The following is a 144,179-nucleotide window of genomic DNA, read 5'->3' as shown; positions in this document are numbered from 1 at the left end:
GATAAAGTTGTAAAAGTAGTCTTTTGGATTATTTTGAATGTATGAAGCTTGCTCTTGCCTTATCTTATTCTTTAGTCTATCTGTGAGCATGAGAGAGAGAGAGAGAGGGCATAGGCGATTGAGCAATGGGAGTACGGCGGTAGCGAGGAGGGCGGTCAGCAACGCGGAGGCTTCTTCCTCTTAGTGCGTGCAAGAAGCGGTAGCAGTGCATGAGATGACTGACACACCATCTATGGTTGTAGAGCTTGTCTGTGTGTATAGGTTGCTTTTAGCCCATGTGGCTCGGACACAACGTTGGGCAAACTCCCTGCAGTTGACATTTTTGGCGTCGTTGCTGAGGACCCACTCTGCATCAAGCTCGAAGTGCAGCATGCATGCTGTGTTGATGTCATTTTTTTACATGTTAGAAAGGTTGGGAAGTGGGCGTGTGTTGTCTATGTGTGAAAATCATCGATATGGTGATATTAAACAATCTGCTACTTTTGGTCAATTATTGCTCTGCTTCATTGCTGTTCACTGTTTTGTTGCGTTTCTGTCATTGTTTATTTGTATTTCAACTATCGGCTATTTTCTGTTTTTTGCAAAACTGTGTTAAGGCATGGTAATTTCAATTAGTTTTTTCAAATGTATTTCAGTTTTTCTATAAATATAGGTTCTTGTTGATGTCAACTTTAAAAAAAGAAACAGAAGCGCCTTGTAATTGGCTAGGATTTTTGAATTGAAGAAAACAAAAACGACTCCAACTAGTTCCTAGGCGAGAAAAAGAAAAAGCCACATTGGCCACAGCCTCCGTCTTGATCTCAGTCTTGATTTATATATATAGGAAGTAGGGTCCTCCATAGTTTTCTTTGAAGTGAAGGAATAGTGTGTCTCATGTTATATATATGCCCCACTTCTCGAGGGAAAAAGGAAGCATGTGGGATCTAGGCTTCATATTTTCCCTTCACTAGCTTCCTTAGACTTTCCCTCTTGTGCCTACATGCCTAAGTCAAAATTAACTATTTGGGAGTTACTAGAGTTTTCGATATCCGAATCGTGTGTTGTAAAGCATGCCACATGTATCCGATCAATATACTCGTTTCAAGCTATCACATGACCCATACCACATCACACACATAAAAAAAAAGCTTTTAAAATATTAAAAAATCAAGTAAAAACGATCGAAATAGCTAGTGGTGAGGCCTCTTAGGGTACTTGTCAACACTTTTAGGATATGCACATCACATGTATTTACGCTTTGGACGAGTGCTAGAGTTTGAGCAATTAGAGAGTGCCTCAAATTGCACATGAACCCATTATCCACCCACATTGGGTTCCGAGCCTTTGGCTAGAACCCAATGTAGTGCAATCCAAGACCCACACATCGTGGTGGCTAGTGACTCTTCCTGTGGTTCTGAAACAATGGAGAGACACCCTACCCCATGTTAAGTATGGAGCCTGATTTACCCTTGTAATTTTCTGTGGTAAAAACGCACATTTGTAAGGCCCCCATTATGAGGAGAAGCCATCGTGCGTGAAGGAAAATCACTCACCGTAAACCAAAATTTTCATGGATAAGAATCAGGGGCAACTTTAAAGGCCTCGGGGGCGGAGGCCCCCGAGACCTTTTTTTTCGCCGGAATATTCTTTTTCGCCGGAATATTACGGCCGGACGGCGGCCGGAAAGTTGTCGGAAAACAACCGGTCGGTTGGCCGGTGGCCGGTGGTCGGAAGTCAATGGCCGGTGGCCGGTGGCCGAATTCAATGGCCGGTGGCCGAATTCAAAAGCGGACTTGTCTTCTCAAGGGCGGCCACACATGGGCGGATTGGAGGGTCCGATTTGGACTTATTCGCACAAGGGCGGCTACACATGGCTGTCTCTCATAAGAGAGGGCAGCCCTTTTGGCCTATAAAAGGAGGCCATTTCTACACACATTTTATAGTGTGAAGTTGATGCAACAAGGTGAGTGTGAGGTGGTGAGAGTGAAGCAAGGAGGGAGCTCCATTAAGGGTATAATCCCTTTGTAAATTACTTCTTGTTTTGAAGTACTAAAGCCATTGAGTGGTTGCTTTCCCGTGGACGTAGCCCACATTGGGTGAACCACGTATATCGTGTGTACTCTCTCTCTCTCTCTCTCTACTCTATAATCTCGTGTATGTAAATCTGTCTCTCTCCATTAATTAATCTACTCAATTATCTATTTAGATACGCCTTATTTCCTAACAACTGGTATCAGAGCAAGGTTTGCTCGTAGCTAAATTATCTCAAGGAAAGGATTCCTTGAAGTGAGTGGGAGTTATGGCGGAGGAAGGGAAGCTCAAGATTGAGAAGTTCAACGGCAAAAACTACCAACATTGGAAGATGCAGATTGAAGACTATCTCTACCAGAAGGACCTCTATTTGCCACTAGGCGGTCTTGCGAAGAAGCCCGCAACAATGGCAGATGAAGCATGGATTGTCCTTGATCGAAAGGCACTGGGAACAATCCGGTTAAGCTTGGCGTCAACGGTGGCCTTCAATGTTTCGGAGATGAAGACCACGGAGGACTTGATGAAGTCACTTGACGACTTCTACGAGAAACCATCGGCATCCAATAAGGTATTTCTTATGAAGCGCTTGTTCAATCTAAAGATGGCAGAGAATGGTTCAGTTGCAGAACACCTAAATGACTTTAACACAAACATAAGTCAACTTCGATCAGTGAAAATCAATTTCGATGACGAAGTGCGAGCTCTCCTTATACTATCATCTCTACCGGATAGTTGGGACAGCCTTGTGATGGCTGTAAGTAATTCTATCTCTGGAACAAATACTCTTAAGTTTGATGATGTTGTGGGTGTTCTCCTAAGCGAGGAAATGCGAAGGAGAAGCACAGGAGAATCATCAAGTGCTGCACTATCAGTGGAAACAAGAGGAAGGCCTAAGGAGAGGTTCAAAAACCAAAAGGGTCGTGATCGCTCAAGGCGGAGCAAGTCACGCACAAAGTCAGTTCTTGAATGTTGGAACTGCGGCAAGAAGGGCCACGTCAAGAAGGATTGTTGGTCCAAGAAGAAGAAGGAGACAGAGTCTCAAGACAACAAGCCAACATCGGAGGCCAATGTGGCAGGTAAAGTAGAGCAAGATGCTCTAATTCTCTCATTAGACAATGTGTCTAATTCCTGGATAGTAGATTCTGGGGCTTCATTCCATGCGACACCACACAAACAACATTTCCAAGACTACACCAAAGGTAATTTTGGGTATGTATACTTGGGAGATGATGAAGCTTGTGAGATTGTTGGCAAAGGTACAGTTTCTATCAAAACTGCTAACGGAAATGAATGGAAGCTTAAAGATGTTAGGCATGTTCCTTCTCTTCGCAAAAATTTGATCTCTACAGGACAATTGGACGATGAAGGTCACAACATTGCATTCGGAAACAAACAGTGGAAGATCTCAAAGGGATCTTTGGTGGTTGCCAAGGGTGAAAAAGTCGGTACACTTTACTTGTGTGCTGTTAGCACGCAACCTTCAGCTTGTGCAGCAACTACAGAAGTTGACAGTGCGGTGTGGCACTACCGACTTGGGCATATGAGTGCCAAAGGAATGCAAATCCTTCAAACAAAGAAGCTTCTACCAGGTTTGAAAGAAGTGGACTTAGAGTTCTGTGAAGATTGTGTTTATGGTAAACAAAAGAGGGTAAAATTTCAAAAATTAGGAAATGAAAGAAAAAATAAAAAACTTGAGTTGGTTCATTCTGATGTTTGGGGTCCTGCAAGTACACCATCACTTGGTGGCTCATTGTACTATGTAACATTCATAGACGATGCGACTAGAAAAACATGGGTTTATGTCATGAAGAATAAATCCGATGTATTTTCCATATTTCAAAGGTGGAAAGCCTTTGTGGAGAATGAAACAGGTACCAAGGTTAAATGCCTTAGATCCGACAATGGAGGCGAATATTGCAGCCAAGCTTTTGAAAGCTTTTGTGCTAGCAATGGCATTCGGAGGCAAAGGACAACCCCAAGGACACCTCAACAAAATGGGATTTCGGAAAGGATGAACAGGACAATCATGGAACGAGCACGAAGCATGCGGCTACATGCAGGCCTACCGCTTGAGCTTTGGGCGGAAGCTGTAAGTACGTCTGTGTACTTAATCAATCGGTCACCCTCAACGGCATTGGATGGGGGAGTTCCAGAAGAGGCATGGACAGGTAAACCGGTGAATTATGCATTTTTCAAAGTGTTTGGGTGTGAGGCTTTCATGCACATAGATAGAAGCCTAAGATCAAAGTTAGATGCAAAGTCCAAAAACTGTTTCTTCATTGGCTATGGAGAAGGAGACTTTGGGTATCGCCTATGGAATCCTGAAGATGGTAAAATCTTAAGGAGTAGGGATGTAATTTTTAACGAACAAAATATGTACAAAGATTACTTGGAAAGAAAACAAACAAAAGAAACAAGTGATGAGTACATGGAGCTTGAGGACGGTGAAGACTCAAGGACTGCAAACGGTGACAATGTGCAACAACGTCAACCAAATGACGAGCCTCAACCTATTCCCCGAAGATCTACAAGAGCAAGTAGACCTCCAGAAAGGTTTGTTCCTTCCTTCAACCATCTCTTGATCTCAGATTCTGGAGAGCCGGAATCATATGAAGAAGCTATGCAACATGAATCCAAAGAAGAATGGACGAAGAGCATGCAAGTGGAGATGGACTCACTACATCGCAACCAAACATGGGAGTTGGTTGAGTTGCCTAAAGGTAAGCGGGCACTTCAAAACAAATGGGTGTACAAGCTAAAGGAAGAAGAAGGTGGGAAGAAAAGGTACAAGTCTAGGCTTGTGGTAAAAGGTTTTTCTCAAAAGAAAGGTATTGACTTCAATGAAATATTTTCTCCTGTTGTAAAAATGAACTCAATTAGGCTTGTCTTAAGCCTTGTGGCTGCTCATGATCTAAATCTCGAGCAAATGGATGTAAATACGGCATTCCCTCATGGTGACTTAGAGGAGGAAATCTACATGCTTCAACCAAAGGGGTATGAAGTAAAAGGTAAGGAGAAAATGGTTTGCAGATTAAAGAAGAGCTTGTATGGTTTAAAGCAAGCATCAAGACAATGGTACTTGAAGTTTGATCGATGGATGTTGGATCATGGATTCACAAGATGCAACTCGGATCACTGCGTCTACACGAAGAATTTGGGAGATGATAAATTCATCATCCTAATGTTGTATGTTGATGACATGTTGATTGCAAGTGCTAACATGCAGGACATCAAAGACCTAAAAGAGGAGTTGTCTAAATCTTTTTCAATGAAAGATTTAGGTGCTGCAAAGAGGATACTTGGTATGAAAATATCAAGGGACAGGACGAAGAAGACAATAAAGCTATCTCAAGAAGATTACATCAAGAAGGTACTAGAAAGGTTTGCAATGCAAAATGCAAAACCAGTTTCTACACCTTTGGCTGGTCATTTTAAACTAACGAAGGATATGTGTCCAAAGACACAAGAGGAGATAGCCTATATGTCTAAAGTTCCATATGCTGCAGCGGTAGGTTCTCTAATGTATGCTATGGTCTGGACAAGGCCAGACATTGCACATGCAGTGGGAGTTGTGAGTAGGTTCATGGACAACCCAGGTAAAGAGCATTGGCAAGCTGTGAAGTGGATACTTAGGTATCTAAAAGGGACAACAACAAATGCTTTGTATTTTGGAGGAACTGATATTTTTCTAGAAGGGTATGCTGATGCAGATATGGCAGGTGACAAAGATACTCGAAGAAGCACTACTGGCTATGTGTTCACGGTTGGAGGCACAGCAGTAAGCTGGGCTTCAAAGCTGCAGAAAGTGGTTTCACTTTCTACCACGGAAGCAGAGTATGTAGCAATGACGGAGGCAAGCAAAGAAATTCTGTGGCTTCACAGATTCTTAGAAGAGCTTGGATTCAAACAAGACAATTGTGTCTTGTACAGTGATAGCCAAAGCGCTATCCATCTTGCGAAGAACTCAGCCTTTCATTCAAGGACAAAGCACATTGAGGTGAGATATCACTTCATACGCACTCTTTTGGAAGAGGGACAACTAAAGCTAGGAAAGGTGCATACAAGTGAAAATCTTGCAGACATGTTTACAAAGGTGGTCAACAAGGAGAAGTTGAGCTTTTGCTCATCTTCAATCGGCATTCAAGGATAAGAAACCAGAATGGAAAGCAGTCAGAGGTTTGGTTTGGAGATCAGTCTCCAAGTGGGAGATTGTTAAGTATGGAGCCTGATTTACCCTTGTAATTTTCTGTGGTAAAAACGCACATTTGTAAGGCCCCCATTATGAGGAGAAGCCATCGTGCGTGAAGGAAAATCACTCACCGTAAACCAAAATTTTCATGGATAAGAATCAGGGGCAACTTTAAAGGCCTCGGGGGCGGAGGCCCCCGAGACCTTTTTTTTCGCCGGAATATTCTTTTTCGCCGGAATATTACGGCCGGACGGCGGCCGGAAAGTTGTCGGAAAACAACCGGTCGGTTGGCCGGTGGCCGGTGGTCGGAAGTCAATGGCCGGTGGCCGGTGGCCGAATTCAATGGCCGGTGGCCGAATTCAAAAGCGGACTTGTCTTCTCAAGGGCGGCCACACATGGGCGGATTGGAGGGTCCGATTTGGACTTATTCGCACAAGGGCGGCTACACATGGCTGTCTCTCATAAGAGAGGGCAGCCCTTTTGGCCTATAAAAGGAGGCCATTTCTACACACATTTTATAGTGTGAAGTTGATGCAACAAGGTGAGTGTGAGGTGGTGAGAGTGAAGCAAGGAGGGAGCTCCATTAAGGGTATAATCCCTTTGTAAATTACTTCTTGTTTTGAAGTACTAAAGCCATTGAGTGGTTGCTTTCCCGTGGACGTAGCCCACATTGGGTGAACCACGTATATCGTGTGTACTCTCTCTCTCTCTCTCTCTACTCTATAATCTCGTGTATGTAAATCTGTCTCTCTCCATTAATTAATCTACTCAATTATCTATTTAGCTACGCCTTATTTCCTAACACCCCATACCCGGAAAAAATTCAAACCAAAATATATATGTCTCGGCCCCACAACCAAGTGGCAGTGTGTTTAGTCGCCTAATGAAAACCATTAGTTGAGCCATCCATTCGAAGCCTACAACTAGTGAAGTAAACGAAGGTGATGGGGAGGTAGATTTCCTTTTCACTTCTCATGTAGACTCTATACTCCCCAAGAGTTTTCGTGTCAATATCCTACCCCCTACATTCACTAAAGCATGCCACATGTATCCGATCAATATACTCGTTTCAAGCTATCACATGACCCATACCACATCACACACATAAAAAAAAAGCTTTTAAAATATTAAAAAATCAAGTAAAAACGATCGAAATAGCTAGTGGTGAGGCCTCTTAGGGTACTTGTCAACACTTTTAGGATATGCACATCACATGTATTTACGCTTTGGACGAGTGCTAGAGTTTGAGCAATTAGAGAGTGCCTCAAATTGCACATGAACCCATTATCCACCCACATTGGGTTCCGAGCCTTTGGCTAGAACCCAATGTAGTGCAATCCAAGACCCACACATCGTGGTGGCTAGTGACTCTTCCTCTGGTTCTGAAACAATGGAGAGACACCCTACCCCATACCCGGAAAAAATTCAAACCAAAATATATATGTCTCGGCCCCACAACCAAGTGGCAGTGTGTTTAGTCGCCTAATGAAAACCATTAGTTGAGCCATTCATTCGAAGCCTACAACTAGTGAAGTAAACGAAGGTGATGGGGAGGTAGATTTCCTTTTCACTTCTCATGTAGACTCTATACTCCCCAAGAGTTTTCGTGTCAATATCCTACCCCCTACATTCACTAAAGACGCTACCAAGCCATCACCCTTTGAAGTTCTCCTACCCGATGGTAGGAGTCTTGTCGAAATACAAGAGGTCAAACAATATATGCAAGCAGCTAGGGAAAGGGAAATTGAGAGCCTACCTATTATGAAGCAATGCCGAGCCATGAAAGCAAAGACCCCTATGACAACAATCATACCAGACGAGCAACCAAGTACTCCCGAATTAGCAATCACTAAGACCATAGGGAGCCATAATGCCTCCACTTCAAGGGGAACCTCCAACATTCCAAGCTTAGAGGGGTATTTCTCATTGAGAATTGGGAGTATGACCTGCAAACCGAGACTTTGACCGACATGTACATGGGCTACACATACCATGTGGGTTCGTTAGAGGCTGTACAATCTAGGTCTAGTACCACAAGTCTAGAGGAGCGTCAATGGATGGTCTGTGATGTCATCCATGGGGTTGTCCAATTTGAGAGGCAAAACAAGGGAGTTAACCTTCCTTCAATGGGTCCTAGATTCTTGGATACGAGAAAGGTAAAACAACCGACCCTATCACAACTGGATACTCCCTCAGTAAGTCCCATGTATCCTTCATGTGTTATTTCACCTAGAGTCTCGATAGATTCTGAGCCCACAAGCAATAGTTTTACCTTTCCAAATTTAGCTCATCTTTCTCTCGAAGACACTACGGCTACTAAGCCTATCCCAATAATGTGCATGGCAAAAAGTACACCATGGACCTGATTCATTAGTAAAGCACCGCTACCTAGTAGCACAGTGCCTACAGCAATACCTATAGGTGTATATCAATCATATATACATGTTGGCCCATGTAGCTCCTACACCCCCAATTGTTTCGACAGTTTACACTTCACGACCACCCTATCCAAGCCCCTATTCTACAGGAGCCATATCAACTAGCATTAACATGTCACATCTTGCGTCTGCTATGCCTAGGGCCACACATATGAACTTTGAGCCACCACATGGCGCAAAGTCATACCAAGCTTGGAACCCAAGGATTGCCCATATGCCAAACCCAATGCGAACCCCATTCCATATGCAGTCCCGAGAGTGCCTCTACCCAATGATACCTGCTCACCTGGGTGACCTGGCAACATTTTCTCAAGTTATCGCTCGATCTATTGCTGAAAATATGTGTAGCATGCCTGACAGAGAGCCTAGAACTAAGGAAGTACAAGTGGAGAAGCTCACACAAAAAATCAATGGAGTTAGACATTATATAGAGGTATTTGAACACGTATGTGTTTCCCTGGAAGAGCACAATGAACTACATAAGTGCAAGGCTTTCAGCTTGACTCTAAGTGGGAAGGCGGGGGATTGGTATAGAACCCTAAGGAATGAAGAGTGCACGCACTGTCCTACTCTTAGGAGATTGTTCTTGAAAGAGTACATACGAGAGGGAGTGCTTTGGGGTGTAGCATGTCAGCTCCAGAAAGACCAACGGGAGGAAGGTGATGTTACCATATACATGTGGTAGTGATGTGTGTGAACACACTAGGACCTCCGGGGCATTTTTTCCCTCTTTAGGAGGTTTTTTCCCCCGTGCATTGTATATACGCCCATCACTCTAGGGCTATCTATCTTTCCATTGCACACTAAGTAACACACTCTCTATTGTGTGCCTTGAGCTTCCTTCGTCTTCTCCAAGCTGTGTGCGTTTCTCTGCAACCCTAATTCCAACAATTGGTATCAAAGCAGGTCACGTCCTCCCGGGCTTAGTCGCTAGCTGCTCCAGCACACACCTGCTCACTTTCTCTGATTTCAGTGAGCTTTGGCGAGCGTTCACACGTTGACAAAAATTTTGATTTGGGCTCATTTCGGCCTCCGTTTCCACTACAGGCAGTACTGCACATGCTATTTCGTCATTTTGTGCAGAATTTATGTCAGTGCCGTTTTCTGCATAACAGGTGCCTTATAGTCTTCTACGGTTTGTGCTATATAGCACAGGTTGTTCCCACTCCGTTTCTCCTATTTTCGGGCAGTTTTCACATCAGGTGTAGCATTTACCATGGCTGACAACAACAACACAGATGTGTTCAAGATGTTTGCTGTTGAGGACGGGTTGGATGGGGACAACTACCCTATGTGGGCTTATATGATGCAACATGCTCTTGTGTCAAAGGGTGTCTGGAACATTGTGCAGGGCATTGATGTACATCCTGGTTCTGAGGATGTAGGCGATGTTGAGGATGTTGCAGGTCTTGCTGCAAGGATAGCAGCTGTTAGAGTTGTTTTGCCTACGACAGAACAAGCTCGTTGGGATGTTAAGGATGCGCAGGCTCATGCATTGATTGCGTTGTCTGTGAAGCGCACCATTGTTCCTCACATCCGTTCAGCAAGATCTGAAAAACAGGTTTGGGATATTTTAGCAGGTCTTTATGCAAGCCGCAATGAGGCTAAAATTGTTTTGCTGCGTAAAGAGCTGGAGTCGAAGAGTATGCATGAGGAAGATGATATGTACACTTTCCTTGCTAGTGTCAAGGATATCAATGAGCAGCTTATTTCTGCAAGTGAAGTCATTTCAGATAGTTCCCTTGTGCAGACTGTTCTTGATGCCTTACCAGATTCCTACCAGACTTTTGCTAGTACTTGGAGACTTATGACCCAAGGAAATTCTGAAGTTGTCAAGTTTGATGCATTATGCACATTACTGTTGCAAGAGTCACTTTCTAGAAAAAACAGGACTAGGCAGCGTCGTGCAGTTGAACAGGCTTTTATTGCTTCTCAAAGAAAGGGTGTTAACAGTAATGCAGCCACTTCTTATGGTTCTGCTGCGAGTGGCAAAAATTCTGTTCATAATGCTTCTGCTGGCAGCACTTCGTCTGGCAATTCTGGTGATAAGGGCAAAAAGAAGATGCGTTGCCATTATTGTAAAGCCAATGATCACTTGATCAAGTCGTGTCCTAAGTTGAAGGCCAAAGAGGCTAAGAAGAAACAGGGTGGTTCCACTACAAATGTTGGTTCCACTACAAATGCAGCCATTGTTGAGTCTTCTGTGAAAGGAGACTGTGTTGCTAATGTTGATGCAGAATGGGCTTTTAGCGCAGAGTGCACTTACAATCCTGATGTCCATGATGCATGCTTGTCAGTTGCTGCAGATTCACATGTGTGGTATTTCGACAGTGGTGCTACAAAGCACATTACCTCACATCGTGAATTGTTTACCTCTCTCGAGTCTGTCCCTCATGGGAATTCAGTCACTTGTGCCAACAATGCCTCTTATCAAGTTCAGGGAGTTGGAAAGATTGTGCTTAGTGCTGCTAATGGCAGTTCCTTCACACTTGTTGATGCACTTTATGTACCTGGGATCAAGAAGAATCTCTTGTCTGTATCCGCACTTGCTAGACTTGGACTTGTAGTCAAATTTGTGGATGACAGATGTACAGTTCATGATCTCAGTTTTGGTGATGAAATTGTTGCATATGGCCTTTTGTGCCGTGGGCTGTATAAGCTCACTTTGTATGACAAGTGTGGACAAAATTTTGCAAATGCTGTTGCAGATTCAAGGGCTATTTCAGATGCAAAACTTTGGCATGCACGTTTTGGTCATCTGAATTTTGTTAGTTTGCTGCGTTTGCAGAAATCTGATATGGTTGCTTCTTTGCCGCCTCTTGAAGCACCTGTCAAACATGTTTGTGAAGACTGTATTTTGGGTAAGATGTAGCGTTCTAAGTTTCCAAAGGATGGTTCAGTTCGGGCCACATGCAGGTTGCAGCTTGTGCATAGTGATGTTTGTGGGCCCATGCAAACTCCGTCCTTGGGCAATTACCTGTACTTCGTGACTTTCATAGATGATTACTCCAGGCATGCATGGGTATTTCCGCTTAAAGCGAAGTCCGAAGTTTTGATGTGCTTCAAACAATTTCTGGCTATGGCTGAAAATGTCTCGAAATGTACTATGGGCACCCTCCGTTCCGATCGAGGGGGAAAGTATATGTCTCATGAATTTAATGCATTTCTAGCTAGATGTAGATGTACATGATGCACTTGATGAGGAAAGGGCTGAAAATGAGCAGGCTAGAGGTATGCCAAAATGGTTGGTGCACACCTTGCGTGACAGTAAATTGGATGCACCTTTGTCTAGCCGTACTCGTTCAGGCTCTCGCCATGCATCTTATGCATCAGATTGTTATGCTTTGGCTGTGTCTAGCTTACATGATGTTGAGGAGCCTCTGACTTTTGATGAAGCACAAAATTAAGAAAATTGAATCGCTGCCATGCAATCAGAATATGATGCACTTATAGAAAATGGCACATGGACTTTATGTGATTTGCCTCCTGGCAAAAAGGCCATTTGTACGAAGTGGGTTTACAAGTTGAAACGCAAGCCGAATGGTGAGATCGATCGCCATAAGGCTCGACTTGTTGCAAAAGGTTATGCACAACAAAAAGGCATAGACTATGAAGAGACTTTTGCTCCCACTTGTCGTATGACTACTGTACGTTTTCTATGTGCATTGGCAGCTCATTTTGGTTGGGATGTACATCAATCAGACATTGTTACTGCTTTCTTGAATGGTGACATATTTGAGGAAGTTTATGTAACGCAGCCTCACGGTTTTGTCATAAAAGGACAAGAGGACAAAGTGTGCAAATGTAACAAGGCTTTGTATGGGTTGAAGCAATCTCCTCGTGCTTGGTATGAGAAAGCTGACACTCATTTGGTCAAACAAGGCTTTCGTAACAGTCCAACAGAAAGCACATTGTATGTAAAGCGTGAGGGTGATGTACTTCTCATTGTGGTTCTTTATGTTGATGATTTGTTGATCACTGGACCAAATGAGAGACATATTGCTGAATTTAAGGCTGATTTGAATGCTACTTTCAAGATGAAAGATTTGGGGCTTTTGCATCATTATTTGGGTATACAGTTTAAGCAGTGTGATGGTGGTATTGCCTTGTGTCAAAAAAGTTACATAGAGACATTGCTATGTAAGTTTGGACTTGAGGATTGCAAACCTATTGGCACTCCCATGGAAACAGGTTTGAAGTTGACTCTACATGATGCTGGTGATCCTGCTGATGTCACTCTTTACCAAACTGCTATTGGCTGCCTCATTTATGTATGCAACACGAGGCCGTATATTCAGTTTGCAGTCTCACAGGTCAGCAAATTTATGCATAGCCCAGGGTCTAAGCATTGGCAGGCTGTCAAGAGGATTTTCCGCTACCTTAGTGGCACTTTACATCTTGGCTTGTTTTATCCCAAGGGGGGATCATTGCCGCCAGACTTACATGCTTTTTCGGACTCAGATTGGGCTGGTTGTTTTGACACGTGAGTGTCCACAATTCTTGAAGAGGCAGATGCCAATGCACTTTACCTCTTCCTCTTAATTTTTTGATAAGAAAGTTTTTCTAGTATTTCTAGGTCTATCTATAAAAAAAGCTTTTGATTCATTTACATTTATAGAATCAATTATTTGAAAGTATGTTTTTTTTAACATTCATTTAATTTTCTCCATTCAATTACTTTTTCTTATTCGTCGCCTCTATTAAATCTCTTTTTTTCAAGTAATGACTCAAACATTGTTGATTTTCTAGTAGCATACATTCCTACTTGAAACAAAAATTAATACTTAAATCAACTCCCTTATTTGTATCTTGTATGCATATAACTATTTTTTGCTTTGTATATGTAAGTGATTCATTTTGTTTTGTGTGCATATAATGTACGTTTGGTGTTTGATTAACTTTTGTACTATACATTATTGTGATTAAAATACTTCCTATTTATAAGATCCTTGAAATAAGTAGAATTATTCAATAAATACACTCACTTCCACCCTGGATATCATGTATCAAATTGCTTCCAAGTTAATAGCCATAGCTTTGCCTTGAAATTTCTTCAAAGTTGAAGTGCAAGAAATGAACTCATAGAGGATTTTCTTTTATTTTGTTATTCACATGTTATTGTGTTTTGCATCTTTAAGAAGGTTATTAGCAAGTAAGAATCCACACTAAGAACAAAACAATACACAACCTCTAATATTATAAAAATAGATGACTCACAAATAATAGATAAAGAAAAGAGAGAGAGAGAGAGAGAGAGAGAGAGAGAGAGAGAGAGAGAGAGAGAGAGAGAGAAGTCCACTATCTAAGCATCTATTATTAGTGAGAGATAATTTCTTCTAAGAATCCTCTTATTCTTAATCTTTCCTCCATTTTTTATTCACATTATAGCTTACTCTATGGATCTTCAAACTTGAACCATTAGAATAATTTACTATTAATGAGCCTTAGAGAAAGTGGTAAGCGCTATATTTTACTGCAACACTAAGACGTGCTTGTGCAATATATGAACTATGTTTGGAGTATTACACATGTTGTTTTAGAATGCGCAAGTACCACATGGTATGGTTTTTGCATTTGTTCCTTAGCAAGTAGCAAGTAGCAAGTAGTAGGCAGCCATTGCAAAAGGCCTCTATAAGCTTATAGTAAGTGCAATATTTGTCCCTATTAAAGTAAAGCTTGGGCATCCCCTCTTTTTGGTGAGAAAACAGAGGGCTGCTTTCATCTGATGCTTTGGGGAGTATTAGTCGACCTGTCTACCTAATCCAATGTAAAGCACAAAGATGTTTTGATGATCTTCCCATCTAAGATGTGGTTTCTCTTGGAATGCATTGATTGCAAAATCTCGAGGGAGTTTTCATCAGAAGCAAAGTGAAATAGGGTCTCTTAGAATGCATTGATTGTAGATTATCTCTAGCATGGAGAGTGATGAATCTCTGGGCTTATATTTCTATCCCTTGGGTACATTGGCCGTACAATATGCCCATTATGAGAAGATGTGGAAGAAAGTGTTATTTTTATTAGATGTAAAGGTTAAGCTACTTAGATGCAATCTCTGACTAGATATTTGAGGTTAGGGATGCACCAAATTTCTCTTGATTCAATCACTTATACGCATTCCTTTGAAATGCAAATTTCTCCAATAGGGTGGTAACAATTAGTGACCTTTAAACAAAGGAAGTCCTCTATGTGAAATGTCTTTGCCTAGACACCTCAAAAAGAGCTATTTACATTCTCCAAGTGACATGCCTTTCCTACACACCTCAAGGAGCTATACAACGAGAATGTTGCTACTTAAGACATCCAATTGAGTTGCTAGAAGTTATGACACAAAAAGATACCGTAGTGCTCTCTTTATGAAGCCTTGGCATTATCAATGACACAGTGCCATCAACAAAGGCAAGCATTCTACTCAAATGTAAGGCAAAGGCACAATATTATTCTCCTTGATATTGCAAAACCCACCATACGAGAGAGAATGCAAAAATGTACGACATTATTTATATGCTTTGAAAACCAAAAAAAATCTACCTTCCACATAACCTATGATGGTCAAACTTAAACTTTGATCATGATTTTATAACCATCGGTAAATAAAAAACATTGAGAAAAAAAAAATACGAAGAACTTTAGATGATTCAACATAGGTCAACCTTTTAAGTTGAAAATTGCACACACCAAAAATTGCCTGCATCAATGATCTAAAATTAACTTTGATTGTCGGTGCTATACTTAAGCTAAAACTACTATGGTCCAACCTCTTGAGTGTAGCCTTCAAAGATGAGAGGCCTTCTCTATTGATTCCAAATATGCTAGGTGTAGAATCTTGAATGGGGAAATTTTATGTTCACATGTTAGTTTATAATTGGTCTTGTATTGCTATTCAAGTCTAGATAAGTAGTTCCCTACATCGGTTGGTATTAAACTCGTATTAAAGAGCCTTTATTTTGTATATGTTGTTTCCTATTATTACCTAATGGTGTTAAATAGACCCTTACTTTTGGGATGATGGAGCGTTAACTTTATGCATTGAGTAGTCTACTCTCTATTTAATTTGTGAGAAAGGTTTTTATAAGGGCTTGTCAAGTTTTGGCTCCTTTTCATTTTCGTGTGCGGTGCCATGTCGTGTGCGATCCTTTGGGTAGGTGGAGATGAATTACATCCAGGTGCTCTCGTACTTGAAGTTGTGGATATCTAAGGTTTTGTTTACCAGATGGTTGGTTGTGTAGCACTGTGTGTTCATATCGGTTCTTCTTTTGTGCTATCGATGATTGGATTTCACCCCTTTCATACTACTAACACTTGCATCTTGACCCTTTCTTGATCAGGTAGACAAATGTTGCCTTAGGACTGGTTTTGGTTGGGTTTTTAAGTAAGTTTTTTTTGTTGCTTGGATGACTTTCTTGCTCTACCTCTCTGTTGGAAATAGGGTTGTAGGACAACACACACAACTTCGAGTGATGCAGTGAACGAGAGCTGGCACCTAGTGTAAAGGGAAGTGTCATGCCCTAAAGAGATGATCAAACCAAAAAGGGGAGTAAGCCCAAGGCTTTGTGAAAAGCTTTGAACTTCTCACGAGGCAATGCCTTTGTGAAGAGATCTACAAGGTTGTCCTGTGTCGGCACATAAGTCAAGTTGATCTCTCCTGCTGAGAGTCTCTCTTTGACATAGTGATAATGCACCTCAATGTGCTTTGTGTGAGCATGAAAAACTAGGTTCTTTGCAACTGCCAATGCGCTCTGACTGTAAGTTTAGACGATATAATACCCAAATCACCCATAAAGCATCAAACCATACACGCTCAATTGTAGTTGTGAAGACTACTTTGTACTTAGCCTCACAACTGGAAGTGGCCACAGTAGGTTGCTTCTTGCTCAACCATGATATGCATGAACTATCGAGCATGAAACAAAAATCACTTGTGGACACTCACATGTCATAACAACCAACCCAATCTGAGTCCAAAAAAGCATGTAAATTTGGCGGTAATGATCACTCCTTGGGATAAAACAAGCCAAGATGTAAAGTGACACTCAAGTAGAAAAAAATCATCTTGACGGTCTGCCATTACTTAGATCTTGGACTATGCATAATAATGCTATTCTATGAGACTGCAAACCAAATATTTGGCCTCGTATTGCATACATAAATAAGGCAGCCAACATCAGTTGATAAAGAGTGCCATCAGGAAGATCACAAGCATCTTGAAGACTGAATTTTAAACATGTTTCCATGGGAATAGCAATAGGTTTGCAATCCCCAAATACAAACTTACATAGCAATGTCTCTATGTAGCTTGTTTAATACCACCATCACATTGCTTAAACTGTATGCCCAAGTAATGATGCAATAGTCCCAAATCTTTCATCTTGAAAGTAGCATTCAGATCAGCCTTCAATTCAACAATATATGTCTCATTCGATCTAGTGATCAGCAAATCATCAACATAAAGAACGACAATGAGAAGTACATCATCCTCACGCTATGCGAAGTGATTTTTGTAGGACTATTACGAAAGCCTCGTTTAACCAAATGAGTGTCAGCTTTCTCATACCAAGCACAAGGAGATTGCTTCAATCCATAAAAAGATTTCTTACATTTTCACACTTTATCTTCTTGTCCTTTTTTGACAAAACCGCAAGGTTGTGTTACATAAACTTCCTCAAATATATCACCATTCAAGAAAGCAGTAACAAGGTCTGATTGATGTACATCCGATCCAAAATAAGATGCCAATGCACACAGAAAATGAATAGTAGTCATACGATAAGTAGAAGAAAAAGTCTCTTCATAATTTATTCCCTTTTGCTCTGCATAGCCTATTGCAACAAGTCGAGCCTTATACCGATCAATTTCACCATCCAGCTTACGTTTCAACCTGTAAACCCGCTTCGTACCAATGATCTTTTTGCCAGGAGGCAAATCATATAAAGTCCATGTGTCATTCTTTATAGGTGCATCATATTCTAATTGCATGGCAGTCATCCAATTTTATGAATTTTGGTGCTTCATGAAAAGACATAGATTCCTCCACATCACATAAACTAGAAACAATAAAGTGTAACATTATGATGCATAAGATGCATGGCGAGAACCTGAACGAGTACAACTAGACAAAGGTGCATCCAATTTACTGTCACGTAAAGTAATAACCAACCATTTTGGCATACCTTTAGTTTGCTCATTCTTAGCCCTTTCCTCATCAAGTACATCATGTACATCTGCATCAGTAATAGACTGATCCATAGCATCTTCAAAAAGCCCCATAGGCTATACATTTGTCTCATTGGAATTTATATATAAGTTTCCACCAGTAAAAAGAGGCAACAAATTGTCATAAATATCCTATGAGCTTACATCATTGTCTCTAGTACATGACAATAAAAGCTGAACAGAATCTTCCACAAACACAACATCTCATGAAACCAAGATACGCTTTGTTTGCAGATAGTATAACCTCTAACCTTTGCTTTCAATATTGTAGCAACCTTATCATCCAGTTTTCTACGTTGTGTTTATGGAACCAAATCATAAGCTAAACCACCAAAAATGCCCATATGATTAATAGATGGCTTCCTATCATGCCATAAGGAGTCATAGACTGCAAAGCTTTTCTACGACAGCTTTTAAGTACATAAGTAGCACACATGATGCCCTCAATCCAAAAGTAATGTGACAAAACTTAAACTCTTGATTAGAAATTGTGTCATCTCTGTAAGCGACCTGTTTTTTCTTTCAACAACACCATTTTGATGAGGTGTATATGGCACTGTACATTGGTGATTTATCCCACGACTAACTAGAAATACATTAAACTCATGAAACATATACTCCCCCCCTTGATCTAAACGGAGGATGTCCATTAGTATATTTAGAGATATTTTCAACCATAACCAAAAATTTCTTGAAACACAAACACTTCGGACTTAACTTTAAGCGGATACACCCATGCATACCTGGAGTAGTTACCAAATGAAAGTCATCAAGTATAGATAGTTGCCTAAAGACAAAGTTTGCACAAACACACAAACATCACTTTGCACAACTTGCAATCTATATGTAGCCCTAGCTGAATAATCCTTTGGAAACTTCGAGCGCTGCATCTTACCCAAAATACATCCTTCACAAAAATGCTTCACATGTGCATCAAGAGGTGGTAAAGAAGCAACCAAATCAGACAAACACAACAAACTGGTAAAATTCAGATACCCAAAACGTGCATGTCAAAGTTTTGCATCTGAAACTGCCTTTGAATCCACAACTGTATTTGTAAAATTTTGTCCACACTTGTCATACAAAGTGAGCTTATACAGCCCACGGTACAAAATACCAGATGCAACAATTTCATCACCAAAACTAAAATCATTAATTGTACATCTGTCATTCATAAATTTCAGAAGAAGTCCAGTCTAGCAAGTGCAGATACATACAAAAGGTTCTTTTTTATCCCATATACATAAAGTGCATCAGCAAGTATAAAAGAAGTGTCATTCGCAACGATCGGTGCAATCTTTTCGACTTCCTAGACCGGATAAGAGGCATTGTTGGCACAAGTGACTGTATGCCCATGAGGGACAAACTTGAGAGAGGTAAACAAGTCACGATGTGAGGTAATGCGCTTTGTAGCACCATTACGCTTGTGAGTCTGCAACAACTGACATACATGCATTATGAACAGAAGGATTATAAGTACATTGCACTAAATGCTCGCTATGGATCTACATTAGCATTACAATCTCCTTTCACAAAAGATTCTACAATAGCTGGACTTGTAGTGGAACCAGTCTCTTTCTTCTTGGCCTCTTTTGCCTTCAATTTACATTACTTCTTGATCAAGTGATCATTACTTTTGCAATAATGGCAACGCATCTTCTTTTTTATTTTTTCACCAGAATCCCCAGACGAGGTGCTGCCAACAACAGCATTAGGAACAGGTGATTTGCCACTCGCTGAAGAACCATGAGAAGTGGCTACATTGATGTTACCACCTTTTCTTTGAGCAACAATAAAAGTATGTTCAACTGCACATTGTTTAGATATGTTCTTACTTAAAAGTAACTCATACAACAACAATGTGCATAATGCATCAAACTTAATAACATCATGATTCCCTTGAGTCATAAGTCTGCAAGTACTAGCAAAAGTTTGGTAAAAATCTGACAAAGCATCAAGAACAATCTGGACAAGAGAACTGTCGGAAATGACTTTGTCTGCAAAAATGAGTTGCTCATTATATCCTTGATATCAACAAGGAAAGTGTCCATGTCAGCTTCCTCAGGTATAATCTTCGACTCCAATTTTTTATGCAACAATGCAATTTTAGCTTCGTTGCGACTTGCATAAAGACTAGCCAGAATATCCCAAGCCTATTTAGCTAATTTAGCTGAGCGAATGTGAGGAGTCCTAGTGAGATTCACAGATAATGTAATCAATGCATGAGCCTTCACATCTCTAACATCCCAATGAGCCTTCTCAGGCATAGGTAAAACAAATCTAACAACAACAATCCTACCACCAAAACCTACGATATCCTCAAGCAACGCTTGTATCCACAGAATCCAGACGTACATCAATGCCTTGCACAACATTCCAAATGCCCTTTGACGCAAGAACATGTTGCATCATATAAGCACACATTGAGCAATTGTCCCCATCCAATTTATCCTCTTGAACACATCTGTGTTGTTGTTAGCCATGACTAGTGACTGCACCTGATATGAAAACTATTCGAAAAGAGGTAAAACGAAGTAGCACCAACACGTACAATATTGCACAACCCAAAGAAGACTGTAAAGAACCTGTTTTGCAAAAACTTACACATAAAAATTCTGCAGAAAAGTATGAAGTTGTGTACGCAATACTGCTTGTAGTGGAAACAGAGGTCGAAATGAGTTTGAAGGGAAATTCTGAGTTGTTGACGCTCACCAAAGCTCAACCCAAATCTAATAAAAAAAGCAGGCGGATGTTGGCAACGCCCGGGAGGACGCAACCTGATCTGATATCAATTGTTGGCAATAGAGTTGCAAGGAAACACACACAGCTTGGAGAAGATGAAGAAGTTCAAAGCACACAACAAAAAGTGTACTGCTTAGTACACAAATGAAAGATAAGATAGCCCTAGAATGATGAGTGTATATACAATGCAAACCTCCTAGTGAGGGAAATAATGCCCCAACAATCCCAAGTGTGTTCACACACATCACTACCACATATGTATGATAACACAAATGATGAGTACCAAAGGTAAATTTGTTGGCGAAGGAATTCATGAGAAGTGAGACAATGGAGTACCTTAGTGAAAATCCAGTAGCAAATTACGATCAAAATTCATATCTTTATATCACAAAATATCTAAATAGCTTGAACCTTGGAGGAGGATATTGACCACCTAAGCTGCTACTCGAGAGAAGAGATACACATGTTATGTTGCCCGGAACATACCTCCAAAAAGATTATGCAATGGAGCAAGAATGATTTACAAAAAAAGTTATACAGAAGTTATGAAGGTTGAAATCATAAAATGAACAAATACTGAAGACACTTTTTCTACCTTGGATCACTTTCATTTTTAATTCAATGACTCTTTCAATTGACATGAGAAGGCACCAATTTGAATAAATCACAAGGAAAAAGCATTTCAACATTGGGAAAACATCAATTTTCAATCATATGTAGCCTTATCCAAAGCAAAATCATCCAAATCTATAAAAATGTCGTGGAAGGGATAAAGAAACAAATGATCAACAGCAAGGGTACACAAATAACATTGTACTTGAAGAGAATCTAGACCTCAACCCAGTAAAGGCTTCTTTCAAAACGGTAAAAATATCACTTACTCTACTTACATTCATATACTCCATGTTTGTGCAAATAATCTAACAAATATTACGATCATTGACTTTGAACATTGGTCGTTACCTCAAAGAACAATGTTGTGTGTGTGTGTGTGTGTGTGTGTGTGTGTGTGTGTGTGTGAGAGAGAGAGAGAGAGAGAGAGAGAGAGAGAGAGAGAGAAATGAAATGTTATATTAACGTCTTCAAAAGGCCAAAGTGACCAGAAAGTTCCAATGTGGTGGATCTGATACAAAGTCAGAGTAACAAGATGACAAAAATGAAATGATAGAATGACAAAATAAAATACTATGGAATCCTAAACTGCTAGGTGTGAACTAAGCAGCTAGCTAGGATAGCTAGATCACAAGAGATCTAGCATCGGTCGCTCGCGAATCTCATCAATCTCCTCCATGGTCAGTAGTTTGACCGGGCGTCGTGCATGTCTCGCCAAAGTGATCCGAATCCCTAATGCAGCCTCCGTTGATGATGTGTAGTCCTCCGCAGTCGTGGGCGTCTGGATCGCCCGAGCTCAATTGCTCGGTCGATCAGTGTGCCTCTGGTGTGAGACGACGAGCTCTGCTGTGGTAGTAACTCCTCCGGGTGTCCAGTGGCAGCTCTAAAGAAATCTGTGATCTGTCTCTGAGATTGGCTAGCCTCTCCTCTCATCACGCTCTCTCTGTGTCTGCGTAGCTCAAGCAAAAACAAACCCAAGCATCTCTGATCCCCGTACCGCATGACTCTGGAGAATGGTCCAAAGCCCTCTCTGAACAAGCAATGAAAGCGGCCTCGTATCTCGTAGTAGCAAGGCAGTGGCATGTGTAGTGCAACTCTGTCTCAGGCTCGATGTCACACAGGGGGCATGTCCTGGCCTCTGCTGGTACTCCGCTATATCTCCCAGTCTCGATCCGCAGCTGGTGTGAAGATGTGCATATCTTGCCAATAGCACATCGTATCCCATGAGACAAGTGGGTGTGTCCATGTATCTGGGCCTAGTCACAAAACCATCCACCGTAAGCTAGAGGAGATGCTCTCTGTAGAAAGCCATCTTCGTGCCCAGCTCCTGTGCTAGCTGTATCCATGTCCTCCTGGTGTCTAGCTGAGTCAAGTCCTGGCGGATGAGCCTAGTGATCTCGGACTGTGTAAGAGTCAGAGAGGGTGCATCCAGTGAGTACTGGAAGGGAGGCAATCTGTCTATGTTGAACCCATGCGCGTGAAACCATGATGTCATCTCCCCATACCAGCATGATGTATCTCCTTGCATGGCTAATTGTCGAGAGGACTCAAGTGCAAGGCGGGCATATCTGTCTCTGGGAAGTTCCCACATGCTGTGTATGAAGGAGACGGATCTGGTGAGTGCCTCAACCACTAGTGGGGGGGCAGCTAGCTCTGCTCGGACAATAGCACGTGGTACTGAAGCCTTGGCTCTAATGAGCCACGAGATCATAGAGGCAAGAGGCTTCTCCATGTCCCCCCATCCATCACTGCGGCCTGTCCTCCCGTGATGATCCAATGAAGGTCCCCAAATCTCAGCTCCATAAAGCAATGCAGAAGCCACCAGAGTGTCAAAGAGCGAGAGCTTCGTCCAAGGCTCCTGAAACTGAACCTGTGAACACATCCTTTCCAATCTACCCAATGCTGCATGGGCTTTGGTCAATCTAGTCTCTGCTGCCCTCCTCAATGAAAATGCTGGCCCACTTAAAACCATTCAGAGGTAAGTATAAGCATCTGTATACTCCACTGTCTCCTGGCCGTATGTGAATGCTGGCGCTGACCTCTTGATCCACTGTGGAGTGGTATTAAAAACCATGACCTTGGTTTTACTAAGGTTGACGGACAAACCACTTTCCTAAGCAAACCTATGCAAAGCATCCAAGTGACGTTGCATCCTCTCCAGAGAGTTGGAGATCAACACAATATCATCAGCATATAACAATAGTGGAATCCATGTCCCTGCCAGCTATGCACCTCTATCACCATCTCTCTCAATGTAGTCAGAAACCTCATCCACATACATACCAAATAGAGTAGGAGAGAGCGGGCAGCCCTGCTTGACCCCAATAGTTGAGTGAATCGGTGTGGATAGACCCTCTGAGGTGCATACATGCCCCACTACTCACCTGTATAATGCCATGACCCCCTAAATGAGCTCTGTGGGTACTCCCATCTACTGTAATCTGCGCATCAATCTAGCTCTGGGCACTGTGTCAAATGTTTTGCGGAAATCCACAAAGCTACAATAGATCCGTGTCCCACGCGATCTGCCCTCCTCAATGATGGCTCTGAGTGTCAAGATATGGTCGAAAGTAGAAAAACCCCTCCTAAACCCTGCCTGCCCGACTGCGCGTATCCCCTTTCCCTCATCCCATCTACCCTGCTGCTCAAGAATAGATGCGCACAACCGTGCCAATGTGTGTCCAATCATGATAGTGCGATAATTCCCAGGCTCCATAGGGTCTCTCGACTTGAAGATAGGTACAATAGTAGATAGGCTCCAAGTATCAGGCAAGCCCTCACACATGGCAGGGTTAAACATAACTGCTAGAAGCTCTCCTAGTAGATCTCTGGCATGCTTGAAATGCTCAATCACTAAGCCATCATGATCGTATGCTCTCCCAGTCCTCATCCTGTCAATGGCCTTCCTCACCATCTCCGCGGTGAAAAAAGCACGTGTGTGGGCATGGATCATGGGGGTCGGGAAGGGGGGCGCGGGGGGGGAAGGTATGCTCGTGAAAGAGCCACCATGCCTCACGTGAGTCCTGACTCAAGGATAGCTTGTATAGATCCTGCTCTAGGCGAGCCAAAAATGCACTCTTCTTCCGCCGCACTAGGTGTCGGAAGTCGATCTATGATTGTCTGTGAGTGATGTCCCCCAAAAGCACCTCCCTCTGAAGTCTAGCTGTAGTGTCCCGGCATTTCTCATCATACCAACTGTTCTGGGGCATGCTTCCTCGAGCGACGTCTGTGCTCAGGCTGGGTATGTGGGTATGCCTCTGCTGCTGCATCATGTAGTGTCTGTGTCAATATAGTAGTTAGCTCCTCCAGAGGTCGCCCTGGCTCCTCTGTGCATAGGCGTCTATAGATCACATCTATGTATACAGAGTCCGTCTCCCGTGTGAAGGTGTAGCGAGTAGGGACTGTTGTCCGTAGCCTGTGTGCTACACTAAACTAAAACGAGATGGTCAACAACACAAGAGCATGATCCACTGCCACACCAACAGGTCTGGGTCCAACCGTGAGATCCTGGATACTAGAGATGAGGCTCGGCCGTGCCATGACATAATCCATTGTGCTAGCTCCATGTCTCTGTGGAAAGCATGTAAAACTCCCCGAAGCGGGAAATCTCTGTAGGCCATTCAAGATGGCCAATCCATGTGCAGTCCCCATGTCTATCAAGCGTCGTCCATACTCAGTATGCTCCCCATCTTGTGATAGTCTGGATAGGCCCGTCTCTACAACATCCAGCTCTCTCAACATCTCCTTGAAGTATCATAAAATACTGTCTGATGATGGACAATCCTAGCATTGAAATCCTCTAGAATGATGATGTCACCATCCCTAGAGAACTCCCATATGTCATCATCCAAAATAGAAAAGGGACACTCCTCTGGGTGGAGGATACAGTGACGTGCTCGGGAGGAAAGTAGCAAATAGCAATGTAAAGATATATGTCTGTCTCTGCTCTCAATCTCACCCACATGTACCTAGCTTGCTCATCCCTGCGGACTATATGTATCAATGGCTGCAACTCCTCCCTGAATAACACTACCACTCCTCCTGATCCGCGCCCTCTGTGCTCTGATCGTGTCTCCTGTCTACAGGCTGTCTCCCATCTATTCCACTAATGTGAGGCATAGACTGCCCAGGGGCCTGATGTGTCTCATAGTAGAAGACGAAAGCTCTTCCCATAAAACTATCCTCAAAGGCGCCCACATCAAGTCGCATAGATCCATTACAATTCCAAGTGGCAACTTTGAGTGTGGTCCCATGGGTCTCGCACTGTCATGTGGAGCGCCGCTCTACAATCACCACCTGGCCATCTCTATAGAAGACCGTCTTTCCCTTCTCCCTTGCTGCTTGAATCTCTGGCATTACCTCTCTCATATGTGCAAGCTGTGTGAAAGTGAGGTCATCTCCAAGAAATATGCCCGTTTTCTTTAGTGTAGGAGAGAGAGAGAGAGAGAGAGAGAGAGAGAGAGCTTATGTCGCTGGAGACACCACTCTTGATACCTACAGGATTTACTTTGACTGTTTCTAGCCTTCGGAGCCTCATAGTGCTCCGCTTTTTGTATCCCTTTCCTTGCTTTGAGGTTTCCCACTTGTAAATTAATCAAAGCAGATTTAAACCCACCAAAAAAAAAAAAAAAAAAAGTGAGTGTGTGTGTGTGTGTGTGTGTGTGTGTGTGTGTGTGTGTGTGAGAGAGAGAGAGAGAGAGAGAGAGAGAGACACACACACACACACACACACACACACACACACAGACTAATTTGCTTGTACATGTATTCATATACACTGATAGCTTAAGAAGAGAAATAAAGGATTACTCTGCAGGAAAGATTTCTGCAAGGTCTCCACCAGTGAAAGCAAAACTTATCGGAACTCCTTGCACAACTTCATTTCACCCTAAGAGGGGAGCAGGAGGCTCCTGATAATGAAGTGATACCTGAAGGGGACACATGATGAGGATACAATAGTCATGATCAGAAGGTCCCCCACGATATCTGGTGAAGACAAAATGATACACTACGACACACAAGAGAAACCACCATAATGTCTGCATCTAAAAACAGGCTTGAAATTTCCTCATTGAGCAGTGGGATCACTTCCATGCATGAGTTCATGCAGCTACCTCTTACCAGCTGCTCTCATCACCTTCTTCTGGCCAGTCCTTTGGCTACCCTTTTGAGCCCCTGGCTTTGTACGAACTCCACCTTTAGAAACTCGTACTACGGGTGTCTTCTTTGTCTTAGAAAACACTACAGTGGTCCCTCTGGAGGATGGCTTGCTGCTTTGAGAAGCTGAAGGCTTCTTCATAGGTGACTTCTTCACAGGTTTGAACCGCTGAGACATTGCCGGTCTACCCACTTTTCCTTTTTCTCCGACTTTCGCTTTGGCAGGCTGCTTTCTCGCCTCTGGAGCAGCTTGTCTCACCGGCGAAACACACTCCAAGGTCTCCCCTTTGTGGATGGCTTCCTCAATAAGCTCCGCAAGAGCTAAACTTCGCTTGCTTACCAGACTGGTAACTTTACCTGCAAGGCTAGAAGTCGTGAGTCCTAGTGACGATTGCATCAGATAGAGATCATGCACAAAAAGAACACTCGCCTTTGGCACCCATTCTTGCTGTTCGACCTGTTCGATGGAGATAGTCAATCTGCATAGAAAACATGACAGGTACATCTAAACATCAAATATATTCTTTTTCATGACAGGTGATTACAAGAACTTAACATCAGACTTTTCTGTTCAAACACACCCGCACATGCACAATATGGATAAGCTGGCCAATCACATAATGGTCATGTCTGCCTTGACAATTTTAAACGGCTCAGGTCAACCCAAATTGTTAGCATATGAAATTTGGCTGGTAGGGTCAAGAATCCATGTCACATTCATGACATAATAGGTTTTTTTTACACCATCAGTACGGGGAAGGTAGTGGGGAGAATTTTATTCATATCTGTGTATTTACAATTAGACTTGCTATACACGTCACATCCACAAGGGGTTATACCGTGGGAACAACTCCCCCAATGGAGAAGTTAGTCGCACCATGAGCTCGAACCCTCGCCCGTGGGGTCACATCACAAAGGGCTCAGCCAACTGAGCAACACTCTTTGGGTTTTAGTATTATTCTTACAAAGTATTTATTGCAATTAATGAATACAAGCCAAGGAACGAATCCTCTCAACTGGATGTGACTGTTCATCAAAAGATACAGTCCTCAACGGCTTTACACTGAATCATTGCAGTAGGACGTGACTGGGCCCTGAGGAAATGCGTCTTTGTACCAACAGAGGTGTCACATAAGTCATCAATTGTAGCCATTCATATATTATCTAAAGGAGGAATTGTATTATAGTCTTTACTAACTAAAATTCAATCAGTCTTCTCTCTTGTAGGTTTAATTTGTGATGAATTCAACTTACTCCTTTTTTTGACTTCATCGACAAGGACATCAGTAGTGGGAAACATGTGTCCACACCAAAGGACAAAGACTCAACCAAGGGACACTGCTTCCCTTTTTTTTTTGGGGGGGGGGGAGGGGGGGGGGGGGGGGGGTGTTACTACTGCAACCATGGCCAGGGTAATCCTTCGCTTATAAGAGGAGACCCTAAACCTCAGTTGGAAAGACAACCATCCCTTGTGCAAAGTGCCAGCGGAGAGTCCTAGAGGCTAGGACAAATAGTCTAATTGATGTTAGCCTACCAGTGGGCTAGGGGATGGAGTAGAATGGTTAGTGCCACTTGTCCTAGGCGGTCCATGTGGCCAAGAGATCCCTCCTCATTTTAGCCTCCCAGTAAGTTGAAGCTTGGTATGTCAATAGAGACAATTGCCTTCTCAAGGTGGAACTCTAGCTCTCGCTGATCTTTGTTCATTTTACAAGCTAAATTCATAAGTATCAATGCTAGCTCTTGAATGTGAATGTTTTTAGCATGTAAATGCTTTTCTAGCCAGTGTTCAATGCCATTAGCGCACACGCACACGAGTATGAATATGTGTGCACTTGTGTTTGTCAGAAAGGTATTTAGGGAATACAAACAGTGGCAGCCAATTACATAACATGTACAAATGTGCATGAGCCACTCACGTAGAAAGCATAGATACTTACAGAATTTAAAGGGAAGTCAAACATAATCACGTGATCCACAATGAGATCTAAACCACGAGCAGCTAAGTCTGTGCAAACCAAAGCTGGGCACTTCTGATCTGCATTTCTGAACTTGTCTAAGACTTCTACCCTGCAAAAGCAAAACCAAAATCAATGCCATTCAATGGGACATACAAAAACTTACATACCTTTTAATCACCCATCACTATACCTTAGCATAGGTAGATCTAACCTGGGGGCAAGGGTCATAACCTTCCCCGTCGATCCACAGAAACAGATGGTGTTCTAACCACTCAACTAAACTGTCTTCTAAAACCAACGAGTTGCCTGAGCATTCCCAATCGTGTGAAATTGCGATACTCGATAAAGGATGGCTACATTATAATGCAAAGTTTCCAAACATTTTGTACGAAGCAAGTTTCAAAGGTTTTGAAACGGTTTCAGCCTGGGTGGGAAACGTGAGTCGAAGGTTTAGCAACAATGGGTAAATATATGTAAACACAAACCACATACACACACAATGATATTGTGCATGACCCAACAAACAGAAAATACATAAAAAGGCATCCTCTATTACACACAGCACTACAAGAAAATACTTTACAACCTACATGAAATGTACAGGTATGCTCAAGCTAAGTTAAAGGCGAACAATCATCATATGGACATTTGGCCAACATTCTTGCGCTGTCCGAAAAAAAAAAACTCTGATTTTTTGAAAAACCAGATAAACTCTGATTTTTTAATTTGACCAACATTCTTGCTCTGTTAGGATAAAAAAAAACTTCAACTTTTATGAAAAACCAAATAAACTCTAATTTTAAAAATAACCAGTGGTCTTTTACACGTACACTGAAAGAATGGCATTAGACTTGAGGAGTAAAGGAAAAACCTTTCTTCAGCTGGGACTGCCCCATGATAATTGACAGTTGAGATACCATTCTCGTTTAAAAAGTGGTCAACTGCACGGCACGAGTTTAAGGTATTACAAAATACCATCACCCGTTCTTTTTTGGAGAGGCTGGGCTCTAAAACCTGCACCCCAAAAAATTTATATCAAGCATATGCATATGAAAATAAAACATCTGTACCAGAATGTCTTAACTATGCATACACGTGCACATGCATATTCATCAAATGTATTCTTAACATATGATAAAACCAATGGTCCAGATTCAGGTGCTTTGAATTTTGGACGCAACAAATAATTGTGAAACAATGTTCACCCAAGGTGCATAAGGTCTAGATGTGGTTGAGTTTTACAAGCACAATACTTTTGTTCTCACACCAATGAGCAAAACAGTAGAAAACTTATGCTGACCTGAAGAAGGGACTCCAACTTATTTTCTGTTGCAGCAAGTTTGATAAATGCATGCCGAGCAGTAGAAATTTTCTTGTGCAATGTGGAAGTCCGAACATGCTTAATACCTGGAAACTCATCATTTAGCAGTTTTTGCACCGCCTGCACGTGTGGGAAAGCCAGGCGAAGCCTCATCAGTGTGAATAAAAAGTGACATAATTCAAGTGTGTTGCAAAAACACTTGCACATCAAAATAATGTGAAAAGTGAAATGAAACACGTGGACATTGAACTGTGCACTTCAACTGAGGGTTTGAAGAAAAAATTACACCTTTCTGGCAAAGGCATTTACAGCCTCTACTTTGCAGCAAGCAAAACATATTATTTATTATTTACCCATGCTATGGCTTCAAAGTGCTGTGTCCTGCTGCTGCAATTATGAATGAGATCCCTCTACCTACTATGATGCCTCAAAAGTGCACTAGCATAAAGGCAACCCAACTTAAAGTATGGCCTGCACCCTGTTCCCTCCCAATGACCCTAAATAGCACTCTCCTACAGTTGAGGGAAATTGAGGTGCAGAATTCTCTGAACGCTCTTACTAAAGGAACTAAAGTAAGCTCATAGAGATGTGCATTATGAAAGACTATGACGAATGGGGGTTGAGTTAAAAGTTGCACACCTTAATAACAATTCACTAAGTAGAACACTAAGCATGAATATTATTCTTTACAATCAATGGGTGTGCTTTAAAAAAAGACACAGGTGCACAAACATCCTATCTGCAAGCCGTACAGCAATTTCAGGACACAGGAATAAGACCTTTACAAATTGCGTACAAGTTCAACTCGACAAACTTCAAGTGATAACAAAACCATCTTCAGAGAGGAAGTTCATAAAAAACCAAAAACCAACACTGAGAACCAATAGCTGTGAGTTCAAATTATCCATACACAATCAAAACAGATAGGAAGGTAAGTATGAAAGTAAAGCAAGATGTCGACAACTGCAAAGATGGGCAAGAGAATAGCAAGTGTCAAAATGTGGTGTTTGATCTACCATTATACCCTTCCCTGAAGGTACACAACGCCTTTGAACTTTAAAGTTACACCACCTAAAAAAGTCTCGACCAGTTACCTCGGTTATTGTCGCAGTCACAAGAACTGTTTGAAATCCTGCCTTTTCCGATTTCTTAGATCGGTTCCGTAACGGACCTAGGAACTTCTTTACATCTGGGCCAAAGCCACGATCAAACATTGTATCTGCCTCATCAAGAACCTGCTTCAAACAACACAACAAAATGGACACCAATTATGCGGATCATACACAACAAGCTGTGTCAGAACAAATGACTGTATACAACGCTAACCTTAAAATACTGAAGTTAAAAAAGACACACTTCAATGAGCCGCTCTAAAACAAACCCAAGGGAGTCTCTCCCGACTACCTGGACCACCTATGGATTATGGAACACGCGTATCAACCACCGGGCCATAGCCACCATCAAGGTTGCATTCCAACTCCTATTTATCATTCTTCCCATTCTGTACGAGAAGTACGTGTACTGGTATTAGTACTTAACGTACTCTTAACGTACTAATTGGTTCTTATACGCACTCACCAATACACATACATGCGTGTATGCATCCATGTATATTAGGTTGTAGACATACGTATGTATATATGCATACGTGTGCATGTATGTTGGTGTGTATGCATGCATATGTACATGTATGCAACCATGCATACAAAGACATGTACGTCTATTTGTAATCACTACTTGACGTGTTTTTTGTACTGGTAATGATTACCCAAACTGTACGTCGTTTTTTATCTTTTTTTTCGTACCATATTTATGGTACATATCCACCTTGGCCACCATCCGACAACATTCCCTAGTTGGGGCCAACGTCTAAGAATGTAGACGTGCACCTGTAAGACGAGGCACCCCATACCACCCAGAGTGTTGCCAGGTCCATATGAAACTTGCGTACGAAATGAGGTTTCATAGAAATGAAACCGGTTTGAAATATCTTTTGAAACGTAAGAAACGCCATGTATAAAAACTCAAAAATATAACCACATTTAATTAATCCAATGAAATTTCCTATAAACATGGTTCAAAACATTCAAAAGTTCTATGGTTCAAGCAAAAACATGTTCACAGCTAGAGCAGGCCACACACTACAATCTCCACCATTTTGAAATAATAGTATGATGTAACATAGAAAAAAAGATATATAAGCTATCAGCCAATGAGCATTCAAATGCTCAAAATGGGAACAATGTGACTCTCCAAAACGATTAGGCACAGATTTCCACAATAGAAACCCCTTTCAAGTAAAGCAGGGTTAAGGTATGATTTATTTAAACGTTTCGTAAGTTTCCTATGGGTATCAAACGCTTTTCTATGCCTCACCTTCTCAAGGTGACCTTGTGCACACCTAGCCTCGCGGGCTAACCACCAACACTCTGCTAGTGGAGATCGATGTCTACAAATGAGGCCTTGGCCTTCTTTTATAAGTGACCAGCCACACTAGCTAGGTTCATATTGTCTGGCCCAAACACTGGCACCCATTCTGACTGTGTCATAGAATAGGTCCCCTCTCTTGTCTTGGGGACATAACAACTTCCTCTTAAGAAGCATTGATGTCCTCATCAATGAAGAGGGGATATTGAGCTTTCAAAGCTCTGACTCATTCCCAAGTAGAAGCCTTTCAGGCCAATCCTTCCATTTAATTAAATACTCATCATGAGCACATCGACGCAGATGACAGGTACGGTGATGGAAAACGACCTCTCGTTCTCAAGGAATATACTCACTGCTCAATTTAAATATATTCCCAAACATTTTCCTCGATGGGCACAACAATGTCAGCTTCACCTAGTTTGTTTTACAATGAGGTCCTGAACTCTTTTGGTTGTCACAACCTGCTGATGTGCCAAGCCACTTAAGACCCGGCGGGTTAAGGCTCCCCGAGCCTAACCCTAGCCGACCTGTAGATTTCGCGGAGAGACCTAAACCCTAAAGAGAAGCACATAGGAGAAGCAGAACACCTAAACCCTAAAGCCTGATGGTCTGATACCACTCTCACAAGACGGACACCACGTGCCAATAGAAATGAACAGACTAAACAAACTTTTAGCACTTCAATAACAGTTGAACTGAAAGAGAGAGACGACACGCGACACGAAGTGGTGAAATTCCACCCCAGAGAGTATTGGCCCCAAACCTTGGCACCCCTTCGTGTATTTCTTTATATTGCATCATCAAAGTACAAGCCGGTACTCCATCCTCTACACCTTTGTCCAGAAGCATGCCTGAGAATGAGCCCATGGCCTCATATTTAAAGGCCCTAGGCCCAAAAGCAGTTTACATGAAAAGCCTTCAAACTCAAAAGCATCTTGGTCCAAAAGCAATGCCCAAAAGCTGCCAGCATAAATCACGGAAATCCGTACAACTACCACGTTAGCAGTGCAAATCGCGGAAATCCGTACAAGCTGCCACGTCAACATGTCAGCGCAAAATCAGGGTTTTTTGTACAACTACCACGTCATCAGCTGATGTGCAAGCCTTTGTGTGTGTGTGTGTGTGTGTGTGTGTGTGTGTGTGTGTGTGTGTGTGTGTGTGTGTGTGAAGGTAGTACCGTACGTACGTACGTACGGATAACATCCGTACGGTACGTCCGTACAGTACAAATCCGTACCGTACGGATTGCATCCGTACGGTGCAGTTTTTTTTAAAAAAAAATTTGGCCAGCACGTGTGGCGTCCGTTGCAGCGATAGGGTAGCCTTTTATTTTTTCAGTAAAGCTCTTTACAGAGAGTGTGCGCTTCTGTAAAAGGTGCAGAGCAAGTGCAGAGCAGGTCTGTGAGCGCCTTTCTTGCAAAGAAAACACCATGCCTCGCGAAGCCAACCCCCTCTGGAACATTCACACTAATGTCATTGAGATTGTGAAGACTCCAGGGCAATCCGGATCAGGTACACGACGTTGGCAATGCAAGTATTGTGGGATGCAGAAGACCAGTACGGTCACTCGTGTCGTCAGACACTTGACGGCAATAGGATGTACAGCCAATTGTGGAGCATGCAAGAAGGTGCCGCCTGCTATAAAAGATCAACTGATTGCAGAAAAATTTCCAGCAATGGCAAGAGTAAACAAAGGTAGGGGAAAACAATCTACACAAGATGCTCTTCATGATGCCCTTCTCGGAGACCTTGGGGAGACGGACACTCAAGATCAAACGGTGGGAAGTAGTGAACCTAGTGCACAGGCTCAGTCTAACACGAAGAGGGCTCGTGTCATGCAAGATGTTGAGGATGTGTTTTCTGAGGATGTTAATGATACGGAGGATGTCACAGGGCCTAGGCAGACCACCTTGCCCTCGCGTGTGCATACTCAATCTTGGATCAAGGAGCGACAAAAGGTGGCGGAGATGGAGATTGCTCGCACTCTTATTGAGTGCAACATCTCCTTCAATGTATTGAGGACTGACCAATGGAAAAGGATGGTGAAGGCTATTGCTCAGGTTGGTCCCACAGATACATGGACTGGCTTAGAGTACAAGAAAATGCGCACGACAATGCTTGATGAGCAAAAGGCTTTGATTGACAGGGCTTTGGTTCCAGTGAAGGCAGGATGGAAACAATTTGGGTGCACAATCATTTCAGATGGTTGGAGTGACATACGTCGACGACACATCATCAACATTCTTGTGTCATCTTGCCTTGGCACATATTTTTTGCGAGCCGTGGATGCAGGGAAGGCAGGGGAACATATCATAGGTCAGTTCATTTACACGCACATTCGGCAGGCCATTAGAGACGTTGGCGCAGAGAATGTGGTACAGGTTGTCACTGATAATGCATCAAATTGCAAAGCAATGGGTGACTTGATTTCAGCAGAGTTTCCATCCATAGTTTGGACCCCCTGTGCTGCACATTGCCTTGATTTACTCATGGAGGGGATAGGGAAACTCCCTTGGGTGCTGCCTATTGTGTCTGATGCAACAAAGATCACGACTTTCTTCCGCAAGAAGCACCAAGCACTTGCCATCTTTAGGAGCCACAGCCAGTTGGATATGGTACGGCCTTCAAAAACCAGGTTTTCCTATATGTATTTGGTGCTCCATAGGCTCTTCAAGCTAAGGGATTCCCTGATGCAAACAGTGGTGGATCCCAAATGGAGAGACATGCACAATTCCCAGCAGGAGAACACTAAGTACATCCAGAGGCGTGTTCTTGATGAGAGCTTTTGAACAGAGGTGCAGTCTCTCACAGTGGCTTTGCAGCCTGTTCACGTGTTGCTGCGTGTCACGGATATGGAGGGGTCCACACTAGGGCTGGTTTACCATCTATTCTTGCAGATGAAGAGCCACATTAGAGAGTGTCCTTCTTTGTCTCAGCAGCGGTATGTTTCCTTGATTGCATCATTGACAATTGTTGGCAATTGTTTTTTTTTAGATAGCTCGGACCTGCTACACTGAGATGCTTCTTTTTTGATGGATGTGTGCAGACGAGATGACATACTGGCTATTGTGGAGAGTCGGTGGACGTTCATGAGCCGTCCTATACATGGAATGGTTGCATGTCTCCATCCTCTCTACAAAAAGCCAGAACTATTCCATGATAGAGATTTGCTTGCACTACGCGATTCATACATCTCGTTGAGGTATGACGAGGACACACAACTGGAGATTGATGCTGAGATGACGAGCTTCATCAACAGCTTAGGTCCTTCCTTAGTGCGGCCTGTGGCACTGAGACAGGAGGCCACCAAGTTTCCTTTGACTTGGTGGCAGAGCTATGGGAGACAGGGTCTTCCCAAGCTTACGGATCTTGCATTACACCTACTTTCGCAGGTAAATACGAAACCTAAACCATTGCCACTTTTGCAGGTAAATACTAAACCCTAAATCATTGTAATTTCCCAATTGAAGGATTGCTCTGCGGGTGCTTGTGAGCACAACTGGAGTGCCTACTCATTGATCCACACCAAAATACGCAATAGGCTAAGCACTGCGCAACTAGAGAGGTTGGTTTACTGTAGAGCCAACATGAAGCTTGTGCGAGCCTACCATGCTTTGGGGACACCAAAGCAGGTAATATTAAATATGTGGTTTTGTTAACTCGTCGATTTTACTTATGATGATATGATCGAACTCTTTGTAACGTACGTTCAGTTTTTTCTATGAGCAGGTAGATCCCACGCAGGTTAAGATGGTGCCTGATTCCACTATAGAGAACATTGAGCAGCAGACGAGAGATGAGCAGGAGGAGATTCTTCGACTACTTCATAGAGAGTTGGAGAGTGTGGATCGACGAGTGACCAGATCGCGAGCACGGGCATACAACATTCCACTCCAAGAGCGAGCTCCAGATCCAGATATTGCACGATGTGAGAGCATTCGCAAAGGAAAGCTTCCTGTCCGCAAAGCACAAGTACGTGCAAATGAGGCGGTTCGTCTCATTCACGCCACAGAGGAGGAGGATCTTGAGGATGTTGCAGAGCAACCACAGGTGTCTATGGTTGTGGAGCCAGAGTACGACGACGAGGGCAATGTCTTGTCACATGGAGACATTCTCTCCTCTGCAGAGAGCTCATCTTCATCCGATGATGAGTTCTAAGCTAGTTGTCTTGGGAGAGAGAGACTTGAGTCTCTTGACTGAGGACTCCATTGGGTTTTTTCTAGTATTATTCATGCTATGTATTAGTTTTAACTTTTGGCATTTGCACCTTGCTAGTTTATGAGCTTTTGTAGTTGGCATCAGACATTGGTCATGATTGCTATGTCATTCTCATTGGTCATGATTGATATGCCATTTTCATGCCAGGATGATTGTAGTGTTGAGTTTTGTATTTGCAGTATTTTAATCATCATTAGTCAATCTTTGGATCTTCACCCTTGTATGATCATTGATGTACATTGTCTCTTACCTTACAATGCTATGTTGCTTTTGAGATTATGGTATCGAGTCTGTCATACTATTACTGAAATCGGGTATTGTGTCCCATGTTCGTATATGGACCATGGTAGGTCACTTGATTGATGTTTAATGCAGGTAGGCCTTTTCATTTAGCCATATAGATTGATAGTTTATATATTTGTGGGCTTCTTTTGTGAAATTTCAAATGTTTTTCCTAATTTTTAAGGGTTTTTTACCAATAGTGCGTATTTTTACGTACCTTAAACCTCAATCCATACAAGACTGCGTACCTTACATACCGAATACGTACAGTATTTTACGTTTGGTTCCACCTTGGTGTGTGTGTGTGTGTGGGTGGGTGGGTGGGTCCTGCTTTATATTTTAATTCCTTTATGTCTCTTGGGCCCCATCGAACGGGGTCCCATAAGTTGGTAGGACTTCTTCTTCTGCTGTTGCTTGTTCTTCTTAGGGTTTAGGCCCCTCAGCCGTGATTTGCAAGTTGGCTCCATTCTTCAGGGCTTGACATGTCAACAGTTTGTGACATCCCCCCTTCTTGAAAGAAAGTAATCGTCCGCAATTACAGCATATATACAAAACAATTCAAGTTAGCTCAAAATTTCCGAGGGTCATTCAAAGGGACAATCAATTTTCTCTTTTTCTTGTTAAGGAGTTGGCTTCTCCTTTCGGCTCTTTTGATCAAGGAGTTGGCTTTTCCTCTTGTCCAGATCGAAACTCTTGACATTCCGGTGTAGTAAAATTAGCCATCACACCCAGGCCGCATTGATCTTCCACGGGTGTCTTGATGCACTGCTTTACAGCCATTGGCTAGAGAGGTTGCCCCCTCTTGCTATCGGACCATGTCATCATTTCATCCATCCTAGTAGCCAAGGGATCTTTCCATGTGGTGCCACAAGTGTCAGCTTACCCTAACAATTGCCCCCTTAAGCCAAGCTTGGGGCAAAACACAAATGTTTGTTTTGATCATGAGCTAGTCCTACGTGTATAGGATACAGCTACCCTAATTCAACATGCCAGTTCTCACTGGATTTAACACTCACAGTTCTCAATTGGATACATCGTGACGATTCTCACTTGATTTAATGACCATGGTTCAATGCCTCATGATTCATCATAGCGGTTCTCTACCGGATTTATCGCTATGGTTCACAAGTGAGACTTAGTAGGTTCACTAGTAGTCCTAGGTAGTGTCATTCATTCATTTTTACGTGAGGAGGTCGTCATGTGGTTCCTCTTCGAAATTGTCTTTACTTTGATGTCATTGTCATTTGTTGTCGTTTCGTTTTCTTCACTTGATTTTCATTGGTGCCATTAGTCCTTTTTGTAGAGGATGTGTCCTTCTTGGCTGATAGTGCAAAGTACACATACATTTCAATGTTTATGTTGCTTGTGTGTGCGCTAATCATGTGTGTGTTCATGTTGATGATGGGCGGTCTTACCATACACTCAGTGTGTTGGCAGTGTCTAAACTCGTGTGTGCCTTCGTGCACAAATATTGCATACATCTTTGTCATGACATAAGTGTTGACATACATCTCAAAAAAAATGCGCCTTTTGCAAAGGGAAATTTTGTGAAGTCACTCTTCACCTTTTGTGAAGCACCTCTTCACAAAAAAATTCAAGCTTGCTTGCCGCAAGGACTTACACTTGATGTCCTGCAGATAGTGGGAGCAACCGGTAACAAGGGGCTATGGATTTTTGGGCTCAATATAATTTGTGGCCTCAATAATCTTAGGTTTAAAAGAAGCGGTAGAGAAAGTGGTTATGGGAGCCTTTTCTTAAAATGAATTGCAATTAAAGATAAGGTCCACTATATTTTGCTTCAGAAATCGAGCCAAAAAGGACAACTAGTAGACAACGATGTTGGTAGAAATTGGTCGCGAGGTAATGCAGGCCAGTTAATGCAGTTGGTGGCGAGCGCTAAGGCTCATCAATCTACGGCAGTAATTAATGCAGCATGAGCTGATGGTGATGAGTAATTACCGGCCCGAGGGTGAAAACGATACGGTGGGCTGAAGACAAGGCTAGGAGCTTCAATGAATGCCGCAGGTGGCGGGCTGTAGGCTGCAGCTGTGGTGATGAGGCACGAGCCAAGATCAGGCTTCAGTAGGTTCTGCAAATTGAGGAGCCGAGGGCATGAGGGCTCGGCACATCAATGATGTGGCCAGCTCAGAACTGTGAACAAGAGGTGAAATTGTTGTTGCAGACAAGCATGAAACCGGTGTCGTGTAGCAGCATGAGAGTAGTGGCAATTCGGGGTAGGAGACACAGAGAGCTATCAACAAGGCACCCTAGGTGTGATGGCCAGTATGTTTATGCAAGCCGAGAATGAAAACAACGCTTGAGGCTTAGATAGAGATCGACCGAGGGCCCGAGAGTTGAAGATGAGACCTGCAAATGGATCTATTGGCATGCACTGCAGATGTTAAAAAAAGTGCCTTTGCACGAGCACGACTGCAGAGTCCAAGGCACCAGTTCGACATGTGTGTGGCAATAGCGCGTTGGGTTTGACGACCAATGGGCACTCTTTAGTGTGTGTGGGTGCCCTCCAAGATTAGGGTCTTATCCCACGTGCTCAGCTAAAAAGACAAAATGACTTTTCGTTTGCTTCACCAAAAGGTGCCTTGAGCATTGAATGCTCTGAAACACACACACACACACACACACACACACACACACACACTTTTTGTGTATGCTGCAAGTCTTCAAAAATTTCCAGAAGCTGAAATACACTAATCGCACGAGATTAATAGGCCAATTAATTGAGCATATGTGGCCTGATCAAAGCAAGTAGATACTTGATGGATTGCTCTCGACAATGCCTTTGCATACACATAAATTACACAAGGGATTGATGCCTACAATGAGTAATAGTGTGGTAAAGCAAGCTGAAAAATGAACACAAGAAGCGTAATAATTGAAATTGCATGCATACACTGCGATAATGTTAATCTAAAAGGTAACGCAAGATTACTAGGATGCTCAATTGTTTAGGAAATAATGCAAAATGTGAGTTCCTCCTCAGCTAATCCTTTGGTAGTGGAGCATGCTCGTGCCCAAGTGGTGATTAGAGAGTGGAATTATTGAGGACACCAATGCAAAAGAGGTTAGTAGAGTGATAGGCTTAGGTACGAAACCGTCGGCTCTGATATCATTTGATGGGATTAGTAGTAGCGGAAGCGTGTTCCCAATCACCAATGCTATAGCATCACACTATGGTGGATGTAGCCTTAGCTTAGCCATGGTGTTAGGGTTAGGGTTAGGGTTAGGGTGATTAGGATTAGGGTTAGGCTATGCCAAGAGCAAGAGCATTAGGGTAGAGCAAGAACAATGAAGTAAACTCAAAGTGCGATAATTCGAAGTAAACTCAAATAGCCTCTAATATAGGCTTAGTGCTTTACAACCATTGGCTAGTGAGGTTGCACCCTCTTGCTATTGAACCATGTCATCATTTCATCCATCCTAGTAGACAAGGGATCACGTGTGGTACCACAAGTGTGGGCTTTACCCTAACAATTCACTCCCACGTGAAGTAGTGAGAAATGTTGTTTTGATATTGTCTGAACCTCAGAACAATGCAAACGGGATGTTTGGGGAGCGTTTTGTTGTATGCTTGAAAAGCTCAGAACGACACCAACGGGTTGTCCAGGGAGCGTTTCATTGTATGCTTGAAAACCTAGAAACGACGGAGAAGGGATGTCTAGGAAGCGTCTTGTTGTACGCTAGAAAACCTCTAAACAACACAGACAGGGTGTCTGAGGAGTGTTTCATTGTATGCTTGTAACCTCCAAGCGACGTAGCCTACGATCTGAGGAGCGTTTGGTTGTATCAGCCCTCTGAGCTCATGGCCCATACCATTTTAGGTTATTTGCGAGGGGAATGACGAGGTAGTCGTTGAGTAGCTTCATACCGTAGACCGTCGTCTCGGGGGAGAGCTTAGCGGCGGCGTTTGTTGTGTCTTGTAACATGCATAAGTGAGCATTTGTGTTGCATTGTGATGTGCCAACCACTTCCTAATTGGGTGAGATTGTTTGAGTATCTAATTTTAGTGCATCGAGACACCCATTCAAGATCAACGCGGTCTGGGTGTGAAGGCTAATTTTGCTACGTGGGAATATCAAGAGCCCCAATCTGGAATGAGAATATACTCCTTATTGGATGAGATTTTTTTGGGTAGCCAATGACCTTGGATATCAAGAGCTTCGATTTGGAATGAGAAAATTGATTGTCCCTCGGAATGACCCTCGGAGATTTTTGAGCTAGCTTGAATTGTTTTTGGGTAGCCAACGACCTTGGATATCAAGAGCTTCGATTTGGAATGAGAAAATTGATTGTCCCTCGGAATGACCCTCGGAGATTTTTGAGCTAGCGGACGATTAAACTTCTTTCAAGAGGGAGGGATGTCACAACCTGCTGACGTGTCAAGCCACTGAAGACCCGGCAAGTTAGGGCTCCTCGAGCCCAACCTGTAGATTCTAACCAAGAGGCCTAACCCCTACAAAGAAGCACACACAAGAAGCAGAAGATCTAAACCCTAAAGAGAAGCACATAGGACAAGTAGAAGACCTAAACCTTATAGAGAAGCAGAAGAAGAAGAACATTCCCAACATGTGGCCACCGCCAGAACATCAAGCGGAGACACACACAAAGACTTGCAAATAAACTAATGACGTGGCAGAATTGTACGGCTGGCCCGGAAATTCCGCATGGCAGGACTCTACGGACAGTTCCACGTTTTACACGCTGATGTGGAATTAGTGTACGGATTTCCCTATTTTTGCATTGAGCCAACTTTTGGACATCATATCCTTTTAGAGGTCAAGGGTCTTTAAATATGACCCACGGCCTCTCACTCTGGTAGTCTACCCCCTGGCGATACAGAGCATAGCCACCGAAAGGGGCGCCACGGTTTAGGGCAAGTGCTCTCTTGGGGTAGAACACCACCACTGCGCACCACGTGTGTCGTGCATCTCTATCACTTCAGTGTTATTTGAAGTGTTTAGAGTTGTTCAATCCGTTCTTTTCCGTTGGCACGATGGAGCCCGTCCCATTACATTGGTCCTTTCATTTTACGTAGAAATCAGCTCATGTCGTAGACTTTTTCATTATCTCACGCCACCAAGTAAGCACCTTGCTACGCAGATATAGAGGAATTATCAAAATCCTTTGATCATCTGGCTCATCATGCAAACCAAAATACATTGTCCACTGATGGAGCCAATTATTAACTGTGAACTCTGTACACTCTCTTCACCATACAAAAGAGTCGTCTTCTAGGGAATAGTTGTTTTAAGTCCACTCTCGGTACGCACAGATGCCGCAACCTGCGTCTACAGTTGCTCAAATTGTCTCCCAACCTCTGAAAAGCTCTTAGTCGTCAACTAAATGACATTTATGAGAGTAACACCACAAGAATTTATGTTCTAGATACTCCACTGAAGAGACGAGACGAATGTTTGTCTAAACATCCTTATTCTCAAGAGCAGTTAAACGCCGATGCAAATTTTGCAACATTGTCGAGATTCATTGATAAGTGTTTTGAGTAAACAGAATCTCTGTTTACCTAGAGTACCAAAAGATAGGTCCATACGTACGATATCATGAGGTAAGATATGTTGTATAAACGCTCTCTGAGAAGAGTACATAAATTACAAAGAAATCTTTCTGAATTAAGTAACATTGATAATATAGACCTGAAAACTCTCTGAGAGTTGTTAGCTCTCTGAGAGCTTCACATGTTTCACATATTAGTGGCTTCATTTTTATAGAGGTTGAGCAGCAAATTTTTTTTAAACTGAACTCTTGAACTTAGCTTATAACTGAACTCTTAAACTTAGCTTATAAGTTATAAAAACGTGAGCCCTTTACGTGACTTGAGATATCGAGAGGGGCTAGCACCCACATGGGTATACACTTACACATGGTGATCGATTGCATCTCCCTCTCTCTCCAAAAACAAATCAATGACACTCTCTCTCTATACTCCACTCTGGAGTTTCTCTCTTCTCCACACTGGGATTCTCCCTCTCTCTACACGCTGGAGTGATGGTCACTCTCTCCTCTCTATAGAATAATAGAGAAAATCTCTCTCCTCTCACCAAAGAAATCAAAGAAGAGTATTTTTGTACAAATACAGACTTAGTGTACTAAATCCTTTCTGAAATTCCATTGAATTTACTGTTTTTTAATGTAAAAATAGGCAAATTAGATGTAATTGACTGTGGCTTTGATAGAAATTCAGTAAAATTCAACCCAAATTCATTGAAATTAGGTTAAAATTGGCTGTTTTCAGCCAATTTTCAGCAGACACACTAATAGAAAAATCAGCAAGCGCACATGCTGATTTGCTGATTTTCAAACGCAAAGTTAATTCTCTGTTTTTTTATCATGCTCCGGTTTGCAGAGGGCAAGGAAGCAAGTTGTGCTCTAATACCGTTGTCAGGGGATATGGGGTTCGAAATATGAGCCAGGAAGGCGCGGGGCCTCTTGCTTTGAGAGATTTGAGAGAGAGAAGATGCACGACATCGCACAATTGATCGACAACCACTTTGTTAATGCTAACGAAGCTTAAAGACATGAATTTGACAGCTTAGACGAGATTCCGACGCTTGATTACCCCAAGACGATCGTTAACGACCGCGTTACTTGAATGGAAGAGTTAATTGGGGAGTTTAAGCTCCTTACAACAGGTTAACCTGATTTAACACTGCAGTTAACAAGAAAAAATGCTTCATGAACCCACGTAGAAGAAGGTAGAGAGCGTTTGATGATCTTGATGATGATGATGTTGACGATGATGGAGTTGATGATGATGAAGCTCTCCTTTGCGGCTTTCTTCTCCTCCTTCCCAATTGCTAACTTCAACTCTCTAACAAAAACTTCTCTCCCCATGATTATCCACGAAAAAAAAAAGACTCTTGAACACCCTCTTCTTTCCAAAGAAAATCGCCCCCCTTTATGGCGTGTGAGCTCTTGCTATTTTGGGTCCAACCCCGTCTCTATTGTTGGCTCTTTTTGCATGAACCATTGCTATCTTCAGGTGGCCTTCAGCCCCAAGCAACAAGTGTGCATCCTCTCCCTCTTGTTGCTAATGGGAGAATCCCCACATTATATATAGAGTATAAACTTGCTGCTTCATGCACCCCATGTGGGTTAAATCGCGGCGCCACGTCGCGGGCTCTCATGCATTTGACCTCCAAAGGCACCCAAAAACCTCAATTAAAAAAATTTGTTTTTTCCCCAACTTCAATCACCTGCAGTTTGATGCCCGAGGACCCGGTGACTGAGCCGTTAAGTCCCGACCAAACTTTACCTCCCCGACTTCAAGCCGCTTGGCCTTTGCCTCTTTCCAACCTTCCCGGACCCGCCAAGCAAAGCGACCAAAACCGAGCAAATTCATCTAGCACCTCACCGCCAGTAATTGACGCCAATTTCAACTCACAATATCTTGCCGATCCGAACTCCAATTGTTGTGCCGTCAAATCAGAACTAAAAGGAACCTTGAGCAATAAAGATCACTAATCTTGAGAAAATACAACATTCATTTCGATGCACCTAACACAAGTGTACTGTCGAGCCGTGGAAAGAGCAGGCATCAGCCGAAGAACATGAAGCCACACCTGCTGTGCCAAAGGACAGTCCCAAAGACAGTGACGCTGACTCTCCACAAGATGGTCACAAGCTGCACATGCGGCCGAGAGACCACTATGCACTAGCTAACTCCCAATTGCTGTAGCTCTGTGTGCGATGAGCCACTGAAACAAGGTGACTCGCCTCGGCTGTCTGGAGTCCCACAACCTCTCCCAAAAGGCTGCCAAGAACTCAATTGTGAGACCCTCCTCCTGCCAATGAGGTGTTGCAGCGGGGAGAGCCTCTCTCTGTGCTACCAATATGTGACGTCCCAGTCGAACAGTGTACTGAAAGAAAGGGACACTTGGGTGGTCTGCAAAAGAGAAAGGGTCCCTCCAACGCCACTCTCCAGGATCCCGTTGTACTCGTGCCAGTGGACAGCACTCCCAAGCCCACAATCTCCAAAGTCCAGTCTCAAGAGCTGTTGGGTCAGGATCAATGACACAAGTCCTCCCACGATGCCCACCACTCGGATCCTTTGAAAACAGCACTCTGCCACCTGCGGGGCCTCTACTGCAACTCGCTGTAAGCGTCCCTAACCCTGTAACTCGAAAAAAAGGGAGGGAACAGTCTCTGAGCAGGCTCGAACTGAGATGAGAACCTCCAGTCGTGTGAAGGCTTCCATCCACCTGGGTGCTACTGGCTCGAGAGGTGTGAGCCACTCAGCTGGAACTGCCTCTGAGATGTCCTGGCACATGCTCTGCACCCCTCATGACCTGGAAACCCTGCAACTCCTCTGACAAGCCTGAAAACTCTAACCAGTCACCTAAAGAGCGTGCTGGACCCGTTGCCATGGGACCCCAGGAAACATGAGGCCCACTACCAACCAAGTGGCCTCGCTGAGTGCTAACCATGGGGTTCCAAACAAGGGGTTGTCGTCGGCGCTCCTCCGTGCAAGTAGGCTGTCGTTACTCCAGGCCTCACCGCAAATGCTCCCAAGATCGAAGCACACTCACAGCGAAGCGGTCCTCCAGTCTCCTGCTCAAACCAACTCTGCGCATCTCTGTGAAGATCCATCTGGTCGAAGGTCGCCAGGGGCCTCCCGCCTGAGGCACCCTAGCACGAAGCCGCTGTAGCAAGAACTCCTTCCAAGGCTCCTCACCTGGAAGAAGTCCTCCAAGCCCTCCTTGTGAACAAGGAAGAGTGATGACCTGCCAAGCCACTTTGGCCCGGGCTATCTGAGTGTCACGTCCTGACCAAAGGAAGTTCCTGATCAGCCTCTCTACCTGGCTGATACAAGAATTCGAGAAGATCCAGCAAGAAGTGATGTACCACATAGTCGCCAACAACACCTGGTTGGCCACTACTACTCTGCCAGCCAAAGAAAGTCATGTTGAGCTCCAGTGTAACACCTTCCTCCTGATAGACAGAAGGAGGGGAGCAATCTGCTTCTCGGAAGACAAGTCCAGACCAACCTGACAGCCCTAGTACCGAACTGCAGTCCCTGGAGGAATCCACCTGAAACCCTCACCTGGCATCCAATCGGGCACAGGAGCACTACCAACCAAGAAAGCCACTGTCTTTCTCCAGTTGATCAGTGCGCCAAATGCACAACAGAAGGTCTCAAGAGCCTGCTCACACCTGTGAAGATTGGCCTCCTGGCCATCCAAGTACAAGGCTGAGTCGTCAGTAAACTCAGCGTCCAGTAGCTCATTTCCCCGAATAGGAAGTGCTGAGCCTGAACGTGTGAGCATGAAACGATCGCCTCTACCTCCTGACAAAAGTACCTGACTGTGTGCTCGTATGTACAAAGCTGACACCCCTCTGATCCAAGCATCTGAAAAGCACATCCTACGTAGTGTGCCCTCCAAAAAGTCCCAGTCAACTATGTCGTAGGCCTTCTCAAAATCGAGAAGAAGAATCACCAGATCCTCACCACGGAGCCTCGCTAGGGCAAAAGCCTCCCAAAAAGTAAAGATGTTGTCAAGGATACTATGCTCCTTGACAAAACCAGTCTGAGTCCCATGTATAAGGCTCTCTAGAAGTAGCTAGATCCTCAAACTCAGAGCCTTGGCAAGAATTTTGTAGGCTGCGTTGAGGATGGTGATGGGGCACCACTGTCTAATCTCATCCAAGGAGCCACCCTCCTTGGGAATGAGGTAGATCAGACCCTCACTCATGTTGTCATGCATCTCTCTTGTTTGCAAGATGTACTAGAAAGCACTACAAAGATCTGGGCCAAGCAAGTCCAAGTACTCCAAGAAAAAACTAGGAGTCAAGCCATCCTCACCTGGACAGCTACTACGGGGGAGTGCACTACGAGCCGTGTGCAACTCCTCAAGCTGAAGTGGCAGCTCAAGTCTCTGACTCATCTCCTCAGTCACAAGGCAAGGCATCTGTGCCCACACCTGCTCCCTGCATGCATCCTGACGCTCTGACTGAGGCTCTGTAGATAGTAACTCACGGTAAAAGTCAGTAGCAACTGCACGCATGTCCTCTGGCTCAGCAACTGACCCGTCGGGCCTCCTCAACTGACTGACCTTGGCATGCGTATGCCGAGGTCCCACTGCCTCGAAGAAAGCACCAGTCACTCTGTCACCCACCTACGTTCACTGAGATGCCTGTCGATGGAAAGCAAACTCATGGCGCCGCTCCTCCATGCTAACAAGCTCCTGGCGAGCCTGCTGTAACTGCTCCTCCAACCAAGGACTGTCTGAATGCTGCTCCTGCATCCTCTGCAAGGAAGCAACGCCCCGTCTGAGACGCTGCTCCTCCTCTCTCGCTGCAGTCAAGCGAGCCAAGGACTCTTGGAGAAAGAAACGACTTAGCTGAGCTAGTCCTGAGGCCACTCTGTCAACAGGAGAATCTTGCATGTCCAAGCTCTCTGTCCAAAGAGCCTCCATTCTCTCTCTCAGTGCAGAGTCCAGCAAGACCCTCTCAGGGATGCGTAGCATCATGCTCCCCCGCCTCTACCTATCTGTCACTGTGACGATCGCTAGTGCATGGTCCGAGAAGGAAGTCCCTGCCAAAATGCCAACTGTCCCACCCAAGTCACAGAGAAAGTCATTAGTGTATAAGCGATCTATCCACAATAGATTCACTCCTCCCACTCTGCGGTCCAAACGAGAGAAGGCCAGCCTGTCTAGGGGCCTCACAAAGCTAGAGTGCTGCCACACATCCAAAACCCTCTGTCATACAAAACCTCTCTCAAGTTGCCAGCTCAACTCCCTGCATAGTAGCGTTGCTACCACCAATCTTGTCAGAAGGTTCCTCCAACATGTTGAAATCACCCCCAATGCACCACTGCTCTGCTTGGGCAGAGACTCAACAATCCGTGACCAAAACTCTGCTCGTGCACTCGCCACATTGGACGCATATATGTTCAGGAAGCCCACAAGGCAACCCTGAACCTGCATAGTGATCCATTCAGCCCTGCCTGGCACAATAATCCCTCTGCCCACAATGGCTTGCTGTAGAGACTCCGCAATAGTCATACATACCCCACCCTGGATGCCTCCAGGTCCAAAAGCAGCTGATCAAAAAGTATCATATCGTCCACGCAAGAGCTCACCACATCGTCTAATGCGGCTCTCACATAGATGATGCTCCTGTAGCATAAGGAGATCGGTCTCTCCTCCCACAAGGCAACGCTAAAGCTCCTGACGCAATCGACCCCTCTGACGCTGAAACTGGGGCCCACCTAATCCCTGCACGTTCCATGAGACAATCCTCATGGGGAGCGAGAGAGAACAGATGCAGCCGCAGCAGCTAGACGCGCTATCTTCGAGGCTGGCTTGGACGGGGAGTAATCCGCATCCGAGCGTCCTCTAGATAAGCGTGACTGCAAAGAGTGTCGAGCCCAAGCCCAGGTAGACCGAGCCATGCGTAAAGCAACCTCCTCTCTCCAGGAGTCCTCATGGATGTGTACATAGCATGGCAGGCACAGCATATCAGCAAAGAAGTGAACCACAATGTGTCTACATCCTGCTGCATCTGGAATGGTCACATTAAACTTGGCCAACGGCCACAGAGTCTGAAGCATGTCTATAACTCCTAGGTCCCCCATGTGGTGAGAGAACTCTAGGGCCAGTGTCTATAGCCACTCCAACACTGATCGAGTGTCCACTCAGTCTGGTCCCTACCGCAGAGGGGAAAAGAGAAGCCAACCGCCGAGTCCAAGGCCTCTATCCCCCTAGCTGCAAGGAACAGAACATGAACCCTGAAGTAGATTGCCTCATGGTCTGCAGAGGAATCGCCGAGAAAGCGTGTAAAGTCGTAGTCAAAGAAGTCCCATCGACGCCGAATGTCGAAGCTCGTCAGACCTCCAAGGACTGCTGCAAATGGAGACGTCTGTACCTGTAGAGGGGGTCGCAAGAAAGGTTGTCCCTCTCTCACCAAGCGACTCATGGCAAAGGCGCTGCCGAGAGATCTCCTAGCAGCCAAGGATGGCCCTGCCCCCTGGGTCGACTGAGGAACTGTAGCGGAAGGGGGGGTGTGCGAGCAAGGGGTGGGGGGGGAAGGGGGGAGTGGGGGAGAAGAGGGGCGAGAGGGATCGGCAGAGGTAGAGGGGCGAGGAGGAGAGGCAGCGGGAGCAGAAGCCGGGGGGGGGGGGGGGGGGGGATGAGGAGGGGGGGAACTCGGGGGGAGGGGGGCTGTCGAGGGTGAAGCTGAGGTGGGGGTTGGAGCAAGGACCTCGTCCTGCTCAAGAGGACCGAATCGGTTCCCTGTGGGAACCCACTGCTGTTGGACAGGCGCCGCTGGACCACCCTGAGTGCCAAGTTGTCGCTGTGGCCTCTGCCGTCATCGACCGCGGACATGCTGCCATCCCTCCTCCGCTGGAGCCCCAGGCTCGGAGGGTGGCTCTGTCTGTGTCCTTTGTGTCTCTGCCTGTGGCTACTAACCAGCCCTTGTAGGCTAGGGTTGGGTCTGTGGTGTAGGTCAGGGCCTCGTTCGTGGACAGGCCTTCGCGAGATGGCCCATCTGTCGACAAATGAAGCACTGATTCGGGAGGCCCGAATACTCCACGCTCTGTCTAAACAAACCCCCACTCACACGAGGAAGAAGGATGACCTTCGGGAGAGTGTGAGTATCCCTAACCAAAACTCGAACTCAAGGAATGTCGGCCGCCTTGGCAGCTACTGAGGCTGCCGTTCGAGGTGTCTCCAAGACAGTCCCAATCACTCAGTCTATCCTGGATAAACGTGGTAGGTACTCCCGTCGCAAACCAGGAAAGCAGGCGGAGATGGGAATGTCTGCCTCCTCTACCAAAACATCTGAAGCAGGGTCAAAACCATGTCTCCACTGTCGAAAGTGGGCTCGAACTGCTCGGATGGTCAAAGGGCTCATGGCGATGACCTTGGACACCATCTCGAAGGTCTCAAACTCGATCTGGTAGTAGCCTCGTCCGAGGATCTGAACGTCCAAGATCTTGCCCACCTCCGCGAGAAGGCGGCCTGGAGAAGATCACGCAGCTCTCCTCTGCTAGGTTTGGTGCCAAGAATCTTGCAGATGACAGAAGTCCCCTGCAAGCGCTCTATCTCTGCGGCTAGGCTCGCTTGCTCTGTCGATGAAAGAGCAAGTCGAATGGTGGGCTCAGTGGGGTCAGACTAGGGGACTTCATTGGAGTTCCTCTATGGCAGAGCATGAGCCTCCATCTGTGTCTGCTACTCTGAAGAGAAGGCGGAGAAACGTCGATGAAAAGGTCAACTCCTGCGGGACCGAGCACGTCAAGGATAATGGCGAGGCTCGACAAGCAGGAGAGGTCGAAAAGAAATAAAATACAATGAAGCGGGGGGGGGGGGGGCAGCGGGACGAGCAGGAGGCGGCGGAGCTGGCGACGGGCAGCGAGAAAGGGGTGGGCAGCTGATGTGGCTGGCGAGGGCAGCGGGGGGAGTGGCAGTGGGCTGAGAAAACGCGCAGGGGACGGTGAAACCGGCCCAAGGGGGGGTAGGCTTTGGCTTTCACCCGAAATTCTTTACTTTACTTTAGACACACACAGAGAGAACGTGCAAAGGAAACCTACGACGGGAATTAACACTTAAGCGCACACACGGCTCGGAAGCTAGAATGCCCCGAGCAGAGGCCGACAACCTGTAGGCCCCAAAATTGGCGCCCCTTTCGGTATTTCTTTATACTTTGAGAGGGTAATTTACAAAGTAGAGTCATGGGAATCCTTTGTCTATATCCAACTAGATACCACTTGATTTGACCAAATTTCGGCAACATAACAACCCCAAAACTTGCGCGAAACCAATTCCCCTGTTAGAACTCTGTTATGTCCCGCTCACAGGAGAGGGGATCTAGCCCAGATGCCGTCGGGATGAGCGTCCAGTGTCCGGGCGGACGTAGTGTGAACCCAGCCAGTGTGGCCGGCCATTATTATAAAAGGGAGGCCAAGGCCTCATTTACAGTGATCGACCCCCACTGGCAGAGGGCGAGTGGTTAGCACGTGAGGCTAGGAGTGCGCGAGGTCACCTCGAGGAGGTGAGGCCGGGTGGTATGTGACGCTCGGTCTTACAGGTGCACGCCTACATCCTCGGACGTTGGCCCTAGCACGGGGGAGCTGCCGGATGGTGGCTATGGTCGGGTGGTTCGTCCGACGCGCATCTGTAGGCGGTCTGTGTAGCCGGGAGATCCATTCTCCTCGTTCGTTTCATGGTATCAGAGCCGGCTTGGCTGCACGAGGGACTGTGTGCACACCTACGGATAGGTTCGAGTCGGATAGTCTTTGTTTCATGCAATTTTTGATGAAATAGTTATTTGATTATCATTTTTCTTCTCTTGAGCATGTTTGCAGGTGAAATTTAATAGACTGCTCGCTGATTTTTGATAAAATTCAGCGATTTAAAAGGGGGAAGTGCTAAAAATCAAAGGATTTTTTATTGAATTTACTGGTTTTCCACGAAAATCAGTGTATTTACCCTTAATTTGCTGGTTTTGTATTAAAATTCAGCATATTGTAACTCTTTCAATCTCTCTGTGCGAAGCATAGAGAGAGAGAGAGAGAGAGAGAGAGAGAGAGAGAGAGAGAGAGAGAGAGAGATTTACCTCTCTCTTTGCTTGCGCAGTATAAGCTTGCAGGGGAGCTTGCGCAGTATAAACTTGCAGGGGAGCGTATCCTCCACGCTGGCTGCCCCTCCATATTGGCTCCAAGTTGGCGCCCCTTGTGTGTGCTGGCCACGGGCAACCACACGCTCGCGCGTGTGTGTGGCACGGGTGTGCGCACCCCAGGAACGCACGTGCGACGCTCTCTTTTAGCCCACACGGCATCTGCAGAAGGCCAGCATTCCACTTTTTTTTACGATGCCTTGTCTATTTTGCTGGCCTTTTATTCAAATGGCCAAGGTCACTTGAGTCATTTAAAAAAAGGGAGGGGGGGGGGGGGGGGCTGGACACTTTGACTTTTTTGAAAAGTATTGGTCTGAAACCTGCAATTTATTAAAAACTCACTTACACAAACCTGCAGAGCTTATAGAAAACTCCAATTTGGTTCTCCTGCTCCTCTCGAAAGTCTGCTCGCACTCCCGCGCTCCCGCCATCACCTGCTTGCGTTCAGACACTCACGCCGACGCGTGGAGCTCCTCGAACTTCACTTTTTCGTGATCGAAAAGTGCAAAAAAGGCCCAGTTTCGCGTGAAAATTCCAGTTTTTCACGTACTTCGCCATGGATTCTTCCAGCTCAGATGTGTAGCTTGACGACACGCCAGGTAACATCCAAATTCCATTCACGCATGCTCTCTACACATGGATTACAAGCACTTTCCAGAGTTTCGACCAGCGTGTTACCGCTCTGGAAAACGCGAATGTTCAAACGAACCTTCGCTTGGCCTCTCTCGAAGGGGTCGTACAGGGGCTCAGTTCCCAACTTTCTACTCTCGAAAATATGGCTCAGTCGACGACTGCGCGTATTTCCGAGGGGGAAACCCATCTCCAACAATTGCGGATGCAGATTGCTGCTTTTGGGCGTTCACAGGGTGGTCTGACTGCCACAATTCCGTACAAAACTACAAATTTCTCAGGCGAAGAGGAGTGTACGGAATTGGCCGTAAATAACTGGCTGCACCAATGGACCACATACTTTGATCTCCATGGGGAGCATGATGAACGGAGGATTCAGACGATTCCTCTCTATCTGCGCAATAAGGCGCTTACCTGGTGGCGTGACATGACAGAGAAGCCTACGACGTGGGCTGATTTTTGTGTGAAATTCAAGAGGGATTTCGCCAAAATGGACCCTTTGAAAGCTTACGCCAAATTGCAGAGTCTTTCGATGAAAACTCTGTCTTTTGATAAATATACAACAGCTTTCAAAGAGGCGCTCACCTTCTGCAAGGTGGATTCTACGCATGCGGTGCACATGTATCTGTTGGGGTTGCATGAGGACTACCGTTGGGCCTTAATTAAGGATAAAGCCCCGACCGATGTTGAGGATGCAGTGGCAAAGGCCAGAACGTTCCATTTGATAAATGGAGCGAATTATGAGAAGAAAAGAACTGTAGACCATCAATCCGGTGAGGGTGCTTCGAGGAAGCGACCCCCATTCCAGCATAAGTCCAAATCAAGGTTGTTTCCGTACGTACATACGGTATGGTTCCGTACCGTACGGTACGTCCGTACGGTATCCGTACGCACCGTACGATTCCGTACGTACCAAAAAAAAAAAAAAAACCTTTTGAAAAAATAAACCTCTGGAAAAAAAAAATCGCCAACAGTGCCTATTCCCCGTGGTCAGATTAGGTGGGCGAGGCCTTTAATAAGTCCACCTATCCTATACTGGTTATTATCACAACAGAGAATCAGAGAGTAGAACAGAGTCTCTGCACAGAGACCAAGGAAGGATTAGCCGCCACCGATAAGGTTCTTTCTCCCTCCCTCCCTCCCTCCCTCTCTTTGTGTTTGGAGTCTGCAAGGAGGCACTCTAGAGTCCTGACCTCGCGAAAGATTGTAAGTTTTGTATTCAACTTGGAAGTGTGCGTTAATTGTGTTGCAGAGTTATCTAGCGGTTACTTAACTTGTGGGGTGATTTTAAGCGTTTTTTGAAAGTTGTGGCTATGGTTAAGTATTGTGCAGTGTTTTTAAACTAGATAGGTTGTATATAAATTTGAAATTCTTTGTATTTTTAGCTTTTAAAAAATATACTACGAATTTTACGTACCTTATGGCCCAATCCATACGGTACGACGTACAGTACGTACCGAACACGTATCGAATACTACGTACCTTACAACCTTGGTCCAAATCACCGCCGAGGTCTTCTCAAGAGAAGAAGAAAGCCAGAAATGCTTCAGTAATGCTTCAGTTGCTGATGCAGTGAAGAAAGGGGCTTGCTTCGGAAGTGGCCAGACGGGTCACCAAATTAAGGATTGCCCCAAGTAGAAGAAGACGCAAAAACGGCAAGGCTGTCCTTCAGTTCAAATCCACGAGATCTCAAGTAACTTTGATGTTGTTCAAGTTGAAATCCATCATTTAGCGCACAGTCCATGCACTAATTGTACTTTTAGCACCAAAGTGTTTGATAAGCACAATCTTCTCCGTTTCCTCGGGAAGATCAATGGTCACGACTTGACCGTACTCCTTGATAATGGAAGCTCACACAATTTTGTGGATGCAAAATTGGTGCAGAAACTGAGCCTGCGGACGCGGGACAGTGACCATGAGTATAGCGTGAAGATGGCTCATGGCGTGGATACGGATGTATGGAATCGGATGGTTCCAGATTTGTCGCTCGAGCTAGCTGATTACAAAGAGAACCTGGATTTCCATATCATGCGCCTGGACAGAGCACATGTTATTTTAGGAATTCCATGGTTTTATGATAAACAAAACTCATTGTATATAGACTATGTACATTACTCTCTTGTTTTTGTTAAGCAAAACATGCCTCATGTATCTGTGTCGCTTTGTAATCAGAAGTCTGTAAATAATGGTTTTGCAATACCATTTGTTACTGCTTTGGAAATGTATAAAGAAATAAAGTCTTCTGATGTTTACTTTTATCAATGTGTACCATCTACTTGGTTTGATTCATTAGTGCTTGGTACTTCTGTCACTGAATTTCGTAAAAATGTTTCATGTTCTTCAGTTGAACTTGGGGATTCCGACGAATCCAACCTTATCCGAGAAATCATTGCTGATTTCAAGGATGTTTTTCTTGATGATCTACCTCCTGGCTTGCCGTCTTCGAGAGGAGTAGGTCATGGCATTGACTTGGTGGCTGGTAGTCAGCCCTTCTCAAAGCAACCCTATCGGTTTAGTAAAACCGAGGAGGACGAGATTCAGCGACAACTGAAAGATTATCTCGACAGGGGTTTTGTTCAGCCTAGCAAATCCCCGTGGGGAGCGCCAGTGCTACTTTCTCGAAAGAAGGATAACACTATGCGCTTCTGCGTGGATTATAAGGGGTTGAATAAGCTCACTGTCAAGAACAACTATCTGCTCCCGCATATGGACGATCTGATAGATCGGCTCCATGGACAGCGTTGTATTTTACGAAGATAGAACTGCGATCAGGCTATCATCAAATACGAATCAAACTGGAAGAGATTCCTAAGACAGGCTTCCATACACGTTATGGTCACTTCGAGTTTTTGGTCTTGCCTTTTGGTTTGACCAACGCTCCAGCTACGTTTCAGTAGATGATGAATGATCTGTTGAGACCATTTTTAGGCAACTTCGTTGTTGTATTTCTCAATGATATCTTGATCTACAGCCGAAGTTTGTCTGAGCACCTAGTGCATATACGCACTGTTCTCGAAGTACTAAGAACTGAGAAGCTTTACGCTAAGGCTTCTAAGTGTGAATTCTTTAAGAAAGAGCTTCTGTACTTGAGTCACATCATTATTCGCGATGGAATTCGCGTCGACCCTGAAAAGTTAGATAAAGTGCGAAAGTGGCCCATTCTGAAGAATGTACGCCAAGTGAAGTCTTTTTTAGGCTTTACTGGATTCTTTCGCAAGTTTATCAAGGATTACTCTAAAGTTGCTGCTCCGCTTACGCAAATTTTAAAAGGAGGGGTGAAAGGGCCGAAGACTTCCGGTCCTCATCGTAAAGGTAATCCCCCTCTTGTCTGGAATGTGTGTCTCGACGAGAGCTTTCAGACACTAAAGCACTTGGTGATTACTGCGCCAATATTACACATTGTGGATCCTAGCAAACCGTTTGTGGTTGAAACAGATGCTAGTGATTATGCTATTGGTGCGGCATTATACCAGGATGGACGTCCTCTTGTGTTTGAAAGTAAGAAACTTTCTAACGCTGAGATGCGTTATCCAACGTATGAGAAGGAGCTTTACGCCGTAGTCGACGCCCTAAGGAGATGGCGGCACTACTTGTATGGCTCTACATTTGTTGCATGGACAGATCATCATTCCTTGCGCTATGTCTGTGATCAAGGTGATCTCAGAGGCCGGAAGGCTAGATGGGTTGAGCTTATGCAAGAGTTTTGACTTTGAGATCCGTTATAGAAAAGAATCCAGCAATCGAGTTGCCGATGCGCTCAGCAGGATTCCTAAGGTTAATGCCTTGTCTATGGCTGAAATCTCAACGGATTTCTATCTCTCTCTCCGAGGGCTATGTCGTTCCGATGGCCATTTTGGCAAGATATGGAATGAGGTCGAAGCGGCGCATGACTCATATACAGGCTTGGGTGGTCTGGAGACCCAAGTGAGTGTGTTGGAGAGACGAGACAGCGACAATATTCCATTAGAGGTGGACTATTGTTCAGAAATGGTAAAGTCTGCATGCCGGAAATCGATGAGATTCGACAAAGGATTTTGTGTGAATGCCACGATGTTCCTAACGCTGGGCACCCAGGCATCCAAAGAACTTTTGCTTTGGTCAAACGATATTTCTATTGGCCAAGAATGCGCTCTTACATAGAGAGCTATGTGAAGAGATGCGCTCAGTGTCAGGTCAATAAGGCAGAGCGCCTTAAGAAAGTTGGCCTGCTACATCCATTGGAGATCCCCAATGCCAAGTGGCAGAGTATTTCCATGTACTTCATCGTTGGTTTGCCAAATACTAGTCGGGGCAATGACGCTATTTGGGTTGTGGTCGATAGACTCACAAAAATGGCGAAGTTTATACCAACGAAGTCAACGAGTTAAAGCCATGAATTGGCAGTTTTATTTGTCGATCAGCTTTATAAGCTGTATGGTTTGCCAGAGGATATCGTCAGTGATCGAGATACTAAGTTCACTGGCCGATTTTGGCGAGATGTGTTTGCTCATCTTCAAACGAAGCTGAGTATGTCGTCTTCTGACCATCCTAAGTCCGACGGACAAACTGAGAGGATGAATCAGACGTTAGAGGACATGTTGAGAGCCTATGTCTCTCATAGGCAATCTAATTGGGAAAGGTATCTTCCACAGTTAGAGTTTGCCTACAATAGTAGCAAGCATTCTGCTACTGGATTTAGCCCATTCATGTTGATGTTTGGATTCGAGCCTAAATCCCCAATTGCTATTGGCTTAGAGAAAGTCAAGAAACGCCAAGCTCTTGATTTCCTGTATGACATGCAAGAAATGCTCGAATTGGCTAAGGATAGCATAAGAACGACTCGTGATCGAGTCACTACTTATGCTAATCAAAAGAGGTCTCCAAGGATTCTTGATGTGGGACAATGGGTCTATCTGAAGATACCCAAGGATTCCAAGACTATGCAAACGGGAAAGCATTATAAGCTTTCAGCTAGATATTGTGGTCCGTTCTTGATCACAAAGAAAATTGGCCAAGTTGCCTACAAACTGGCTCTTCCTTCGGATGTTAGTGTACATCCAGTGTTTCATGTCAGCCGCCTTAAGGTGAAATTGGGCGAAGCCGACGTTGTTGTGCCTATCGAGGAAAATGTATGGATGCAAACTGAGTATATTCCTCGAGAACCAGAAGCAGTTTTAGATCATCGTACGGAGGTGAGGCCGGGTGGTATGGGACACTCGGTCTTACAGGTGCACGCCTACGTCCTCGGACGCTGGCCCCAACACGGGGGAGCTGCCGAATGGTGGCTATGGTCGGGTGGTTCGTCCGACGTGCATCTGTAGGTGGTCTGTGTAGCCGGGAGATCCATTCTCCTCGTTCGTTTCAAACTCACTTCCACTGGCACATACCCTTTGATTCCTGCCCAAAAACAAAAATTCAGCTCGCTGTATTTAGTGGTTTTTGCCTTGTTTTCAGCCCCAAACAATCCCCTACCTGTCCTCTGCCAATGGGGACTATTCCCAATGGTTCTAGCGTCCGTATGGCTGAAAAACAATCAATTTACAGTGCATACACAGCGCTGAAAACGCACCTACACGGTGAGGTTATGACCCTCAACAATGCCTAGCAGTTAGCTACCCTTGTTCCTGCTCAAGGAGGCTCTTGCCTCAGCACAAAAGCATGAAACCACACAGCTGTACATCAGTCAAATGAAGAGCCCTCTTGTGGGGCATCACATAACTGCACGTAAGAGGGGAGAGAGAGAGCAGTGTGTAGTGTGCAGGGCATCACTCCTAGCACCACGCTGTACATGAGAGGGAAAGAAAGCACTCCATAGCTCTTAACCTGTGACAGGTTCTCAATGAAGCATCCTCCCAGCATAAATCGAGCGTCCCCTCTTTTGCCCTTGACCTGTAATGCATCTGTGAACAAATAGATGCAAAAGGGGAAGATTTCGATGGCTACCAAAACCTACATATCGCTGAAAACGCAACAAAACAGCCCTGTAAACACGCATTTGATGCCTTCGAATGCTGAAAATGAGCTCCTTGGTCCTTGATAAAGTCATGGGAAGCTCAAGAATGGAGAGAAATGGCTAAAAATCACAGTTATCAACCTCCAAAACTGCTCCAAAAAGTCAGTTACTAGTTCTTTTCTCCTAGACTTGGTAAATTGACCAAAAAGTGCCACTTGGCACTCATGCATGCAATTTCCCCGCATTGGGCTTCCCGCTTAAAAATCTCTCAATTGGTGCATCAGTTGACTTTGCAGCAGAGTAATAAAATGTTCCCCTTGTCAATCTGAAGCTAATGACGCGAGCAGATTTCATGGCCCAAAATAGCAATTTCCTAAAATTTAGAAGATGCTTCCATTGGGCTGCCACTGGTCTTCTGACCATCTATCCCCAGTGGGACCGCATCCAAAAGTGCAATGTGGCCCAACTGTCGGGTATTTTCCTTTGGTGATCCCACCTTGGCTTTATGCCTTTATTGAGTTCACTTCTTAGTATCCACCAACTTGCTAAGTGCGACGAGGAGACATACATGATCTTGTATTGAGCCTAGACATCCTCTTACTATACGAACTCCAGTGCTAACCCACTTCTCGTGTGCGGGTGAAACTACCGTTTACATTGGCCATACAATGTCTGACCATTTGCAACTTCAAAAAGAGGGTCTCAAAAATTAAACAAAAGTCATTGGAAAGAAACCAACAACTAAGGTTAGCAGTTGCCACGTCCTCGTGACATACCCCCCTCTTGAAATCGCAAACGTCCTCGATTGCATACCATAAATACATGCCACTGATGATCTTGTGTTGTTAGCACTCTTTTATCATCACATGTATCCGCAAGAAAGGTGGTAACACATAGATACACATGAGACCTTCATACTTTTGTCATTTCCATCCATTACACTAAATTCATATGTACATTTGATGTGCTAGCTCTATCATTATCCCTCCTTTGCACACGTTAGGTTGGGGCATAAGTAGGTTGTAACCCAAAGGCCTCAAGGTAAAGCTGCAATACATTTGGTGACTGACAGTTCATGCTCTTCCATCCACTTTGCATCCATACGTGGATAGTTCTTAAATTTCACCATATAGCATTTTGCAACCTGTTCCTTAACTTTTTACATCAAACGAGCATAATTCCACAACACTGTAGCGTACTACCCACGACCAAGTAAGCTCAAATTTCAAGATGATGCATCAAAGAATCCAAGCAATCGCCTCAGAGAATCGGCAAGCAGCGTGTCACCTGGCAAACCCACATCACTCTCGCAAGAGATCTAGTGGCCAATCTACCACCATGAGACCTCTCCCTATCTCATCTTGGTTCATACTTGCAAACCCTAAAAACGAAACAGAAAATCAGCCCTAATTTGACCACTTTTTCGCAGGGCGAACATGCAGAATTCCTTGTCTGTCTTGTGAAGAGGAACCCTCTTCCATAATGCCTTTCCCTTTGTCGGCCATAGTGTAATCCCGCGTTCCTGTACTCTGTGTCTTTACCCAAAACAACCGAGGCTCACTTCTTGAGGAAAAAGTGATTCTATCCTGGCAATGGAACCTTGAAACCAGCCCGCGGGGCAGTAGGTGTTGGCTTTCACCCAAAATTCTTTACTTTAGACACACACACACAGAGCAAGTTGCAAAGGAAACCTGCGACGGGGATTAACACTTTAAGTGTACACACGGCTCGGAAGCTAGAATGCTCCGAACAGACGCCGACGACCTGTAGGCCCCAAAATTGGCACCCCTTTCGGTATTTCTTTATACTTTGAGAGGGTAAATTACAAAGTAGAGTCCTGGGAATTCTTCACCTGTATCTAGCTAGCTGCTAGATACCGACTGTTTTGGCCAAATTTCGGCAACATTACAGCCCCAAAACTTGCGCGAAACCAATTCCCCTGCTGGAACTCACTTCTACTGGCATAAACCCTCTGATTCCTGCCCAAAAACAGTAAATTCAGCTCGCTGTATTTACCATAGTTACATGGGACGTCGGGTCGGGGTCGGGACGGCAAAAGTCAAGAAACGAGGACGGGGGTCGGAACGGCAAAAAAAAAAAGAGAGTTTTTTTGGCATTTTTTGACCTACACACATGCCACACACATAGAGCATCACTTTGACCATAAATTTACACTAAATAGACCAAAGAACACGAGTCATATAGGCTGAAATGTGCTAATAAAACATTGATGATCGATGGATACAAAATGAGAAGTGCATGCCACAAGGGCTCAAGAGTCAAAAAGCCTAAAGGACTTAGGACAAGCCTGAGGCCTCAAGGATAACAAAAAGTACAAAGGGCTATGTAGTAGGTAGAGTCGTAGACTCAAGAGTCTAGACTCGAGAGTCGAGTGATCAATGATCATCAAACTCAAGAAGTGCTCGCCTGCTGAATCTCCACATCGTCGTCGTAGTCGAGGTCGTCAGCAACGTATGAGGGCTCCGGCTCGGGAGGCTCGCATTGAGGCTCGAAATCCTCCTCTAGCTCCTCCAAAAGAGTATCGGCCATAGATGGATTCTCTTGTGCCATCTCCCACTCAGTGAAAGGATCTGCCTTGTGTGTGACGCTCTTGGCAAGCATGCGCAAGTTAGCGCTCACAAACACCAAATCATTGGCCCTCTGAACGCCAAGGCGATTCCTCTTCTTAGAGGCAATGTGGCTGTACACACTCCATATTTGCTCCAAGCAACTAGTGGTACATGCTTGGCTAAGGACACGAACAGCCAAGCGCTGCAAATGTGGGCCATCTCCTCCATAGTCCTCCCACCACAAAACCGAGCCAATCTTGTTGCGATCAAGCTGTGCATCTACACATCCATAGGAGCCCTTCTTTTGCCTGTAGTTGAGTAGCTCGTCTCTCATAACTTGGAAAAATTTTGACAGAGTTTCCCCAGAAGTAGAGCAGTAAGAACCCAAAATATAGACTGTATATGTATGTATAAACTGCCAACAATAGAACCCGAGCATCAAATAGGAATCACTAGTACATAGCCTATGGCGACGTCACGAAAAGGGTGCTCCAGCTACCTGTATCACCAAAAGGATCTCCACATTTGAGAATCCCCCAGCTCAATAAAACCTCACGCTATCGACCCTCACACGAAGGCTAATGCAAATCGCGTATAGTCAAGTCTGAGAAATGACTATCTTCCAGACCAAGTCTCAGAAATGGCTGGGACTACCAAATAAAACCAAATATGGCTCCACAAAGGCGTACAATGGTATTTTCCACAAGTAACGTACAATACCAGTAGACAATGCACTCAAATAGGCGCCAAATGATGCATACCCACAACTGCAAGTGACACCACTGCTATATCCCTGTACTCTAGCTACGTGTACCTGTGTGAATCCTCTGTACCTGTACCTGTCCCTGTAACCTGTAACCTGTAGTCTACCACCTGTAATCCCGAATCTCGAAGCAGAAGGTACTCGAAGAAGATCCTCCGTGGGGGCACCAAAAGAATGTGAGCGGGATGGAAACACACAGAACGCCTCTATAACGACCTGACACACACTCTTGGGATGATATACACACACACTATGGGGCACCACTCGGCTTACACAATCCACCTGGCTGAGACAGGAAACACACCGCTAGGTGAGAGGAGAGAGACTACCCGTTCGCCCACTCCACACAGAGAGAGAGACACACACACACCCAAAAACTCATCTCAAAAGAGGATAATTTCTGATGTTTAGATACAATTGAGCTTGCGCCAACACCAATGGGGAAAATAGCTAACACAATATGGGTAAAATATGCCAGATACAATCACAAACTGGAACAGAAGCTTCACTCATAAGAGAAACTTACACAGCCAAAACAACAAAAAAACAGTGAGGAATTTGGCAAAATGGACAGCGCCATCGCGTCCGGAGCGGCCCAAAACCCTAATCTACAATGTCAAAGTGTTCAAATCCGACCTCGAATGAGCAGTTTACGGCCAAAAAGGCTCCAAAAACCCCAAAAACACAGTTGCGGCTGTTCCTCCTCTCTTCTCCACACTTTTTCTGGTCTTCTCTCTGTTTTTTCAGTTCCCACACTTAGCTTATTAGTTGGGCACCCTTGGCCTTTTAGATGACCTCAAACGGATCCCGAACAGGCCAAAAACTGACCTCGCAGTGCATAGTTGTGTCACCCTGCTGCATCCATACGCACACCTCGCACTTGACTTTTTTCAATAATGCATCCCGCCACCACGTGAAGTGGACCCAAAAGATGGTCCTCATGATGACCTCTCTGCATAATTATCACACGAAAACACCCACGTTGTGTCCGTACTTATCCACGTGCAAATATTGACCCCATTCGACCTCCTGACGCCACTAGATGCCATCTGACGCACCTGCTTACCTCATATCGTCGGCCCGCGGATAGCTTCCTCGAGAAGTTTTACGCGCTACCAACTCCTTATTGTAGAAAAAACACACTGGTACTGGTGATAGTGAAAGTCTATGCACTATGTACATGCTGTCCTACCTGTACACATGTGGGCCCCACGTAACCACCTGGCTCTGGAAAATGGGCAATTCTTTATTTGATGCATCTTGCGCCTAATGTCACTACTAGGCTCAAGGCGCTCCAATGCAAGCCGCCATCCTTTGCTCACCTCCTTGTCGGTCTCTTGACGCCTTCCTTGAAACTCAGGGTCAAGCACATAAGCTGCCGCATGAAGTGGAGAGTAGTATCCATTCCACCTCGACTCACACAAGCCATGAATCTCCGCATACTGAACAGGGTCAGGCACCAGCTTCTCAAGTGCCTCTATCATCCGATCCATGGCTTCGTAGACTTTGCCAATGCATGGCTGCAAGCCATCCACCACTCGAAGTAGGTGTAGAATAGGCTTGACCATGGCGTCAAGAGTTCTCACCTCCTCCCACCAAGTGGCGTCGTCGGCCCATTCTCGGCATTTCAATCCTACTGCTGATGTAGACTCCGGCATGGCCTGGAACTCATCACTGAGAAAGAGGCCCCTTAAGGCTCCGCCACATGTAGACAAGCGGCCTAGCATAAGCCAATTGAATGCAAATCTTGTCTCTGAATATTTGAGCAAAGACAAGTGGCTCCTCTTTGAGAATTCATGGCGCACTTTTTGATGGTTGAGCACAAAGGAGACAATTCGAGAGGCGTCACCAATGGTGGGTGAAATCCATGACAAGTTCCCTATGTCCTTGAGGAGGTTATTGAGGCAATGCGCCATGCAAAATGTGACATGGATGCTGGGATACATGCCCTCAATGATAGCTCCGGCTACCCTATTTGACGCCTCTCCATCTGCAACCATACAAAGGACATTCTCCGGGCCGGTGATCTCTATGGTGCTTGTCCACTCCGCAGCAAGCATCTCGGCGGCCTTGCCACTATCGGATGCATCATGTGACTCCACAAAGTACATCTCCCCCCGAGAGTAGGCCACCACCCCGTGGATGGACCGCTTGCGGGTGTCGCTCCATCCATCTACAAGAAGAGAGACGCCATTGGTCTCCCACAAATCCTTTGTTGCTTGGGCCGCTTGCTCCACGGCAAGCTTCTCTTTGTCAAGGAGGGTGGTGCGAAGCCTCTCCGATGAAGGTGGCACATAAGAGGAGCCATATTCCCCTATTTTCGTAACCATGGTTCGAAAGTATGGAGACCTATCCACACAAAATAGAGCATGTTGCGTTAGTATGGAGAGTCGAGAAATTATAACCCATTATGAATACAAAATGGAAGATTGCAATGTGCATATGCCAAGGGAAACTCACCGCGAAGCATGGAAGGCAATGTGGTCGTGGAAGAAGAATCGGGCAACCGAACTATCTACCTCTTCCTTCAATTTAGGATTCCAATTTTCGTTGAGAGTGGTTTGGCGATGCGGAAGGGAAGAGGACGGTGTAGATCCATGGCTCTTGAAGGTTCGAGAGATGTCGTCAAGGTTGGCTTCCCTTTGCTCTCGCGGTGTCGCCGTGGCGGAGGGATCAACGGCAACAAAACGGCCCCTCTTGGCCGCTTCCGCAACCTCATACACCGTGAGTTTCTCAAGAAGATCCAACCTCTTCTCGGGAGCTACATGAGGGCAAAACTTCACCTCGTGACCGGGTTCATGAAGAAGATGGGCTCACACTTTGTTTGAACCACCCGATCTCTTGTATGGACATAGCTTGCACGTCCATGGTCTTGCACCGCCACCTTTGCCACGCGAGCTAAAGTCGACTTCATCCCACCACGACCACGTTTGCACGGCGGGCCTCCTTCGAGAAGAAGCGGCTTGAGAAGTGGAGTTGGCTTGAGATGACATGATGGTGGAGAGACTCGAGAGAGTAGAGCTTAGAAGTTAGAAGGGTTAGAGGAGAGCTTGTGTGGAGAGAGAGTAAAGGAGAGCTTCAAAGTGGGTAGAAGAGGGAGAGGAGAGCTTCAAAGTTCAAACTTGAGCCTTGAGCTTGAGGGAAATGGAATGAGCTTGAGCCTTGAGCTTGAGGGAAATGGAATGAGCATTGAGCATTGAGACTATGAGTATTAAGAGGCCCAAGGGAGCCTTTTATAGCCTCCCAAGGGCCAAGGCTTAAAAAATATGGCAGTTGGGGCTGCACAGAGCCGTTGCAAACGGTCAAAAACGGTCACTTTTTTGAATCCGACCCCGGCCGACCCCTGCCGACCCTGTTCGGTCCGTCCGACCCCGGTCCGGCCCCGGCCGTCCCCGGTCCGTCCCCCCTGCGACCCGCCCGTCCGGCCCATTTTCCGTCCGTCCCTTGGCGTTCCCAGCCGTTCCTGGCCCGGTTACGGCCGTTCCCCGGCCCTAGGGCCCGTCCCCCCCGTCCCCTGTAACTATGGTATTTACTGGTTTTTGCCCTGTTTTCAGCCCCAAACAGTCCCCTACCTGTCCTCTGCCAGTGGGGCACTTATTCCCAATGGTTCTGGCGTCAATATGGCTGAAAAGCAATCAATTTACAGCGCATACACAGCGCTGAAAACGCACTTGTACGGTGAGGTTATGACCCTCAACAATGCCTGTTTTGGAGTAGCAGTTAGCTACCCCTGTTCCTGCTCAAGGAGGCTCTTGCCTCAACACAAAAGCATAAAACCACACAGCTGTACATCGGTCAAATGAAGAGCCCTCTTGTGGGGCATCACATAATTGCACGTAGGGGAGAGAGAGAGAGCAGTGTGTAGTGTGCAGGGCATCACTCCTAGCACCACACTGTACATGAGAGGGAAAGAAAGCACTCCATAGCTCTTAACATGTGAGACAGGTTCTCAATGAAGAATCCTCCCAGCATAAATCGAGCGCCCCCTCTTTTGCCCTTGACGTGTAATGTATCTGTGAACAAATAGATGCAAAAGGGGAAGATTTCCATGGCTGTCAAAACCTGCGTATCGCTGAAAACACAACAAAACAGCCCTGTAAACACGCATCTGATACCTTCCAATGTTGAAAATGAGCTCCTTGGTCCTAGATAAAGTCATGGGAAGCTCAAAAATGGAGAAATGGCTGAAAATCACAGTTATCAGGCTCCAAAAATGCTCCAAAAAGTCAGTACAAGTTCTTTTCTCCCAGACTTGGTAAATTGACCAAAAAGTGCCACTTGGCACTCATGCATGCAATTTCCCCGGATTGGGCTTCCTGCTTAAAAATCTCTCAATTGGTGCATCAGTTAACTTTGCAGCAGAGTAATAAAATGTTCCCCTTGTCATTCTAAAGCTAATGACGCGAACATATTTCATGGCCCAAAATAGCAATTTCCTAAAATTTAGGAGATGTTTCCGTTGGGCTCTCACTAGTCTTCTGACCATCTATCCCCAGTGGGACCGCATCCAAAAGTGCAATGTGGCCCAACTGTCGGGTATTTTCCTTTGGTGATCCCACCTTGACTTTATGCCTTTATTGAGTTCACTTCCTAGTATCCACCAACTTGCTAAGTGCGGTGGGGTGAGGTGGGTGGGTTGGGGGGGGGGGGGGGGGGGGGGGCCAGCGATAGCGACAAGGGATGGGTGTCACAAACGTGACTGCCCTTTCGCCGAAACGCACAACACTCTTTGGTCTAGAGCGATTGTTCTATTTCAAACACACTACACAAGGGGTGGGTGTGCGAGCAGCAGCAACGAGCATCCGTTTGGACCCCGATCCATGTATTCTTCAACAGTTTCATCTACAAACATCTTCTCATAGACATCATGTTGTAGATCCTCAACATCTTGTTCATCAGCTTCATCCTGAGCTTCAAATAACCAAGCTAACTCATACTCACATGATTCGTCCCTAGAAATCTCCTAGGAGGCTTGAAAGAATTCTGATCACTACTTTGGAAGCTCTCGGGCTCACTTTTTTGATCATACCGTCTGAAACTAGCATACCAGTCTCGACTCTCAACTATGCCCATGTCTTCAGCGTCCAATAATTCGTTGTCCTTCAAATCACTTAAATCTAGAAGAGCTTCTAGCTGGGTCCATACCGTTGTGGAAACACTCGGTTTATCACTTAAATCATCTTCACATTGTCTTTGTTTGTTGGATGCAAGTTGGTCAATCTCAAGATCTAGTACCGCAAAGCTTGCATGGATCAAAGCGTTTGCAAATTCACTCCACTACTGGAAAAAACACTTTGTTATCTCTTAGTACACTTCTTTCAAATTTGAATCCACAAGTTGTCTAAAAGCCAAAATCATTTGGTCCACACTTCTTTCACCTCCGCTTGTCATCTCTCCTTCGTAGCATACAAGGTAACCTTTCGGATCATACCCTAAAAAAACATTCTGTTCTTCATACATAGCATCTAGTGCTATGTTGACAGCTTCCTCTATCCTCTTCTGCTGTGTTTTCTTGGTTTCCATCTCCGGTAGATACCCTTGTACCAGCTCTAAGCATCTTTGCATAGTTTAAAGTCACAATCATCCCATCTTTTTGATTTTCCATCTTCATCGCTCTCACCTAGTTCCAATTCTTCTCATCTCTTCAATCTCCCACCCCGGCTCGATTCACCAAGCTGTTGGGGAATATGAGGTTCAAAAGGTGAGTTGGGAAGGCACGGGGGCCTCTTGCTTTGAGAGATTTGAGAGAAAAAAGATGCACAACATCGCACAATTGATCAACAACCACTTTGTTAATACAAACGAAGCTTAAACACATGAATTTGACAACTTCGACGAGATTCCAAAGCTTGATTACCCCAAGTCGGTCGTTAACGACCGCGTTACTTGAATTAAGTGTTACTTGGGGAGTTTAAGCTCCTTACAACAGGTTAACCTGATTTAACACTGCAGTTAATAGGAAAAAAAGCTTCGAGAATCCACGTAGAAGAAGGTAGAGAGCATTCGATGATCTTGATGAAGATGATGTTGAAGATGATGAGTTGATGATAATGAAGCTCTCCTCTGCGGCTTTCTTCTCCTCATTCCCAATTGCTAACTTCAACTCTCTAACAAAAACTTCTCTCCCCGTGATTATCCAAGAAAAAAAAAAAACGCTTGAACACCCTCTTTTTTCCAAAGAAAATCGCCCCCCTTTAGGGCGTGTGAGCTCTTGCTATTTTGGGTCCAACCCCGTCTCTATTTTCGGCTCTTTCTGCATGAACCACAACTATCTTCAGGTGCCTTGAGCCCCAAGCAACGCGTGTGCATCCTCTCCCTCTTGGAGCCCCAACAGCAATGGCGGTGCTCCCAAGGTAGCCTTCAAAAATGTTTTTTGGCCCATGGCCGTGTGAACTAAACCCCCAACAAGGACCCTTAAGCGCGTGGGAACCGCCCATGGCGGATATGCCACGTCATCACGTCTGAAGCCCCATCGACGTAGACGATTGGTAACGCTCGCCATCGCCACCACCAAATGGCCAAAACCACCCGGCGTCGCCGCCCGCAACGCCCGAGAGGGCTAGCCGCCATAGCTGTGCAGGGAAGCTCTATCCACACCTCTTGTTACTAATGGGAGGATCCCCACATTTGATATATAGTATAAACTTGTTGCTTCATGCACCCCGTGTGGGTTAACTCGTGGCGGGCTCTCATGCATTCGACCTCCAAAGGCACCCCAAAAACCACCAAAAACCTCCATCAAAAAATTTGTTTTTCCCCAACTTCAATCACATGCAGTTAGATGCCCAAGGACTCGATGATCGAGCCGTCAAGTCCTGGCGAAACTTTACCTCCACGACTTCAAGCCGCTTGGCCTTTGCCTCTTTCCAACCTTCCCGGACCCGCCAACCAAAGCGACCGAAACCGAGAGCATATATCTGGCACCTCGGTCCTCACCGCTACTAATTGACGTCGATTTCAACTCGCAATATTTTGTTGATCCGGACTTTGATTATTTTGCCGTCAAATCCTATCGACTCCATACAATGCACACCAATTCCAGAACCTCATCGAAGCCCAAAAACTCCCAGATGGCACACTGACCGAGGTGACCAACCTAGCACAGAAGTGGCTCCCAGGGAAACTTTAACTGGCAAATATCTTGGCAACCAAAACTCAGATTGCCGATCTAAAAAGACCGAAGAGCTCCACACGATGAGCACTTCAGGCCAATGCACTCATACCAACTTTAACCCTTCATCTGCAACTACCCAATCCCAGGATCAACAACCATCCCAACTTCAAACTGACATAACTTTCACACCGTAGCTCCAATTGTCGAGGCCTGTGGAGCACTTTGAGCGCTACAGTTCTAATCCATAAACTTCCAATTCTGTCAGCTTTAAACATCTCCACTTCTAGCATCAACAAGACAGTTTTTGGCCCTTTAAAGCTGCATCTGGCATACATTTAGCATTGAGCTAGCTTGTTACCAAGCCATGATCACTGCTCAATAAACATACAGGCTTCAAATAAGCATAATCTGCATCCTTTTGTCTTTTTCCCATCATGGAAGCGGAGCGACACGACACAGTTGTAATCACTTCCGATGACGATCCAGACAAAGAGCGATAACTGCAAACTTCACACTTTAACACTTCAAACGCTTAAATATGAGAGAGAGAGAGAGAGAGAGAGAGACGACACGACTCGGCAAAGTTCCGAGCCAAGATGCATTGGCCCCAAAGATTGGCGTCTCTTTCGGTATTTTCTTATTATTACACTTCGCGATTTACGACTCCCGAGGGACCGCCAACTCTTCGAGGCTCTGCATCTAGATGCCCTCGAGGAGTGGCCCTCGGGCGCTTATAAACAGTACAAGGGGTGCCAGAAGCAGAGTCCCAAAACATTAGATCCTAAAAGCATTTGAAACCAAAAGCATCTACTCTCCAAAGGCTAGCGCTAAAACTACCCAGAGCAGCCAGAGCTACAAGCGGAAATTCCATATAGCAATGCTACGTCATCAACCAACGCAATCTGCGAGCCTGTCTACGATCTGTCACATCAACATGTCAGCGTAATTTGTTGAGCTTCCGTAGAGCAACTACTATAACATCCTTCTACACGACTTGGTGTGTGTTGTGTCCTTTATTCTTAGGCCCCTCGACAAAACTCCATAAGTTGGATTTTCCTTCTATTTCTACTTCTTCTTATAATTTTAAGCCTCTCGGCCAGTTCTTGCAAAACTCGGTCAAGTTAGTCTAGGACGCGAGGGCCCTTCAGATATCCTAACAACATGCAAATGGCATTCAGATACAACTACCACCTAGAGAAAATTGATCATGGCACCAAGAATTCCAGCTTTGACAAAGAGATTGGCATGGACCACCTTCCTAAGAAGAGAGGAAGGGCCAAACAAACACATTGGACCGATGCGTCTATGACCTTGACGCAAAAACCCTAACCCTAAAACCCGTCACATACCGTCGTCTAGAATCAAGGCAATCGTCCTTGATTGCAGGATACAAAAATGTTTACACTTCTAGCATTCAGGCAACTTAAAATGTCACAAATAATACTCGTGCATTCTTGTGTTATGATGGCCATCGTCCTTGATTGCAGGATACAAAAATGTTTACACTTCTAGCATTCAGGCAACTTAAAATGTCACAAATAATACTCGTGCATTCTTGTGTTATGATGGCCATGCGCACATTAAAGGGTTGCAAACACCTCGGGTGCTCTAAAAATCGATCTTATAGCCAGTTTCTTAGCCAACGCCTGTAAAAGCTCATTGGACCCTACTTGTGGTGTCGGATCACACCCAAGATCGTATTCTTAGCCAAGGCCTATTAAAGATCATTGGATCCTTCAGTACACACACCCAAGATCATAGTTCTTAGTCATAATCATACTCTTTATAATCATAAATTTGTACAATTCTCAGTTTATCATTAATCTTTATCGATAATTTCTTTCCTTCGATTCGAGATTCTTAGTCTGTCGTCGCTTCTTGAGTAGATTGATTACCAAAGTTCAACGCCAACTCTTTGTTCTTGTGCTTCAATTGGATGGTTCGATCTCTTGCATCAAAAAGTACATGATACTTGTAGAACCAAGGCATGCCCAAAAGAACATCACATCCTCCCAAATCCATAATGTAGAAGTCAACTGGATCTGTAAATGTCTGAATTTGTAGTCGAAGTGAGATCAATGGTGTCGATGACGTGTAGGTTCCATAAGCCATTTGTGCTTCAATTTGAGTCCCCTTGGCATATTCCTCAATACCTAATCTTGCAGCTAATTTTGGGGAGAGAGAATTTGCACAGAGCCTAAATTGAAGAGGATAAAGGCATCTTGATCTTTAACTTTTCTCGTAGCTTTACATGGTTCATTGGATGTATTGACAGCAGGAACACCTATCAAATCACAAATCAATCCAATTGAACGTCGAGATTTCTTGCGTCCTGTACTTTCATAGTAAATGATTTGTTATTGGGGTTTTTCAAGTGTTACCATATACATGTGGTAGTGATGTGTGTGAACACACTAGGACCGCCGGGGCATTTTTTCCCTCTATAGAAGGTTTTTCCCCCCGAGCATTGTATATACGCCCATCACTCTAGGGCTATCTATCTTTCCATTGCACACTAAGTAAGACACTCTCTATCGTGTGCCTTGAGCTTCCTTCGTCTTCTCCAAGCTGTGTGTGTCTCTTTGCAATCCTAATTCCAACAATTGGTATCTCAATGCAACACAGAATTTGTATGTTTCGCCTGTTAAGAAATTCTTGGGAGAAGCAATGAAGTACAACTTCAGAGTAGGTTACGTCCTCCCGGGCTTAGTCGCCAGCTGCTCTAGCACACGCCTGCTCACTTTCTCCGATTACAGTGAGGTTTGGCGAGCGTTCGCAGGTCGATAAATATTTCGAGTGAACTCGTAGAGCTCAATCAGCTCAGATTTCTGATTCGGGCTCATTTCAGCCTCCATTTCCACTATAGGCAGGTCTGCACATGCAATTTCGTCATTTTGTGCAGAGTTTCTATCAGTGTTGTTTTCTGCATAACCCTTGCCTTACAGTCTTCTACGGTTTGTGCTATATAGCACCTGTTGTTCCCGCTCCGTTTCTCCTATTTTTGGGCAGTTTTCACATCAGGTGCAGCATTTACCATGGCTGACAACAACACAGATGTGTTCAAGATGTTTGCTGCTGAGGATAGGTTGGATGGGGACAACTACCCTATGTGGGCTTATATGATGCAACATGTTCTTGTGTCAAAGGGCGTCTGGAACATTGTGCACGGCATTGATGTACGTCCTGGTTTTGAGGATGTAGGCGATGTTGAGGATGTTGTAGGTCTTGCTCCAAGGATTGCTGCTATTAGAGTTGTTTTGCCTACGGCAAAATAAGCTCATTGGGATGTAAAGGATGCGCAGGCTCATGCATTGATTGCATTGACTGTGAAGCGCACCATTGTTCCTCACATTCGTTCAGCAAAATCTGCAAAACAGGCTTCGGATATTCTAGCAGGTCTTTATGCAAGTCGCAATGAGGCTAAAATTGCTTTGCTGCGTAAAGAGCTGCAGTCGAAGATTATGCATGAGGAAGATGATATGGACACTTTCCTTGCTAGTGTCAAGGATATCAATGAGCAACTTATTTCTGCAGGTGAAGTCATTTCAGACAGTTTCCTTGTGCAGACTGTTCTTGATACCTTACCAGATTCTTACCAGACTTTTGCTAGTACTTGGACACTTATGACCCAAGGAAATCCAGAAGTTGTCAAGTTTGATGCATTATGCACATTGCTGTTGCAAGAGTCACTTTCCAGAGAAAACAGGACTAGGCAGAGTGCAATTGAACAGGCTTTTATTGCTTCTCAAAGAAAGGGTGGTAACAGCTGCGAGTGGCAAAAATTCTGTTCCTAATGCTTTTGCTGCTGCTGGCAGCAATTTGTCTAAAAATTCTGGTGATAAGGGCAAGAAGAAGATGCGTTTCCATTATTGTAAAGCTAATGATCACTTAATCAAGTCGTGTCCTAAGTTAAAGGCCAAAGAGGCTAAGAAGAAAGAGGGTGGTTCCAATGCAAATGCTGGTTCCACTACAAATGCAGCCATTGTTGAGTCTTCTGTAAAAGGAGACTGTAATGCTAATGCTGTTGCAGAATGGGCTTTTAGTACAGAATGCACTTACAATCCTGTTGTCCATGATGCATGCTTATCAATTGTTGCAGATTCACATGTGTGGTATTTCGATAGTGGTGCTACAAAGCACATTACCTCACATCGTGAATTGTTTACCTCTCTCGAGTCTGTCCCTCATGGGAATTCTGTCACTTGTGCCAACAATGCCTCTTATCCAGTTCAGGGAGTTGGAAAGATTGTGCTCACTGCTGCTAATGGCAGTTCCTTCACACTTGTTGATGCACTTTATGTACCTCGGATCAAGAAGAATCTCTTGTCTGTATCTGCACTTGCTAGACTTGGACTTGTAGTCAAATTTGTGGATGACAGATGTACAGTTCATGATCTCAGTTTTGGTGATGAAATTGTCGTATCTGGCCTTTTGTGCCGTGGGCTGTATAAGCTCACTTTGTATAACAAGTGTGGACAAAATTTTGTAAATGCTGTTGCAAATTCAAGGGCTATTTCAGATGCAAAACTTTGGCATGCACGTTTTGGTCATCTGAATTTTGTCAATTTGCTGCGTTTGCAGAAATCTGATATGGTTGCTTCTTTGCCGCCTCTTGAAGCACCTGTCAAACATGTTTGTGAAGGTTGTATTTTGGGTAAGATGCAACGTTCTAAGTTTCCAATGGATGGTTCAGTTCGGGCCACATGCAGGTTGCAGCTTGTGCCTAGTGATGTTTGTGGGCCCATGCAAACTCCGTCCTTGGGCAACTACCTTTACTTTGTGACTTTCATTGATGATTACTCCAGGCATGCATGGGTATTTCCGCTTATAGCGAAATCCGAAGTTTTTATGTGCTTCAAACAATTTCTGGCTATGGCTGAAAATGTCTCGAAATGTACTATGGGCACCCTCCGTTCCGATCGCAGGGGGGAGTATATGTCTCATGAATTCAATGCATTTCTGGCTAGTCGTGGGATAAAACACCAATGTACAGTGCCTTATACACCTCAGCAAAATGGTGTTGCTGAGAGGAAAAACAGGTTACTTACGGAAATGGCACGATGTGTGGTCAAAAGTCAAGCTTTGCCGCATTCCTTTTGGCTTGAGGCCATCATGTGTGCCACTTATGTACTAAACAGGTGTCCTACGAAAGCTTTGCAATCTATTACTCCATATGAAGCATGGCATGATAGAAAGCCTTCTATTGAGCACATGCGTGTTTTTGGTTGTTTGGCATATACTTTGGTGCCACAAACACAGCGCAGAAACCTGGATAATAAGGCTGTCAAATGTATTTTTGTTGGTTATAGTGCTGAAAGCAAAGGTTACAGGTTGTATCATCTGCAAACAAAACGTATTCTGGTTTCAGGGGATGTAGTGTTTGTGGAAGATTCTATTCAACCCTTGCTGTCATGTACTAGAGACAGTAATGTAAGCTCACAAGACATTTATGACACTTTGTTGCCTCTTTTCAGTGGTGGAAATACGAATGTAAGTTCCAATGAGGCAAATGTACAGCCTATGGGGGTTTCAGAAAATGTTACAGATCAGCCTATTACTGATGCAGATGTACGTGATGTACTTGATGAGGAAAGGGCTGAAAATGAGCAAGCTAGAGGTATGCCAAAATGACTGGTGCACACTTTGCGTGACAGTAAATTGGATGCACCTTTGTCTAGTCGTACTCGTTCAGGCTCTCGCCATGCATCTTCTGCATCAGATTGTTATGCTTTGGTTGTGTCTAGCTTACATGATGTTGAGGATCCTCTATCCTTTGATGAAGCACAAAATTCAGAAAATTGGATGGCTGCCATGCAATCAGAGTATGATGCACTTACAGAAAATGGCACATGGACTTTATGTGATTTGCCTCCTGGCAAAAACGCCATTGGTACGAAGTGGGTTTACAAGTTGAAACGCAAGCCGGATGGTGAGATCGATCGCCATAAGGCTCGACTTGTTCCAAAGGGTTATACACAGCAAAAAGGCATAGATTATGAAGAGACTTTTGCTCCCACTTGTCGTATGACTACTGTGCGTTTTCTATGTGCATTGGCAGCTCATTTTGGTTGGGATGTACATCAATCAGACATTGTTACTGCTTTCTTGAATGGTGACATATTTGAGGAAGTTTATGTAACGCAGCCTCGCGGTTTTGTCATAAAAGGACAAGAGGACAAAGTGTGCAGATGTAAGAAGGCTTTGTATGGGTTGAAGCAATCTCCTCGTGCTTGGTATGAGAAAGTTGACACTCATTTGGTCAAACAAGGCTTTCGTAACAGTCCAACAAAAAGCACATTGTATAGAAAGCGTGAGGGTGATGTACTTCTCACTGTGGCTCTTTATGTCGATGATTTGCTGATCACTGGACCAAATGAGAGACATATTGCTGAATTTAAGACTGATTTGAATGCCACTTTCAAGATGAAAGATTTGGAGCTGTTGCATCATTACTTGGGTGTACAGTTTAAGCAGTGTGATGGTGGTATTGCCTTGTGTCAGAAAAGTTACATAGAGACATTGCTATGTAAGTTTGGACTTGAGGATTGCAAACCTATTGCCACTCCCATGGAAACAGGTTTGAAGTTGAGTCTACATGATCCTGGCGATCCTACTGATGTCACTCTTTACCAAACTGCTGTTGGCTGCCTCATTTATGTATGCAACACGAGGCCAGATATTCAGTTTGCAGTCTCACAGGTCAACAGATTTATGCATAGCCGAGGGTCTAAACATTGGCAGGCTGTCAAGAGGATTTTCCGCTACCTTAGTGGCACTTTACATCTTGGCTTGTTTTATCCCAAGGGGGGATCATTGCCGCCAGACTTACATGCTTTTTCCGACTCAGATTGGGCTGGTTGTTTTGACACGCGAGTGTCCACAAGTGGTTTTTGTTTCATGCTTGGCAGTTCATGTATATCATGGTTGAGCAAGAAGCAGCCTACTGTGGCCACTTCGAGTTGTGAGGCTGAGTATAGGGCAGTCTTCACAGCTACAGTTGAGTGTGTATAGCTCAGACGCCTTATGGCTGATTTGGGTGTTGGACAGAACACTGCCAACACTATCTACACTGACAGTCAGAGCGCATTGGCAGTTGCGAGGAACCCAGTCTTTCATGCTCGCACAAAGCACATTGAGGTGCATTACCACTATGTCAGGGAAAGGCTCTCAGCAGGAGAGATCAGCTTGGCTTATGTGCCAACACAGGACAACCTTGCAGATCTTTTCACAAAGGCATTGTCTCGTGAGAAGCTTGAATCTTTCCGCAAAGCTTTGGGCTTACTCCCCTTTGTGGACCGATCATGTCCTTAGGGCATGGCACTTCCCTTTACTCATGTGCCAGCTCTCGTTCACCGCATCACTCCAGGGGGGATTTGTTACCATATACATGTGGTAGTGATGTGTGTGAACACACTAGGACCGCCGGGACATTTTTTCCCTCTTTAGGAGGTTTTTTCCCCCGAGCATTGTATATATGCCCATCACTCTAGGGCTATCTATCTTTCCATTGCACACTAAGTAAGACACTCTCTATTGTGTGCCTTGAGCTTCCTTCTTCTCTCCAAGCTGTGTGTGTCTCTCTGCAACCCTAATTCCAACATCAATCAGTCCAAGGAAATATGGCCGTGACATTTGTGACACCTTCCGTCCGATCAATATCATGCCTCTCTTCAGGGGTCAATCGTCGAATAAATGTGTTGACAATTGTACTAGTTCGCGGTTGTGGGGTATCTGGGGTGGAGGATCAAGTATTTGGGTTCCCCTTCTAGCAAGGAGCGGTAATAAAGCCGGCTTGTAGCCTTACTAAAGGGCACGAAACTTTAGCTTTCACCCGTAAATAAACCATCTAACTCCCTGTACTGTAAGACACAAAGTAGCTTCACAAATAACCCTCTAATAACTGGAATTCACCACTTCAAAACAATCCACGACTTGGTATATAGAGCACTCCCAAGTAGACAAAGACACCCTGTAGGCCCCAAAGACTAGTGTCCCTTTCATTATTTCTTTATTCAATTGCAAATAAACGACCTGAACACTTTCATCTAACTCTCACCAAGCTGTCCAAACCTGTCAAGGGCTGTAATTGCAGGCTTTCGACTTGGCGCCAAAACCCCTATAGGTCAAAAGTACACGTCTAGGACGATTTCTGTTGCACTCTAGAAGCTTTCCGGTGAGCTGCAGGTCAATTTCAGCATGCTGTAATTTCCTGTTTTGGTCAGTCAGGTGCCCAAAGCCCTATATAAGCACCCCAAGGCTTTTCGGAGGCTCCCTTGGTGTTATCTTGCAGTTTAGATGTGAAACCCTAAACCTGCAAATAAACACAGAAGGCTGTAATTTCCTGTTTTGGATCAATTTGAGCGGAGCAAACACGTCTATGCGTGTCTCAGGAGCTCCCACACGCAATGGGGGCAGTTCCCCTATGGATTGGACGAGTTTTTACGCAAGAAAACTCTCCGTACTTGCAATTTGTCGGGAAGGACTTGTGCATATCTTTGGGGGATTAGCAGCTAATCCAGGTCCTGTTAGAAGGTTCTTGCCTTGGCAAACGCGCATAAAACCCACAAAATTGTACATGGCCATCTGAGAAGCCCGACTAGTGGGGCATTACCATTTGTGCAAAGGAGGGACAAAGATGCATGAGAGCAAATCATCGTGTTACATGAGACAAGGAAAGAAGGCAAGCTTTCTATTAAAGCTACAAAACCTGAAAATCCACCATAAAGCTGAAAATGCGACCTCCCAAGCTCATATTGAGCGCCCCATCTTGGGATGAGGCCTTCTGGAAGTTGAGTTGCCATGCAAGTTGCTCTTCTACTGCCATGTGTCCAATTTTCACCATTTGATTTAATCCACCAGCCTATAAAGTCCTATCTAGCCACTTTTCTACAAGTCAAATTTTAGTGGCGATTGGCCCAAACCATCTCGTGGCTGCCTTGCTTTGACTCCTACGGGTGAAACTCTTGGCCAACGATTGTTTCACACTGGCCATGCAATGACCGGGCATTTGTGATTTCAAAAAGAGGATCCCAAAAATTAAATAAAAAATCAAGGGAAAAAACCAACAAATAAATTAGTGTTTGTCCTCTTATAATCACATACGTCCTCGATTGCATGCATCCTATACTTACCACAGATGATTTATTGTGATGAGCACCCTTTTATCATCGCAAGAATGACTTTATGAACTTTATGAAACCTTCACACTTTTGTCATTTTTGTCTAGCAATAGAGATGGGCAATATACCTTTTGACATTTATCAAGCAATGTACACTTCTATTGCACTAAATCCATATGTACATGTGAAGTGCTAGCTCCAACATAACCCCTCTTTTGAGCATGTGTCAAGACCTTTTACCTTTGCTCTATTGAAGTGGTCTGAGTTGGAGAATTCATGAGTTGTAAACCAAAGGCTTCAAGGTAAACCTGCAAAACATTTGTCAGGTCAAGAGGGGGGTATGTCAGGTCAAGAGGGACCAACTCTTGCATGCGTTGGTCTCTATTCGCCTCACGCTCTAACTCCATAGCCGCTAGCTTTTCTTCAGCTGCTATCCGTTGAGCTTCGCGCGCTTGCTCGCACTCAAGCTCCATAGTTTCCCTTCGGTCTTCGGCCGCCAAGCGCGCTTGCTCACGCTCACATTCCATGGCTGCCCTTCTTTCTTCTACGGCGGAACGTTGCACCTCCTGTTGTAGCATCATCTCCATCATCGATTTGACCAAAGCCTCCGTAGGATTTGGTGCAATCCGTGGCGTAGATGGGGATGGGGGAGGATCGGGAAACAATCCTCCTGGTGTAGAAACTTCTTCTTCTCCAACTCCACTCTCATCACCTTCACACAAAGTATCCATTCCGCTTCGGGTGATGACCATAATCTGAGATCTTGGGTACTTGGGCTCTTGGAAGACTTGGGTTCTTAGCTTGCAATCGGTGTTTGAGAAGGCTTTTCTCTTACCTTAGCTCAACTCTTCCCTACGGGCGCACCCCTTGGCAGCCTTGCGCTCACACCGAAGTTGCTTTTTCCCACCTCACGTCGATTGCCCGGTCGCTAAGTGCACGGTCCGCTCTCAATGAGTGAAAAGAGGAACAAGGTGAGGCTGGACAAGCCCTTCTTTCTAGAAATACTTGCCACTCTTCAAAAACACGATTAGGAATCGACACGCCCAAGTGGGCTTGGGTTACGTGCGATCGCAACAAGCACAAAAAAAATTGTGGTTCTGTCCTTGAGTGATACAGAACACTGCCAAAGAGCTCTAATATTAATGTAAGGTGCAACGAAAGTGAATGTTGATAGTGCTCAGGATAAGTGCTGCGAACTTTGCTCAAGGGTTCCTTTTACTTACGAAAGGGAGAGCCTTCCGTTCTTCTTAGAGAAAGAGTGCAAGTGCAATGATCACAGACAAAGTGAATGCTATTGTGAATGAAAGTGCTAAGAATGAGAGAGAGAGAGAGAGAGAGAGAGAAGAATACGACACCAAATGGTTCTCAAACCCCCCTCCAAGGGCCCCCCTCTCTATGGCAAGAGAGGTCTATGCTTTAGATTGCACAAATCTAGTACAATGGTCTAGATGCAATGGACTTGCCGACGATGTGGACGACAATGACGGTGGCGACGAGGATGGGCTGAAATGCAAAACGCTAGGGCTGATCTAGCTGAAATCTGAAAACACTGGTATACTACTGAATACTGACGCTGTGTCAGAGAGGACGGCGACGACAATGACTCAATGACGATGCGCTAGAAACATTGATGCTGAAAACTGAAACTGCGGGCTGAATTGGAAAACCCTGGCTGAATTGATGAGATGATGAGGATTTGCTCCGGGTGATGAGGTCTGCGAGGCTAAGGGCTGAAACTGCAATGGCTAAGAGCCAAAGTCGTATCCTTGAAAGCCAAAGGGGACATCAGTCAGATTACCTGGATTGAATAGTCACTGATGTCCCCTTTGTTCACAAGGATACGACTAGTCTATTGTACGACTTTATGAAATGGAATTCCCAAAATTGAATATGAATGATTTGTACTCTCTCATTTGACTTGTTTGGGTGCAAGAACTGAAAGACGAAATGACTGCAGCATTTCGGTCTCATAAATCTCTATAGACATGATCGCAATATGTGCAGTGATGTGACTGCCTTCTTTGTACAAGTGCTAGATGTGTCGTGTCTAGTGCATCGATACTTAAGAGTCAATGTCTATTGAATTGGTTTATGGCCTCTATCTATTTTGCAGGCGTAATCGAGGGCGAGGGCGATTACAATTCTTTCAAGAGGGGGGTATGTCACAAACTGATGATGTGGCATGACCACTAAGTTGTTCTGACTTGTGAACAACTTTCGAGGGGCCTAAGGGACAACAAGGCATTAAAAAAAATGCGTAGAACTGCTAACGTGGCTGATGTACGAACGCCCGCTAATTACGCTACTGACGTGGCACGTTGTACGAACGTCCGCAATTCACGTTGCTGACGTGGCACTGCCGTACGAAATTCCGCAAACAGCACTGGCTACTTTTTGGGCCTTTTGCTTTTGTGTTTACATGCTTTTGAGGCTCTGCTTTTAGCATCCCTTGTAATGTTTATAAGTGACCCAAGGGTCTCACTTCTCACAGCATCTGGACTCAAAGTTGTACTTTGCTCAAAGATTAATATAAAAGAAATACCGAAAGGGGCGCCAGTCTTTGGGGCCAGTCTCTCTTGGCATGGCACTACGCCGGGCCGTGTCGACTCTTGAATTGTTAAGTGTTTTGCAGTGAATCTCTTTTATGTCGCAACAGAATCTAGACTTGGGGTGTCCAAGTTTGTTACACTACCTCTGATGATTTGTATCTTATTTGTATCACTATCTAGATCCATCTTTGTTTTAGCTTTGTATCAGCTAATCCATTATATTAGCCCTCACCCCGTCACCCCTCCCCACCTATTTCGTTTTAGTTTCAGTTTTTCAGTTCTTTGAACTTTTTGTACTCAAACATTGTATCAGATTCACCAATTGTAATTTTTTGGTCTCATAGGTCACTTTGACCTCTTGAAGACGTTAATATAACATTTCATTTCTCTCTGCACGACAAGTGGAAGCAGGCCACTCCTCACATCCAATTTCCTCTCCCCCACCCCATAAAAAGTAACTCCCAAAAGGGTCCCGAGATCTCTTGCCATATTTGTCCACAAAAAATCAAAATGATGCATCGGCACATGTCAACCAAGCGAGATCAATCGAGAGATCCATTCCCCGAGATAAGGGGTGGATTTACATATCTAACAGTTGCAAATTCTCGAGTTTAAATCAGGGCATATAGGTTCTCGAGTTTAAATCAGATAATATAGGTTCACAAGGAGGGACCTCATGTCCAAGACAGAAGGGTAGTGGCTATAGTCTCTACTGAAGACAACTTTGGCTATAAAGTCGAAATAGAACTTTAGGTTGCCATGCCCTAAGACCAAATTGAGTTTTTTAGTGTTCTTGAGATTTGACTTTTGCCCTGGGATACAAAGGCAAAGGCTTCCAAGACCATTGAGATGAGATAGAGCATCGGGATCATGCCTCCTCCTCTCCGTTCATGTGCTTGTAAAAACTCTCTCTCTCTACTACATTGTTTTTTTTTTTTTTTTTTTTTTTTGGGGGGGGGGGGGGGGGGGGGGGGGCAGGGGGGATCTCCTGTCCAGTACGGTTTCAATCTTCTTTCCTTTTCAATTAGGTTTCTATCTAAGTAATAAAGTCCTACTTATAAAATTATATGGGTCTATTGATATTGTTGTGCACTTCCATTTGTGACACATTGCCACCACGGCACATGATTGCATGACTGCATGTTTATTTGAGGGGTATGTAAATGTTACTTTCTTAACTTTTACCAATTTCTCTTTATCTTTTTTTCTCTCCTTTGTTATGACCCTGCAATACAAGGCAATTACTTCGATTTTGGAGGACAGAATGTGACCAGTATTAGGGTTAGGGTTTTTGCGTCCAGGTCAAAGACATGATTGATCATTTGGCCAGTCATAGAATCTCTCTCTAGAAAGGTGGCCTGTTCCAATCTCTTAGTCTCTTGTCTCGACTCTGTTCGGTTGTTTCGAGTTACTCGAACCTTAAAATGATTCAACAATCAAGAGGGAAGTGTTCAGTACTTAAACGTTCTCATATAGATTACTTGTTGGAAAAGATTACACAAACTGCAGCAGCCGATGAACACCAACAGTGCAGGAGGAAAATTCTCCCAAAGAGTAGATGGATACTTTCCTTCCTCTCCTGTCTATCCCCAATGTGAGTGGAGAAGTGAGTGAGTGAGTGTTGGTGTGACGAGTGTGTGTGTGTGTGTGTGTGTGTGTGTGTGTGTGTGAGTAAGCCCAAGGGTGAGGAAGCAACCTGGCAAAAAGCTGGCAGTGTACTCTACATGGCATGAAAATGGCAATGGCAGGCGGCTATGAGCTGGAACGGCAAAGGCATGCACGCAAGGGTAGATTGTGGGTGCTGTGAAGTGATAGCAGCAGCGGCTGTGGACTGGGATGGTGCATGAAAAAGAGCTGATTATAGGGATAGCAGCAGCGGCCGTGGGCTGGGATAGAGCTTGCAAAAGGGTGGGCGATAGGGATAGCAGGCTGCAGCATCATGTGTGAGAGTAGGTCGGGGACGATGTACAGGCAGGCTCAGAAACCCCATGATAAAATGAACAAAAAAAGCTGATTACAGCAGTAGTGTGATCTCAAAAACAATACAAACAATCAGCAGGACCCCTTTACGTCATGTATCCAAAAGACCAACATTTGCTGAATAGGTGGTTGTGACAGTTTTCTTACAATATAGTCACTTCCCATTCTTTAAGTTCTAAGACACTTTCCTTCACTTTAAAGTAACTTCACAGGCATCTAAATCAGGACACTCCTCCAAATACATTTCCTGAACTTGACCCCGGTACAGTCTCCAATTTGCAAGACCATCACACACAATAGGTTTTTAAGAAGGAAAACAAAAAGCTCACCACATACTTGATATCTCCATATGCCATATTCCCATCTTCAATATGCTTCAACAGCCGGCCAGGTGTGCCCACCAACATATCAAGGGGGGCATTCAAGGCATCCTCCTGAGGCTTCATTCTCACACCACCCCCGATCAAGGTAACACGAAACTTTGCATGGTGACATAAAGACTTTGCAACTCGATAGACCTGGTTGAAAAAGACAGTGTGCCTCATGCATAAAACAGTAAACGAGGGGTATAATAATGAAAATTTGACAGCATGTGATCATACATATGCCAAGGGCAGCAGGAAAAGCTGCTGCAGGCTACATATCAAGAAGAAAAATACAGGTACGTGCCTTTATCAAACCAAACCAATTACATACTCTAGCTCTGTAACGTCATGTCCTAAACAACTACAAAAAGTACAGGGGACAAAAAGGTACCTGCTCAGCTAGTTCTCTTGTGGGGCAAAGAACTACAGCGCGAGGCCTCTTAGACCTTGCAGCTTTCTCTTGCTGCAGCTCATCTTGCTTCAAACACTGTGAACACATTGAACAAAACAATTGATGTTATTACAAGTAGGGAAAGAGGGGGGGGGGGGGGGGGGGGGGGGGGGGGGAGAGAGATATAGATAGATAGATTTCATTATCCTCCTCGGAGGTCAAATATGACATATGGGACCAAGAAAACTTACATGGAGAGACTCTATAGAAGAGTGCATGATCATAACAAAATGTGGATACAATCAAATTGTGACATATGTCACTTAGGAGGGGGAGGGGGCGGGCAGAGGTGGGTAGGGGGTGGTGGTTTGGGGGTTTTTAATGTCCGAAACACCTCGATGATAGCCTTGCCGCCTCGGTAGACGGCCATTTGCCTGTGGCTCGTGCTTCTCGTACCTTTTGAAGCTCTTGCTTTTTGACTTTGAGTTGGGTGGGGGTCAAGGCCTCCCTAATCCAAACTTTGGTGTCCTTAAGGAGTCGTACTTGTTGTAGAAGCGAGATGCGCGCCTCTTTAGTTTTGAAGACAAGAATACCTTGGTTGGTGCGGCTGTCATGGTGAACTTTCTCGATGGTGTCAAGATCGAATTCTGTTGGATGAATGGCTTGGTTGAGCTTGACTAGAGTCGAAGTGCAATCGTCATCCTCCCCCCACCAAGTAGAAGGCAAACCGCCGATACGAACGGAGAGCCCTAATCCTTCCCGTCGCGACGGTGTTCTTGCATGCATTCTTCTACCTTGGAGGAGATGGCGGTCGCCGCTTCGTGGACTTGGGTGGCAAGATTGGCCACACTCGCAATGAGTGTGTGCTCGACTTCTTTTGCTTTGGCATCGGTTGGCTTCTGAGACTCCGAGGAGAGACGCGTCTCCAAGGCGGCAAGGCGTGCCTTGAGTTCCGTGTTTTCGCCCTTGAGCTCTCGGATTTGTGCTTGAAGGAGATCCATTGGGTCCACTCGTGGGGTGGGCAAGAAAAGCCTTGTCGGTTTGATAGGGGATGAACCTTTGCGCTGCATCGTAGCTTGAGGGTTTCCCACGTGAAGAAAAAAGCTCTTGTTCAACAGTCTTCCCACTGTTCATTGTTCGATATGTTGGCTTTGCAAATGGTTGGGCCTTAAATCCCTCAAGCTTGACGCTCACAGTCGATTACTTATTGTTCGATATGTTGGCTTTGCAGGTGATTGGGCCTTAAAGCCCTCAAGCCACAGTGGATTAAATAGGTAGTCAGGCAGTGAGCTTAGCTTGCAGGGTCGAGGCTTACATTTGATTGAATAAGTAGAGGGCTTCCAATCGGGCAGGGCTTGCAGGTCGACATCGCGCAGTGAATCGAGCTCGCACAAACAGGCTGTCGCCAGGCTGTTGGGTAGGTCGCGAGGAGGATGGAGTCAGCAGGCCTAGATATTGGGGAGAGGGGGGCAAAGCTCTGCGGCCCCCTAGGGCTGCCCCTCACCAAGGGAGGCCGGTGGGAACACAGAGAGGAAGAAGGGGGGAGAGAGAGAGAGAGAGAGAGGAAATGATATATTAACATCTTCAAGAGGCTAAAATGACCTATGAGACCAAACCGTTACAAACTGATGAATCTGATACCATGTCTCGGTACCGAAAAAAAACTAGAAGTACTACTACCTGGAACTGTGTGGGGTATGAGTGGTCACTGAATCCATCCTCATCTGCACTCTGGATGTCGAGACAGTATGGCTCGAATCCTCTGCTAAATTCCCTCAACCCCGAGACTACCAATCCAATGCACTTCAAAACGAAAGAATGTGCAATGAACCAAAGACACTTATCTAAATATTGTTGGTTGAGAATTTCGTTAGAAAAGCAATGGGTGGGTGCACTCTACTAAGCAGACATTGCAAGTAACACCTAATCATTAACATACAATATAAAAAAACGGCATTTAAAAAGGTGTCACTTGTATACTTGAGCCGAACCATAGTCACATGGAACAGGAACGGGCGTCGGGACCAGAACTGGCTCGCTCTTTCCAATGGACTGATTTAGAAACAGCTTTTTGTAGGTATATTTTGCATGCAACATTTGAACTTTCCTGAAGAAACAGCAAAACAGAACGAGAAACAGGGGACTTTGGAACCCGAGTTTCCAATCCGATAGCCCCAGAAACGGAGTTTTCTTATAGCTAAAGCCTGAACCCCATATATTTTCACCACTTTGGAACAAAAACCCCAAATTGGAGTTCACTATTTACAAGTCCAAGACTCTCATGCCACTGCTGCCTATGCATAACTAAAGCCAGAGGCATGACAACCATACTCCCAAAGCAGCGATTTATTATGAGAGAGAAATATCACACACTTGACTTGGGATCCTCTTGAGAAATATCACTAGTCAAAAGGATAAAAGAAATCTACAAGATACTTTCTTCAAAGATGAAGCGTGCAATGTTTCTAACAGTCATGGTGAAAATACATTTATTTGCCATGCAGTAAATCCTATTCACAAACAATGTCCAGGATGAGGAGCTGCAATATGCTGTTAAAAGTTTATAAGACTTTGAAGTGGATGGTGTCACTGCATTCAACGAGCAACTCTCACAGACTAATAGAGGGATTGAGAGAAATATGTGTACATGTCTCATACCTGAACAATGGGTATCATATATGCTAATGTCTTGCCAGAGCCCGTGTGGGAGGCGATGACAACACTCTGACCATCAAGAACCTCAGGGATGGAACGGCATTGAACCTCTGTAGGTTGAGTGAGATTTAGCTCATTGATGGCAGCCATCAGCTCGTTGCTGAGATGAAGGTCTGTGAAAGAAGAGGCCATGGGTTCCCGTTGGGGCAATGCCGATGACAATGAAGAAGGCGCCCTTTTGTTCTTTGGGGAAGTCTCTGAGGGAGTGTCAAATTTAGGTCGATTGCTGCGGAGGTCCTTGAGCTTTCTGGCTCTAAGCTTGTCAAGGAGGGAGGCAGCCATGACCGAGCCATCTTCAGAAGCTAAACATGAAGATGAAGGAGACACCATTGGAGAGGAAGGGGCAAGGGCAAGGATGGCGAGGTGAGCGGCCTGTCGATAATAATAACCTAGAAGGCGGGGATGAAGAAGTGGAAGACTTGTCTTGGGCATTGTCTCCAAGTAGTGAAGGTCCATCGAACGGACGAGGAGGTTTCCTGTCCTTGAAATGCCGAAGGCTCGTGCCGTGAACCCCATTAGCTGCTGAGCCTGCTCAACTCCAACGCCTTCAGGCCTTCGCCGCCTTCCTACCAGAGCGCCTACAAACCAAAGTTCAAGCTTTGTCAGCTGTGTTGGAGCTAATCAGAGTAAAAAAGAACTATGAGCTAATCAGAGTAGAAAAGAACTAGAGTGCTTCGTCAGCTATGTTCGCATCGAAGTGATAAAATCATGAAGTTTGCCTTAGGAATTTTTTTTGGTTTTTTTTTTCATCATTGTTTTGTATCAAGTGTTGGAGTTCTAAAAGAAGTGTGTTTATTGGTGTCTTAGGTGACTTCTAGACATTTATAACATGGATGAGTTGAAGATTGATTTTCTAAAGGAAAAGTGATATCCATTATTTCAAGTTCCACTCTTGAGATAGCTTTTTGGGTTATAGATTGAATGCTTGGATTGTGGAATATGGATAGACTATAACCATTATAATGTTGAATATGCTCAAAGTCTGGTGTGAGGAGGTTGATACTTTTCTTTTGTTTTGTTTCTTGGAAGCACAAGATGCTGGATGACATGAAGTTTGGATCACTCTTGATGTGGTCAATGCGTTTGTTGATTGACACGACGTTCAATGATACAATAATGTGGTGGGTTTGTTTAAATGCAACCAGGGGCTCGTTCAAGTAGGCACTTAAGCATCTATTCGCAGGCGCGTGATTTCTTTGAGGACGATGGGGTCAGTTTTGATATGGTTCTTGAGAATGGGGCTAAGAATACGTAGATTTGCAGGGTCTTTGATACGTGATAGAGCTGTGTAAATCAAACCATGAGATTGGATCCCACTAGGGTCAAATATCACTATTGCCATTGTCAAGCCTTGGGATCTATGGATTGTGCATGCATTCGCTGCTTGTATTGGGAGTTGTGTTCTTGAGATTACATTGAGTGGGTTTCTGCCTACTTGGAATTCTTTCGTGACTTCAAGTATTGGTGTCCATTTTTTGTTTATTTTTCCATGGTAGAGGTGTGCATTCTAAAATCTTTGTTTTTTCCCAATTGAGATATCAAAAAACTCCACCCAAGCTATCGATGATTGTGCTTTGTTGTTTGTTGTCTGGAAGATTCCATCCGCACCATTCACCAAACCGTCCAATACATTGATATTGCTAGCACAAAGCTCGACTATCATTCCTGGCTTTAGTTCAAGGATGGAGGATAATCCAGCAATTATCTAAGGGTTATTTGGAATGACTAGGTTGTTTGAGCATATTTTGTGGAATTTGTCATGAGATTTGATGATGTATGGTGTTTCTTGTAGGTTCTCAAAGACGGCTTGGTTTTGCTTGGACTTTAGTTTATTTGTGAAGAAACGATGAGGTGTTGTAAAAATATCAAAGTTGTTGTTTCCAAATGTGTCATTGATAAATGTCAAGTCTGTTTATGTTTGCTCTGCAACTCTTATCCCATTTAGGACATCTATAAATAGTTCATTTGATTGTTGCATTGGTGTTGTTAGCTCAGCACATGTGACATGTGTGTTCCAACATGATGGTGTGAGGATGTCAAGTGTATTGTTTGTGTCACTGAACATCCATCGATCACGAACAGGGTTTGCTTGGCAAAGATCACCACAGAAGATAACGTTTAGACCACCGAAGGGTTCGTTGTGTCTATGCTTTATAGCTCGAAGTCTTGTGTCAAATATGCGTAGTAGTCTATTGCCTATCAAGGAAGCCTCATCAAAGACAACTAGTTTGAGGTTTGTGTATATTTGGGATAGTTCATTGAGAGTATTATTGGAAAGAGGGACCATCTCATTTAGCATCAATGGGAAACGCAATGCAGAGTGAATTGTTGTGTCGCCAAGATTAAACACTACTTTATATGTATATGCCATCAACAATGTTGTTGGAAGTTCAATGTTGCCTTCTATCGAAGGTGCATAGTGCCGAACTAGGCCTTGGATGATTCCAAGCAAAGTAAAGGTTTTTCTTATTCTGACGCCACCTGTTAAGAAAATGTCGATTGTGTCATTGGGACATAGTCTCTTTCTTGTCATGATATCATCATAAAGATGTCGTTGCTCTATATTCAAACTCATGACAACTGAGTGATATTCTTCATTTGGCATGCCAAGGAGTTTAGATGATGTTGGTAGTTGAGTGGTATGATGCCTTGCACTTGGTCGGTCAAGATCAAGCTCATAAGTGAATTGTTCTTGTTGTGTTTCTTGTGAGGAGATAGAGGATGATGTTGATGATTCTTGATTGTTGATTTCTAGCTTTGTGAAAGGTTTCATGTTTTGTGCAATTATAGCAATGTTAGACTCATATCTTTCTCTCCAAGTTGTTGTCAAAGCATCGAATGCATATTCATCAGTTGTGAATGGCAGAAACAGCAGACATAATTGATGATAGTGCCTCTCACTGTAGGCCTCTTTATTGAAGTTTGTAAATCTGATGATGCGGGGCTTCCTACTTTTGTGGTGTGTCCCTTGTGAGATAATGTAGTTGCTTGCATACTCTGCCAAGCAAAGATTTTCTATGCTAGTTGGTCTCCTTGTGTACTTCGTCGAGGTCATCAAAAGAATATGTATGTGTCATCAGGATGAAGTGTTTTCAAGGGAGTCTTTCTCTTTAACAATAGTGTCATTTGGGTTTGGAAGTATGCATTGATGAAGATAAATTGTCTGCTTGTGTTGTGCAATGGGAGAGATAGTGAAATGTATGCTGCTTGTTGGCCTGTGATTTCTTGAGCATTGATCAAGGCACCTCTAATTTTCTTAAGAAGTTCCATTGCAGGAAGACTCTCTTTCTTGCACTTGTCAAGAATTTTCTTAATTGCTTTGCTTGTGGTTGAATTTGTTTTTGTCATGTATGATGTGCAGTATGCAGCCGCTCCATGAGTATCGAAAATAAATTGAATATCAACGTTGCCATCCCACAACGTGCATAATGTCTTGTTGAAATTTTTTGTGTATATATCTTTTGGTTGTCTTTTGAGCAAAAGTGTGGGTTCCGAGAGTGATATCAAGAGTGTCTCAAGATACATTTCTTCATCCACATTCAAAGAGGATAACCAATTGTAATGGAAATGGCCTATGAATTTTGAGAGTAGCGGAATTAGGAAATTAGATGAAGCACTTTTGTGAGATTACTTTGTGAGCATAGCGGGTGAACTTAATTGATGGTAGTAACATAAACATGGTACTTAGTTAACTTGGCATGAACAATATTTTTACAAGAGAGAGAGAGAGTTTAGAGAACATGACAATATTTGAGGAGTGGATTCATACGAAGCCGGTCCCCCCTCCAATAGGCATTTGTATTATAGTTTCTCCCATCAAGAGAGACTTGGTACAATACAATCTTGGTGTTCCTTGTGACCTAGGTGATGCAATGAAGATGGAAAGCTTCATGCATCACAAGCACAACATAAAATTTGTAGAAAGCATTAACTATCCCAAGCCTCAGTCCCAAGGTCTCAAACACCTTCGAAGGTGAGCTAGCGGGGAATGAGGATAGGGAAGAGGAAGCAGAAACATTCCATAGGAGAAAGAAATAGCTCCTCACTTATCATTACTCTTCTTGCTAGCATATATAATAGCACAATAATAAAGATGGAGAAGATGGAAAGCTTAAGCATTGAAGCATGGCTCTTGGTTGGATTTGCATTCCATAGCCAAGAGCGTTGGTGTAGGCTCTCACTTCTCACAAGCTTGGAGAAGGAGGTGGAGTTCTTCAACTTTCACCAAGTGAGAATGGTTCCACAAAATGAGTGTGTGTGTGGTGGGTGTATATCCCCCTAGAACCCCCCTTGCTTGCTTGGGTCGAGTTGTTGCTTTTCCACATGCTTCAAGCTCATTGGACCCCTCTCCCCCTAGCCAATCACATGCAGCATGCAGTCAAGTACATGGGTAGTCTTTTGACAAGTGTCCTCCTTACCCCTTAGAGAGAGAGAGAGCTTGAAATATCTAGATATTTGTTGAATAGAACTAGAAGCTCATTGGACCCCTCTTTAGCCCAACCAATAGCATTCAAGCACACCATGTGGTTAAGCTTAGGGAGAGTCTGACATGTGTCCCATGTGTCCTTTGAGAAAGGGGTCCCCTTTGGGTGAGTGGAAGGTTAGGTCAAATATTCCCCTAACTTTGGGACTTTCATGCATAGGAAGCTTCTCAAGCACCTTTCTCATTAAGTTTGTAGGGTCTCTTTTTTACTCAAGCACCTTACCCCCTATGCATGGGAAGCTTCTCAAGCACCTTCTCATTAAGTATGACAAGTACCTTAGTCATCAAGCATGACAAGCACCTCAAGTGGAGTTTCCACCTGAAGCTCAGCCCTAGCTTGCCTAAGGTCAAAGGCAAGTTTAGGTCGGGTTCCCACCTTAAGCTCAACCCTAGCTTGCCTAAGCTCAAAGGTAAGTTTAGGTCGGGTTCCCACCTCAAGCTCAGCCCTAGCTTTCCTAACCATTGGAGGTCTTTAATGAAGCTAACTCTAAGGTCTTTTAAGCTCCATTAGTTAGTTTTGCTCTTTGACAGACCATCTCTCATTTGGGCCCCTTTACCATTGGCCTCGTGTTGAGATAGATCCGTAAGCACATGTCTATATTCTAACCCTTGTTCCCGTTTATTATCACTACAAGAGGTTATGTACTCTTGTGACGCTTTTAGCGACGGAAATACACTGGGTTTTTATAACCCCCGGCGTCGCTATAAGCGTCGCTAAAAGCGTCGCTACGAGAGCGTCGCTATATGCGTCGTTATAAGCGTCGCTATAGGCGTCGCTATGAGCGTCGCTATATAGCGACGATCATAGCGACGCCTATAGCGACGCTTATAGCGACGCTCTCACAGAAGAGTATAGCGACGCATATAGCGACGCTACAGAGCCATAAATAGCGACGCATATAGCGACGCCTGAGAGAATATTTTTTTGGTGGCAGGGCATTGAATGCCTGCCACCCATCAACCATATTGTACTTGATTCACTTTTTAAAAAAAGTGCAAAGGTAAATAATAGACCCAAAATAGTCACCCACAAGACGCATTGTTTGCAAAATTGACAATTGTACACATCATAGACAAACTGAATTGATTGGCAAATGTAATAATGACAATTGTACAACATCATAGGCATAAAGAATTGATTGGCAAAAGGAATTGCGGTGACAAATGTAATAATATACATGGTTCAAAAAGACGTATAAAATCCGTCTCATGATACATAAGCTATGAGAAACCCTAAACTAATGCTATCTAGATACGGCTAAACTGACGTCGTCTAATCAGACGTCTCATCGCGTCCAAGCGGCGTATCTGTCGGATTCTGCAAAAAAAGACAATAAGACAGTTTTCAGTAAGTATAAACATATAACGACATTTATAAAACAATACAAAAAATAAAAAAGAGTAAACCCTAATACTAACCATGCCGCTGCGAGAACTGAGAATGTCCATCAGGGCGTTTAAGCCCTTCCTGCCTGCGTACTCGCGCTCGTACGGTGTGGGATCACGTCCTGTCATCGACCACTGTCAAAACATACAAAGATTTCATTATGTTAGAACTAAAAAACTCATAAACCCTAAACTATCGAACATGCATAAAGAGCAATGTGAAAAGACTTACAAAATCGGCCTCAAATGATGCCCATCCACCGCTCCCCAAGTGGTGCGAGCTCCCTGCCTCTACTCGCGCTCTGGCTGCATCCTTTTGTTGCTTCCACTTGTCGGGATTCTCGCGCGCTGCTTTCTTCGCATTCTTCCAATCTTCTTTGGCCAGCCAATCTGGCCTATTCCACCCATTCTTGATTGCTTTTTGCACTTCGGAACGCTTGTGTTTGCAGTATTCGCGCATTCGAATCTTCATCAGGTCTTCATTGAAGCGTTGATCCCGTGTTGGAACGGGAAACTCATCATGAAGTATGCTGATGACTCTGTTTTTTAAATCACTTGGTACTTCACTCCATTTGTTTAGTATATAGTGTCTAAACAGCTGAGAGCAAAGACCACGCATGCGCGAGATCACCTTCTTGCCGTCATCATCCATGATGATGCCGCCGCTGATGTCGACGGAGTAAGGCAAGCCCTCTGGCCGGTGACGCGTGAACCTGGGTGTCCCGGCAGGGGTCTCTAGCGGCGTGTCGATGGGGGTACGGACGTCAGGTGTCTCCACCGGCGTCTGGGCCCCGAAGCGAGGAGTGTCGAGTGGGGTGGCTCCTGGCGGAGTAGGTAGAGGTGTGTAGCTTCTAGGAACAGTCAGCCGTGCAAAACCTGGCGTAGACGGCGATGCTGTGGCTGGTGTGGGGGCGGGCAAAGAAGGGGAGGGTAAAGAGCCTCGTCGAACACGAGGCGGTGTGGAGGCATCGGTGGCGGAATCCCCACAACAACCGCCACCGCCACCACTAGAGCGCCGGTGTCTAGAAGAATGTGACGCTCGTCTCGTCGACGCCGAAGCTTCGGAGCGCGCCGAATGCTCCGAAAGAGAGGGAGATGCGGATGGTGTAGGAACGCGCGATGATGCGCCAGAGCGATGACGCTCCACGTACCACTGTCTCTGCTGCGGTGACAAAGAGGAAAGAAACTCCTCATCATCCATACCTGCATTAAACACACGAATATTTAAACTTAATATTGAATGAATAGAGTAGACAATGACGCAAAGACCATTAAATACAATGACGTAATGACGCATATAAATACAATGACGCAATGAATCGAGTGGTAGAAGAGGCAAGTCGAAAACTCAGAATTTTCAATCAAAAGATGTGAGCGCGAGTAGAAAAGAGCGTTACACACCATGGAAGCTACTTAGAGAGCTAGAGCTTTTACAACACGGAGCAAAATTGTTCAAATACAATATTTGTGGCTTTAAGAGATCTCTCTCTCATCCTCGCATAACTCAGCATAACTTCCTATATCTATATAGAGCTCTCCGTTTAAACACATATCCTCTGTTTCATTTTGTAGCTCCTCTGCATGCACCCCATATAGAGCAGTAGCATCTTGATGCTCGTCTGGCACCACCGCAGCGGCTTCTGATTGAGCATCTTCTCTGATCTCCTCCATTGATGTCGTTGTGATTGGCACATGGTAGCCTTCATACGTCCTTGCACTACGAGGGGCTAACTCTATGACGTACCACCAGTTTGATGTAGACTTTGTAGGATGAAATACTACCTGCCAAAGCCACATAACTTACATGAGAGCTTTCAAGCACATAACTTGTAAAAGGGGGATGTTAACTATTTATATACTTACTTGTTCACAATGCTCGGGTAGTACGAAAGTGTCTCTTAGGTCGGTCCATTTCTTAGTAGAATCCACCTCAAGAAAACCAGACTCTCCTCTACGCACAGTAGCGTTTCGACCCTCCATGATTATCTTGAACCATTGCACGTCGAACAAGTCGACAAAAAATCCTCTGTAATCGATCCTCAAAATCTCTTGCAGCGTGCCGAAGTAAGTGAGTTCCGCCACCACGGGATCTGCATCAGAGGAACGTCGTCGACTAGACTGTTCAAATTTTGCCATGATTCCACAATCTTGAGTAAAACGCTTTTTGTCGATTCGTTCCACCCTAAAATGTCGACCTTTACACCATGCTGCTGTGTATGACTTATACTACAACGAACAAAGATTATGAGTGGCCGTTCAAACGTTTATAAATAAAGTCACTTGCTAGTCGTACATTGCAAACTTACCTTGGTCGCGCAACCCCGAGAGTACTCCCACTCTTCTTCAGTCACTTCGTCACCGCATTGTTGTGCGCTTTTCAATTGGTTGTGCAACCATCTTAAGCTCATGAAGGTTGGTAGGCTCTCCAGAACCGCTGGATAGTGCATCGGTGGTCGTCTTCCCCGTCTCCACTCGATTCGTGCCCTTTGTCGCTCTTGCTTTGCATCCTCATATTGTGAAATCCACTTTTGCATCACTGGATTGTGAAGCATGCAAAATCGGTTGATTTTAGCCTCTAGATCTTCCGTCATCTTCTTCTCAACACCGAGATTGCACATGACAATCCCAGATATGCGCTCATCATCTATGGTTCGCCATAGCGTGTCCCGGGATTTATCAAATCCGTCTAGCCACTCTCCAATGTACACTAGGGACTCTGATACCAACCAACCTTCTGCCATGCTACCCTCCGGACGTGCCTTTTGACGCACATATCCCTTAAGCGTTTTCATGAAACGCTCTAAGAAGAACATCCATCTGGAATGAACTGTGCCAGCTATTTCCACCTCATCAACTATGTGAATAAGAAGATGCACCTGAATGGTTAGCATTGTAGTAGGAAAATGTTTCTCAAACATGCACACAAGCTCCGCAGCATTTAGTTTGGCGAATGGTATGGAGTCTACGTCGATCTCCTTTTGTGAGATCCATTGCACCAGCTTTGCAAGTTTGTAGATTGTGTTACGGATGTCGAGAGACAAACATCCCTCAATGGCAACCGGTAAAATAAACTGTAAAGTATGTGCAGCAATGATATTAAAGTCCACATTTTATGCAATGATATTAAAGTCCACTATGAACGTACCTGACACATTTTATGCCAATCGTGTGACTTCAAACCGGTAAGCTTTCCTTCTTTAGTAAAACACGTTCGGAGCGAGTGCATTACGCCAGTGGGGGTCCGCAAAGATCGAATGGCCTCTTTTACTTTGCGTTCTTGGGCTCCTGTGAAAATCCATGGTGCTTTAGGAAGTTTTATCGATCCATCAGACGCTGTTTGCGGCCAATATTGCTCCATACGATCCACATTTCTAAGGTCAACTCTGGCTCCCAAAGTATCTTTCTTGCCGGTCAAATGGTCCCATAGTAGATTACCCACATTCTTGAATATGTGCATTGGATCGAGCAAGTGATTGATCACGAGTCGAGGCCAGTATGGTAACTCGTACCATAGAGATAGTCTCTTCATCCCTGGAGGCAATCCGTCATCGCACATCTCCTTCTGCTCTAACCATGCTTGTGCAGACATCCTTGGTGGCTCTCTTCCCAAAAAGCCGTCGCGTAACACATGATTCTCCGGAAGATACGCTTGATGACCTTCGTAGATTTGCTTCTTCAGTGAGGGTGCCCTACGTGCATTCAGTCTAGGTCCACATGTGACACATGCTCTGTATCCGCTTGTTTGAAGCCCTGCATGTATACACATGATAATAGATCAACTATGGGGAAAAACCAGATTTACAGTGTCTGAGAGAGGAGTGTCAATAGATCACCTGAGCATTCTGTTAGCCCGGGATAGTCATGCATGGTCCACATTAGAATACCTCTGATCAAAGCATTCCGTCGTCCTGTGTGTCGGCTCATATCCACCACCTCTATGCCAATCCACAATTGTTGTAGCTCTTCCAATAGTGGACGAAGATACACATCCATATTCCCCACTTTATATCGCCCTGGCACAATCAAGCTTAGCCATAGGTGCCCCTTCTTCGTAGTCAACCACGGGGGAATGTTGTAGTTGACGATGACAACGGGCCATACACTGTAAGATGTTGATCTTTGACCAAATGGATTTACGCCATCCATAGCCAGGCCTAAGCGCAAATTTCGAGCTTCCCTGGCAAAATCCGACCATGTTCCATCTATATGTTTCCAGGCTGCGCAATCTGCAGGAATTCGTAGCACACCATCCGAAGATTTATTCTCCTCATGCCATGATGCTAGGGCGGCCATGGACTTACATTCGAAGAAATGCTTGATGCGAGGAAGCAAAGGAAAATGTCGCAAAACCTTTTGTGGAATTTTTGTCCCGTGGAGATCTACTCGATATCTTTCGGAATCACATTTCGGACACTTCTCCATGTCTGTGTATTCCCCTCTGAAAAGAATGCAGTCATTAGGACAAGCGTGGATAGAACTGTAATCCATCCCCAAGTTTCGCAAAATCTTTCTTGCTTCATCTCGGGAATCTGGCATCACATTGTCAGCTGGTAGAATGTGCTCTTTCAGCAATCTACACAACATAAAAATATGATACAGTCGTGTAAAAATCTATCAGATCATTATACACCATGAGTTCTATTAAAGTAAACTAATTGTAATAGATCACCTGAAAAGCGCTGTGACGCTAGTGTCACTCCATCCAAATTTTGCCTGCATGTTGAGAAGAACTAGGAGTGCTTTCAATCTAGACATACGTGCTCCATTATACAATGATGTATCGGCTTCACTTTTCATATCATCATAGATAAGCCTTTCTGAATCCATGATCGTCTCGATCATTTCATCAATCTCGGGCTCAAACATTGCCTCGTTGGGAATGTGCTCTGCATGATCATCCCCCGAGCTGTCAGAGGCTACATCTTGTGGCCTCACATATGCTGCTTGACCAAAGCGCCTGCGAATACGTCTATTGGGTTGCAAGATTGCTGCTTGTTGGCCAGCGTCAGAGTCCGACGAGTTATAATTGGCAACAACTTGATCTATAATAGATGGATCGAACTCGCCAAATTCACGAACGTGCTGCAAAGAAACACGTCTTGTCCGTCGCACAGCATGCTTGCATTGATTACAAGGACATAAGACCCTCGTTGAGAGATAGGTGTTTCGGTTGGACGGTCCCACATCCTCGTCGCTACTCATAATGAGGATAAAAAACTTATAACCTAGACAACAAATTTAATATTCTATTGGCATTCTTCGTCTTATCTCTCTCTCTCTCTCTCTCTCTCTCTCTCTCTCTCTCTCTCTTTACCTCACATTCTCTAGTCATGTCCAATCCCCGCACACCTCGGTCTAGAGGTGCACGGAGATCAGAACCACCGGGTTATAATCTCGTCTTTATTGGTCAATACCTATATTTGTGGGTACAAGAAATCTAGACACCCACGTCTACATGATACTGCATGTAGTGGACAAAATCCCTTTGCCTCTTCTCTAGCTGTAGCACTTCACTTCATCTTAACATCTTTTCACAGTAGATCTTTTCACTGTTCGTCTAACTCTAAACCCTAAACCGTAAGTAATTCTTGCGTGGACTCGATCTAACGTAAATAAGCGTAAATCTAAATAAACGTAAATCTAACTAAAAATAAAGCTAAATCTAATTTAACGTAAGTCTAATGACTAGAGGTTGTCTAGATGGTCATTGTGTCGGGGATGTAGTGACTCTTGCCGCCCTGAAGATCCACCTTCTTCCCTATCTTCTGAAGACATTTCACCAGTACTTTTGGATCGACGGAGCCCACTATGAGAGAAGGCAGCAATACCCTATATTCCATTGAGGGCTTTCTTCACCCGCTTCATGCAGGCATCGCAGTCTATGGAGACCCGCATCTAATCTAATATAACATAAATCTAAATCTAGCTTAAATAAATGTAAATCTAGTTAAAAATAAACCTAAATCTAATTTAATGTAAGTCTACATATAACCTAATCTTTAACGTTTTTTAAAATAGTTTCCTACGACGTTATAACTCTCTTCTTCCTGTGTGTGTGCGCGTGTGTGGATGTGTGTGCCAATAAAAAGAGATAAATGGTATAACCTTTCTATCACCCATGCCAAGTATGATAGATTGATTATGCCATTTCTCTCTTGAATAATAGGTCTTCAGTTCAACTCCTTGTCGGTTAGATCTTTAGGTCTTTTAATTTTAATTAGTTTCTTACGACGCTCCCTTAGTTTCTCTTTCTTTCTCTTTCAATGTGTGTGCGTTTTTTTGGATCGTATGCATGTTTTCTTTCTCTTTTCCTCTCTCAATGTGTGCGTTTTTTGTTTATGCATGTTCTCTCTCTCTTTTCCTCTCTCAATGCGTGCGTTTTTTGTTTATGCATGCTCTCTCTCTCTTTTTCTCTCTCAATGTGTGTGTGCATTCTTTGTTTATGTATGTGTGTGCGTTTTTGCACTCTCTCTCTCTCTCTCTCTCTCTCTCTCTCTCTCTCTCTCTCAAAAACACTATATGTGTGTGTGTATGTGTGTGTGTGTGAGAGAGAGAGCGAGGGAGAGAGAAAGAAAGGAAGGGAACATGAGAATGAGGAGAGGGAAGGAGCATACCTGTCTCTCCTTCTTCTCCTCGTGCGTGTGTGTGTGTGTGTGTGTGTGTGTGTGTAAAAGAAAAAGAGAGAGAGAGAGAGAGAGAGAGAGAGTGAGGGAGAGCGTTACCTGCTCTTTGCTTGAGGGCGCCGAAAAACTCAGATCTGAGATCTGAGTTTTTGGGCGCGCTCGGTTATTTTTTTTACCCCAGCTGGCGTCGCTATGAGCGTCGCTATGAGCGTCGCTAATTTACAAAGAAATTTGCGACGCTCATAGCGACGCTTATAGCGACGCTCATAGCGACGCCGGGAATTTTTTTTTTGAGCGTCGCTGTGTGAGCGTCGCTAATGTGAAGAGCCTCTTGTAGTGTATCCCACATTAAATGATCAGTTTAATATGAGAAAATCATTTGGGTTGGTTAGATATTAGATTTAATGACATTACCTCTCTCTTGAAATCATAGTCGTCCTCGACTATGAGGTAAAAGAGATAAAGCCATAGTCATTAGTCAATTTGTCTTAGCGGATAGAGGATCCCTTTTTACCCTACGACATCAGTCCAAGATGGATGACTAATCCATTTGGTGCTTGGGAGACATAGCTGCCGCAAGCATGTCTGCTCTTTAGTCCATTTCATCCTCCCAAGTAGAGTGACAAATTCTAAATGGTGTTTGAGAGACGTTGTCATCCCACACATGATCCTTAGTATTCATACTACTTAAATTTGTGCACAATAAAGAAAGAATTAGTCTTATAAGACAAAAACATTGATCATTTAAAAGAAACATGTACATTTGCTTACTATAATGTAGCATTGTATGCGTTGACAAGGTTCATACTATCCTTAAGTTGGATTCCTTGCATCCATCTAGCATCTTCAAAAGGATAAATTTTGAACTTAATAAGATACCGTCGAATAATCTTACCATGTCGTAGTACCTTGTCTTCATGCCAAAGGATAGCTTTGGGTTGTAGTACCTCTTCTTGATCTTTGATTTCAGGAGGGTCTTCAATAATTGGTTCATTTGGAGGCTCTCCTTTGTAGGGCTCGAGTAGGCTCACATGAAAAGCATTGTGTATGAGCCAATGGTTAGGCAACTTGAGTTGATAAGCCACCTCATTGATTGGCTTCAAAATTTGAAAAGGACCATAGTATCTTTTTGCTAGTTTAGCATAACACTTTTGATGGCCCGTAGGATTTTTGCTGATCGTTTGCCTCAATCAAGCCTTAGGAAACTTAAGTAAGACCCAATCATTTTCTTTGAACGTTAAGGCCCTTCTGTGCTTGTCAGCAACAGATTTTTGCCTTAGTTGGGAGATGGATATTGAAAAGATGCTTGTAGGTCACGACTATACTCATCGGCAGCGAAGATCTTCCCATGTACTTTAAGTAGCAAGGGACTTTTAGGTCTTCCCTCTATGATTTCAAAAGGTGCTTTTTGCATAGAAGTATGGATAGTATTATTATATGCATACTCTACAAGAGGTAAGTATTTTTCCCACTGTGAGCGTTGATCTACTTCTGTAACATAGATCTTTAGTAGATCAAGAATCGTAAGATTGGCTGTCTCACTTTGGCCATCCGTCTGTGGATGATAGGCTGAAGAGAATTTCAATCTTGTACCTAGATTTTCGAAGAGACCTTTCCATAAATCACTGGTCATTCTAGGATCTCTATCTAACACGATGGATGTTGGCAATCCATGGTGTTTGAAAATATGGGATATGAAGAGAGTTGCCATTTGGTGTGCCTTAATAGTCTTCTTGACAGAGATAAAGTGTGCTTGCTTGCTAAACCTGTCGACTATTGTCCATATTCCCGTATTCCCATGGATAGACTTGGGTAATCCAAAGATAAAATCCATGGATATACTCTCCCATGGTGAATTAGGAATTGGTAATGGCTAGAGTAATCCAGGTTGCTTCCCTCTATCATACTTGGTCTTTTGGCATACCACACATTTTGAAACATACTCTTGTATGTCCACTTTCATGGTAGGCCACGTCTCTACTCCTCGAAGAGTAGGTTGAATGTCTCTATGTCCCGCATAGGGAAGAGCATGAAATTCATACATGACTTTCTCATGAAGGGAGTGGGTAACACATAGCCTATTGCCATGGAGAAGATAACCATCCTGCAAGGTGAATGGTTCCTCTTTCTTCCCCAAAGCAAGGGATGACATTATGTCTTTAAAGTTAGGGTCAGTAGCATACTCATCTATCATACAAGATAGATCATTGTGAGTTGCTATTGACACAACATTAACGTTTGGTCGTCGTGAAAGTGCATTAGCCACTTGATTGTGCTTACCAGCAATGTGGAAATTAAATTGCGAAAGAAAATTTGCCCACCTCATTTGTTTGTCGGAAACCTTTGTTTGCGTCATGAAGTACTTGAGACTTTGAGTCTATTCGTAAAATGAATGGAGTCCCCAATAGACAGTGCTTCCGTGTGTCTAGGGCATGTAGAACGGCTAACAACTCTTTCTCATAAATGCCTAAGACCCGTTCATCCGTGTTGAGCCTTCGGCTCTCATATGCTATGGCATGCCCTTCTTGAATCAAGACTGCTCCAAGGCAATCACCACAAGCATCACATTGGACCTCAAATGGCTTTGAGAGATCCGGAAGCATAAAAACTGGTTGGGAGGTAAGCTTCTCTTTGAGATTGTCAAAAGCACTTTGCTCCTTAGCAGTCCATGAATACTTAACGTTTTTCTTCGTTAAGTCATGTAATGGTCCTGCTATTTGAGAGAATTTTGCTATGAAGTGTCTATAGTATGCACACATACCAATAAAGCTTCTTAGCTCATGTAGATTCCTTGGATTAGGCCATGCTTTTATTACCTCCAACTTTGATGGATCCATACGGATACCATCTCAAGAGATAATATGACCTAAGTATTGAATCTTTTGAAGGAAAAATTCACCTTTTTTTAATTGAGAAAAAACGTATTCTCCCTTAATGCTTGAAAAATCACTTGGAGATGTTGCTTGTGTTCCTCCAAGGAATTGGAGTAGATGATGATATCATCAAAGAACACTCCAATGAATTTGCGGTAAGGTCTAAAAATTTTCTGCATCAATCGATTGAATGTAGCTGATGCATTAGTCAAGCCAAAAGGCATGACTAGATATTCATATAGGTCAAATGTTGTACGAAACGGGTACGAAACGCGATCTTTAGGATGTCTTCATTCACTATCCTTACTTGATGGTAGCCACTTTTATGGTCAATCCCACTAAAGTAGGTAGAGCCTTGTAGCTTATCAAACATATCTTCTACCCGAGGTATGGGAAATCTATTTTTGATAGTAATATGGTTTAGTGCGTGATAGTCCACACACATGCGGTATGTACCATCTTTCTTTTGCACTAAAAGGACTAGAGAACAAAAGAGAGAGGAGCTAGGACTCACCATCCCTTTGTCTACCAATTCTTGTACTTGCCTCATGATCTCCTCTTGTTGAGCTTGTGAAACTCGATAGGGAGGTTTGTTAGGCGGTGAGCTTCCTGATAGGAGCTCAATTTGATGGTCATCATCCCCTCATTTTGGAGGTAAGTCCATAGGGATATCATCGATGAACACATCTTGGAATCCTTTTAGAAAGTTAGACAAGTCTAACTCTTCTTGATTCCTACCATTCACCTTTGATGAAACATCAGGACCTTTTAGGGATTCTTTGACAAAAATCATGTACACAGAAACTGAGCTTTTCATTGATTTATCAAGGGCGAGAGGATTGACAAGGGATCAACCAACTACCATCCTTAGCCTTCTTTGTATATAGACAATGATCGAACTCACTACGTTTGTAACCTTGAGAAAGCATAAACTTGTGGAATTTATGGTACCATGCCCTCGGTGATTGTTTTAAGCCATAAAGACTCTTTAACAACTGGCATACCAAATCTTCCTTGCCTTTCTCAACAAACCCTTATGGCTGGTGCATGTAAATTTCCACATCTAAATCACCATGCAAGAACGCTGTCTTGACATCCATTTGGTGCAACACCAAATCTAATATGGCAACCAATGCAAGAAAGCATCTCAATGTAGTCATCTTGACCACCGAAGAGAAGACTTCATCAAAGTCAATGCCTTGTTCTTGCTTAAAGCCCTTGGCAACAAGCCTTGCTTTGTACTTTGGCTGACTATCATGAGCGGTGATCTTATACCTGTAAACCCATTTACAAGGTAGAGCCTTTTTTCCCTGTGGTAATTTAACTAGCTTCCATGTCTGGTTTTTATGCAGAGCTGTCATCTCTGACTGCATGGCCAATTGCCAATTCCCGGAGTCCTTCATTTGCACTGCTTCCTTGTAACATGAAGGCTCATTGCAATCAGTCAACATGACATAGTTCATAGATGGAACAAACCGATCAGGAGGTCGCGTGATACGTCCAGATCTACGCAAAATAGGTGGCTCAGGCTCAGCCCCAACCTGTGGTTCCAATCTATCATGTCCTTGCTCCTCTTGAGCCCTGACATTTTGTCTTGCACGTGCAGGTCCATCTTCTTGGAAGACAACTCCTCTAATCTCCTCAACCCTCTCTGGTTTAGAATGATATTTGGCTTCATTAAAGTGAACATCATTGCTGCGTATAACCTTTCTGGATTTGGGATCCCAAAGTCTATACCCCATCTCACCAGAATTACCATAGCCTAGAAAGATGCACTTTCTACTCTTTGGCTCAAGTTTGTTCCTAAATTCCTTTGGAACGTGAGTATATGCCTCACAGCCAAAGACTCTGAGATTCTTGTATGAGGGCATTTTGCCTGACCATACCATCTCTGGCACTGAATCCTTCTGCAAAACCTTGCTAGGAGATCTATTTATAAGATGAACAGCTGTTGATACATCTTCAGCCCAAAACCCATTTGGCAGCTGTGCATTAGACAACATACTTCTAACCTTCTCTTGTATGGTCCTATTCATCCTCTCAGCAACACCATTTTGAGGAGGATTGTAAGGAGTAGTAAGTTCACGTTTTATACCTTTTGACTCAAAAAAGTCTTGAAAGGCCTTTGAAACATACTCTCCACCATTGTCAGTGCGTAAGCATTTAAGCTTCTTGCCACTCTGATTCTCCACAAGTGTCACAAACATTTTGAAAACACTAAACGCTTCATCCTTGTGCTTGAGAAAGTAAACCCATACTTTCCTCGAGTAATCATCTATAAATGTCATAAAGTAAGAAGCTCTCCCTAGAGATAGGTTAGGCATAGGTCCACACAAATCACTATGAACAAGTGCCAACTGTGTATCTCTTTTACTGCTTCTATGCGTATCTGGCTGCTGTGTTTTCTGTGTTTGCTTACCATACAGACAATGTTCACACAATTCAAAATCATTGAATGACAAGCCAGGCAAATAACCAGAACGAGACAATATTTCCATTCCCTTCTTGGACATATGTCCTAACCGGCTATGCCACAAAGAAACGTTCGGCTGCTCGGTTACATTGATTACATTTTTAGAGACATTTGATACATAAATCATGTAAAGTCCTCCAGACTTTACTCCATGTGCTACTGTCATAGAACCCTTGGATATCTTCCACATGTTCTGTCCAAAAGTAGTGACGTAGCCAGCATCATCAAGTAAACCTGTGCTGATCAAGCTCTTTGTAATTACGGGAACATGTCTCACATTCTTCAGCGTGAAAGAAGAGCCATTCTGAAACTTCAATTGAACATCTCCAACACCTAAGATCTCACATGTCTGCCCATTGCCTAGCCGAACATGATCTTTAGTGGTCACATAAGAGGTAAACCACTCCTTGTTTGGAGACACATGAAGTAATGCCCCTGAGTCTATAATCCAGTCACTCATTGCATGTCCATCAGATGCTGTAAGAAGGCTGAGTCCATTGTATTCTTCAAGAAGTAGATGTCTCCTGACACTAGACTGTCATCCTCTGCAACAGTGTTTGTCACATTTATTTCTTGAATCTTCACTGAGGACTTGTTCTTCTCACCATGGTCTTCTGCTTTCTCTTTGCCTTTTTCTGCTTTCCATTCTCTGCAGTCTCTTTTCATGTGACCCTTCTTGCCACAATGGTAGCATTCTATGTCACTCTTGCCTTTAGCATTGCGGGACTTGCTACGAGACTGATTCCTCTTTCCACCTTTGTGCTTTTCTTTGGTCCTTCCCCTGACAACTAAGTCTGTTCCTTTGCCTTTGTCCATTGTCTTTCTATTGGTTTCTTCAGTAAGTAGACTTCCTTCTACACCTGCTATGTTCAAACCATCTGGAGGTGCAGAATTACTCAAAGCTGTGCGAAAAGTGTCCCAACTTTCCGGCAATGTGATCAACAAGAACATAGCTCTAACAGGTTCATCAAACTTGACACCTTGAGCTGACAATTGACTGTAGATTGTGTTGAATTCATTCAGATGATTGGACATAGGTGTCCCTTCTTTCATCTTCAAGTCAACAAGCTTCTTAAGCCAGTATACCTGTGAAGCTGCACTCTGCTTCTCATAAAGATCACTCAGCTTTAACCATGCTTGATAAGCCGACATCTCGTCTACTACATTGAAGTAAACGCTTTCTGCCAAAGTCAGCATAATGGTAGAAAGTGCCAATTCATCCATTTCGCTCCATTCATCTTCGTCCATATCTTTTGGTTTTATCCCCTTGAGCTTTATAAGTTTTATCTGCTTCTTTTGTACCAACACGTGCCAAATCTGCTTCTTCCACAATGGGAAATTGGTTCCATCCAACTTCTTGATATTGTAAAGAGCAGTGTCCTGTGATCCGGCCATAGCTACGCTTCACAGTAGTTTACTTTCTCGGGAAAAATTGGGTAGAGTTTCCCCTGTAAACTGACCTCTAAACCAATATCAACCTGTCAAATGAACCAAGAAAGCTTCAGATTCTGTAGAAATTTCGGCAGAGTCTCCTTTGTAAAATGGCTCTGGTGTACTCAAAAAACAGACCAAAAAACAGCTCAAAAAACCATTGTCTCTCTAACACTGTAAGCTGTGGGTAAACCTGTCCTGCACCTGTACTGTCTCTGACTGTCCTGTCACTGTCCTGTAAGCATAGACTGAGACAATGCCTCAACGGCAGTAAAGCAAAGATCAATCCCAACTGTCTAACTCACAGTCAATACATCCTAGCTGCCTATCTAAGGGTGCTCGAGGGATCGCTCCAAGACCTGTATCACCGAAAGGATCTCAACATTTGAAAATCCCCCAACTCAATAAAACCTCACTCGACCCTCAACAAAGGTTGCAGTAAATCTGACAATACATAGACTTCCCACAAAATCATACATCCACAAATTTCCCACTATATGTTGTAACCGCTGCGGCGGTTGTTTGCTGCGTGACTCACAGCGAGCAAACCCTCAACAGACATACATCATCTCTGACAATACATCCCATGTGGAAGTACCTGCAATGTCAGGATGAAATCTAGAATATCAAGCCGCAAACACAAGCTACCTGATGAACTAGTGGATGTCTCCTACAGTCTGTGTGTAGATGCGCACGTGTCGTATGTGACACGCCTCCAAGAACTGTGAGCCGTCCTTCGATGTGTAGACAACCACAAATCAACACCCTGGGAGTGCCGATATCCTCAGCACCTGCAGTCGTAGGCCGAAACCCCAAATTTGCGCCGAGATGACCTCAGAATAAAATTTTGAGAACACCAAGACCTTCGGGCTCTCCCACAAGATTTGGGGCTGTGTCTTCGCCTGTCGAATCTCACTCCAATTTGGCTACCTGCAAATGCTGCCCCGAGCCTCGATCTGAGCTCTGATACCAGTTGAAGGAGTACGAGCAAAAGTGTGACGCTAGAGAGAGTGCGAGAAGAAGAGCACGACGATATGGTGAACTCGCTCTACTGTAATGTGTAGAGCATAGTGAGTTCTTATTAGGTTTTTACAAAAGAATATGTGTACATACCTGGCGGCCCGCCCACTTACCTGGGCGACCACATTGGGCTTTATACCCCAACAGAGCCCAAGTAACCGTCGTGTGGTGGAGGTGAGCCAAGGTGGGAGGCGATGGCTGCAAGGCGTGGTGTGGTGCAGGTAGATTTTGGCAAGCTGAATATTACCACGGGTTTTCCCTAGGATCAGGCCAAGGGCCAAGCCCCACGAGATGCATGGGAGCCATGGCTTCGGACGGCAATGAGATTCAAGTACAATCTCAGCAACAGGGGAAGATCGACCGGAATTTGTTGGACAAGAACTATGCAAAAAATCTGAAATACTGCATATCTTGAATTTCAAGGCTACAGTCGCTTTGCACGGCAATTGGCAAGAACCAACATGGTACGACCATGTCGGCACACGGATAGGTAGGTACGGCTATTCACGTGATCAAGCTTTCCAAGGGATTATGCTTGTGGAAAGCGGTGAACCACTTTTCAAGCAAAAGCAATGTGAGCAAGGCTTCAGGACGGCAGTCAAAATGTTTGGCTTGGTCGACTAAGAGCAGGATCCTTCAACGGCTATGATGCCTTCATGGATTTTCGCCATGATTCCAGGTATTTTGTTTGTGTTTTGGCATTACTTTTTGCATTCTTTATACAATCATCTGCACTTTGTTTGGTTTTGTGAATTCCGACTGGTGCAATGGTTGCCGCCAAGAGATAGGTAGAATTTATCAAGCAAGGCTTGAATGATTCTACTGCAACGCTCTTGTTCAAGGTGCATAGAACTCGGCAGGGCCGACGCACGGTTTGTGTAACACCACTGGAGCATTGAAGTTGCTCACAAGATTCCACATTGGTTGCGAATTGGGCAAGGCCCTTGACAGCATGAAGTGGAATACTTATTGCACATGTGCTTCATAACTCTTGTATGCAATGGACTGAATAATCACGGCTATCATTCATAATGCCAAGCAGGTATGAGATGCACCACTTGCACGTGTTTTACTGTTTTGCCATTATGTTTATAATTGGGCACGGTCAATTTTTTATGCATGCTTGACAAGGTCGACTTTTTTTGCTATGTCGTTAGTCGCTAATAGCATTTATTGGCAAAGAGGCCGGACATAATTATATGAAGCATGGCTTCTCCTGAGTACCTTGATGGAGCACGCTCATCACATGTTACTTTTTGCTTCAAAGACAAGGCCAAGGGCCAGTTTTTCCACATCTCAAGGTGACAGGATGGCATATTACTGGATTTGTTGAGGGCAGCAAGTTGCTCGGCATGACCGACTCCTTGTCACTGTTTCTACAAGCCAACATAGGATGCTTGTCACACAATACTGGTTAATTTCACTTGAAATTGCTCGACAAGGTCGATTCTTTTTGTCATGCTTTTTGTAGCCACATCAGTTGGCTATTAGCACTAACAGATTTAGCTGAAGCACGGCTTCTATTTATGCATCTTGCATAATGACTCACCACGTTTGGCATATGCTATGAGCATACAAACTTGGGACGGCCTTGGCAAACGGTTTGCAGATTATTTCATTCCGTATACGACGGATGTATATGATACAAGAGGGCGTATATCCATATGTGACAAATCTTTCTCGCACAGCCGATTTGGCTATGAGCCACCTTTACGCGAGCTTTCCCTTAGGAATCTCATAACAACCGGTTGCAACAACAACTACTAGGTTAGCCAAGTTTAAGTTTAAGTTTAAGTTACTTGGCAATTACTGTCATTGTGCAAAGCAAAGTGCTTTGGCAATTTTACATGAAGCACGGCTTTTCCCTTGTGCCACGATACTGCCATTGATTTGAATCAAGGGCTTTGGCACACAAGTTTGGGGAACTGGCAAAATAGGGAATGTCAGCGCACAGAATCCCTACCAGTTTATTTTGTGCAAGGCACTTATGGTTTTGGTTCTCACGCTTGAGACCGTTATAGTAGCCAAGGGCTTACGTTTTTGCATGCAAGGCATGCTAAGCAGGTGGCATGGATTCCACCACTTTATGCATTATGCTTCCGCTATCACACTCGCAACTCTGTCAAGGACAGACTAAGTGATGGATTGTTGCACCTGATGGTTGGTTGCTATCAACACCCAACATCACTAAAAGGAACCTAAATCTAGGACTTATTTCACAGGCAAAGTGCTGACGGGAGCAAAGCGAACCCCGAACCCCGACGGCCTCTAAAACACCGGGGACCGAATGGCGCGCCTCGAGCCTGTCATGGTAAAGCAAACAGGGGCACCACCTAGCTTCAGCGGCTAGGATGCAAACAACACACCACCATAACAAATTTTTCATCCAAGAGAGATGGATGCTTGGGAGTAATGATGAAAAGGAAAGGGAATGAGATCAAGTGTGAGAGAGAGAGAGAGAGAGAGAGAGAGAGAGAGAGATTGAGGGAGGGGGTATAGCGGCTTAGTACTTAGGCATCACAAAAGGATGGTGAATCCGCACACCCTTCACACATACACAAGCTCACTCCAAAACACAAGACTAGGTGGCGATTCCGCACACCTCACATGGGCAAAACATTGCAAGAAAACATACTCACAAAACCTAAAGCTTTATTTAGAGAATTAGGCGATGAAATGGGGAGCATAGGGTAGGGGAATGAGAAGGGAGAGAGTGGTAGAGCACATGGCGGATAGGTGGGAGTTGATGGCGAAGACTCGCACGAGGATTATGGCCATCATCCTTCATTTAGTTGCCCTTCATCTTCCATAGCCAAGGGTGTAGAGGTCATGCTCAAGACAAGCATGGTGATTGCGGTGATGGTGATGGTGTGGGTGTGTGTGTGCACTAGGCACACACAGTGCATAGTGTGTTCTTTGGTGATGTTGTGTGTTTTTGTGTGATGGTGACCCCTCTTTATATAGGGGAGGAGGGGGGGAAGAAATTCTAGAATTTAGAAATGAAGAAATCATTATCTACATAGGCCATGTGACTGTGGGCCCCACTTGTCTGGCTGTGTGTATATGTGCCAGAACAACAGTCTCATGAGAGAGAGACTAAGAGAGAGAGATGGGTTGATGAAAAAAAGTGAGAGGTGACATGGAGAATAAAGTAATTACAAGAGGGGAGAGAGAGGAGTGTGTTCAGATGTGTGAACACAAGAAAAATCAGGTAACCACCGGGTGGGGATGGGTCTGTGGGCACCTTTTTTAGTGAAACTGAGTGTGTGTGAGTGTGGGGGAGGTTATTTAGCTACAAGACAAGAGACATGGCGCCCTTTAGAGAGAGGGGGGGGTATTTGGGTCATGGGATATGATAGGAGAGAGAAAGGGGGGGTGGGGTATACTATTTTGGAAGATACGGTAAGTTGCATGTGAGTTAGGGTGCATTATTGGTGAGTTAGAATGCATTATTGGTGAGAGGTGGGGTAGCTTGAGGGGAGAGAGAAAGGAGAAAGGACATGGGGAAGAGAGAGGGGGTTGACCTTTTGAGTGGAGGAGAGGAAAAGGGACACACGACGGGGCAACAGTGAAGAAAAAGGAGACAAGGTGGGGATGGGCTGCCCCGCACGCATGAGGTGGCCTATTTTACCTTTCTCATATATTTACATAATCATACTTTATTTTTTTCTTACTTTTTCCAATGTCTTTTATCACTCCCTCCCTAAGAGGGGGTTTTCATGGGGTGGGGACGAGAGAAGAGGGGTATGGGAGCTTGGCTTGTGAAAAGCCCCCATCAGTGCCAATGCTAAGTCATTTTTATACAATCACGACCCTGCAAGCCAGGTAGATCAAGATGTGGTTGTGTTTTTCTGTTACCTCTCTCAATGAGAGAGTCATAGCAAAAACGTGTTGCATGTTTATAGGATACACTGCACGTTAGGCGTAAGATGCACAGGAGCATGGCAATCAACTATACACATCATAGTCGTTCAAGGAACGTTCCGCAGCCCAACATGCTCTTCTCTCTCTCTCTCTCTCTCTCTCTCTCTCTCTCTCTCTCTCTCTCTCTCTCTCTCTCTCTCTTTAAGGGAATAATGAAAATCTTCTCAGAATCTTTGACACGTGTTTTGCTCGTGAGTCAGCCTTAGCCAAGGTGCTCTAACTCTCAACTAGCACGTGGCTAAGATGCTACTCAAATTGGTCTTCATCGGTTCATCCATTGAACACTAATTTGCACAAGGGCTATGAGCCACACAGGCTAAGAGCCATTGTCAGGCCAAGGGTAAGAGCCAACTATTGGCATTCTTTGGGTGATTGTTCTCAAGCGTGAACAGATCTACCCACGCAAGTATACATCGACATTAATGGACAAGCAAGGGTCTTGTCATTCAGACTATTTACAGTGTCATTTTTGCACTACATGTTTTCAGTGCGACACTCAAGTTGAGTTTTGATAAATCTTGAACTCACAGCAGTTGATCTCTACAAGGAAGTATAGATACAGCAATCAGTTGAGACACCATGGCTGGCCCGGAGGGTGACTGCTAAATCACTCCCTAGGCATTGAGGATCACAGTTTGATCTCTCCCCGTTAAACTTTCAAGGAAAGAATTCCACAATCTACCACACGGTAGCGGACGAATTCAACTTTTCGAGTTGATTCCAATCATTAGGTACACGGTTAACTATGTTGGTTACCGTTGCCTGCTAGTTGAGTAGTTTCTACAGAGGGTTTTACCAAGGGGTTTGACTACGTAGATGTTAACCAAAGGGGTTGGATTGCGCAGGCAACACCCACGGTTTCCAGTGCAAGTCGTATAAATACGCTTGAATGTTTCAAAGCCATGCCAAGGGCATGTTGGAACAGAGTATTCTGGACCGTAGTGTCCACTATACCTTATGCTGTTACGAACCTAGTTATAGGGTTCGATTTGGCACATGTTGTCACATGGGATACAACATGGTCTAGGAAATCAAGGAGTTCAGTTTAGCCAGTGTGGAGCATGATAATGAGGGTCCCTCTCACTCTTGTCGCGGAGTGTTTGCAGTTACCTCCACACACAAGTACCAGCTCGTACTTGATGGATGTCGCTTTTCTTGATATCCTTGTTTGATACATATTCCACATGTGGAGAATATGAGTCTCTTGGACTGACACTGGTGCCAAATTTTACCAATGTGTCGCGACGAAGTCCCTAGGTGCTGGTCGCATCCATTGGTTCGACCATTTTAAGCACACAGTATCAGGAGCAATTTCAGTGGCCAGAAATTGTCGGGTACTAAGTACAAACTTGTTATGATTCCAAGTGTTGTGAAACCACCTTAATGGAGGGTCGTTTCTACATATAGCTAAGTATGCTATGTACATGAGAATGTCTCATGGTTGGTACCTTGGTGTGACTGGGTTGTCACATTCTGTTATGGTCCAACTTTTGTTGCAAAATATGCTATATTCATGAGACTGTCTCATGGTTGGTACCTAGGTGTGATCGGATTGTCACATCTATTATGGTCCAAATTTGTTGCAAAACTTTCACGTACGTACCGTGGAAAGTCTTGTCATGGAATTGCGGTTCGGATATGTTTGTGTTAAATGCATGCACGCTAGGTGTTATGGGCCCTAGTGTTTACCACAAATTTATTCGGAGCGGCATGCAAATTCATGGACATTATTGTTTCTGCAATCTTTTGCACTGCCAGTGCAATCTCTCTTGCAGACTTAGTATGAGTGTACACCCTGCCATACAAGGTGATGGATGAGTATGGGTGTTCGTGATTGGCTGCTTGAAACTCCAATCTGCTTTCAACCTAGTTGGTTGTCTCCATTCCATATCGAGTATATGGCTGGATACTCAATGATTGAGTCATAGTTTGTCATCAGTCGTGGGCGATTGTCTGTAAGTGGTTGGGGGAAACCATCTCACTCTTACTGTTGCTATTCATCCTGCATAGGATGGGCAGCTTACAAGCATTCTATTTGGTACTAAAGGATATGCAAAGTGCATACGTTAGTAAAGCACGCTAAAGGATATGCTAAGTGCATACGTTAGCAAGAAGTGAAACAACTAGATCGGTTACCTTTCTGGTTTGGAGTTTGCTTCATATGATGAAAGGCATGTTACGGCTAGTTCTAGTCTTTGCCTGTTATTCTCAAGTTATCAACCTTAATTATCAGTTTGGATGAGGTTGACTATTGGCAAGAAACCACTGCAAGTCAAGGACTTGGTTGCTGCTGATGAATATGTCAGCATAGTACTTTCATGGAAAGATGAGCCGAGGTTATATTGCACATTCCAGTACCTTCAGAAATTCTGAAACCTGGGTATGCATTTAAACACCTCCTAGTTGTGATAACTTGTTTAGCATTCTCAAGTGAGTTCTAAATGGAGCCTTCACGCTCTTTTGATTATGAGTCGGTTAACCAAGACGGTTGCACAGGGACAACGAGGTAGAAAATCAAGATGTTACTCTTGATTTTATTGAACCTCCCAATGCACCGGGTTCCAATTCAACGAACCGTTGGATCCATGAGGGATGCCAAGGTGGAAAACATTAGTGTTCTTATGAAGATACCACCACTTGTGTTTTCGAGGACGAAAATGCTTCTCCAAGGGGGGAGTAATGTCATGCCAAGGGTAGGGCTAGATGGGCACGGCCCGGGCAATGTGCCGGACACACATGCAGTAAAGGGGTCTATATATGGAAGAGGGCCAGGGGCCTATATATAGGATAGTTGGGAGGTTATTCGCATGTCTGTCTACCCGCTGGTCTTACATGGCCGGTCTGCTAGCTTAACCAATATTCTAGCTTTTTCTCCCCTGGCACTTCCCCATATTAAATGATCAGTTTAACATGAGAAAATCATTTAGGAGAATTAGATATTGATTATTATGACATTACCTCTCTCTTAAAATCATAGTCGTCCTCGATCATGGTGTAGAGAAGATAAAGCATATTCATGAGTTCTTTTCTTGGCGGGTAGATGATCCCTATGTTACCCTACAACATCATTCCACAATGGATGACTAGTCCATTTGGAGCTTGAGAGCCTGAGGCTGCCGCAAGCATGTCTGCACATTAGTCCTATCAATCTTCCATAGTAGAGTGACAAGCTCTACTTGGTGTTTGGGAGACGTCGTCTCCGCAAACTTGATCTAAGCATGCATACTACTTCATTTTTTTGCACAATAAAGAAAAAGAGAGTCTTATAAGACAAAAAACTTTGTTCATTTTTAACATTTTGTACATTTTCTTACTCTTGGGAAGCATTGTAAGCATTGACAAGGTTTAGGTTATCCTTTAATTGTATGCCTTGCATCCATCTAGCATCTTCAAAAGGATAATTCTTAAACTTAATAAGATATCGTCGGATAGTCTTACCGCCTCTTAATACCTCGTCTTCATGTCGGAGAATGGACTCGGGCTGCAGCACCTCCTCTTGGTCCTCGATCTCCGATGGGTCTTCAATAGTTGGTTCTTGAGGTGGCTCTCCTTTGTAAGGCTTTAATAGGCTCACATGGAAATCATTGTGTATGAGCCAATGATTGGGCAACTTGAGTTGATAGGCCATCTCATTGATTGGCCTAAAAATCTGGAAGGGACCATAGTACCTTTTTGCTAGTTTAGCATAGTACTTTTGGTGGCCTATAGGATTCTTGCACGTCGTGTGCCTTAATCGAGCCTTGGGAAACTTTAATAAGACCCAATCATTTTCTTTAAAGGCTTGGGCTCTTCTGTGCTTGTCAGCAGCAGCCTTTTGCCTTTGCTGTGAGATAGAGATAGCATCCTTAATCTTTTGAAAAGATTCTTGTAGGTCTCGGCTATACTCATCTGCACAGCGAAGATCTTCCCATGTACCTTAAGTAGCAAGGGACTATTTTATCTTCCCTCAATTACCTCGAAGGTGCTTTTCCCGTGGAAGTATGTACAGTGTTATTGTAAGCATACTCCACTTAGGGTAAGTACTTCTCCCATTGGGATCTTTGATCTACTTCCGTTACATAGGCTTTTAGTAGATCGAGAATGGTTAGGTTAGCTATTTCACTTTGGCCATCCATTTGTGGATGATAGGCTGAAGAGAAGTTTAGCCTTGTCCCTAAATTCTCAAAGAGACCCTTCCAGAAATTACTGGTCATTCTAGGATCTCTATCCGACACTATGGACATTGGCAAGCCATGGTACTTGAAAATTTGTGAAATGAAGAGGGTTGCCATTTGATGGGCTTTGATAGTCTTTTTGACAGGTATAAAATGAGCTTGTTTACTGAACCTGTCTACTATCGTCCATATTCCCGTATTCCCATGGATAGACTTAGGCAGATAAAATCCATGGATATGCTCTCCCATGGTGAATTAGTGATTGGCAAGGGTTGAAGCAATCCAAGTTGCTTCCCTCTCTCAAATTTTGTCTTTTGGCATACCACACATTTAGAAACATACTCTTGTATGTTCACTTTCATGGTAGGCCAATAGAAATATGTTTCAATTCCCTTTAAGGTAGACTGAATCCCTCTATGCCCCGCATACGGTGGAGCATGAGATTCATACATTACTTTCTCACGTAGTGAGTTAGTAACGCATAGTCTATTGCCATAGAGAAGATAACCATCTTGTAAAGTAAATGGTTCTTCTTTCTTCCATAATGCAAGGGCTGAAATCACATCTCTAAAATCGGGATCAATACCGTACTCATCTATCATTAAAGATAGATCATTGTGAGTTGCTATGGAAACCGTATTCACTCTCGGTCATCTTGAGAGTGCATCAGCTACTTGATTATGCTTGCCAGCAATGTGAGCAATATGAAAATGAAATTGCGAAAGGAAATTTTCCCACCTCATTTGTTTGTCGGAGAGCTTGGTCTGCGTCATGAAGTACTTAAGACTTTGGTGATCCGTTCGCAGAATGAAAGGAGTCCCCAATAAATAGTGCTTCCATGAGTCTAAGGCATGTAGAACTGCAAGGAGTTCCTTTTCGTATATGCCTAGAGCTTGCTCAAAAGGGTCGAGCCTTCGACTCTCATAGCCTATGGCGTGCCCTTCTTGGAGCAAAACAGCTCCAAGGCAATCACCACATGCATCACATTGGACCTCAAATGGTTTTGAGAGATCTGGTAGTGTAAGCACAGGTTGAGAGATAAGCTTTTCGAAAGCATTGTTCTCCTTAGCAGACCATGTATACCTAACGCTTTTCTTTGTTAGGTCATGTAATGGTTCCGCAATTTGTGAGAACTTTTCTATGAAGCGTCTATAGTATGCACACATACCTATAAAGCTTCTTAGTTCATGGAGATTCCTTGGTTTAGGCCATCCTTTTATTACCTCTAACTTTGATGGATCCATTTGGATGCCATCTTGAGAGATAATGTGACCTAAATATTGAATCTCTTGCAAGAAAAATTCACTTTTCTTTCGATAACATAAAGTTTATTCTCTCTTAAAACTTGAAATATTACCTGGAGGTGTTGCTTGTGTTCGTCTAATGAATTAGAGTAGATGATAATATCATCAAAGAACACTCCAGTGAAGGTTCGATGAGGCCTGAACATCTTCTCCATCAAGCGGTTGAATGTGTCTAGTGCATTGGTCAAGCCAAAAGGCATGACAATGTACTCATAAAGACCAAATGTGGTGCGAAAGGCAGTCTTTACGATGTCTTGATCAACTATCCTTATTTGATGATAGCCACTTTTTAGGTCGATCCTTGTAGCTTATCAAATAGGTCTTCTACCCGTGGAACGGGAAACCTATTTTTGATAGTGATCCTATTTAGTGCTTTATAGTTGACACACATACGATATGTGCCGTCTTTCTTTTGCACTAATAGCACAGGTGAGCAAAATGGAGATGAGCTAGGCCTAACCATGCCATTCTCAACTAACTCATGCACTTGCCGCATAATCTCCTCTTGTTGAGCTTGAGAAACTCTATAAGGAGGTTTGTTAGGCGGTGAACTTCCTGGAAGAAGTTCAATTGCATGGTCATCATTACCTCGTTTAGGAGGTAGCTCACAAGGGATGTTGTCAATAAAAACATCTTGAAACCCCTTGAGAAAATTGGATAACTCTAATTCCTTTTGGTTGCTTTTATTTTCTTTTGCTAAAGCATTAGGTTCATTTTGAGAATCTTTAACAAAAATCATGTACACGGAAATAGAGCTCTTTATTGACTTGTTGAAAGCTGGTGTATGTACAATGGGAATAGTGTTACCCATTTCCTTAGCATCTATATACATGTCTTTTTCCGTGAACTTAAAGGAGATTCTCCTTTCAGGAAATTTAACATCGGCAGCCAGGCGGTCAAACCATGGTGCCCCTAGGATTACATCCTCATGCTTGAGAGGAGAGATAAATAAGTCCTCTTTGTCCACATAGCCTTGGACATGAAGCCTCAATTTCCCGATTAAGGGAGTGACTGAAGCTTCTTGCCCCTTGAAGGCACTGTCTGCGGGTAGGACATCTCCCATCTCGTAGGATTGTATGCCTAGCTTGGTGGCCAACTCTATAGATATAAAATTGTGAGTAGAACCAGGGTCAAAGAGAATAAAAGCATCATGTTCTCTTACCTTTCCCCAAGCATGGCATAGAGGAGATCCTTTGTGGTGAGTTTGGTGAGTCTCCTCCTCTTGGATTTCAACCAAGGAAGCTCTAGGAGGATCTTGGCGGTTGTTCTTTTGGGGACAAGCACGGTACGCATGCCCTTGTTCTCCGCACTTGAAACACCGGTTATCCTTGAGATAACGCTCAAGCTCTTCAGGAGAGAGTTTGTTCTTACCTTTGTAAACTCCCTTCTCTTTAGCTTTGTTGGAGTTGCCCTTAGGAGACTTTTGGACATTGTCCTTCCCCTTTGGCTCGTTGGAACCCTTGTTTTCCGTGGGCTTATTATTTCTTTTAGCCCCCATTTGGAAATTGATTCGAGAGGCCACCATAGTATGGTGTATTACCGCCAATATGGTACATGGCCTTTGGGAGTTGACATACTCCGCCATTTCTTTTGTTAAGCCCGCACAAAATTGTTGCTTTTGCTCTCCAAAATCCAACTTTTTGAAGACAGTGGCTTTCAGTTGTAGGTCCCAAAACTTGTCTACATATTTGTGGATGGATTCATAGGGAGAGAGCTTTAGGCTTCGCCATTCGGTGAGTACTTTGTCTTTGGCATCGGTGGCCAAAAACTGCTTCATATTGGAAGCTCTTAAAGCTTTCCATGTTCGTGGAGCTTCACCCTTGGCTCGTAGGCTAGACCACCATTGCCTGGCGGACTTTTGAAAGTGCATAGCTACATGGCGTAGCTTAGAGGACTCTGTGAAGCCCTCATCTCCAAATGCCGCATCGAGCTGTTGGATAAAGGCCAAGACTTTGTCCGTAGCACCAAAGGTACCATCATAGGTAAGGAAAGAGATGCTCTTCCCTCCCTCTTTGAATTTCTTCAACTTGGACGACCTCTTCCATGCGGCCTAGGATTTCCTATGGCCTCTTCTTTTTTATGGTTCAAAGGTCAAGACTTTGTCCGTAGCACCAAAGGTACCATCATAGGTAAGGAAAGATATGCTCTTCCCTCCCTCTTTGAATTTCTTCAACTTGGACGACCTCTTCCATGCGGCATAGGATTTCCTATGGCCTCTTCTTTTTGATGGTTCAAAGGTTGCACCATCACTTTCTTCAGAAGGTGAAGAATTTGAAGAAGGTGGAGAAGAGGGGACCTCTTTCTCGCCTTTTTCTTGTCTCGATCTTTGTTGTCTTCACCATCACTTTCATAAGAGGAAGAGGATGAAGAAGATGGAGAAGAGGGTGTCCTCTTTCTCGCCTTTTTCTTCTCTTGCTTGTTATCATCCCTCTTTGAATTATGGCGTGGAGAAGAGTGTGATGGTCTTCTCCGCTTTGGTGGTGATGGAGAGCGTTTAGCCCGCCGTCTTCGTGGAGCCATCTCCGTCGAGGTGGCGGGAGACTCACTTCTTTCTCGTTCCTTCGGTGGAGGCTCTTGAGTTCTCCTTTGGGAAGGAGATGCATCATCAAGAAGTAAATTCTTGAGCCCTTCGTATGGATTCTCTTCTTCTTCCCGAATCGGAGAGAGACCTCTTTTGGTAGTCTCACAAGGAGGCTTCCTAGGTGTTCTCTCGTCATGGTGATGAGCTTGGAGAATCCCGTGAGCACGGAGCTGCCGTTGCACTTCACTTTGGAGAGATGGATTGCCCATGGCTTGTTGAAGCCTAGAAACAAGATAGTTAACAAGCATTGAAGCATCATTAGTAGCTTGCTCATGAGCAAAATCAAAGTTATCAACATCAATTTCACTCTCTTTACCATTGTCAGCCATTCTAACAACTTTTTGGTGTAAACGTTTTAGGTGTACTTTGGCACTTCAAGCCCTAGTTGCTACTCCTCTTTACCCCTTTAGAAAAAGCACTCAAGCTACTGTACCCGCGGCTCGAATACCATTAATTGCAAGGAATAGAAGAGAGGGTTGTTCAAAACCAAAACAACACCGGCTCCTGTCAAGCTTCTAATAGCTCAATAGTGGTTAAGTCATAGGCAAGCCCCACAGGACTCCACTATTAAGACCATAGCTCCCGACGGTGATGCCCCGTTAACTGCACAAAGGCAGGCACACTGCAAGGCTGAAAAATCCCTATTCTACTTACTCACAGGCAATTAATAATACCAACCATTTATAGCTAGCTTGAGGACCTCCCTTCTTCAGCAAGAAAAGAGAAACCTTGTGGTCTGATACCAATGTAACATTAATGGTCTAAAAACTTATGTGTAGCGGAAATTAGCATGAACATAGTGGGCATTTCATTAGAATAGATTCCTAATGAGAATTACAAGAGTGCTTGGGTGGAGAGAGAAACAAAAAGCATAACACCTAGTTAGATAGCATCAACAATACTTTCAAAAGAGAGAGAAATTAAACTATTGACAACAGTTGAGGACTGGATTTGCATGGAGCCGGTCCCCCCTCCAAAAGGCTTTGTATTATGGTTTCTCCCATCAAGAGAGACATTGTACCATACAATTCTTTGTGTTCCTTCAAGACTAGCTAGTGCAATGAAGATGAAAGCTTCATGCACTAAGCAAAACACTTAGCAAACACAACTTTAATTATACCCGTTCTCAGACCCAAGACCTCACACACCTTCGAAGATGGTGAGAGCTAGCAGGGTATGAGAGTAGATTGAGAGGAAGAAGGAGTATCTTACGAGAAAGATGTACATCTCCTCACATAATCACTCATATTAGCATAGCTTAGCATAGTAATTAGCATGGTAGAGGAGATGAGCATGCATTGAAGCTTGGCTCTTGGTTGGATTTGCATCCACATGCCAAGAGTGTGTCGATGTAGGCTTCTATCTCACAAGGTTGGAGTAGGTGATGAGCTCTCCATTAAAGCTTGGGAAGAGATAGTCTTCTTTGATTCACACATAGACTGTGTATGTGATAATGCCTTGCAAAAATCAGCCCCCTCTCTCTCTTGGGCGAGCCCTCTTGCTATTTGCTTTTGCTCAACCCTCAGTGGCCCTCCCCGAGTCAAGCCAATGACTATTAAGCAGCATAACTGATAGCCTTCTGACATGTGTCCCCCTTTCCCCTTTTGTGAGAGCTTTAGGTTAATTAATAATTCAATTAAACTCTCATTGGACCCCTTTGCCTCCTGGCCAATAGGAATCAGGCAAGCCATTGGGCTGCTAAATGCTCATTGGACCCCTTGGGAGACTGTCCAATAGTCATCTAAGAGACTTAATTTTCATTGGTTCTTTTATTAAGTGTTTTTAAATTAGTTAAACTAGATTTACTCTAGCCTAATTCTCATTGGTCCACCTCCAAGGCCATCCAATAGCAATTGGGCACACCTTGTGGGCATCTGGGCTAGGGAGCTGACATGTGTCCCTAATTCCCTTTGTGTAAAGGGAGCCTGTGTGTGTGTGTGTGTGTGTGACTTTCTCTCTCATCCCCTACTCCCAAGGCTCGCCCCCTCCTATGTAGGGATTTGAAAAGACTTTTTGGTCACACACAAAGCATCCAATTTTCCCTAGGGTTGACCTTTGGACACAACCTTTGAATTTTGGAACCTTAGCATTTTGGAAGTCTTAATGGGCTGAACCTTAGGGTCTTTTTAGCCCATTGTTGCACATGGCTCTTTTGCAGATGGCCCCCCCTTTGGACCCTATTTTCCCTCCTTTGGATCCCTACTGTGGCCGGTCTGCTAGCTTAACCAATATTCTAGCTTTTTCTGCCCTGGCACTTCCCCATATTAAATGATCAGTTTAACATGAGAAAATCATTTAGGAGAATTAGATATTGATTATTATGACAAAACTTGAGTTGGTTCATTCTGATGTTTGGGGTCCTGAGGGTACACACTTGGTGGCTCGTTGTACTATGTAACATTCATAGGAGATGCGACTAGAAAAGCATGGGTTTATGTCATGAAGAATAAGTCCGATGTATTTTCCATATTTCAAAGGTGGAAAGCCTTTGTGGAGAATGAAACAGGTACCAAGGTTAAATGCCTCAGATATGACAATGGAGGCGAGTATTGCAGCCAAGCTTTTGAAAGCTTTTGTGCTAGCAATGGCATTCGGAGGCAAAGGAAAACCCCAAGGACACCTCAATAAAATGGGATTTTGGAAAGGATGAACAGGACAATCATGGAGCGAGCACAAAGCATGCGGCTACATGCAAGCCTACCGCTTGAGCTTTGGGCAAAAGCTGTAAGTACGTCTGTGTACTTAATCAACCGATCACCCTCAACGGCATTGGATGGGGGAGTTCCAGAAGAGGAATGGACACGTAAACCGGTGAATTATGCATTTCTCAAAGTGTTTGGGTGTGAGGCTTTCATGCACATAGATAGAAGCCTAAGCTCAAAGCTAGATGCAAAGTCCAAAAAGTGTTTCTTCATTGGCTATGGAGAAGGTGACTTTGGGTATCGCCTATGGAATCCTGAAGATGGTAAAATCTTAAGGAGTAGGGATGTAATTTTTAACGAACAAAATATGTACAAAGGTTACTTGGAAAGAAAACAAACAAAAGAAACAAGTGATGAGTACATGGAGCTTGAGGACGGTGAAGACTCAAGGATTGCAAACGGTGACAATGTGCAACAACGTCAACCAAATGATGAGCCTCAACCTATTCCCCAAAGATCTACAAGAGCAAGTAGACCTCCAGAAAGGTTTGTTCCTTCCTTCAACCATCTCTTGATCTCAGATTCTGGAGAGCAGGAATCATACGAAGAAGCTATGCAACACGAATCCAAAGAAAAATGGATGAAGAGCATGCAAGTGGAGATGGACTCATTACATCGCAACCAAACATGGGAGTTGGTTAAGTTGCCTAAAGGTAAGCGGGCACTTCAAAATGAATGGGTGTACAATCTAAAGGAAGAAGAAGGTGGGAAGAAAAGGTACAAGTCTAGGCTTGTGGTAAAAGGGTTTTCTCGGTATTGCCTTCAATGAAATATTTTCTCTTGTTGTAAAAATGAACTCAATTAGGTTTCTCATTATTTAAATCTTGAGCAAATGGATGTAAATGGGTATGAAGTAAAAGGTAAGGAGAAAATGGTTTGCAAATTAGAAAAAAATTGTATGGTGTAAAGCAAGCATCAATACAATGGTACTTGAAGTTCGATCGATGCATGTCAGATCATGGATTCAGAAGATGCAACTCGGATCACTGCGTCTACACAAAGAATTTGGGAGATAGGAAGTTCACCATCCTAATGTTGTATGTTGATGACATGCTGATTGCAAGTGCTAACATGCAGGACATCAAAGACCTAAAAGAGGAGGTGTCTAAATCTTTTTCAATGAAAGATTTTGGTGCTGCAAAGAGGATACTTGGAATGAAGATATCAAGGGAAAGGACGAAGAAGACAATAAAGCTATCTCAAGAGGATTATATCAAGAAGGTACTAGAAAGGTTTGCAATGCAAAATGCAAAAACGATTTCTACACCTTTGGCTGGTCACTTTAAACTAACCAAGGATATGTGTCCAAAGACACAAGAGGAGATAGCCTATATGTCTAAAGCTCAATATGATGCAATGGTAGGTTCTCTTATGTATGCTATGGTCTGGACAAGGCCAGACATTGCACATGCAGTGGGAGTTGTAAGTAGGTTCATGGACAACCCAGGTAAAGAGCATTGGCAAGCTGTGAAGTGGATACTTAGGTATCTAAAAGGGACTTGTATTTTGGAGGAACTGATATTTTTCTAGAAGGGTATGCTGATGCAGATATGGCAGGTGACAAAGATACTCGAAGGAGCACTACTGGCTATGTCTTCACGGTTGGAGGCACAATAGTAAGCTGGGCTTCAAAGATGCAGAAAGTGGTCTCACTTTCTACCACGGAAGTAGAGTATGTAGCAATGATGGAGGCAAGCAAAGAAAATCTGTGGCTTCATAGATTCTTAGAAGAGCTTGGATTCAAACAAGACAATTGTGTCTTGTACAGTGATAGCCAAAGTGCTATCCATCTTGCAAAGAACTCAACCTTTCATTCAAGGACAAAGCACATTGAGGTGAGCTATCACTTCATACGCACTCTTTTGGAAGAGGGATAGCTAAAGCTAAGAAAGGTGCATACAAGTGAAAATCCTACAGACATGTTTACAAAGGTGGTCAACAAGGAGAAGTTGAGCTTTTGCTCATCTTCAATCGGCATTCAAGGATAAAAAGCCATGATGGAAAGCAGTCACAGGTTTGGTTTGGAGATCAGTCTCCTAGTGGGAGATTGTTAAGTATGGAGCCTGATTTATCCCTTGTAATTTTCTTTGTTAAAAACGCACATTTGTAAGGCCCCCATTATGAGGAGAAGCCATCGTGCGTGAAGCCTAAATTACTCGCCGAAAAATAAAATCACTCGCCGGAAACCAAAATTTTAACCGCAGCAGTCGGAATATTCCTTTTCATCAGAATATTATGATCGGATGGCTACCGGAAAGTGGTCGGAAAACGATCGGTCGGTTGGCCGGTGGTCGGTGGTCGGAAGTCAATGCCCGGTGGCCGGTGGCCAAATTCAAAAGCAGGCTTGTCCTCTCAAGGGCGACCACACATGGGCGGATTGGAGGGTCCGATTTGGCCTTATCCACACAAGGGCGGCTACACATGGCTGCCTCTCATGAGAGAGAGAAGCCCTTTTGGCCTATAAGAGGAGGCCATTTCTACACACATTTCATAGTGTGAAGTTGATGCAACAAGGTGGGTGTGAGGTGATGAGAGTGAAGCAAGGCGGGAGCTCCAAAAGGGTAAAATCCCTTTGTAACCTACTTCTTGTTTTGAAGTACTAAAGCCATTGAGTGGCTGCTTTCCCGTGGACATAGCCCACATTGGGTGAACCACGTATATCGTGTGTACTCTCTCTCTCTCTCTCTCTCTATCTATATATATATATATATATATATATACACACTTTATAATCTCTTGTGTGTGTAAATTATCTCTCTCCATTAAGTAATCTACTCAATTATCTACTTAGCTACGTCATATTTCCTGACAATTTTCAGCCATGACTTAGACTTACACACTTTCCTCTCCCAGCCACCACAGTGTGGTCTCTCCATTGAGACTCTCATCATCACAATTTTGGAGCATCAAGAGTCACTCATCAGCCATACACATACTACATCACATGTAGCTTTGGTCCCATAGGTCATATTTGACCTCGGAGGAAGATAATAAAATCTCTCTCTCTCTCTCTCTCTCTCTCTCTCTCTCTCTCTCTCTCTCTCTAGCCATGCATGCCATCGTGCATCTCAATGTGAGCTCTATTTCTCTCGCTCTCTTTCTCTCTATATTGGTCCATGCCACTGTGCATGGCTAAATTAAGCTTTACAACTCAATGTGGGCTTTATTTCTCTCTCTCTCTCTCTCTCTCTCTCTCTCTCTCTCTCTCTCTCTCTCTCTCTCTCTCTCTCTCTCTAGCAATGCACACCATCGTGCATCTCTCCTCTTCAGATAGTTTCCTACAACATTAAAGTAATGTTCTTCTTCTTCTCTTCTTCTCTTTTTCCCGAACACTGGATTCACCCTTTATAAATATGAACCTCTCTATATCCATACCGCACCACCATTCATCTATAGCCATACGCATTGTTCTTCTTCTCTTTTTCCTGAACACTGGCTTCACCCTTTATAAATATGAACTATCCATACGTACCATCGTTCATCTATAGCCATACACGTTGTCTTGCATGGCTAGAGAGAGCTTCATGACCTTGTATAAATATGAACCTTTTTGTACCCCTATGCGCCGCCGTGCATGGCTAGAGAGAGGGAGAGGAGGTGAACATTCAAAAAAGGTGAATCTCTCTCTAGCCATCCATGTCGCCCTGGATGACTATACGTTTTAAAGCTCTTTATAGCAATTACAACATGTTTTTGATACATGCCTAAAAGCTCAGATTTTAAGCTGTCATATAAACACTCACACACCTCTACTATATGCTTTCAAGATGTTTACAACAAAGTGCATGTTTATTAAAAATGCCCCTCAACTTAGATTTGTAAGCCACTATGCTTATCAAATAGTATATGATATGGAGAGTCATTTTATCATTTTTCTAAACCGAATTTATACCAAAGAAGGGTATCTTTTTTATTTGAAAGCCAACAAACCTAGAATTCTAGTTTTGATGTCGTTATAAATGCTTGAAAAGGACGTATAATGGTCATCTATGAGATAATTTGCAAGTATTTATCATTAGAGAGCTAAAAAGTTTTTAAGAGCACTATCTGCTAGTGGACCATGTATTGTGCGGGTAGATCATGCTTGCAATATGATAACTAAGCATGTCCAGGCATGCCAATACCACATGAGAGGGAGATGCAATGTCTATGGCCAAGTAAATGCAATAATTTGCTTTTAAAAAATGCAGAGGAAGGGATGGAGAGGTTGCCCATACTCCCAAGGAAAGAAATCATGGCCTTGGTTGCTAAAACAAAGTCCCCTTCTTCTATGCCCAGCAGAGTGTGTGATAAGGATCTGCAAAAAAGTACTCATATCCATTGCCCAACTTCTTTAGTTGAATTTGTGTTGGTTTGTCCATTTGTTTCCTTACGAAAAGGGGCCTAAGAAACCTTGAAACAAGGTATCTTTATCTTGGTTATATCTAGTGTACTCATGACAGTGTATCCATTGTGTTGCCCTCTTGAACTAAAGCTGTTGTGGAAGCCATGCATATTTTAAAGAATACTAAATCAATAATCAACATATCAATGAAACAATAAAATGGACACTTGAAATCCAAACACTTAATAATATCTCTTAAAATGGAACTCTATAGCCTAAGCATAGAACCTAATGAAGACATTGCATCCTTAGACAATTGTCTTAAGAGCATATGCACATAGCTCACCTGCATCCAATGTGCTCTAGACAAAGATGATCAAGTAGTGGTGCTTCTAAAAGCACTCCTAGATGAAGTATAGGGACAAATTATAGTTGTTTTCAAGGATAAGGATGACATACCCTCTCTTAAAGATGTTATAAAATCTTTACATGCTTTTGGAAAGAAGATAAAAGGCACCAATAGTAGCACAAATGGAGGAGCTTACATTGGAGGTTCTTCAAAGAAATGTATCTTGAAAAGAACCTCAAGTGTACACATTGTGACACGGGCAAGTAACTCTCTACAATTGTTTTTCTGTCAACCCTTGTATTAACTATGGACAAACCAACCACTCTACAAACTATTGCAGATATCCATCCAAGCCACCAAGAACTTCTAACAACAATCACTACAAAGGCAAGGCAAAAAGTCGGCATGGCTTCTTATGACGAATCAGAATGACTTCGACAAGAAGGACAACCCTCATTTGTGTTGTAGGGAGTGTGATACCACATTGTGTTTGGGGTATTTTGTGTTTCATATCCTACTTTGTTCCAAGGGAGGTTTGTGTGCCTACACCCTCTGTGTCAAGGGGAGGCAAAATCGTGTACCTGCCCACTAGTGTGTTTTGAGGGGAGGATATTTTGTGTGAGTGCTATGTTACAAAAGCCACAAGGGGAGGATTGTTGGGGTTGTGGACTTTTTCGCACCTCACGCCCATAGAAAAGCCCCCTAATCTAAAAGTCATGTGGAGCATGTGTATCCCTTTATGGAGGCAAGAGGTGTATGTAAGAAAGTAACTTATGTGTGTATGTAGCATGTGCAGTAGGCAAGGTGCATGTGACAAGCTAGCATATAAGCAGCTCCAATCTCTTTTAGGTGCAATATAATCAACCTATTTCACATCTACTCTATTGTGCAATTGTATCTCTCTCAAGCTTTACACTAACCTTTCCAAGCATGGCACTTCCATGAATGGCACACTAATCTATCCACCTTAACACTTTTTGCATATGGATGTGTTCTTAGTGATAATTGAAGAGTTATGGTGTTGTCAAATGTTTAAAAGTAGTCATTGTGCTAGCTCTTAGGCATGCCTTATAGCAAGGCACCAAATTTATGAATCCAATTCACAATTTTTCATCATGCATGGAGTTTCTATGATTTTTTGATATTTTCCATGAGGTCAAAATGAGGAAAGTGTACAGAGATTAGGGGGGTCATTATTAGGTGCACCTAATAGTGGACTTGATTGGATTTTGTTGTTGTTCTATGTTTTTATCTAAGATGCATTCTTGATAGGTTTTTACTTACCCTACTCTTACTGAAAACTGAAAAGGAAAAAGAATGTGAAGAATAAGAGAAAAATCAAAACTTGACTCAATGTAGATCTTGTAAACTTATCTTAAACTTATTGACAAGCCTCAAATATCCAACACTAGTCTAACTTTGATATATCTACACTAACATAGCTAGCAAAAACCACTCTGCAACCATGTGCTAAGAGAAAGTAAGGGTTGACTACTCTAGAGGGACCTAGAAGAAGCTTTGGACAAAGAAATAAAGTACATAGAAGAAGCTTTGGACCAAGAACTAAAGTACGTATTTTTTTCTAGTTCAAGTTGCTTCATCCTTAGTAACAATGCCAAAATGTCGCGGGCTGACTACCAAGCCTCACCATATCTATGGTAGCAAAGCAAAAACATGGATTAACATTTATCAATCCATGAGACATAGCTGGCTCCACTAGTGCATAGATGCTACAAGAGTTTGTCAATCCCTTGGAAAGCCCAATCACAACTTACTACTCTCAAGTGACAATCTTTAATGAGTGTCAATCACCAAAACTTAGTATTTTAGCCGCAAGCACACGTGCCTATTTCACTAAGCTAAAGAGCTTCAAACAAAACCAAAGTTGTTAGAAAGGTAAAAAAGAGCAAATATAACCACTTTTTGGTTTCAAAGCTTCGATTTGGCACTAAAAAGATCATGCCTGATAGATGTGGACTATTTTTAGTAGGTCGGTTTATAAGTCTAGTACACTCAATAGCTTTGTTTAAGGGAGCCCTGTCCTCTGCTATACCTGGAATTCCAAACAAATGCATAAATCAAGCAAAATATAGAAACTTTGTTAAAGACTTATGTTAAATTGAATAGCTTTCCCCTGTAATTGCAATGTCAGTTACGGACCCACAATGGCACTTTACACGAGAGAGATACAAGCACAAGAATAAAGAGGTAGACATAGTACTCAAAGTGACAAAGCCCTCACTTCTAATATCCAAAAACTTAGGTTCAATTTACAATAGCTACCCTTTATACTTTTCTAGTTGCTAAAATTTTGATCGTCTAGCCAATATGGCTCATAAAACTACCCCCAATCTACTCAATAATAAACAATTACATAAATAACCATAAAATTAATAGTAGTTATAGTTTTGGTTGCATGTATCTCTGCTTTCAATGGCATGTGTCAGGTTAGTACAAATAAAATGATTAATGTACCTATGTAAAGAATGTGTTCTTGCATGGTCACTTGCAAGAATAAGTATGTATATAAGTTGAGGAAAGCACTTTATGGGTTGAATCAAGCCCTTAGAGCTTAGCATGTGAGGATTGCAACCTATACATTTACTATTGGTTTTTGTATGATTGATGCTCATCACTCCTTATATGTGCTAGAGAATGAGATAGGTATTGTGATTATATGCATCTATTTTGATGATTTTAATTGATGTTGATAATCATGAGACTATATTTGAGCATGCAAAAGTCTCTTAAAGAAGGAGTTTGACATAAAGGATTCAAGAGAGCTTTATTACTTTTTGGGGATTGAGATTGTATGCACAAAATAGGGCATATGACAATCACAAAGGCAATCTACATAAAATATGATGTCAGAGCATGGCATGGCTAATTGTGAGCCTATTGTTATGCCCTTGGATCAGAATTTAAAGGTGTGTGCTAATGTGGGAGATTTGCATGAGAATGCTACCATGTATAGAACAATTTTGGGTAGCCTAATCTAATCGACTAACTCACAATCAAATAATTTCTATACAATTGGTCCTGAGAGCTAGTTTATGTAATTTCCCAAGAGCCACATTTGGAGCAATGAGATGCAGATTGTGCTATGTGAGTGCTGCATTAGATTATGCACACTTTTATGGGGTAAGTACATAGATGCAGCTCTATGATTACATAAATGCAGATTGGGATGGTAGTTTATCTGATCAATAATATACCAATGTATTTATGTTCTCACTTGGGAGTGCTGCTATCATATTGGGGGAAGGAAAGATGGTTTAGTTACTACCCTTTAACTCCTCTTCCAAGTACCTTCAGGTGGAGGTTGCTCACATGAAGGATCTTCATGAGTGTTGCTTGACTATTGCTTTGCAGGGAAACCTTTCCTCGAACCTCATGTGCTCGTATGTATGCATGGAACTTTTCAAGGTGTACTAATTGATGATGGTGCCATGAAAAATTTCTTGAATTATAAGCTAATCAAGAAGCTTAATTTACCAGAGACTCCAAGCTCACACCACTATGTTTTTTCTCTTATGACTTGGCCGACTAAGGAGGTGTGGGATATAGAGGTTAAGAATCTTCTTGTGGAAATTCAAGGACATCTCATGCACTTGGATTTCCAAGTGAGGCATGAGTTATGTAGATGTGCTCCTTAGTAGAGCATGGTTCATAGTTTAAGTAGCATAGTTTTTCTTTAAGTTTTAATGACAATGTTGCTATCAACGAAGAAACTTCCTCAACCCACCCTTCTTAATCTCTTTCTATGGCTACTCAGAAACATACTTAGAACCATGTCTTTGAGCATGTAGTGTGTCAACTCTTGCAATTTACATGATAACAAAGATTTTTTCCTCAAGAATGTCCTCTAAGGTTACCAACAACGTGTTCAATGCAATTTAAGATTGCATGAAGCTTGCACTCATAAGCAAAGTAATCTTGTTGGGTAGACTATTTATTCTTTCTTTTAAAAGAAATAGCTCATATTTATTATTGTAATATTGCACCTACAGCTTTGTTACCTGCATTCATATCAAGTACAAACAGTTTGAGAGGATCAACAATAGCTAGAATGGGTGTCGTAGTCAAAGCTACCTTTAGCTTTTTGCTCTTCGCAGCGATTGAAAGCCTTGCCTTGATTCTTCAATTGGTTCATCATAGGAACTGCTGTCTTAGCATAATTGTTGGCGCGTTTATGGTAATACCTTGTTGTACCTAGAATTATGATGTGATTTATAATGGATGAGGCCATTATAAAATCACATCAAACTTGGTTGGATCCATTTGAAGACTAGCATAAAGATAACATGTCCCAAGTAGTTGATTTTGGTTTGTAGAAAATTACACTCTGAGCTTTGCATAAAACTTGTCCTCTTGTTGTAGATTGAACACCAATTTGAGGTTCCTTACATGCTCTTCTTTAGTAGCACTATAGAACAAAATTTCATCTAGGAAAACAATGATTCCTTGGATGTGGTCGTAACATATCATCCATCGTGGTCATGGAAGTGGCTAAAGAGTTAGTTAAACCAAAAGGCATAACTAAGAACTTGCAATTCCTAGATCTTATATGGAAAGCATCCTTTGGAATATCTGCTGAACTTGATGATAGCTGACGCATAAATCTCTCTTAGAGAAATACCAAGATCCCTTAAGCTGATCAAATAACTCACCCATCCTTGAGATAGGATACTTGCTCTTAATGCTCACTATGTTCAAGGCACAATAGTCTATCTAGGCATGGATCCATCCTTTTTTTAAAATAAAATTGGTGCCACCCATGGTGAAGAACTTGGTTGAATGAAACCACAACGGAAGTAGTCAAAAAGTTGCCACTCAACCTCCTTGGCTTCCTTGTGACTTATATTATAAGGAGCTTACTTATAAGTTGGCTACCATGCACCATGTCAGTACTCTATAATCAATGGACTCCCTACAAACAATAGTGCTACCAATGTGATTGGCAGTGTCACCAGTAGATAGTGTGGTGTATATGTTTGCAAGCCACTATGAGGACAATGACAAAGTCTGCCATCGCTCATAGCTCCAAGCTCCATGAAACCCTTGTGATGCCTATAAATCCTTCACATTATATCTTATAGACCCCAAAAATTACTATCTTGCAACCCCATATGGGTTTCTAGGCTCATCAAGTGGTGACATGTGGTGTCTTCCCCCTTTCAACCGAAACACCACCCCTTGGCCATTAAAGAATCGTATTGCATCCAAATGAGACCTTGAAAGTCCCGATTGGACCCCACACTTCATGTCCACAATCAAGAGCACAATTTTGGTCATCACTTCAACATTTACTCCAATCATTTCTCCAAGTGGGCATGCATCCATAACTTTACAAAAACCATGAGAGTCACATAAGTAGAGCATATTTGGCCATATCAACCCCACTCTAGATCTGATTGGACCTTGATAAAATCGAGCTTGATCTAGAAAGTCAAATTCCAAATGGTTAACATTTTTTGCCACATAATTTTCATTATAATCATCGTTAAGTAGATGCATCTTGCACACACACCAAGCATTGAAGTGCACAACTCTACACGATTGCATTTATGCTATTCGAATTTTTATTTTCTCACGGTGCCAACAAAATGACATGGCATTCACCCCCTCTGAACTTGCACATCCTCTTGCATGTTCCAACTTCAATGAAATTTTCAAGTATTAGTTCTATAAATGGCCAATCATGTCCACGATGTTCTTAGGCACCTAGTCTTGGTCCTATGGTAAGTAAAAACTCCTCCAAAATCAAAAGGAAATTAAAAAAATTTATCGATCAACATAACATAAGCATCCAATAATGAGTAAATTTTCTACTTCACAAATCATATTGATAAATTACCATAAATTATGCTCAAAATGATATCCTGGATCATCTACCATAAAGATCAACTGCAATAGATCATTAATATCATAAGGTTCACTTGGATCGTTTGGCATAAGATAAAGTCTCCATAGTACACTGTTAGCATGAGTTCCTCCTTGCTCTAGGTAATCTATACACCCACTAGGATCAAATGGTAAAGTTAATTCGGAACCACAACAAGTCCTCCATTAGAACTAAGACCACTAGGGAATTAAAATTGTCATTATGTGTAAAAAATAAAAGCAAATCATGAAGACCTTGGAGCTCACACACACCTGGGTATGGCAAGCTTGGCTCATCCCCCCCCCCCCCCCCCCCCCAACACACACACACATACCCACACCCCTAAGCATCCACCCCACTTCCCCTTCATGGAATTGTGCACTACCATCCTGGCATGGGTAATTCACATGCGTAGTTGAAACTTGGATTAAGTCTTTACCTTCACTTTTTATTCTAAAAGAGTGCTCCCACTCCTAAACGCCATGACCAGCTTGTCCATGGCCCCTAGATCATAATGTACCATGCATGTGCCCCAAAGTATAGGATACGTCACATTCCTTCCCCCTTAAAAATAATTTTTGTCCTTGAAAATTGCATCAGAAGGAATAGTCCTAAAGTTGGGGAACCTTTTTTGGAGAGTGCTTAATTGAGCCCTTGTAGGTATTTGTACATAAGAATCTTTCCATTTGACCAAACACTTTTTATATATTACATGTTTAATTGTCTTTTCTCAAGTGTCTAGTATTTTCTTAGGCTCATGAGAAAGAGATTAAGTATCTACTATGAGCTCTAGAATCTGATAATCTACAATCAAATTATTAGAATGCCAAAGTCTTTTCTTAAGCCTACTAACATGAAAAACAGGGTGGATTCCACTTGTCTCTGGTAATTGTAGTTTTTCTTAAGTAGTGAGTATGGACCACAATACCTAGGAGATAACTTTGGACATAGTCCACTTTTCATAGTTTTTTAATTTTTTAGACACTTCAAGGTAAACTTGTTCTTAAAGGTGAGAGGTCTCCTATGAGTGTCAACATAGTTTAGGCACTACCTATTGGAAAATAAGTTTTTCTTCTTCGTAGACCACCAAGCACTGCTTTATCTCATCAACAAACCATCTAACACATGACAAATCGTAAGATGGTTCACCATCTTATTGAAGTTTGATTTATCATGGTTATTAAAAAGAGAACCACACATCAGAGAGTTGATCACTTATCAAGGATCATCTCAAGGGAACCTCTCAAGGGAGTTGATGGTGATTTGCTAGATGCATATCTATTCTCAATTAAGATGATTTCTACAAACAGGAAATTCCCTGAAGACATGAGTAAACGCAAACAAAGAGCAATTGAAACAAAAGCTGCAAATTACACCATGATTAGCCAATAGCTCGACAGGCGAGGAAAGGGGTAACAACTAAGACTATGTGCTAATGAAGGCGAGGATATTCCTATGTTGGAACAAGCACATGTACATCTAGAGAGGGGCCATTTTTCTTATGAGACTACAGCTAGGGCAATTTTGATGACTGACATATGGTGGCAGACTCTGTTTTCAGATGTTGTCAAGAGATGTCACTCTTGTCAAAGAGCTGAAATGCTAAATAGAATGGATAGTATGCCACTACAACCAATGATGGAAGCAAGAGCATTTGCTAAGTGGGGTATTGACTTTGTTGGTCATATATGGCTAGCCACCAACTTATAAGACTCAAGCACAATATATTATTGTGGCCACAAATTACATGACCAAGTGGACTGAAGCAACAGTTCACTAGAAAGAAGGATGCACGAACCATGGTTGCATTCTTATATGAATGTACATTCACACAATACGAACTTCCTATTGAGCTCATGAGTAATTGAGGACACACTTTCTCTACAATTTGATAGAAAATTTATTGAATAGTTTTATGGTTATCCATAACAAATCCGCACCCTATCATCCTCAAGCAAATGGCTTATCAGAGGACACAATAAAATACTTAGCTTTGTGCTTTAAGCACCCTTGAGCAATCCGCTCAAGCACCTTCTCTTGCACAACATAGTGTTTTGGAATGCATTGACATCATGAGTACGGTAGCGCCAATCAAGGCTATGCATAGACACAACTTATCAACCCATGCACTACACTACCGAAGCTATCCATTGTCGTACTCCCAGAGGACTTCAATTGGGAGGCATTCTGACTACGAATCCCAACATTTGGATTTTACTAGGAAAAGGACAGTGTTTGAAGTGTGTGCATGCTAACGTGTGATTTTTCCGCAAAATCCATTGAAAATGCCCTTCTAAGTAAAGAGAATGGAGAAAATGTAAAATGATAACCCCTAGGTGTGTGTCATTAGTGTAAATATCATCAAAAAAGCTGATAAATTTTACCATTTTCAATCTTTTTGGTTGTTTTCTGGCCAAAAAGTAGTAGAACTTTCATGGCCATGTACACCAAAGTTGACCAAACTTGAAGGGGGCCATAGCATAGGCATATAGAACAATCCCACATGCTTAAATGACTCATCAAGGTCTAGGGGGGTCTATAGATAATAAGCCTAGATTTTTCCAAGTGCCAGAATCAAGTTTTGACTTCACAAGAGGCTGTCCCATAAAAGTTATAAACAATGTGCCTTGATGGGAATGAAAGAAAACACCAGTTGGAATCAATGGCAATAGAAAATGACACGGAGGGCCACAAATCATCATTTTTTACCTACGGCCACAAATCTACTCCAAATGGAACCAAACTTTGCAAGGAAAATCCCTACGAGGCTACGACCTGTGGGATATGCTCATAAGCTTGGGATTGAAGAAAATGACCACCACCAAAGGTCGGGGAAAAAACCATCAAATTTAGAGGATCAAGTGGGAAAAATAGTTCAAAGCAAAAAAACAAGTTCAAAACGGGGCTAACACCTACTTAGTCAGCCTATACGACAAGTGCATGTTAGTCAAAGTTCAATTTATCAAATGTTTGCAAAGCTAGATAATAAGTGTGCTTATTATCTCCACGCCCAAAAATGACCCAAACATGCATTTTCTCATCAAAGACATCTTACACATGTTGCATCACACCCCTAAACCCACAAAAAGCACAAAAGTCACTTTCACTTTCTTCCCAACTCCAAAAACTGCACTTGTGCTAAAAGATCCCGAACTTTAGCCTAAGGGGACACTTCCAAAGGCAAATATATGCAAAAACACATTCAGAGCACTATTACATGATGGTCGATCATGTATGGTCAATCACCCCATGAAATGAAAGCGCAAAAAAATTGTGAAAAAACCATCATATATAATAAGCGCGCTTATTATCTCTGATGTCATATTGATCCCATTTTGCCAAAATCTTGTCACCAACAGCTTCAGCATGTTATCACAAGCATGTACATCAATTTTGGAAGAAATTGAACATCCCATGAATTTGCACCAACATACCCTAACCTGGCATGTATGCATCCAAATTTCCCCAAAAGCCAAATCCTACTTATTATCAATGTCTACAATCGATCTGCACAACCAAAGTCATTTTTGATGGCAAATTAATTTTTAGTTATTGCATTTCATTTTTATGGCTTTTAGTGGTAATTTTTTGGCTTCAAACTTGTATTTGACTCATCTAAGCTTAGAAGAGGGGCACCACAAGGATTTTCAACTGTGAAATGTACCTAATGCCAAAATCCTAATTATTGCCTAAAGGATCAATGCAAATTTTGCTAGCCATGGCCAAGAAAAATACCATGAAGCAAAAGTTGTAGGAAGTACCATCGTACTAGCTAGAAGAAGAGTCCATTAGAGTGGTTAAGAAGGCTTATGCTAGCAAGGCACAATTAGAAAAGCACAATGTGGCCACATTTCATGGCAAATTTTGAAGTGTAGATAGCCAGGTCGTGGAGCTACAAATGCTTCCCAAGGAGATCTATGATGTGGCCGAGACTCTGGAAGTCAGAGGATCCCACCACCAGCTCAGGCTCTTACCTTTCTACTAATGGAGCCCTATAGAGTAGACCTACAGAGAGCTTACTGCTACAAACGGGAGCATGGAAAGCCTTGCAAATAACAACACTAACGTATTGCAAGCCATAAAGCAGACTAATCAACATACCTGGAAATACCATAAGCGCATAATCGTGTGATACATGAACAAAGAGAGACAGAGAGCGAGATAGGGCAAGAGAACGTGTGCAGGTACACCTCCTAGAGTGGAGTGGTACACCGGCATGACAAGAGAGAAGAGAGGAGAGGAGAGAAGAATAGACACGAGCAGTGGGTGCAATCTTCCCCCGTGCAAGAGTGACCATTTCCCTCTTGCTTGTATTTGATTTATAGATTTCTTGAATGGTCAAATTGAGTACAAATTGGCCGGCCATACATAAATGGACAAAGCTATAAAGAGCACTTGAATAATCAAATATACATTATATATAATATCCTTTCGCATAACCTTTAGCCTTTTCCACCTGTCAGCTGTACTAAACAATAAAATATCAATTCCATTACATACCTCTCCGTTGGAGAGTAGCTGTCCTCATTTGCAAAGATAAGAAATGTGCAAACGATACTTGTAAAAAATAGTGATTGGTATTTTGTTTTAGGAACATGTCATAATAAAAAGAAGAACTTACTAAACTAAACAACATTGTTTATGCCTGTCGCCATCCACATACTACCTATTCTAGTGTCCCATACCACTAGAATAAGCAATATATGTCATACCCTGAGGAATCAGGATATCATTGGTCACACTCATCATTCAACAATCTATTCTCATCAATCTCAAGTTCAATTCCATAAATACTGTCGCGACAAAAAAATGTCATATACCAAGTCCAAATCCCACATAAGTCCAAATATCCGGCAACATATACCCATTTCAAATCCAAATCCAAACATCCTTCAATTTCTGTACCCGGGTAACAAAATTACACCAGTTATAGTGGTGGCCAACCAACTGCAACATGATTTTGTGATCGGTGTTGCCTCAACCGACGAATCCACACCAATAAGACATGCTACCTAAATCGGCAAATATGCACTAATGCTGCCTAAACCAGTGAATCTACATTTGGTATAAGTTTAAAAATCATCAATCTGCAATTTATCAATGTGCTGCCTAAAGTGGTGGATCGACACCAGGATGAGTATCTACACACTGCCTAAATCAGCAAATTTGTGTGTTCGTGACGAATGGACCCTATAGGCTAGGCATAAAAAGATAACATTTATCACATGTGTGAGACCAATTTGGAGCATGTTTGAGCAGGAGGGTACTTACAAACTGTTGTTCACTATCCCATAGCACCTTAGCTCACATGAGTAGCTGTATAGCTTAATGACAATGATCTTAATGAAAAAAAAGGCTTTTAATCAATGAGAAACCATGGTCATAGCAGTGTGTGAGTATTCAGCTTAGAAGACAATGTAGACAAATGAAATATGAGAAGACACTAATGTATTTGTTGTACATACCAGCAGGATATGAATGGGTATCTATATATGCGTGTCGAGAGAGCTATGTTGTCTCTTGGAATGGTATAAGCAATCACATCTAGGGGTTTGGCACAGGCTTGTATGACAATGTTAGTATAGTCAACTAGTAAGTAGTAAGATATGGATTAATGAAGATATTTGATTGATTAGCCAAGAAGGTAGGTATTGGAAAATCTGAGAGAACATGGTTAGCATATTATCACTGAAGCTTTTAAAATGAGTTTGCAAAATAAAGTAAGGAGATGACTTATCTGACTGCCTCACATTTGTTCTACATAGGTTTTTGTGAATCCTTAAATGAGATAGAGAAATGTAACAAAAACAAATGAGGACCATGATAAAAATCATTTCATTAAGGTCAATCAAGACAGAGACTTATATTGCCAAAAAACCCAAAAAAAAAGTGCTAAAACTAATAAAGGTAATGGTGATGGTTGATGAACCAAGTTCTATTGTTAACATGTGATGTATCCAAAGGTCTAAAAGATCATGCTTAATGTTTGAAGGTAAAAATTATTTCAAACTTTCAAAGGTAGGTGCCTCCAAGCGGTTCAACTTAATCTATATTTAAAGCTATAGATGATTGCGACATTAAGTGCATATGGATGTCGGTAGAGAAAGATTAAAAGAAAAATAAAATAAGATGCTTGTGTCAATTGTGTTAAGTATGGAGCCTGATTTACCCTTGTAATTTTCTGTGGTAAAAGCGCACATTTGTAAGGCCCCCATTATGAGGAGAAGCCATCGTGCGTGAAGGAAAATCACTCACCGGAAACCAAAATTTTCACGGACAAGAATCAGGGGCAACTTTAGAGGCCTCGGGGAAGGAGGCCCCTGAGACTTTTTTTCGCCGGAATATTATGGCCGGACGGCGGCCGAAAAGTGGTCAGAAAACAACCGGTCGGTTGGCCGGTGGCCGAATTCAAAAGCGGACTTGTCTTCTCAAGGGCGGCCACACATGGGCGGATTGGAGGGTCCGATTTGGACTTATCTACACAAGGGCGGCTACACATGGCTGCCTCTCATGAGAGAGGGCAGCCCTTTTGGCCTATAAAAGCCATTTCTACACACATTTCATATAGTGTGAAGTTGATGCAACAAGGTGAGTGTGAGGTGGTGAGAGTGAAGCAAGGCGGGAGCTCTATCAAGGGTTTAATCCCTTTGTAAACTACTTCTTCTTTTGAAGTGCTAAAGCCATTGAGTGGCTGCTTTCCCGTGGACGTAGCCCACATTGGGTGAACCACGTATATCGTGTGTACTCTCTCTCTCTCTCTCTACTCTATAATCTCTTGTGTGTGAAATCTATCTCTCTCCATTAAGTAATCTACTCAAAAATCTATTTAGCTACATCTTATTTTCTCACAAATTGATGCAAGCTTCCCCTATTGACATTCATTTATAAAATGTATAACAATAGCGCTCAATGATTTTTTAGATCACATTTGTTGAATTAGGGTCACACTTCTCACATTGAAGGCACATGGCTCAAAGCCAACATTGGGTTTTTTTTTTGACAAAATGTTAGCAAATTCCCTTATTGACCATGCCTAGAAGAGTCAAAAGCAATAAATGTTTGCCAAAAAAGCCGCAAAGATAATGGCACACACGATTGAGAGTCCACGAAAGAACTATTGAGACTGTTTTATACCAAAGGTGAAGGATCCTTTGTCAAGCTACTACTACAGACAGAGCCTGCACCCTTGGTAAAAAGGGAGGTGCAGATGAACAAGAGGCGTCCACTTGATCTCACGAGCACCGTGACTCTACGGCTATTATTGTAGCTACTGCAAGCACTACTGCATGGTGACTAAAAGGAAATATAGTAGCCTACAGCACCATTGGATGGATTGTCTTTCTTTCAAGACTGAAGATCCTCATGCCCGCATGAGATTGAACTCGAGCTGTGAGTGTGTCGACAACAGTACCCATGTATATCTGCATACCTGGATGGATTTTGAGCCTCATCCATATACATGACTAAAGATAAGCCTTTAGTTTGGTTGGATAACAAATGAGCTTGGCTTTAAAAGAAAGAATCCCTACATCATTCATCAACACTCTTCCTTTGTCGCTCTGTAGCTTCAGTTTTTTGATATCCTTCGACTTTGTTTCCATCGGCTTTCAAAGGAGGTGTATGTGTGCAAGTGTGTGATGTCTTTGGATGTTTGGAAGGATATACTTGATTGGCATGGAGATTATCCCCACACAAACTTTCATGGAATGTTTCATATGCTTAGAGGAGACGTTGGCTTTTACTTGGAGATCCTTGGTTCCCCACTCACTTGTTTCGATGCCAAACAATATGGGATTCTGTTGATGGTGTACTTGAACATGAATATCATGCAGAAGCTACACGGAATTAGAACCCAGGAGGCTGCAGCTAATGAGAACCGGGACCCACCTTGTCTAAATTATCAGGTGCAAGACCAGCATTCTCCAAAGCTTTCTTCCCACTGATTATGCAATAACGGAGACAATCATAAAGTCTACGATCATTTTTTCCATCGATGTAGCCCTCCAATGAAAAGTTTATAATTTTTCCTTCAAACTTTGTTAGAATTTTGGATGCATCAAAACCAATCAAGGGGGCCAATGCCACTCTGACCTTCTAGCAGCTTCTCGTAGTATGCATCCAGTTCATTTCCAAACACAGACACTAAGCCCATTTTGGTGATCACCACTCTTCTCTTGGGATCTTTCTCACGTTTGGGCACACTGGCAGTGGAAGACCTTCTGATTAGCTTCCCTCTTACGCATCAAAAGTTGATAAAAGCAACCCACCAAGCTCACCTAGCCTTCATGTTTTCACATGGTGTTGCAACTTGCATGCATTAATTGAATCTCACGGAAGAGGTGAGAACGGCCATGTGAGAGATTTCTGCGGCGAGAGAGAGAGAGAGAGAGAGAGAGAGAGAGAGAGAGAGAGAGAGAGAGAGAGAGAGAGAGAGAGAGAGAGAGAGAGAGAGAGAGAGAGAGAGATAGTTCAACTCGGGTTGAGGTCGTTCGGTTGGTGCAGACAATCAGGGAGAGAGAGAAAGAGAGAAGCGATGAGGGGTTGATCACAGCACGAGATAGAGGGAGGACAACTGCAGAGAGAGAATTAACATGGCTGGAATCTGACGTGAGTGTGGTTATTAGGGACCGCATGTGGCGGCGCAGTGAGAGAGAAAGAATTTGGTAGACTTGCCGAGATGAGGATGCAGGAGGGCTACGTTGAATCTATTGCAAAGTGCAAGTTGAATTGGAGCGCCAACTGCCAGTCAAGGTGGTTGAGCAGGTGGTAGGCAGCAAATGCATGCAAAAGTAGAGAGAGAGAGAGAGAGAGAGAGAGAGAGAGAGAGAGAGAGAGAGAGAGAGAGAGAGAGAGAGAGAGAGAGAGAGAGAGAAAGAACTGGTGGGCACGTTGGAGAGGGGGAATGGGGGAACACGCCCGGCCCAACAACAAAGGCCTCTCTATAGCTCAGGGTATCCACAGCACCCCTGTCCTCTTTAAAAACACCTTCAAAACACACTTCACACTAGCAGACCACCGCCTGCCCAATTTCCATTGCTCACACGCTCCACAAATCCACCACACAACACACACTCATGTTACCATATACATGTGGTAGTGATGTGTGTGAACACACTAGGACCGCCAGGGCATTTTTTACCTCTTTAGGAGGTTTTTTCCCCCGAGCATTGTATATACACCCATCACTCTAGGGCTATCTATCTTTCCATTGCATACTAAGAAACACACTCTCAATTGTGTGCCTTGAGCTTCCTTTGTCTTCTCCAAGCTGTGTGTGTCTCTCTGTAACCCTAATTCCAACAATTGGTATCAAAGCAGGTCGCGTCCTCTCAGCTTAGTCACAGCTGGTCCAGCACACGCCTGCTCACTTTCTCCAATTTTAGTGAGCTTTGGCGAGCATTCGCAGGTCGACAAATACTTCAGGTAAGCTCGTAGAGCTTGGTCCGCTCAGATTTTCAATTCGGGCTCATTTCGGCCTCCGTTTCCACTACAGGCAGTACTGCACATGTTATTTCGTCATTTTGTGCAGAATTTCTGTCAGTGCCGTTTTTTGCATAACAGATGCCTTATAGTCTTCTACGGTTTGTGCTATATAGCACAGGTTGTTCCCGCTCTGTTTCTCCTATTTTCGGGCAGTTTTCACGTCAAGTGCAGCATTTAGCATGGCTGACAACAACAACACAGATGTATTCAAGATGTTTGTTGCTGAGGACAGGTTGGATGGGGACAACTACCCTATGTGGGCTTATATGATGCAACATGTTCATGTGTCGAAGGGCGTCTGGAACATTGTGCTAGGCATTGATGTACGTCTTGGTTCTGAGGATGTAGGCGATGTTGAGGATGTTGCAGGTCTTTCTGCAAGGATTGCAGCTGTTAGAATTGTTTTGCCTATGGCAGAACAAGCTCTTTGGGATGTTAAGGATGCGAAGGCTCATGCATTGATTGCGTTGTATGTGAAGCGCACCATTGTTCCTCACATCCGTTCAGCAAAATCTGCAAAAAAGGCTTGGGATATTCTAGCAGGTCTTTATGCAAGTCGCAATGAGGCTAAAATTGCTTTGCTACGTAAAGAGCTGCAGTCGAAGATTACGCATGAGGAAGATGATAGGGACACTTTCCTTGCTAGTGTCAAGGATATCAATGAGCAACTTATTTCTGCAGGAGAAGTCATTTTAGACAGTTCCCTTGTGCAGACTGTTCTTGATGCCTTACCAGATTCCTATCATACTTTTGCTAGTACTTGGAGACCGATGACCCAAGGAAATCCAGAAGTTGTCGAGTTTGATGCATTATGCACATTGTTGTTGCAAGAGTCACTTTCTAGAAAAAACAGGACTAGACAACGTGCAGTTGAACAGGCTTTTATTGCTTCTCAAAGAAAGGGTGGTAACAGCAATGCAGCCACTTCTTATGGTTCTGCTGCGAGTGGCAAAACTTATGTTCCTAATGATTCTGCTGGCAGCAATTCGCCGGGCAATCATGGTGATAAGGGCAAAAAGAAGATGTGTTGCCATTATTGTAAAGCTAATGATCACTTGATCAAGTCGTGTCCTAAGTTGAAGGCCAAAGAGGCTAAGAAGAAAGTGAAGGAGTACGAGCGGAAGTGCGACGCAAGAGAGAGTGCGAGAAGAAGAGCACGACGATATGGTGAACTCGCTCTACTGTAATGTGTAGAGCATAGTGAGTTCTTATTAGGTTTTTACAAAAGAATATGTGTACATACCTGGCGGCCCGCCCACTTACCTGGGCGACCACATTGGGCTTTATACCCCAACAACCTCCCACTTAAAGTCCAATGTTGTACTTTAAGTGTGAGAGAAGCTACTATACAAGCTAATATACGAGAGATGTAGAGAAGTGATGTACTACCCTACACCTAACTGCTTGCAAAAATGCGCAAAGCTCTCTGAGGGGAGTCCTTTTGTAAGTAGATCAGCAGGATTTTCTGTGGTGTGAACTTTGACAAGCTGAAGTTGCTTATCCTCGAGCATTTCCCTGATGAAATGATACTTCACATCCACATGCTTTGTCTTTGAGTGATAAACTGGATTGCGAGCCAATTGTATAGCGTTTTGACTATCACAATATAGCACAGGCATCTCTTCTTTGATTCCCAAATCTGTTACTAGTCTATTAAGCCAAATTGATTCTTTGCATGCCTCTGATGTTGCAACATATTCAGCCTCTGTAGTAGACTGAGTAACACAATCTTGTAATCTAGAACTCCATGATACTACTCCACCAGCCAATGTAAAGACATACCCTGACGTAGACCTTCGGTTGTCTAAGTCACCTGCATAATCTGAGTCTGTAAAACCCTTTACACTTAGCTCCTGACTCCCATAACATATACGCATACTCTTTGTAGCTTTCAGGTATCTCAATATTCCTTTCACTGCCTCCCAATGTTTCTTGCATGGGTTTGACATGTATCGACTTACTACTCCCACTGCAAATGCAATGTCTGGGCGAGTAGCAATCATTGCATACATTAAACTACCCACTGCAGACGCATATGGAATCTTATCCATTTCAGCCTGTTCTTCCTCAGACACAGGACAATCTTGTTTGCTAAGTTTCACATATGGTGGCAATGGAACACTCAATGCCTTTCCCTTCTCCATATTGAAACGTTGCAAAACCTTGTCAATATACTCTGTTTGAGATAACCAAATCAACTTCTTTGATCTGTCTCTCTCAATGCGCATACCAAGTATATGACTTGCCTCACCCATGTCTTTCATGTCAAACGATTTTGCCATCTTTGACTTCAAAGCTGAAATTTCTTCCAATTGCTTGCCAGCAATCAACATGTCATCCACATACAAAATAAGGATCAACCAACTGCCATCCTTAGCCTTCTTTGTATATAGACAGTGATCGAACTCACTACGTTTGTAGCCTTGAGAAAGCATAAACTTGTGGAACTTATGGTACCATGCCCTCGGTGATTGTTTTAAGCCATAAATACTTTTTAACAACTGGCATACCAAATCTTCCTTGCCTTTCTCAACAAACCCTTCTGGCTGCTGCATGTAAATTTCCACATCTAAATCACCATGCAAGAACGCTGTCTTGACATCCATTTGGTGCAACACCAAATCTAATATGGCAACCAATGCAAGAAAGCATCTCAATGTAGTCATCTTGACCACCGGAGAGAAGACTTCATCAAAGTCAATGCCTTGTTCTTGCTTAAAGCCCTTGGCAACAAGCCTTGCTTTGTACTTTGGCTGACTATCATGAGCGGTGATCTTATACCTGTAAACCCATTTACAAGGTAGAGCCTTTTTTCCGTGTGGTAATTTAACTAGCTTCCATGTCTGGTTTTTATGCAGAGCTGTCATCTCTGACTGCATGGCCAATTGCCAATTCCCGGAGTCCTTCATTTGCACTGCTTCCTTGTAACATGAAGGCTCATTGCAACCAGTCAACATGACATAGTTCATAGATGGAACAAACCTATCAGGAGGTTGCGTGATACGTCCAGATCTACGCACAATAGGTGGCTCAAGCTCAGCCACAACCTGTGGTTCCACTCTATCCTGTCCTTGCTCCTCTTGAGCCCTGACATTTTGTCTTGCACGTGCAGGTCCATCTTCTTGGAAGACAACTCTTCTAATCTCCTCAACCCTCTCTGGTTTAGAATGATATTTAGCTTCATTAAAGTTAACATCATTGCTGCGGATAACCTTTCTGGATTCGAGATCCCAAAGTCAATACCCCATCTCACCAGAATTACCATAGCCTAGAAAGATGCACTTTCTACTCTTTGGCTCAAGTTTGTTCCTAAATTCCTTTGGAACATGAGTATATGCCTCACAGCCAAAGACTATGAGATGCTTGTATGAGGGCATTTTGCCTGACCATACCATCTCTGCCACTGAATCCTTCTGCAAAACCTTGCTAGGAGATCTATTTATAAGATGAACAGCTGATACAGCTTCAGCCCAAAACCCATTTGGTAGTTGTGCATTAGACAACATACTTCTGACCTTCTCTTGTATGGTCCTATTCATCCTCTCAGCAACACCATTTTGAAGAGGATTGTAAGGAGCAGTAAGTTCACGTTTTATACCTTTTGACTCAAAAAAGTCTTGAAAGGCCTTTGAAACATACTCTCCACCATTGTCAGTGCGTAAGCATTTAAGCTTCTTGCCACTCTGATTCTCCACAAGTGTCACAAACGTTTTGAAAACAGTAAACGCTTCATCCTTGTGCTTGAGAAAGTAAACCCATACTTTCCTCGAGTAATCATCTATAAATGTCATGAAGTAAGAAGCTCCCCCTAGAGATAGGTTAGGCATAGGTCCACACAAAT

At 43.5% G+C, this 144,179-nt stretch overlaps 3 protein-coding genes across 3 annotated transcripts; 2 read left to right on the top strand and 1 right to left on the bottom strand.

Annotated features, from left to right (window-relative positions):
• Window positions 1-25,986: 25,986 nt before the first annotated feature.
• LOC147457171 (DEAD-box ATP-dependent RNA helicase 39-like) lies at window positions 25,987-86,025 on the bottom strand. Its single transcript, XM_086512144.1, has 9 exons — window positions 85,288-86,025; window positions 82,630-82,725; window positions 82,203-82,391; window positions 30,732-30,872; window positions 29,617-29,757; window positions 29,188-29,330; window positions 28,296-28,425; window positions 26,789-26,837; window positions 25,987-26,715 (listed from the first exon to the last, which is right to left on the bottom strand). The coding sequence occupies exons 1-9, from the start codon at window positions 85,858-85,860 to the stop codon at window positions 26,312-26,314; spliced, it is 1,866 nt and encodes a 621-aa protein (XP_086368270.1). The 5' UTR covers window positions 85,861-86,025; the 3' UTR covers window positions 25,987-26,311.
• Window positions 33,898-35,209, top strand: LOC147457173 (uncharacterized). Its single transcript, XM_086513536.1, has one exon. The coding sequence runs from the start codon at window positions 33,900-33,902 to the stop codon at window positions 34,851-34,853; it is 954 nt and encodes a 317-aa protein (XP_086369662.1). The 5' UTR covers window positions 33,898-33,899; the 3' UTR covers window positions 34,854-35,209.
• Window positions 35,637-36,787, top strand: LOC147457172 (uncharacterized). Its single transcript, XM_086513535.1, has 2 exons — window positions 35,637-35,696; window positions 35,794-36,787. The coding sequence occupies exons 1-2, from the start codon at window positions 35,652-35,654 to the stop codon at window positions 36,220-36,222; spliced, it is 474 nt and encodes a 157-aa protein (XP_086369661.1). The 5' UTR covers window positions 35,637-35,651; the 3' UTR covers window positions 36,223-36,787.
• Window positions 86,026-144,179: the final 58,154 nt, after the last annotated feature.

The sequence above is a fragment of the Adiantum capillus-veneris genome, chromosome 5 (assembly GCF_014529385.1).
Source record: "Adiantum capillus-veneris isolate H3 chromosome 5, ASM1452938v2, whole genome shotgun sequence".
NCBI lineage: Eukaryota > Viridiplantae > Streptophyta > Polypodiopsida > Polypodiales > Pteridaceae > Adiantum > Adiantum capillus-veneris.
This window is presented reverse-complemented; position numbering and strand designations above follow the sequence as displayed.

Excerpts from the sequence above, each read along its gene's own strand:
- LOC147457172 (XM_086513535.1), top strand. The coding sequence starts at position 35,652 with ATGAAGCTTGTGCGAGCCTACCATGCTTTGGGGACACCAAAGCAG. Across the intron at positions 35,697-35,793 it reads CTTTGGGGACACCAAAGCAG|GTAGATCCCACGCAGGTTAA; the intron begins GTAATATTAAAT and ends TTCTATGAGCAG.
- LOC147457173 (XM_086513536.1), top strand. The coding sequence starts at position 33,900 with ATGCAAGATGTTGAGGATGTGTTTTCTGAGGATGTTAATGATACGGAG.
- LOC147457171 (XM_086512144.1), bottom strand. The coding sequence starts at position 85,860 with ATGGGGTTCACGGCACGAGCCTTCGGCATTTCAAGGACAGGAAACCTC. Across the intron at positions 82,392-82,629 it reads CAAGAGAACTAGCTGAGCAG|GTCTATCGAGTTGCAAAGTC; the intron begins GTACCTTTTTGT and ends TTTTTCAACCAG. Across the intron at positions 28,426-29,187 it reads GCAGTCCCAGCTGAAGAAAG|GGTAGAAGTCTTAGACAAGT; the intron begins GTTTTTCCTTTA and ends TTGCTTTTGCAG.